The sequence below is a fragment of the Ictidomys tridecemlineatus genome, chromosome 7, assembly GCF_052094955.1.
Source record: "Ictidomys tridecemlineatus isolate mIctTri1 chromosome 7, mIctTri1.hap1, whole genome shotgun sequence".
NCBI lineage: Eukaryota > Metazoa > Chordata > Mammalia > Rodentia > Sciuridae > Ictidomys > Ictidomys tridecemlineatus.
In genome coordinates this window covers 22,870,470-23,014,648 of record NC_135483.1, presented here as the reverse complement: position 1 = coordinate 23,014,648, position 144,179 = coordinate 22,870,470, and the positions used below count along the sequence as shown (strand labels likewise).

The 144,179-nt window shown below is 36.0% G+C and overlaps 2 long non-coding RNA genes across 9 annotated transcripts; one reads left to right on the top strand and one right to left on the bottom strand.

The window, feature by feature from the left end:
• Positions 1 to 34,450: 34,450 nt before the first annotated feature.
• On the bottom strand, positions 34,451 to 87,253 carry LOC144365430 (uncharacterized). Of its 5 annotated transcripts, none has more exons than XR_013423844.1 (5): positions 87,092 to 87,253; positions 85,946 to 86,061; positions 83,068 to 83,514; positions 79,301 to 79,369; positions 34,451 to 34,632 (listed from the first exon to the last, which is right to left on the bottom strand). It is a non-coding gene; the product is annotated as an uncharacterized LOC144365430 (long non-coding RNA). The 5 variants fall into 5 exon arrangements; XR_013423842.1 differs by lacking the exon at positions 34,451 to 34,632 and adding an exon at positions 59,180 to 60,293; XR_013423845.1 differs by lacking the exon at positions 34,451 to 34,632 and adding an exon at positions 67,376 to 68,167.
• Positions 81,768 to 135,004, top strand: LOC144365431 (uncharacterized). 4 transcript variants are annotated; one of them, XR_013423848.1, is made up of 8 exons: positions 81,768 to 81,927; positions 82,215 to 82,293; positions 84,690 to 84,867; positions 89,263 to 89,458; positions 90,076 to 90,135; positions 92,146 to 92,669; positions 93,724 to 93,828; positions 104,352 to 104,974. It is a non-coding gene; the product is annotated as an uncharacterized LOC144365431 (long non-coding RNA). The 4 variants fall into 4 exon arrangements; XR_013423847.1 differs by lacking the exons at positions 84,690 to 84,867; positions 104,352 to 104,974 and adding an exon at positions 134,490 to 135,004; XR_013423849.1 differs by lacking the exon at positions 84,690 to 84,867 and having other exon boundaries at positions 92,588 to 92,669.
• The last annotated feature ends 9,175 nt before the right edge of the window (positions 135,005 to 144,179 follow it).

The window sequence follows — 144,179 nt, the reverse complement described above, 5'->3', positions numbered from 1 at the left end:
AATTAGACTCATAAAACATTTGGATCATTCTGACTTCCTGGTATATGTATCTATTTTTCCATAGAATATTGCTTATAAACCATAAAACTGAAGAGAAAGGCAGAAAATAGCCTCAGTTTACTGTAGTCTAAATAAAATCATAGAACATTAGAAATGAAAGACCCCTTAAAGATTTCCTCACTCCACTGTGACTTCTTAAATTTAATAATTTTAAAACCAGTAACTAAATATTAGTAATCATAGTGAGTCAAATACAATGTTAAGTGTTATTTTAATTAATGTTGCCCCCTTTAATCTCAGAACAATCTTCTGTGGTAGCTATTATTATTATTCCCATTTTAGAGATGAAGCAAACGAGGCACACAGAGAAAAGTTACTTGCTCAAGGCTCATGGCTGATGAGTGGCTAGAATCGAAATTCAAGGAATCTGGCTCCAGAGATATTTCATACTGAATATTTTATTTAGTGATATAAGTGTGTCACCGAGTTAGAAATAATTATCTTTTCAGTCACTAAGCCAATTATAAGGGACACATTTACTAAAAAGTTCTTATTTTCTGAAAAATTTTTCTCAAATAAAGAACTATCATTATCTCAATTGCTTTTGAGCAAAATTTTATTATTCATTGTCTTTTGTGAGTTTTCCTTAATTTTTTCATTTTTCCCCAAAATATCAGAAGTCACAAAATTAACTTGCTCCAAATCATATGGCCCGTGACGCTGATTCATACAAGTTCTAAAATTCTGAACCTGGGGTATACTGGAATCTGTCAACAGGTGTTACAGGATAAATGTTGTGAAACATATTTCTAAACCCTGGTTAAACTTGAGCACGATCATGTCACGTCATCCAGGAGATTTCCATGTCATTCTGCTTTAAACCAAGGCCCTCACTGTAACTCACTCCCCCCGCCCCCATTCAGTCTCTGGGTCATTTCCACTAACCCTTACCTCTTTCTCGCCACTCAAGCCATTGCCATCCTGGACCTGAAACACACTTGGTCCTCACAGGCTTTCACCTGCTATTCCTTCAGCCTGGGGCACTCTTCCCAGGATCATCCCAGGGCACTCTCACCCTCACTTCATGCAAATAGTTACCTAGAAGTCCACCCTCAGTGAGGCCTTTCCTGACCACAACCTAAAATACTAAATCCCACTGCATACCTGATATCCTCCCTCTCTGTTTTATTTTTTTTTCCTCCTTGGTTCTTATCACTAGATGTTATATTATGAATTTTATTTATTCATCTGATGTTTTTGTCTCCCTAAGCAAATTATAAGGTTCATAAGTGCAGGTGTTTTGTCTATTTGGTTACGGTTGCATTGATAATGGTACCTAGAATATAACTAGATATTCAGTTAATATTTGTTAAATTAATCAGTTGATTCATTACACTTCTTTGAACTGGATTATTTTAAGCAAGAACAATTTAAACTGCAAATGAAATCAATTACAATGTCGTTAATACAAATGTACATCTTGGTCTACCTACTTTGAATATTTGATTTGACCATTCAAGTTTTTTTCCTTGGCAACTGTTATATATAATAGAGATTTTAATTTTATGTATAAAGCATCTTAGTCCAACTCACCTCACCATCTGCTGAGTTTTCCAGTACAAGTTAGTGCTCAACTGGCTACTATCTAAATCTAATCTATTAACTGAGTTTTACATTCAACAAAGATTTATTGAACACCCACTATGTGAAGGGTATTGGAATAAGAGCAAGAATTTCAAGACCAACAAGAATCCTTCCCTCCTAGAGTTCAGAACATAAAGGGAAAAGCCTCTGGATCCAGTCATTGAAGTCTGAGTGGCCATAGGGCTATTATAATACTGTGGTATGAGATTAGGGTGGTGCTGGAGGAGGTAGAGAGAACTAGAAATCTTGAGAGATAATTTGCTTGCAAAATTGGTAGGTATTCCTGATGGACTGGTTATGAGAAATAAGAGAGAAAGAGGACTCAGGATGCCTTCCAGGTTCTGATTGAGGAAATAGGGTAATGAGGATGCCATTTAGTTGGATTGAAAAGGTGAGGGAAGAAGCAGGTTTCCGTGGGGCAAATGTGGTATCAATTCAAGAAATATGTCAAGTTAGAAACACAAGTCTGGAACTCATAGTAAAAAGTCATTTGTATGTATACACACAAGTCATCAGTATACAAATTGCATTTCAAGCCATGGGAATGTATCACATTACTTTTGGAAAGATTACAGAAAAGAGCACCTAGGGAGTGAGACAAGAAGGTTCACTTAGAGGCAAAGATTCATTCTCAACTAGGGAGATCATGTAAAAAACAACTAACGTGAAGGAAGAAACCTAGAACTGGGAGCCATGAATCAATTCAAGAAGAAAATTACTTTTAGAGAGAGTGAAAGTTTACAGGTTGAGTTATTTTTGTTGGTTTTCATTTTATTAAGTTGGTAGAGAGTCACAATAGGTTCCAGTGGCTATTGAGGGTAGAAAGCATACTAGAGGTGAGAAAGTAGAAATGATGTGCACAGACCCCCTTCTAGACTGGAGTCTAGGAGCCAGAGGCTTAGAGTTGCCTGAAAGTGTAGGTGCGGCAAGAGATCTTTTTCAAAGACGGCAGAGGCATGGCCGCGTCTATATGCAGAAAGGAATGGGGGCGGGGGAAGGAAAGCTTGATGAAGCAGATGAGAGAAGACATAATGTGAGAAGCCTGTGGCAGATGGTATCTACAGCATGCCCTCCTCCTTGGCTAAAGGAGGGTGCACATCCTCCAAGGTATCTGAGAAAGATGCAGGTATGAATGTCCTTTGGGTGGCAGGAAGCTGAGGAGCATGAGTGTATCTGGCAGAATTTTTGGTTGCAAGCTGATCAGATGACTAAGATGAAAATAAGTGGATTAGATGTGTATATGGTAACTCAGTCAGTGTAAAGCTGAAAACTCAACTCAAAGCTTAGCTTCTAGAAACAATGTCCTGGACTATCTTCAAAAACAGACTGATAAAGAAATGACCACTGCCACCACTGAGTTCATGATGTCACCTTTACACATTTGGCACCTTTGGCCCCAGCAATGTGCCCTTACAGCCACCATCGTTATTCCTTCCTTGAAGAAAGACTGTTCTTCCTTACTTTGCCTTGCATTAGTCGTCCTCTGTGAGAGATGAGAACTGGAGTGTCTGATGGTGGAGGCTGTGCCTGAAGGCAAAGGACACTGAGAAAGCACACATCTCACACTTCTGCAAGGGGAAGCTTTTATTTATACCTTATAAGGATCCAGAAAATAAGGACTGGGTTCAAATTTTGGAGAGGGAAAAAAAGCACTTCAGAGATGTTCCAGGAAGGGTAAATTATAATAGCTTCAAAAATCTTAATAACAAAATTTGTTCAAGGCTAGGACAATATCATTGTAAGACATGAAAGTTATCTAATTTCAGGAATCGGTCATAAGGACATAAAAGATTGTTAAGCACAGTACCAGACACTGAATCCTGATAATAAAAATAGTTCTAAAACAACAACAAAAAAATCATTCTGAGTTTTTAACATGAAAAGAGGCTCACCACCGGAATAGCTGTTGTCCAGGTGGGCTGAGATCACTTCCAGCTCATCAGGACCCACGCTTCTTTAATCAGTGCATTATTTTTGAAATATTTAAACATATTGATTTTTTTAAAAAAATGACTCACTCTAGGAAAGTTCCAAATAAAAATAAATAAATAAAAATGAACTAAAAATATGAAATCCTACCAGTGCATTCACACTTATAGAGATAAATGATATGTATATAATTTTATATAAATGATAATATGTATTGACTTCCTTTTCATTCCATATACATCATTATTATTAATGCCTATTCAGGAAGCTCATCTTTTAAGCTTTAGAATGTTTCAAATTTTTCTCAATTGTAAGCTTGGCTGTCATGGACATTCTTGAATTAAAGCTTTTCCCACCTATGTGGTTATCTCCTTAGGACAAATTCATAGAAGGGGCATTGTTAGAATACAGATGTATACATTCTATGCTGTGATTCGTATTGCCCAAATCATCTCCTGAAATAAAATACTGATTATATCTTTACCAGCAGGGCATGAAAGTGCCCATGGGAACCAGGACTATTTTGAAGAGACTTGGAGGAAATGGGAAGGGATATATAATTTTATACCTTCTGAAGTAGCTAACCTTGATCCTCCAGTGCTGCTAGGGATCTATAATCATGTTGACATTTACTATTCCTCTCAGATTTTTTTCCCTTATATGTGACAGCCAGTGTGAGAATGTAGAAACATAACAAAGTCATCTAGTAGCTCCAGATTTGTGTGTGTGTGTGTGTGTGTGTGTGTGTGTGGAGTTAAGGTTCAGAACCAAAGTTCATGACTTTCTTTTGGGCCTACTCAGTCACCCCCATCTCAAGTGATAAAACTTTGCAGAATTTAGTGTTGCAAGAACATCTAGCTTACTCTCTTTGTTTTATGGCCAAGGAGATGGAAACCCAGAGATATTTAGTAACATTGTCAAGTTCACAGTTAGTTTAAAAAAAATAGTAACATTGAAATTCTAGCTTCTATGCCATAGTATTTTCCTCATTCATTTGTAGGTTAGATTATGTCATATCAACTCAATCCATTTTCAAGATGTTCAGTATTTGGAGAAATAGGGTGTCTCTTTCAGGATTTGACTTTTAGTTCATATGTCATACATCATATCTTTACCTCCAACATTTGACAGCTATCTTTAAGAAGTTAGCAAATTAAAAGCAGAATATGAATTGACATGTGTGGTTTCCTGACAATTCCTCCTGAAACAAATCCTCACAAATCAATTTAATTTAAATATACCATGGGAATGTATGACTAAGCCTTTAAAAATATTTCTATAGGAAAAAAAATTACATGGCTTACTAATTTGTCTGTATCCTGGATGTTCTTATTTAAGACAAAGCTTGAATCTAAAGGACACAACCAATAACAATTTTTGAGGAGGTAGGGTTATTTTCACTGTTCTTGGTGAATATCCGTGGCCAATATTTCATTGATACAATGATGTGGCATTCCCTAATGCCATAGTTTGGTATCTAACTTAGCTTAAATACCACTCAAAGTGTCACATCCTAGTGAAAAACCTTACTGATCTGCAAGCCTATATTTTAAAGCACTCTGTGATCCTATAATGAAAGACTTCATTTTCACATAGTCCATCAGATCATTTCTGGACAAAGATCAAATGAATAGTTTCCTTTTGGGAGGGGAAAACACTAATTTATAAAATTTCACAGAGCTTCCATTTCTGTATTATTTATTATCAAAGATATAGGCAGTTGTCTCTGTCTTCTAGGGATTTATATCCTCAACCTTTTATAATGAATTTTGGTCAAGATAATATGATGCATTTTCTCTCTATTTTTGCAAAGTCACTTAAAATCATGTATCCAAAAAAAATCATCAGCCAAATACCATCAACAATTTCAATGAATCATTTAACATTAACTTGGATATGGTTTCTTTTCTTCAAGTGGGCCAATCAAGGCTTCCTCTCTCCCACACCATTTTGGGCTATTACTCATTCTAGATAGACGATTCATCTGGCTCCTTGACCCAGCTTCCACAGATCCAGATTCTGTGAGGCTGACAAGACTCTGTATTTGGTGACAAAACACATTTCTCAAGATAAACCTTCTCAGTCCCCCAAGCTCAAAACCACGCATTCATCTTTGACCCATCCTCGCATGTGTCCCAAATGTGCTGTGAGTCATTGGGTCTTCTTGATTTTTTTTTTTTTGTCATGTCATTTAGTTCCACCATTTTCCTCCCCTCGTACCACTTCTCCTTATTAAAATATCTTATCTTATACCTAATAGGTTTGCCTTACTGTCTTCTTTCCATGATGTCATTTATGTACATAAGAAAATTTTCAAATACTTTAGTCATTTGCTGTCCTGTATCAAAATCCTCAGTGACTCCACAGTGCTTAACTCAGAGATAGAATAACTAGTGTGAGTTCTGCACATTCTTAGCACTCTCTACCTATATCTTAGAAGTTTTTCCCAGAGCCAATTCATATTTTTTGTTAATATATATCTCAGGACATCCACTATAGATGAATCCGCTTGTCAATCAATAAATCAATAGCGATACATGGAATCTGTTCTCTTAGCATTAAGGATGCAGTTTCATCATAGTACCTGGACACTACACAAGTGCCCCCAAATCTTCCCCAGCAATCTTTCGATCCAGACTCTCAGAACCTCCTCATGGACTTTTTATTTCAACCAGAGGAATCAAAAAAAAAAAAAAAAACTTCTTCTTTTCCACCCCTTCCTCACAGCATTCTCCTAATCTTTAACATCATACCTGATTCTTCCTGATTCTTTCTTTCCATGTGACTTTGAAAAAGTCCCATTTTGTTATTACCACCTTTATAGTCCAGGCCAACACAATGTAACAGACTCCATGCTTAACTCTACAGTCCTCTTGGGCCATGTGACTCATTTGGTAATTAACTACAAAATACCCTTGACATTTCTTGCTCTGTAATCTTATGTAAGTGTCTAACTTTTTATTTCTTTGTGTCTAAAATCATTAGGTGGGTTGTAGGTTTCCAGCTTACATTTTTCCTCCATCTTTTACAGTAGCAACATGGTAGCACGTAAATACAAGATGATGTTCTAAGTAATTTTTCATGATTCTTAAGGGAGGAAAAAATGGCAAAGGTAAATCAATAACAGAGATGATTCTACAGTACAGGGATATACAAAGAAAATAAGAAAGTGATTAATATAACTAAAACTAACCTAGTAATAATAGGAATGCATGCTTACAGGTTATGACCAAAGAGTGAGGTCACCATGCTAAAGATAATCTGACCTTTAGAAGCAGAAATTCTATCTGGAGTTTATAACCAAGAGCATGATATATACTATAACAGAGAGATAAATTACACTAACTCTTCTTTCCCTTGGAGATATATTATCTAACTAACTGACTGTGCTCTGTTTAGTTTTATAAAGCCAAATGAGATCATCCATATTCAGGCTTGTTCAACTCTACTCTCTCAAGTAGCAATCAAACAGCTGTCTTCAGTTGCAACTTTGTGACTCATAATACATTCATCCCAAAATGCCCTTGTACATCTTGTAGACCATATCATCATCATCATAATAATAGTAACACTTAAGCATTGTGTATAGTCTTTTTCATCTTCAAAGCCTGTTTAAATTCTATAATGCACTGAAAACGTGACAAGTTGAAAAGGTATGGAGAGAGTTTTTTATTGTTCTAGGAAAAGGATGTTGAATGGTGCAATGCTGATTACAGTGTGCAAACCTGAGAGGGTCTGTAAGTTAGCAGTATGTACACAAAACGAAACTTCAAAGTTGGAAGTTATCAGGGTAAAATTAATCTCTCTTTAATGTAAATAGAATAGAAATCTTAGTTACTAAAACTGCCAACTGGTAATGTGATTTAATTCCTGAAGTATGGTAGTACCAGGTTACTATCTAAGCTAAGTAGCTCATTAAACTACATCTTATGAAAAAATTAGTATTTGGTCATTTACAAAATCTCTATGCAATCTTGCATATTCATTTTAGGAATAGTTCTCTATGCTCAAGCTAATTATTTAACTTTACTCTAAGTAAAGAGTTTCCCTTTGCAGAGTGATTTTTGCGATCTCTTCTAACTTGAAGGACACATTTTTCTCCTTCAGTGTATCCTTGAATCTTCTTTACTATTTTAATTGTTCTTTGACTCTCAGTTTGAAGAGTCAAAATTGCTCCAGATTGCCTCAGTTAAATCCTGGGCAGGAGGATGGTAGAAGACACTACTTCCTTTTTGGACTTCAGCATTTTTGTTTTTGAAGCAACTATTTTCTACTGCCCTGCTCACTGTCCTATCATGAAGGCTATAAATTGGTCATTTTTACATCTTCACTAGCCAGACCAAAAGAGTTACCCCTCTGTGCTTTATTGAAATTAGTATATAATAAGAATGATTGCATAAGACATTTTTGTCAGCCACTGACTACCCTAAATCTCCTGTAAGCAGGAATATTGCAGATGCTGGCAAGCCCTAGAGAGCAAATAATTTATGCAACATTGAGGTCAGCCGGGATGCTGTGACCCAAGAAAAGACTCCTCAGCACCCTGATTTTTGTCCTTACTCTTTCCTTTTCTCTGGGGCTTTGGAATAGAGGACCAAAAGATGCCTTCCGCTGTACCTTTCTGTGTTTATTCAGGAGGCAGGGAACATATTTCCCCCTGAGGATCTTTCCTGTCCTTTCTACAGACCCTCAGCAATCTTAATCTGGGTCGTGACACAAGAAAGGGAACCAATGATCTATGACAGTTCCTAAGTAGCTTTCAGGTTCATCACAGAATAATATATTTTCAGTTATTTTCCATTGATACTCTTGTTTGATTTACTTCATTATTTCTGCAACTGTTTCCAGTTCTTTCAGCGTGTTCACATTTTAGCATGTTTCTTCGTATTGACAATTTAATATAATGTTGGCATCCATCTGCAAACTGCATTAAAATAGATGCCCTTCTCCAATTCTTAAGAAGCTCAAGGAAAATAAACTTGTAATCTCCTTTAAATATATTTATAAAACAAAATATACTGTAACTTAGCTGCTTTTTTAAAAATTTTTGGCCTCTTTTTCTCCCATATGATTTTCCTTGCTGGTTAACTAATTCAGCAAGTGTTATTTGGGAAGGAAAATTAATGCTTTACTGAAATATGAATGCATTACCTTATGTTTTCTCTCATTTAGAATTCTTTTGAGCAATGCTATGTTTTTCCTAAAACTAATTTGCTCTTATGCTATTATGCCATTTTCTGAGTCTTTAGATCTTAAGTATATTTTTCCTGTTCGTATCATTTGAATACTTTAATCAAAGAATTATATTTGCAGTAACTCTTCTCATTTTTGAAATACCATAAAATCCTTTACAGTGTTGAATATGGGATTCAATAGTTATAGCTACAAGTGGCTACAGAGGTATGTATTTTTTTTCCTTCTATATATATTTCTCATGAGTCTGGGATTAGAATGAGTAGATGGACCATGATTTACTTTTACAAGTCTGATTCTCTATTGTAGTGAGATGTATTATAAGTAAGCTTTTCTGTAGTATGTTATTACTATTTTTTAATCAACTGCTTATAATAACATTTGTCTAGAATGCAATCCTCCATTAAGGTGATTAAATTACCTAGACAACTTCAGCAAGCATTGAAATTAATATAATGAATACATAAAAGTCATGTTAGCTAAATCTCTTATATTTTGCATATGTTCAAAGATATTTCTTGATGTTATCAATCTGTAGTTGCATTTATTAAATACTTATGTACTTATGGTATAGTGAGCAAGATCTGAAACATGCAATACAACTGCTTTCTCTTTACTTTTGAAGGAAAGTCTTTACATCTTTTGAACCATTAAAATTGATTTTCTCTGTATTTTCATACTCACTATTCCCAGTGAAATATGCAAGATACTAGCACTTTGCAAGGGAGGACTCCATTTTAGAGGCTTCCTTTTGGGGGCACGTTCATTGATTTGAAAATGCATTGTAAAGGTTTCATCTTGGACTGATATATATTTCCTGAATTTCAGGTCCAAAACATCTATAGCTATGCTACTTGTGAGGCCACATCTTACCACAGGGTGAATTTCAGTAGCTCCTGCAAAATGAGAGTAACATGGTTGTATTTTTCATTTTATCAGGAGCCCTGGATATAATCAGAAGCTGTGGATGTAAGAGCCTTCTTTGGTTGTGAGCCTTTACTTTCTCAGTAATAAATTTTTAGCAAAGAGGCTCTGAGAATCAGCAACCAATTGCTCATTTCTGAGTCTTGCAATCTATATTTAACTAAATCAGTAAAAAGAAAACGATGCCGAGCCTGCGTGAGTATACTATTTAAACATGTTTCTTTTATAATAACAAATCAGATAAAATGGATATATATATATTTTCCTTATAAAGATTACATAAATGTGGCTATGCCAAAGAAGAAGGCTAAAATAAAGCTTTTGCTGAGATATATTTTATAGTGACATCTGAATGCATATCTTCATGGAAATGAAAACTACTATATTTGATATACTTTTTCTAAATATTTGAGACTGTTCAAGATGTTTTGTTCTTTTTTTCTTTTACTTTTTTTGGCATTCAAAGAATACCAAGTGGTTGTTAGAAATACTTAGAATCAAATAATCATAGAATTGAAAGGAACTTAAAAACTTGACCAATTGCCCAAGCAATGTAGAAATCCTTTGTTCTATTCAGTCTCTGCCTGAATACTCCCAGTGACAGGAAAATGATTGCTTCATAAGATAGGCAGATTCGTTTTTTGGTATTTCTAATCGAAAGAAATCTCTTCCCTGGTTTCCTTCAACATCCACCAATTGTTCCTGGCTATCGCCTCCGGACCTGCTCAAGCATTCTCCTTTCTTACTATGTACTTCTCCTTTATCACCGAAAACTGTTTACCTCTTGGTCTAACCTAAATCCCTCAGTATTTTGCCACATTGAGCACCCTTCATCAGCCTGGGTCATCTTTGGACAGGTTCCAGTTTGACAATATCTTTGTTAAATGGTGCCCCTGAAACTGGAAACAAATGACCAGATGAGTTCTGATCAGTGTAGGTGCCATGTTCATAATGTTTTCTTCCACTTGGAATGAACAGACCTTCAGCACACTGTTGTCATATAGACCTCCAACACATGGCCATCATTTTATCACACTTGTCACACAATGAGTTAACATCAGGCATATTGGCAATTAAAAATCACAAGCTATTTTCACGTGACTCTTGATATGTACACTTTCATTTATTCTCAACTAGTAAATAAATTTTTCACCTAAAATGCCATATTGCTTTATGTTCATGTTATGATTTCTGACAATCACTTTAATTAATAGTGATTAATAATGACAACCAGAAATGAGGTTAGTTTGGCAATATTTGCTTTTAGGTCTCCATTGACGATTTCCAGTAATTATTGGATCCCCCGCCCCCAAGGACATATAACCCTCTATTTGATAACATAGTCTTGGATTAGACTGAATGTTGACAGCTTTGCTAGCATGTAGTTGATGTAATTCGCTTTTTCCCCTTTTAGAGAATTGGGATATTTTCACATCTCCAGTCTCTTGGCACCTTTCTCCCTGTTGTCCACGATTTCTTAAAGATTACCGACAGTGGTTTCATCATCTCTTCTGCAAGTTCTTTCAGCACTATGGGATATTATTCATAAGGAGGTTTGAACTCATCTGAAGTGCTAGGTACTTTCTACTATCTCCTCATCTGTTCTGGAATTCAATTCCCTCTTAACGATGTTTGTTCTAACCTAAGATCATACTTCTTGATAGAAAAGTTGGAAAAAAAAGTTGAATAGTTATGCTTATTTTTTGTCTAACATTACAACATCTTTCCTAAGCAGTGAATATACCCTTGTTCATATTCTAAAACCAAAGAGCAGTATTCACAAGAATAACAAAAGTCTATTTTTAGCATTTTGGTTATTAATAATTAAAAGTCCTAATAATGTTAATTAGTGTATTAATTAGATTTTCTTTTACTGTGGCAACTGGAAATTTCCTAAAGTAGAAATCTTTGAAAGAAATAACATATGGGGCAGATCTGTGACAAAACCTGAATTCTACATTGTTCTGTCAGAGTGACATGAGGATCTCTAAAGATTATTTTATTTTAGAACTTTAAACTTAGACAAGCTACTATAAAATCAGGCGACAGGTTTGTTTTCAAATTGGAGAAGAAAACTTGATTCTAAATCAAGTTAAGTTTTTAGTAGTAAATACGCTCATTTTCATGATGTTAAACTTTGTATGCTTCAAAGTCTCCATTTCAAAAATATTCTGCAAGATAGTTATTTCCCAAACCTTTGCAATTTTTATAATGTATAGAAGTTCAATGAAGACAATATGGATACAGGATCCAATGATAGAAGGTGGCTGACCCTTCAGCTTTCTGATCTGGGAGTAAAAGAACAATGTTTCTAGGTCCTTAAAATACTTTTCAAACTGGTTACAGGATATTTTCTTTTTTTAGTATTTAGAAAACAATATGCATTGATTGCTTAGCATATGGTTAAATAGATTTATTTACACAGGCTTGCCTATTCTAAATACATATCAATATGTACACATTTATGTACAACTTTCTGTCTAAAGGAAACATTAATTAGCAGCTATGCATATAAATAGGCACTTTTATTAGCTTATTTCTTTAACCATATATATAAAAACATTTTGAGTTTCACTATAAAAATGTTAACATTTTAGAGAAATTTGACTTTATTTTTACATATAAGCATCTGCCAAAATCATGCATTTTCACGCAAAATAATTGAAAATTTTGAACTTATTAAAGATAAATTAAAAATGCATGCAACATGATGGTATATCAAAAATGTAATATTATTAATACTGGTTCTTGTGTTAAAGAATTTCTGTTAACATTTTAAAGGGAAAATCTATGCAGGTTAAATGACATTCACTTGATAATGATTACTCTAAAACTGGAAATACATGCAAACATGGGATCACATTTCAAAATCAGAAGTTTGAAAGAATATTTTAAAAATCATGATATTGTGACAAAATTAAATAAGTAGTAGCACAATCAGCAGGAATCGTTATTAGATGATGTTTATAAACATATAATAAAATATCTTCTACAAGATAAAGGGGGCTGATAAGTTATGGAGAAGCTTATACACACAGTAATGGATACCTTCCTGGGATGTATGTGAGGTGTTATCACCAGACACCAGGAAATATAACTAAACATTCACCAACAACCCCCAGGATTTAAACCCGTTGCTTGCAAAGACATTCTTCTGGATCAGGCTCAGTCCAAGTAGGCTGTCAACGTGACTTATGTCACCCCTGCTCTTTTCACTGCTCTTGTGATTCTACCTCTGTGTGGTTTTATTTACTTCTCTTTTTGCTCCTCTGCTTGCTTGCATACTTTCCCCTACTTGGTCAGGTTGCTGATGCTATAATGGCATACTTTAATCTATTTTGTTTATCTCTGACAGCTATAGTTGTCAGGAAAAAAATTATTCTACTATTAATTCACCTTTTGCAAACTGCTGTCTTTTGCTAGCAAATCAGTGGAATGGAACTAGCTCTAGTGTAGATTAGTTTGATTCATTCTGTACCATGGTTATAAACTGAAGGCTAATTCTTTGCCAACCATCTTATGTTTAATGCCACTGAGCAAACGAAAAGAGAAGGGAGGATGAAGTCTATGTCCATGAAAGCAAAGCCTTTGTCTCCTTCATTTATTACTGTGTCCTCCTCAATGCTGAGCACATAGTAGGTACATAACAATATATACTGAATACTCAGTAAGTTGATTGGTCAGGAAAGGTCTATCACTGCTTGAACTGTTATGGTGTCTCTGTTCTGCCAACTTGATAGAAATTACATCAACTATGGACAATATAATTGTTCCTATCCTGATCTATACAATTTACTACCTCTTTTGTTCTGTCCATTACTTTGAAACTGAATTTCAGAGTTGAAAAGGACCCTAGATGCCATTTTATAGATGAAAAAGTCGAAAACTACGATAATTCAGATCCACAACCAGAATGTGAAAGTTTTAAAGACCAAGACAAATATAAATATGTCAATGTTCTTCCTTTGTGTGAACAGCAATGAATTAAACCAACAAAATCCCTTTCCTCCTTGACTATGCATTCTGTCTTTCCTTCCAAAGAACTTGGTCTATAATGGATATACTGCACATATATTAGGTAAGTAGCTCGTGCTTACTTAATTAATTATGAAGCTGAAATTTCCCTTCAGGTCTCTTGAACTCCTAATATTTGTAATTTTTCTGAAGTACTATGTTGCTTCCCCGATAACAACCTAAACTATAATTTCTCAGATAATTTCAAGGTAAGGAACTGACTTTAATTATACTTAACTTTCTATAATAGTCATAATGTGAGTGTGCTCCCACAAGGGTGGAAAAGGACGAATTACTGAATCTGTCATATGGCAGAACCACTCTTTTTATATAGAGAGTTGAGTGAGATTACATACACATGTAATTATATAAACATATGTGTAAATATTTCCATGTAAAATGTATATGTACGTGTAAAATCTCACTTAATCCAGTAACTCCACAGCATGATTATTCCCATTTTACAGATGACCAAATGGAAATTGAGAAAAAAATTTGCATAACTAGTCAATACCATAGATGGGGTTTGACCTCAAAACTGCCTGCCTCCAAAGCCCTTACTCAGGATCACGATTCTTACAACAAATCCTGCATTGCCAGCTAATCTGCCAGGAAATTAACCTTTGGGATGTAACTTATTTCCCAAGGGATCCTAAGGCTACTGTGCTAAACAGCACCTGGATTCTTCAAGAGCTCATCTTAGGGAATTTCACTGCAACCTGATACAATATTCAATGCCAGAGAGAAAATGAAATGGTGGGTAAAACCACTGATGCAGACTGCATTCTTGACTGAGAGTCAGTAGTTTCTTCTCTTTCACTTGAAGAAGTAATGTGAGCTACTGAGAAGAAGGCTGTGAGTTTGAGTCTCCTTAATAAATTAATATTCCTGCTTTCAAACTAAGATGATTGCCAAATCCAGTAGACATAAATCTTCCTGGAACCCTGCTGCTTTGAAATTTGTTGAACACACCCTCCCAAATCACTCACTTCTCAGGCTCCCCATATATTGATGTCCAACTGCTTTTTCTTGGTTTCTTTCTCTCAATCACTGTGGTTCTCAGGAATTCTGCTCCCTCTTGCTTTTCTTAAGTCATTCTATCCTCCTCTATGATCAAGTCCCCTAACATGATTTTAACAACCAAAAGTACACTCATGGCCAAACTCAAGGACACTGCTCCTTCAGGTTCCCAGAGTGATCTCACATTTTGCTCATTTATTAAATTGAAAATTACCATCTCACCATTTTCTTCCTTATCATTTGTTCCTTATTCTGTATTTGCTTTGGGATGTGTTCAAGCTCAGGTTTCTCTAGTTGTTCAGTAAAATCAGGTCATGTACATTTAGGCCCATAGTTCATCAGTGTGTTAACCTGGATTCAGAGATCTGTAGGACCCCTGCAATGCCTCTCACCCTTCCAAGCCTAGGCTCCTCCTTCTCAGTGAGTCTCAAAATCGAATCCATCAACTGGTCTCAGTCAATCTAGATCAATGCTCTTTGAACTGTAATAGGCACATGAATAACCAGGGGATTTTGATAAATTAGATATTCTGATTCATTTGGTTTGGGGTAGGGACTGTGCTGCAGTCTGCAGACTTCATTTGGGAATCATCCTTCAATAATCTTATTGCCACAAGTTTGCTTTCAGAATGTCCTGGAACATTGCCCATGTATTACTCTGTTTATTCATTCATTTGGCTTTCTGGGTCCTTTAAAGACCTAACCCTTACCAACCTTTCCTGATACATTCTACAACATCTCCCTGATTTTAGTATACCAATACCACAAAACCCATTTTCTGTGCCCCTTCCTCCAGAAAGCCCTCTCGGATCTGCTGCGTCTTCACTCTCTGTGCTCCATGTTCTTGGATACATGTGTATGTCCTGTTTCTATAGAATAACCTCCTTAAAGTGCAGAAGCAGGTCTTGGGTCATCTTCATGGTCCACTGTACTTAGGATAGTATTTTGCATATACTTTACATTCAGTATTTGTTTGCTGAGTTAAACTGAACATATTCAAATTTTCTACTTTCCATTTTTAAAAGTGCGTCAGCCTCTTGAAGGCAAAATATGAATATGCCATCATATTTTTAGTGGAAAAATACAGAATAAGCTTGAAGCATTGGACCACTTTCAGAAACAGTGGCAGAAAACGATTCAAGAGATTAATTACAAACTTTCTCTCTTTGTAGCACATTTTGCTCATGGAACTTAGATAAAAATCCTGCTTTTTTTTAAAAAAATCATTTGATAGTACACAAAAGCATATCTTATCACCTCATAGTAATATTGTTTGATGAATGAATTTATAATTATAAATGCCAAATATTATGAAAAGAAAATACATAAGGAAATGAGGAAAATATACTAGTTAATCACATAAAAATAAGTCAGTAGGATGTAAAAAAAATATATAGCTTACAGCAATCTTTACCCCATATTATAGTATTACTTCTTATAAAAGTGGTATTAATTTTAAGTTCTGTCATCTCATTTTTAATATTCAGACATCTTATTTGAAATGCATAGTAAACTCAGACAAACACTCTGATGTCAGCTACAATTACAGAAGAAATAAAAAAAATAAATAAGTAAACCTTGGGTTTTGTACTGGCTGTATTTAGATGACTTGTTAAAACAGACAGGTACGGGGTTGGGTTTGTGGCTCAGTGGTAGAGCACTTGCCTAGCACACGTGAAATACTGGGTTCAATTCTCAACACTACATAAAAAAAAAATAAACAAATAAAATAAAGATATTGTGTCTGACTACAACTAAAAAAATATTGGGGAAAAAAAAACCCCACACAGGTATGGAAACCCTCCTACTGGTAGTTAGGTGGTCATGCATTTTGCCCTGTTCTAGCAGCATGTCAGGGAAAATTCGTGCCTGATAACCTGTAGAACGATTAAAAGGGGGAAAAGAGTCTGCTGTGCTTACTGCTCTGCAGGCAAACTGAATATTCTTTTTTTTAATAACTTTTATTCTCAAAGCTGTTTGCATGTAGGCACTATCGGTTTGTTTTTCAAAGATTTTTTTTCTCAGTGAGAAAATTTAAAGGTAAATAACCTGGTTTAAGTACAAATAATCTTTATTAAGTAACAGTGATGGCCAATGTTCCCCCTAAGTTAATGCATTTCTGGGCTCTTTAGTCTTATTTTTACAAATAAGTGATACTCTCAGCTGAATTATTTAATATGATACTAACAAAAACCAAAGCAGCTCCTACTGAATGGTAGTTTATATTGCTTTCTGAATTGCTTATGCTTTTATTTTTTTCTCAATTGAAAAAACAAAACAAAAAAACACATTATATAATTTGCTCTGACAATTTAAGGATTTGGTTTCTCTAATTTTCCAGGTGAAGCAGCCTTTAATTCTCTACACCTACATTCTTTTGAATGGGTGAGGGCTGCCCCCCGAAAATCTTCTCTATCTGAGAGCAAGCCTTGTTTGCCTTTTCCTTTTCTTCTGTAGATGGCATGTTTTCTTTGAAAGATTCTTACTGCTTTGTAGAATTCAAATAAGCTTGATTGACCCACTTTAAAGTTTCACAAAGGAAAAACATGGTAATGACAGACTCTTTAAAATCAGTCCTTCAGGTGGAATTCAGATTCTGATATATGATGGCATTATAATATTGTTGAGGGATGCTTAATAGAGTATTTACACATTCTCTGGGCTCTTTGGAAGCTGAAAACAATGCTGCTTTCTATGCAAAAGACATTAAAATCAAGTTACTATTGAAGGGGCATTGGCAACGCTGGACTTATTGGAAAGCATTCTTGGTGGAGCATTGAAATGACAAGTGGCAGGGAGAGGGTAAAGTGTCTGTCTGCATGCAGTCGGGGCACACACAACTTCCTCCCAGAAATGATCCCCTTCTGTGACATGTGAACTAATTAGTGTTCATCCACTTTGCTTTGGTGGAGAAGAGTTTAATTAAAGCATATTTGCATCTATATGGCATCTTTTATCCAAGCGTACTTACGAAGTATCATTATGAGACAGAGTAGTCAACAAAAATGAAACAAGGAAGGAGGAAAAAAGGGGTTCTTAGAAAATTATTGGTACTGAGATTTATATCAGGAAATTTTAGTAATAGAAAAACTGTCTTTATTATCTTTATTAACTGAAATATTATCTCTAAACTGCTCCGTTGAAATTACTTGCCTGAGAAATATTAAATCCACCTTTTTCAAAAGTCAGATTGGTAGTCTTATAATTTTCTGCTCTATTTTCCTTTTGTGGAAAGGTTAAAATTAAGCCCAATTCAACTTAAAATTATTTCATCTGTGGAAAAACATTTAAAAAAAACCCAAAGATTAATTCCTAAAACTATGGAATAATATCAGGTGGCATGAAAGATAAAATGAAGTTTGAATTTTTTCAGACAAGTTCTTAAAATTACAGATAAAAATTGAAATGCATACAGTTTAATGAAAATATTGCTGATATTGGAGCATTTCTCTTCTAAAGAATTAACTTTACTTGAGAGGGAACATGTATGGCAATTCCAGAAAAGGCCTCAGCATAAACAGCTTTATGTATGTTTAAATAATTGGGAGTAGTACTATAGTTGAATATTTATTTAAGATAGCATTCACAATAAATTTCATTCTTCTATAAGAAAGAAGAAAATTATAATAAAAATATTGTATTCAAAAGTAATCCTATTCCCTCCATCTCAAATATATAACACTCTTCAATTTTCTCCAAATGCAATTATTTCTAACTCTACCTCAATCACCCCAACCCACCCTGCCACAGTATTTTTTTTTCTGCTGGGCACAGGAAAGAACAAGGAAACAAAAATTATTAGGATGTTTCCCCCACTGTTTAAAATAGCAACATTAAATATGTTGGTCAATGTTGTTAGGTATAATTGCCCCACTAAGATCACCATCACATTAAGATGTTGCTGACCAGATATTGATCTTATACAAGATATATATATCTTGTATAATATATATATAACTAGGTCTTCCTTCCAGCAAAAAATACAAGATATATATATATATATATATATATATATATATATATATATTATACAAGATATATATCTTGTATAATATATATATATATATATAACTAGGTCCTAGTTAGATAAATAAAATGCACATAAAATGCTTAGCACAGGGCATTGCACATAACATGCATTTGGAAAATTTTAGTTATGATGCTGGAGGTAATAAATGATGATATGATGATAAGAATACAATGCAAAAATACATGGTGTATGTAGTAACTACTAAAATATATTCTAATTGTAGGCAATATTAATGCATAGAAAATATTTTAAATTTTATAATGCATAGAAGATATTATAAATTTACTCCTCAAGGTCTATTATCATGGACATATAAAAAGATGTAACAGATACATACAAGCAATGAATATTTTCAGGTAAGTTTTTAAGTTAATTTACAGAAAATTTTATTTATTTCTTGGATCAAGTCTTTAGCTTCTAATGTTTAAAAAAGAAATCCCATATGCAGCTTGGATCCACTAGTTCCAAATCAGAAATGCCTTGGCAATCTATTGGAGCAAAAACTTTAACATTATATAAAGTGGCGTATGGACAAGTATTATATTTACTTCACTAGGGGAACATGAGCATTTTGTTCACTAGAATGTTAGTCTCTGAAATGTGTTCGATATATTTAAATATTATACAAAATGCATTTAAAAACCCTCAAAAATTACCTATCAGAATAAAAAAAATCACCACAACCAACAACAAAAACAACACTTTTACAGCCCTCAGATTTCATAAAACATTGGAGACATTTGTGTACTGCAAGAATTATTGTTTTAGTGACATCTTCTTTAGAAGTTCTTTTTTGTTTTGAATCAAGTTGCAAAATCTTTCCTAAGAGCCTTGTTTATGTTCAAAATAATAACGACAATTGTCAATTTGCAAAAATAAATGCTTTGGAATTGCTCAGATATAAAACCTAGCCTAACAAATTTTCTCAATAAGTTTTTAAAACTTATGATCCGTGAGACCCAGAAGTGAACACAGATTTTTAAACATAGAAATGAGACACTATGATCCTGTGATCTGTCAATGTTTAATGTGTCCATTATATTGACCTAAAACTTAATAAGGGAATAATGCCATCTGCTAGCTCTATACAGAACACATATCATAGCAGTAACCTGGCTCATAGAATGTACTATGTATATCAGCCTATATTTCAATTACAGTAAAGTTTTTATCAAGCCAAAATAATTCTTCAGTCATGGATTTTCAGTTGTATTTTCCTCTTGTGGTTATTTTTAAAAAATTCAAAAGAACACTCTAAACAAAGACAAACAGTCCTACTCCACTCTTTAGGAGAGTAAGAAACAATTTACTAATCCCAATAATTAGTCAACACTGAAATTTCAGGTGAAAAAATATAGCAAAAATAAACAATCATTGTTTCAGTTTTTATCAGAAAAAAAAAACCCAGCTTTTTGCTTAGAGGTTATCTAGTGTTTGTTTGCTTTTCCAATACTTTAGACACTTCCAGAAACAAATGCTTTTTTTCCTCCTCTAATAAAATCCACATACCTGGTCTCAAATTACCAAATCAAACCGGTCAGTGTGTTTTGGACAAAGTTACTAAGCCAGACCAGGGAACTGGTGCTTTAGAAACACCAGAGGGATGTGATCTTTTGCTGGAAACTCAGGTGCTCTAACAAAACAGTGTTCAAACAAAATGTAGCAGTAGCATTAATCTTTGATTAACTTTAGATCCAGTTAGGATTCTTGCCGAAAGGTCTGTTTCACAAACTAATTCCCCTTACTCTTCCAAAAGGACCCATCTCTTTAAAAAGGTTGCCACTGCAATGTGGCTGCTTTTTAAATGTTGTCAGCTACTTAGAATGATGGGGCACTCTTTGTTTGTCAGTTCATTAATTTATTTAAGATGTGTGTATGGTCAGATTCATAAGGCAATAAATCTCTTTGTAGAGACAGATAATTACTTTAACATGGCAAGACACAATAACATAGAACTTAATACAAAGCAAGTTTAGCATATGCATGATAGGAAACAATAGAATCCAAGTATTAATAGCAAATAAAAAACAGTTCTCAATTACATAATCATTGAAGAGAACACATTTAGAAGTTGAACATTTGATATTTTCTCCCTCTAACAAGCTTGCCTTATTGCTAGATACTTTCCCACATTAAAATTCCACTAATGCCACCGTATTCAGATCTCTAGGGAGCCCTTTCCCCTCTTGAAAATATTTTGGGGTTTCACAAAAATCGTTTGCCTGTCTCACTGGATTGAACCTCAAAGACTCCTTTGACGCAAGTGTTATTTTGACCACGTGAACATGGTTTCCATTTTTTAACTAGATTAAAACATGCATGAACAAACTGCTCATTGAACTTTAATGTTGCTTTGTTGCTTTGATGGTTTGCAGATTTCTGCTTCATAGATGGTTTTCCCCCATACATTCTAAAAGTGAAATGATACATTGTAATTTGAATGATAATTTTGTTTTGATGATTTAATTGATAGCAGACTGAGGGATACAATCCCTGCTTTTCCATTTATGTTTTTTCCCCCTGCTGAACAGATGAGACAAGGAGGAGTTTCACGAACATCTGTAAATAATTAAGGGATGTTGCACTAAACTGCATTTCCTTTACCTTCACCAGGGCTTTTCTTGAGGAACTACATGGTAATCCTGGTTCAGAAAAAAAGCACCTTCATCTTGTCACTCAGAAATCCCAGCCCTTTCTGTTAGTTAGTTTAGGTGATGATTAAAGCCAGTCTGCCCACGTTAATTTCAATGACGCCAGGGAAAGTCTTCCCACATCCTTTATTGTTATCATTCCGACAGTCTTTGCATCCACTCACTTCACCTAAGCGGAGTATACTAATGGGCTCTCTCTCTCTCTCTCTCCCTGCTCATCTCTCTTTTATTCTCTCTTTTTATCCATCTCTCACATCAAATTTTCAAAACTGGGCTTTGTATAAAACTATTTTTTAAAAACATGCAAAATTCTGGGTGGAAAAATCAGAGCATGGCTTCTAATCTGATTGCTTGATTGTGTGGCAATACCATATTTTGGAGGATCTGTTTATCTTTGTAGGGACATGTGAGAAAAGGAGAGCACCAGCTGTTCAAAACTGCTCCACCTCTGCTGCATGCAAGAAGCTATTCATTTCCATCTATCAGCTATTAAAAAGATTAGATGACATCCCAAATGGACTCTGACTTTCAGTGTGGAGCATCCTCCCTGGAATGAAAAAAAAAAACAATGAATGCTGCTACCAACATGTCTGTGTTGGCTTCAATCCTAACAGGAGCTCATGGCTAGGAGGAAAAAAAAATTCTATCCAGCAAACTGAAAAACAATCAAAACACTTTCATTGAGTGTCATTTGGTTATCCTAACATATATAAGGTCAAAGATTGAAAAGCCACTATATATTTATTTTGACCTACTTCCTGAGTTTTTCAATGTTGTTTTCCATTTATGGAATGCTGTAGCCTTGGGAAGGGTTATGGCATTCCCTAGATAAATTGTTTTTCTATAAATCACCTTCTAAATGCCTCCTTCTTCTCCTGTTCCCCCACTTCAGGAAAGTTTGTATCACTGATAATTGGTCAGACTTTTCTACTGCAAAGTTCAGAATGAAGAGTTTTGTTTTGTTTTGAAACCACTAAGAGATTTATAGGAGGCAGAAACAGAGTCGGGGGTACAGCTTTAACTTAATAAATGTTTTAAAATCTTTTGAAAAAGTTGTTTTGAAGTTTTACACTTTGATTGAAGTGTAATTTACATATGATTAACATATTCTATACATATAAAATGCACATAAGTAGTCAGCTGGAAGAAGTTTCACAAACTGAACACACTCATGTGTCCAATACTCTGATCAAGAAACAGAACAATACCTACCAGCATCTGAGAGGTATCTCTCAGACTTCCAGTACCTTCTGGTCAATGGCAGCAACTACCCTGAATCACCCAAACTTTTTCTTACCGAACTTAGTGAATTTATTATAAAAGTGAGCACCCACTTTATTCCCAACCAGATCAAGAAATTGAACTCGACCAGCAGCCCCCAGACTTCTCCATTTGCTCCCTGTAATCCCAGCCCTTCATGTCTCTCAAGGGTACTACCATCCTGACATTCACAGTAATCATTTCCTTGCTTTGTCATGCAAGCGTGAATCCTTAGACATTATAGTTTAAACCATATTAATTTTGATATTTCTGATAGTTCTCTGAACATTTTTAAACAAACACACTAGTATATAGAATATCAGTTTGTGTTTACTTGCTATTGCCAGACTTCAACGTTGGGCCTACGTGCTGAAAACCTTGGTATGAAGAAGCTTGCAGTAGACAGAAGTTAAAATGCGTTAGACAGTAGTCTGGAAGAAGAAACCCATGAGTAACCAGTGATTTCCCTCCCCTTCTGAGGAGGCCAGGGAATGGAGGCAAGCAGGGAGGAAAAATTAAGTAACTGGGTTCTTCCCCCAGGCCAAATCTTTGATTACTGACAGATGGATTTGCATTTGCCTGTTTGTGCCTTACCTGGTGTATGAATGAACAGAGAACCCCAGTCTCTAGCCCTGACAGTCCCCTCTACCTTGTAAAGAACACTTATTCATCACCTCATTAAATCCAAGAAAATGAACAAACTGTAAACAATGTAGATGGGAGGACAGCAGGGGTGGTCTTCTATTAATGTTAGGCTGGGGGAAGACATTGCCCCAGGATCAGATATAGGATAAGTCTTCATGGTCTTTGCAAGTGATTCTCCTCTATTTTTTTATCATTAGTATTTCATTCACAAATGGGTCCAAGACACAGGGGGCAGGGTGTGTAATTGGAAATTGAGGAGAAACAAACAAAAATTTTCTCTCTCTCTCTCTCTCTTTCTCTCTCTCTCTCTCTCTCTCATACACACACACACACACACACACACACACACACACACACACCCCACACACACATATACACATGGAGATAAAAATACTACCCTCCCCAGTAAGTATGCTTGTTGCACACAGTATTTCTTTTGGCAAAGTTTAGACATGTCTTTCTAGTTAACAAATGTATTCTGCTGTCAGCTCCTTTTAAGAATTATACTCCAAGCTTCATGCCAAATAACCTCTTTAAATATTAATAAATAACTCAAGGTATCTTCCAGAGTCTGTGCTTGAGGAATTATGCTAATACTTTTTTGTGGAGCTGACAGAGGGAATCCCCCTTTAGAGACCTGCTCCTAGGAGCAGGCTTCCCTGGACGCAGGCTCCAACTGGTGCACTCCCACAAAGGGGCAGAGAGAAGGGAAGGCCGTTGATTTTATTCCTGTGGGCTACAGTGTACTGGGCCCCACTGCAGGCCCCTCCTGGGCTGCCTCGTTTCATTGACAGGGTTCTTCACTGCTAATCCAAACCGGGTCATCCTGTTCCTAGCTGCACAACCACATCATGACGTCTGCTCCTTAGATAAACACGAAGGAGTCATCCATAGAAGGTTAGGAGAACTCCCTGGATCTACTACTAGCGCCTGTGTCCACGTGGTGGGTCTTTGAAGGAATCCTTCGGTTACTCTCCCTGCTGTGGGTCATATCTTGGTTTTCATGTGTAGCCATTGTTAAACTAGATGTGTCTGTGTTTTCTTGGCTTCATCCCAGCCAGGTGATTTTATTTTCTAGCCTGCATCTCTTACAGGTTTGCTTTAACCAAGGTGAAAATGATTTTTCCCTGTGTTATCTTTAAAATATTCCAAATTATCTCTTCAGCAGATCACCCTTCCCACATTGACTTTGTCCAAGATACACAAACAACTTTGTAGATATTCATCAACTAAGCTTCGTGACATCAGCAAGCCTGGTTTGATTTGTAGAGGAGTGCAAGGATACTGGAGAATGATCTTCACCGTGACCCTGTGCCTCACCCAGCCTCCTTCAGGGGAAGTGATTAAGAGAATATTGACTCCAGCCCTGGTTTCCTCCAAACAGCATCAAATGAGAGCCTCACTACAAGCTTAGTTACACCTACCCCAGTCATGTAAAGCAGAATCAAAGTATAAATTAACTGCTATTTAGTTACATTAATCTTTCATTGGGAAATTAATATGTCTTTAAAACAAAGCAGAACTATATTTAAGCATTCCCAATTTTGTTTTGCTTTGAACTTGGAGTCTTAGAGCATATAGAATATTATAAAAGATTAGAAAATTACTGTCTTTTAATGCAAAAAAAATCAGTTAATAGTTGGGTTATGTGTATATACAACTATTACTTTTCCTAGTTATTGTTACTAAGATCTGTTTCTATCCACTGAAAATTTCTGATACCATGTGCAATTTTTTCCATATCAACTACCCATTCTTCAACTCTATGAACACCAACTGGATATCCACCAATTCAATTCGCTTCTGACACAACTAACTACCCAGTTAGTATCAGATGCCACAGGTTAAGGGCTCCGTGGCATCCACTTCACATACCAGTCACACACCCAGCCCAGGAACCTATACTTCTAATTGACCAGTTATAAGTTGGTGGTTCGCATGACTTCCTCTTTGAGTTTAATAATTTGCTGTAACAGCTCACACAACTTAGGCAAGCATGTTACTATTTGTGGCTCATTGTAGAGGATATTATGAAGGATGTAAATAGATGATAGTCAGACAAAGAGGTGCCAAGGCTGAGGTCTGAAGGAATCCTTAGAAGAGGAGCTGTGGTACTCTTGGTGACTGAATGCTTCACTCCCTGCCATGTGGAGGCATGCACCAACCCTAAAACATTTGGAACCCCTAGATATTAGTGTTTTATGAAGATGCTACCAGAGGTATCATTTATTAAATCATTGCTGTTTAATTCAACCCTTTGACCTCAGCCCCCAAAGGTCCAGTTGTGGGTCTGAGGTTCCAACCCTCTGAACACGTGGATGGTTCCTCTGGCAACCAGTGCCCATTCAGAAGTTATCTAGGGGCTCACCAGTAGTCCCTTCATAAGTATAAACTCAGGTTTGGATGAAAGGGGCTTATCATGGATAGCAAATGATTGTCCTCTCACCCCTATCACTTAGGAAATTCTGAGGCTTTAAGAAACTCTTATCCAGGACCCAGAGAAAAAGACCAAATATATATTTCTTACTGAATCATTGCTCCTGGGGGACATAGGGAGTTGAGTTCCTGTATGACTTTGGTCCTATCTTTACCCAGCTGATTAATACATAACTTTGCCTTGTGTATTTCTTTCTGTTTATGTGTTGTTTCTGTTTAGAAATGCTTTATGTGATATACTGTCGTTGACTTATTAACCTAGAACTCATGACCAACAGCAATGTAACTAGTGCCCAAACAAATCGTATCTAATACATGTGTTTTCTCCATAAGACACATCACAGCCTTATTGCACTTACTGCTTCAGCCATACAGCTAGGGGCCATTTTTAAACAGTGAAATCACCAACAGAAGGCACAAAAATGTGACAAATGTCACACCAAGTATACAATATAAATGACACTATTTGCTGTATGAAAACTGAAACAAGAAGACTTGGAGTATTGCCTTGTTTGACTTCAGCTGAGAATGTGTGCATCAGGTGGCTCAAATGTTTTGCTGCTATATATATATGTCTGCAAGTGACTGTGAAAGTGCGAAGGGTATGGATTTTGAAGTTTGTTGTGATTTGGATGTGGTTCTCCTCCTAAAGGTCCTGTCCTAACAGCTTAGTCCTCAACCTGGGGTGTTAAACAACAACAACAAAAAAGTCTAATAGGAGGTAATTAGGTCATGGAGCTGCCACCCTCATGAACAGTCTAGAGTTTTCTTGTGGTAGTGGGTCAAGTGTAGTTGGAGTGGATTCGTTCCCAGGAGAGCAGGATTGTTACAGTCTCTCCCTTCCCGTCTTGCCACGCACTCTCTTTCTCACTCTCACTTGTGTTTCTGGTATGCTGCCATCCTCCATATTGTTATGCAGCTAGAAGGTCCACACCAGTGGATGAACAGATAGGGCTGCCTTTTATCCTCTAAAACTGTGATTCCCCAATCTCAGGTATTTTGTTATAACAACACAAAATAGAGGAAGGCAAGATTACAAATAAATTTTATCAAGGAAGTCAAATTTCAAACACACAATACAAGAATTATGAGAATGGGGTCCCTTTTTTATAACTTAGTGATCATATATGAATAATATATATATATATATATACACATTTATATGTATATATATAATGTATAAGCACTCATAGTAATATAATAATGGCTATACTGAAAGAGCATCATTAGCTCAATTGTTCATTTATTATTGAACAATCAGGTTGTTTATGCAATTTAGTATTATAAATAAAGCTTTTTGTTTAAGTCTATATCTACATTTCAAATTATTTCCTTTAAGGGGATTTCCAAGAAGAGTCATATCTGAATCAAGGGAGATGAACATTTTTAAAGCATTTGTAACAAACTGTTTAAAGATCTGCCCAAATTTAAACTCCCACTGCTAATGTAGAGGTGTCATTATTCCAAATGCATGAACAGCTCTTCATGGTCCAATCTTTGATTGCTCTCCAGAACTCTCTATTTTTCTAAATGTTAAATTCTTTTTTTAAAAAAAAACAAAGACAAAGATTCAGTCTTATTCATCTTGTGTCTAACTAACCTATCACAGTACTTGGCATAAAAAAACATTTGCCGCAGAAATGAATGAGTTAATAATAGATGAATGAATGGCATAGTTCCACACCAAACCCCTACTATAAAAGTGAACAGGTGGAACAACACTGCATAGTCCCAGTGGAGGATCACAGGTGAAGGTTCAGTTCTGTGCTGGCTTCCTTTCCATTCTTCCTGGGACACAGCATAGGGCAGAGTATAGGATTACTGGCTTTGCAGTCAACACTAGGATTGAAATCCTCACCCTTCCAGTTATTGACTGTAATGGCTTTGAGTTAGTCATTTTCTTTTTTTTAAGCATCAGTTTCCTCATCTGATAATTAAAATGCGAATTCTAACACTTACTTCTAAGCACTGTTGTGAAGATTAAAGGAAACAACATTATGTAAAATGCTTTATATTCATATGAAGTCCTCCATATGCACTAGGGCATTTTAAATCATCTCAATTTATCCTGAGCTCTGTTGTCATATTAAACTTTCAAAAACCATTTCTGGATATTTCCACCCTGTGCCCAAAAGCCTCTTTGGATCTTTTACTGGTCGTTTTGTGCCCTTTTGAACAAGACCTCATTTACATCAGGATCTCCCAGGACAATCGAACACATCCTGTCTCCTGCAGCCCCCACCACACTCAACCGGAAGCCTTGCCTCCCTGTCATCTTGCTCCCTACAGACAGCTCAGGGGTGATTTCTTCACCATTAGATCACCAGCTCCTTGCATAATGCATGGCTAACCACATACTCAAGATGAATTTTAAATGAGTGAATTGTTTCTTTATTTTTCCTTATCAAAAAATTTCATATCAAGTACTACTATGATCACCCTACCTTGTAGTCAAACCAAACACACATCAATATCTGTTCTCTCTGCCCACCCCCATATAAAGCCTTTAGATTTGGACAAAATCAAATAGTATTCCTCCCTCCTTTGAATCGCACTTTTTTTTTTTTTTTAAATCTGTACCCCTCTCACATACTTGCTTTTTTTGGTCTTGTGTAATATTTATTTGTGGGCTTATATCATCTGCCTTTCAGAATGTATGTTTTTTCAGGGATTATATCTTATTTGTTTTAGTGGCTTCTGTGTCTGCCAAATATAATGTCATGAACTTAGTCGCTGATCAATTAATATTTGTTGGGTTGAGTCTGCTGAAATAATTACAAGATTAAGTTCTTCTTTATTACCATGGAGCACAGAATATCCTTTAGGTAGATATTAACTCCAATTTGCAAATTAAGACTCAGAGAAATAAATTAATTATGTAACATGGGACATTGGAGTTAACTAAAAACAAAGTCCAAAAATCTTATTTCTATAATTACCATGGCCAAGGGAAAATATACAGGATCCATTTAGAGTTCATCTCAATTTCTCCTATCTATATCCACATGCATTCATATTTATCTCCAACCTCCTGTATCTTTTTTTCTTATCCAGACAACTGTAACCTTCTACCTATGTTGCAAAAACTTTAGTTTCTGCAATTCTCATTGATTTATCTTCTGTGGTGTGAGATAAAGAATAGCACGTGATCTCAGTCTTTCTGAAACTACTAAAAATAACATTAGTAATCACAATAATACCTTTTCCTAGGACATGATTTTAGAGCATGTACATAGCTTATTATTTGAGACTTGGAATCACAAAATAGGCATATAAGGTAGCTGCTCTTATGCCTATTTTGCAGATGAAGAAGAAGCTGATCCATTTATTTGAAATAGTAGTTGATTTTCAAGGACTTCCAGCTGGTAAGTGGCAATGAGAGGACTGAAGGCCAAGCTGTCGAACCTGAATTTCTTTCCATTGATCCACGGGTTTTCCTGAGGCATAGTCGGCAGCAACATTGAAAAGAGGATGGGAACCAAGAAGGGGAAGTATTGCCAAAGTAATAAGAATGAACTGAGTTGACTTAAGAATATTCTAAGAAGTTCGCGTGGAAGAGAAATTTCAGTTCTATACCCATCAATTCACGTTGCAGAAATTTCAAAGTTGTAGAGAATAAAGTATACATTCTCAAATGTCAAATCTGAAAGCTAACAACTATAAAATCAATATGCATGAGTAATTTGAGCACCTCTTACTTTTAGACTCAAACATACAATAGTTTATATTAGGGTTTATATCCATCACTTTTAAAGGTTAAAAACTCAAGAACAAAATAGTAGATTTTTTACTTTGTAAAAAACCAGAGATATGAAAAATTGTGCTCTGTATGTGTAATATGAATTATAATGCATTCTGCTGTCATATATAACAAATTAGAATAAAAAATAAATAAATAGTAGATTTTTCTTTTTTTGCTCATAACTGGCTTTTGTAATTTTTTTTTTGTTCAGTTTTCCAAGTTTGGTATGGAATGAAACTTTTTTCTCTAAAATAAAGTAACTGAGTACACAATTTTTGCTTAGTATGAAAATAATGTTTTTTTTTTAACTAATTGTTTTTATAAAAATAATTCAAAGACAGTAGAAAATAGAAGACTGGAAAAAAAAAAACACCACCTCCAATATCACTACTTTAGGAATGTGTATGTTTTAAATCACAGTTTTTTAAACAAAAAACTGGGCCATTCCATACATGCTATTCTGCACAGTTCACCCCTTCCTGGCTCTCTCCACCATCCTTGGTGGATGAAGCTTAGTGTCTAGCACCTGCATTCCTTCAGCTCTTTATACATTGAGTAAAAAACTGTGGAGCCCAGAGGAAACCACATGTGCTGGGTCTCTGACATGTGAATTAAACCCAAAGTAGGTTGTTATGAAAATGGCTGTTTTCTGGTGACAAAATTGCTGGGGATTAAATTTAAAAGCACTAAGCAAGCTGATAAATATAAACTCTCATGACAGATACAATAAAATATATCCCAGAGAAACAAAAGGGATACTCTCAGAATATATGAGGAAGAAAATAAATTTTAATTCCTGGTTTGTTTATGTCAAAGGATCACTGGGTGCCACCTAACATGGGAACTCTCATCGAAATATACAGAGTTACAGCTTCTGGCTCACCACGTATATCTATAAATTTAAAGGCTTGTCCAATTTGTTTGAAATTCGTAGTTTATGTGAGGTAATACACTTGGGCCAAGGAAACTAGTATTTTTTTGATGTTTCTTTCAAAATGTTGACTATTTTCTGATTATAATAATAGTTCTTGAGCAGCAATACTTAGGGTAAGAGGGGAAGTATCCATAAGAGATAGTATCTCACCATCACAGACCCATCAAAGGGCCCTATACCTACTATCCCCTGTATTAGAAAAAAATGATCTGTGATCAAGGCAAGATCTCTCAAGATATCAAATTAATTTGGGAATTTTAATTATAGTCTATACAGCTTCAACACTTTTTCATTAAAACAAAGACAAATTCCAGCTCATCAGTAGATCCAATAATATGAATAGTTTTAAGGAGGTGCAATCATTGCTTTTCAGTATGTGCTCTTCCTACTTTTTCTGGTATGTTTGCAAATATTACAAACAAAATCACAAAATGATTTCATTCACCCTACATAGGTATTTCTAAAACAACAACATCAATAAAGTATATAAACAAATAAGGCATATTTTCTATCAGAAAGTTTGGCATTGGAAGTAAATGTTAAATTCATAGAAGAGTTTATTATTTAGAGGAAATTGGTTATATAATACTTTACTAAAATACTTTGCTTCATTTCTTTTGGAAGTTTAAATTATGACCTATAAGATGATATTGAAGTAAGGAATATACATAAAAATGTGTAAATATTTGGGAGCAATGTTTAAATAATTAGAGTTGAAGTAATAACCGAATCATGGTGTGTCCAAATTATCTCCAGTTTTGAATTACTAAATGTCTATGACATTTGTCCCAGCTCTTGCTGAGCATTTTAACAGATGGGCCATTTTGTCACCCTGAAGAGGAAAGAACAATATCTTCCTTTGCCTTAAGGTCCAATTTGCTTGAAGGCCAAATTCCTGTATCTGTGAAGTGGCCGGGATGGGACCAAGCCAACTCCCAAAGAACCAGATCCTGAAGTTCTTCCCTGAACAGGCTGGTGTGGAGCTGAGTTATTGGGCCAGCATCAAACACTCCCAAAGTTATAACCCTTTCCTCTTTGTCAGAAATAGTTTGCTCTGTGCCAGCCAAACAAACCATGCATAAAGGAAAATAGGATTTTTCTTAATGTCTCTGTGAAACAGAACACCTTGAAAATACATTCAAATAAGAATGATGTCTAAAATTCTTAACATCAGTTTTGCAAAATGATTTGGACAATAACATCAATTTTCTGCTTCTTCTCTGAGTGTCTATGTGTAACCTAATAAGCACACGTGCATTCTACTCTGAAAGTTTATTATATTTCCATCTCCACCCCCTGCCCCCTGAGATCAGTTCTTTGAGGCTAAGAAGTCCTCTGTTATTCTCAGAGTACTCAGTGCATTTTTTCTATAAGACACTTACCTGAATTGACCCCTCAGCTGGATTCAGCCTTTTGGATTAATTTTCTCCTCCAAATTCTCTTTTTTGTGGGTTCCTCTCCTGATTTCCCTTCTTTGACTCAGGCCACTCTTTTTCAGTCTCATTTTTTTCCTCTTCTTGCGTCTGACCCTTAGATTCTGGAGTTTCTCAGAAGCAGTTCCCGTGGCTTCTTTCCTGCTATCCACATTCTCCATAGGCAATCTCACACACTCACATGGCTTCAATTACCATCCATAAAAGCAAATCTGAAATTTATATCTCCATCTCAGGCCTCTTTCCTGAGCCCCAGACCATGTTTCCAAATGCTTACTTGTCATCAACAATTGAGTGTCTCACAGGCACCTTCAAAGGAACATGCTCCTAGTGAACTCATCTGAATTTCCCAGAATTTGCCTTCCTCCAGCTTCCTCAAAGAAACACCACCCACCCATTGGGCCAAGCTGGAAATCTAGGCATCCATAGCTTTCCCAGCACCTAAGCTAATAGCCAGGTCCTACAAAGTCGATGCTCCAATTATCTGGAATCTACCCATGTTTCTCAATCTTCCCAATTATTGCTTGGACAACTGTGACAACCCCATGACAACCTCTTGACTTCTAATCTTGCTTCCCTTCAACTTGTTCTCCATGCTCCATCCTGACAGTGATTTTCTCAGAAACTCCTTTGTGACATCTTTCTTTGGCTTCCCATTGCATTTGGCATAACACCCTCCGCCCACCACCCCACAATCTCTAGCCCACAGACTGCTCTATCAACCTCATGACTAGCGCTTTTATTGTTTTGACTTTGTTCTACCTACTCCTTGAATGCTTCAACCTCGCTCAGGATTCAAGACCTCCTGTCCATTATTATTTTCTTGTCTGAAATGCTATACATCTTCTTTCCTTTCCTCTTGGAATCTAACAATAAGTCTTATCCATTCATTAAAATATTTTTTGTTCTTTTTAGATATACATGAGAGTACAGTGTATTTTAACATGTTATACATACATGGAGTATTACTTATTCTAATTAGGATCCCATTCTTGTGGTTGTACATGATGTGGGGTTACACTGGTCATCTATTCCTATATGACCAATGTATCCATGAAGGTGCATGAGCCCATACATTGTGATGAGAAAATATTAAAACAAAATTAAAAAATAAAACGATGGCCTTTCTGATATTTTCAACTGTAATAAGCACAGTGCAGATGTCTTTCCTATTCCTATCCTCCCTTCCTTTCCTTCATTCCCTTTTGTCTAATCCAGTGAATTTCTACTCTATATAAAGTGTTAGCATCTGCATATCAGAGAGAACATTCAGCCTTTGGTTTTGGGGGATGGGCTTATATCACTGGCATGATAGTCTTCAGTTCTATCCACTTACTGGCAAATGCTTTATGGTAAGTTTTACTAATTCTTCTTAGTTCCCACCTCACTTCCTCATGGGAGTCTTTTGTCTTTGACCTTGGATCAGATAACTTTTCCTTCTTGTCATCACACCCCCTTATCTTCTGTAACCAGTTATCACATGTACCATTGTCTAATCGATGTGACTTTTCCTAGGCTAGACTGTGAGCGCCACATAGGCAGAGAGACCTACTAGGTCTGTTTCACCCATGCAGTCCATGCATCCAACAGAACTACTGACATGCAGTAGGTATTCAGAAAATATTTGCAGGATACATGAGGAGACAAATGTATGAACAGAAGCACAATGTCTATTGAATAAGTGGTTATATTTCCCACTATGTATTATGGAACTCAACTTTTAAGTGTATAACCAATATAGTATTGGAAGTATCAAGGAAACAATTAGTTATATTTTATTCTTGTTTCCACAACAATTTTATGTGACTATGTCAATAGTATTAATTGCAGATTTGATAACATAACTCACATGTTTAAGAGGAAGAGGAATATTTAAGATAGTATAACTTGCTCATTACTGGTGAACAAATAATAAAGAAGAGATTTATTATTGCACAAATGACTTCATTATCTTCAACTGCTCAGATGAAAGAAATCTGTTCACATAAAAAGGCATATTAGAAGCATGCATTTAGTTCTATTGTAAATATATTAAGAAGAATCGCTTTAAGCAACTCATGAAAAAAAATATGGTTTACTTCCTTGCTTTTGCTGAAACCTTATAATATTAAAGTTTCACAAACCAGAATATTTTCAATAGTATGTATGCCTATATGAATAAATACAATCTGTTACACTTAAAACCAAAAAAAATTAGTGCACAGAAAAAGTATAACACATGAATTTATCATTATATATTTTCTTCATCTTTATTTTAAATAATTAGAATTTGGTTATTTTTCTCTAACAATTGTCCCCAAATGACAGAAACCTTATTCAGAAGGAAGGGGCAGGCTGCCTCATTTATGACTTCATTGAGAAGAAAAAAGAGATGATGAGATAAACCTGCTTTATATAGTACATCACATTTCTCAAATATTACACAGAACTTTCACCTTTCTGGAAGCTTATATTTCAAAATTGTTTAATCTGACTCATTTAAAGTCTAAATATATACATAAGGTAAATAAAACTCAAACCAAATTTATCTCTCTGGTAGCCAAACATCTATATTTGGAAGTGTATTCTAAGATAGGTAAACATCAGAACAGGAAGGTTGGAGTTTAGAACTTTATTAAAAAACAATCACAGTTTTCAATTTTTGTGTGTTTGGTTCGCATTTTCTTCTCAGACATTTGGAGTAGGAAGAATTTGATTTTAAGCATGGCCTCTGATCTTATTTGGAGACATTTTTTTTCTTGTTTCTTTTATTTTTGGCCAAGATGAGTAGGGTATACCCTGGGGAGAGATTAAAAAAATAATAAGGGAGCTGGAGTCATAAATATTATCCACACATAAACTTTAAACAGAAAAAGAGTAAGCCCAACACACACGTGTTATAAATCCAATTCTGTTTGTGAAAAATGGATACTGGCACACTTTCAAGACATGTAAGGACAAAAGATCAATTTGAAAGCTGTGATACAGGAGACCGATGCTTTCTACTACACAGTGACTATCAGTAAGAACCAGGTAGCAGAATTCAGACTCATAGCTGTGCAAATTTCCACAGGGTCATAATATTTTTAAAATTTAACTTGAGTGAAATATCCAGACAATTGTACACTGGATGGTTTTCAGTTCTCTTTTTATACAACATATTCAGACAGATACTATTATGTCTTGAACTTTAGTTCCTCTCCCTTCCAACCCAAGGTAGTAAATCAAGAAGAACATTTCAGTTTACTTATTGGAAACTATTTCGCCTCCTACTTACCAACAGATTAGAGCTGGTTGAACAGGTATTTTATAGAAGTATTAAAATGATAAAGCCAAATATCAATCAGGTTAACTGCCAACACTATAATGCAGCTACACACAAGGATTGGACAGGGTGAGTTAGTCATGCTGGGAGATGGGGCAGCTCTGCAGCCATGACTCAGAAGGTGTTACCTGCCTACCTCACCATGTACCTACAAGTTGTATTTTAGCAGCAAATCTTTCCTTTGATGATCACCTATTTACATAGTGCATTTCCTTTCATAGGCTTTCAAGGAGAAGGCTGTGAAGCAGGACCCCATAATTTGCCTGTGGTGGAAGTATGCCTTTGCCTGTGTTGGGAGACCTGGCCTGTCTTCCCTACCTTGTTGCTGCACTACTGAAAGTCTCAGCTGAGTCACAGAGCAGAGGATTTCATGTGTGCGATCTGCCTCATAACCTGGTCCAAATCCCCGATTTGATGTTTCCTGATTTTACAGATGAATATGCAGAAGACCAGAAAAAACTAAGTGTTTGGATTCAGGCCATTGAATGTGTTAGCAGGAGCACAACTTGAATGCTGGGCTTCTGATTCCCCCAAACCAGGTCTCTGTCGCCTTTAACAATCGTCTCCAGACTTGTTTCCCTGAGTGGTAACATTTTTAAAGCTCAGAATCAATATACACTTGCCAATGTTTTATTTTGCCAGAGGGAGACATTAAAAACACATCCATCAACCACTTTATATTATTATTATTTAATAGAAGGAATGGCATTTTAGCATACAAAGGGGGAAGAACATACAATAAACACAACAGGCGTGTTCTAAATTAAGTAAATTTGATTTTATGGAAATCTCACTACCTTGTCTTTGTTTTGCTTATTTTGTTGCAGGCCAGTAAACACCTCATCATAGATCAGTATTCATCTTACTATTGCATCCTCGTTTACAGGCTCTCTGCTTCCATTTCACGCAGAAGAGAATTCCCTTGGAAGAATGAACTTAAACAGCAGGTTAAACTGATTATGAAATTGAGTTTTCTTCATCTCCTTCTCTTTATCCTTCTTCAACTCTGATAAGCATATATTAATTATAGTGGATTGTTATTTTTGAATGAGAACACCTTTTCCTGGTAGAAGCAGTTCTGTGAAATGTTAGGGTACCTGAGACTAACCACTCACCACATGTGGTTTTTATGTACTTCAAATGTGGTTAGCTCCAACAGAAATGTGCTGCAGGTATAGGAGACAACCAAGTTTTTTTTTTTGGTTGTTGTTGTTGTTATTGTTTTTGTTTTTGTTTTTTACAAAACAGAATGCAAAATGCACATGAGTGATTTTTATATTGATTACTTATTGAAATCATGATAATGCATAATGCGAACCTATTAGGTTAAAATGCTATCACAATTTTTCCTGTTTCATTAGTCTTACTTTTCAAAATGTGAATATAAGAAAACTTAACCTGACATATGTGGCTCCCATTTATGGCTCCTGTTTCTTTCTGCTGGACCTCACTGGTCTTTAAGCCATAAGCACTGTGGCTGAAATACTCAGGTCCCCAGAGGTTACACATGACTGAGTCCTTTCCAAAACAGCCCCGACCTAGTAGCAGTGCACACATTCCATGTCTGGTGAGATGATGGCTTTGCTGCTAGAACCAATTCTGTTCCTCAGTGATTTTTTTTTTTTTTTTTAGCCAAGTGTAAATTCTGCCACTCCTGTAAGAGCTGAAGGGATAAAGCAGAGGCAAGCACTAGCTTCTTTGAAATACCAGGAGCATCTAAATAAATTCAGGTGCTTATCCATATAGGCTTCCAAAGTAGATTCTGTCTGCCCTGTAGAATACAAATAGGGAGCTGTACCTTCATTGCAGAAGCCTTTATTACACTGTCCACATTAGTAAACAGAGCACACAGGCAGAAACATTCTGGAAAAGCAAATACAAAAAGAATGTGCATCCAGAAACCTTTGGGGTGCTTAACAACATGAAAATCTTTTTCTTCCATTTTCCTAAATTAAAGACATTGTTTGTGACAGAAAATTTAGGGATTTTCCCTGTAATTTGAAAGAATGACCACAAAGACTGCTGTTTTCTCTAAATCTTGATAAACCCAACCTTTTTCCAATTAGCAGATCCTACTGACGTTAATGTACAATGGTAGATTACTTTTTTCTTCAACATATAATTCCATTTGCTAGTTGGGTCATAGGCTGCAGTTTTATAGGTTGGATGGTTGGTCTACAGCATCACAGAATTATTCAGCATGGTTTTTGATGATGACCTTACCCTACCTTCCAGGTATTCTGCAGCTGAGGACAGAGTGAGACGGTCTGTGTGCATTGTTTAAAATGACTCCAGTGACTCACTGGTCCATGGCCTCTGTCCAGTTAAACTGCTAATCTCCAAGTTGGCAAGACCATGTTTTGGTATTATTTTTTGAAAGGCTTCATAGAAATGGTTGTTGCTATGCATTTCACATACGGGGGAAAAAATAAAAAGGAAAAGAAAAAAGTCCAGGCCGCCTCATTCTGCAGCTAGATTACTGTAATAGCCTGATAGTTGGCTTCTTTTCCATCCCTCACAAACTTAATCCATCCTGTATATGGCTGCCAGGGGAGTCTTCTTTAATTTACCTTTGTCATCATATCAAACCTATAGCATATCCCGGTGTACAGGGAGTAGCACATCTAGTCTAGTCTCATTCTGACCTGAGAAACTCATACAGAAATCTTTTACCTGTATTCAATTTTATTTCCTATGATTGGAACCTCTCCCTGTTTTATTTGTTCTTTTCTTTCTTTTTATCTTCTGTTTTCTTTTATTTTTGTTGTGCAATACTGGGGATCAAACCCAGGTTCCTGTTCATGTTAGGCAAGCATGGTACTGCTGAACTCCATCCCTTTGGTTATTCTTGACCATCCTGAACTTCCTGCTTCCCTTGTCCGCTCTTGCAATCCCCGCAGGATTTGCCATTGACTCTGCTTATTATAAGCGAAGCATTTTTCAAGGCCCTTCTTTCATGACTCTTCAGGCTTTCAAAAATCTCTTCATTGTCTAATGAACTTACCTCTAATTTTTAAAACCACTTGAATTCTTCCCTCCTTTCTTGCATATGTTACCATTCCCCCCACAGTTGGACTGTAAGTTTCTAGATATTGGACATCAAACCCAGCAGAGTTCTAGACTCATGGATTAGGTTGTTTAAAAGCAGGGATGCTTGTTTCCGTAGACCTGATTCTGAAATTCTAGCTCTATACCGTATTTAATTTCTGTAAGGCAATTTTGTTGGTCTGTTATGATTTAGATCTGAGGTGTCACCCAAAAGTGCATGTGTGGGACATGCAAAAAGGTTTAGAGGTGAAATGATTGGGTTATGACAGTTTTAAGATAGTTAGTGAGTTAATCTCCTGATAGGGATTAACTGGGTGGTAATAGTAGGCAGTTAGTGTGGCTGGGGTAGGTATGACTTTGAGGTACATATTTTGTCTGTTGTGAGGGGGTATCTTTCTCTCTTTCTTTCCCTTTCCCTCTCTCTCTCTGCTGCCTGGTGGCTGTGTCCTGAGCTGATTTTCTGCACCACACTCTTCGCCATGATGTTCTGCCCCACTTCCAGCCCATAGCAATGGAGCAAGCCATCTATGGTCTGAAATATCTGCAACTGTGAGCCCCCTATGAATTGTCCTCCTCTAAAATTGTTCTTGTCAGGTTTTTTTTTTTTTTGATCACAGCAGTGAAAACACTGACTACATCTCCAAAAGAACAAACATGGAGCCAAATTCATGGTTGGTAATAGATTCAATAAGATCTCCGTAATAGGTTTCCTATCTTTCTGCAAGCAAAATTTTGAAAGAGGGGGCAAATGGAAGTGCATGAGGATACTAAGCAGGAAGCATGGAATGAAATAAATATACTATGGTGAGGGCAGGGCTGAGTATAACAACAAAAGTGATTGGTGTGGATGATAAATGTGGATGACAAATTCATTTCACATAGGGTTACCTTTCAATATACCGCTAACATTTTATTTCTTTTAAGTAAGCCAGTGGTATTTAGTTATCATGGGTAGCTGAAAATTCTAACATTATCATTTCTCTGGTTAAAAGCCTTGGGAAGTCAGGTGTGGTAGCATAAACCTATAATCCCAGTGGCTCCAGGGTCTGAGGTAGGGGGATTGCAAGTTCAAAGCCAGCCTCTGCAAAAGCAAGGTGCTAAGCAATTCAGTGAGATCCTGTCTCTAAATAATATATATATATATATATATATATATATATATATATATATATATATATATATATATATATATATAAATGGGCTGGTTATATGGCTCAATGGTTGAGTGCCCTTGAGTTTCAATCCCTGATACCAAAAAAAAAAAAAAAAAAAAAAAAAGCCTTGGGAATTTCCCTATCACCTAGGATCAGCTCTACATGATCTGGCCCTGACATGCTCCACTAATTTTATGTCCATTTCACACCTGCTTTACACTGTGTGCATCAGCTGAGCACAATCACCCTTTCCCAAAAGTACTATACTTTTGAGCCTGACCTTCTCTTTCTTTCCTAAATACTTCTATTTCTTTTCTTTCCTTCATTTTGCATTTACGGACATTTAATCCTTCAAGCCTTGGCTTGGATTTATCTCCTCCATAGATAAAACTTTCCCCAGTTTTCTCAGGATTATCATATATGTCTGAATGTAAAGTGAGCATTTTCTTTAAAAAAAAATCATCCCTTGAAAAAGAAGGAGGTTCCCTTAATTCTTTTCAAAGTATCTTATAAAATGAAGAATTCTCTTGATCTCTATTTTGAGTAACTATTTATTGTTTGGGGGATGTCATATTAAGATAAATTCTTATTATTAGGGCTTATTTGTGTTCCAGATTAGGTTGTTTTTTAATTGTAGCAAATATGTTTATACAGATTTTTTTTGTGTGGGGGGGTATACTGGGAATTAAATTCAGGGGCACTCGACCACTGAGCCACATCCCCAGCCCTATTTTGTATTTTTTTTTTAGAGACAGAGTCTCACTAAATTGCTTAGTGTCTCACTTTTGCTGAGACTCTCTTTGAACTCAAGATCCTCCTGCCTCAGCCTCCCAAGCCAGTGGGATTACAGGCATGTGCCACCAAACCTGGTGTTTATACAGACTTAATTTTTTTCCCAGGGCAATATCATGCCTGAAAATAGGACATTAATGAGAATAAACTTCCAAACCAACAGGAGCTGAAGAGTGGTCCTGGCTGAGAGTTAGCAGGAAGGCAAGAATCAGTCTTACAACTTCCAGGAACTAAACTGTTTTCAACAGCATGAACAAGCTTAGAAGTACATTCTCCCACAGAGCTTATAGATGAGAACTCAGGCCAACTGACACCCTGATTTCAGCTTTGTGACACTTGACCAGAGAATCTGTCCATACCGATGCCATGCTTTTGACCCCCTCATGTATGGTAAGTTGTTACAGAGCAATAGAAAACAAATACAATTCACTGTGGGATGCTGCAGGACTTTGGTTGACTTCAGTGTGGCCAGTTAGAATGCAAGGTCCACTCAGGAGGAAGCTTGGCACATTCCTCAGCCCTCACAGAGTGTCTGGAACATCGAAGTCTTTAATAGATACTGTGGACTCACAGAGTTTTCCTTGACTTCATAATTCTTTTTTTTTCTTTGCTGTCGAGGAACATGTTGGAATTTTATGACACACAGAAAGAATATTTATGTATCCTTGAACTTGCTTAATGTGAACCTGACTCAAAGATTTGGATCCATATTAATTGTGCCCAGGAATATTGGTTTCTGATCAGACATTGTAGAGACAAAGTCCTGAAGAAATGAATTAACTATAGCAAAGGTCACTTTGTACAGGACATAGCCTAGTAAATTCACCCTTCTGGGTCAATGTGACAGCTGATTTTGTGTTGACTTTGCTAGTCTATGATGTGCAGGTATTTAGTCAAACATTATGGATATTTCCCTGCAGATATTTTTGGATGAGAGTTGTGTTTTAATAAAAGGACTTTGAGTAAAGCAGATTGTCTGCTATATTGTGGGTCTTATCTAATCAGTTGAGTTTCCTAAATGGAACATCATTCACTTATTTAAAGCCTTGAGTGGATGCATTAGATCACAAGATCATTCTGAGCTTCTTAGTTCTCTTTTATTTAAAACCTTAAAAAAGAAATTTGCTAAAAATATGCACAATTTTTTCTCAAATCTAAACTTTAGTTTCCCACACGTGGAATGCTGGAACATGCTACTTTATTCCCAAAAAACTTTACAACAAATGTGAAATATTTACGAGTGAATCGCGAGTAATTCCTGGGATAGGCTCATTGGAAAATGTAGTATTTGAAAAGATAGATACAAAGGAAAAGGAATCCAGAAAGAAGGGAAATATGATATTCTCCCAATATATTATAGAGGCAAATAAATAAAAATAAAATGAAATACACCTGGATATTAGAATTATTTGAATTATTACTTAATATTGGAGGTGGTGAGAAATCAAGACTGGTCAAGGGCAAACAGTGTAAGCTTTGAGGAACTATCACTGTGGGTAAAATGAGACTACTTAAAGTTATTCTTTAAGGAAAGATATGGGAAAATCCCAATATAGTAATATTTACTAAGGTAAATATAAGCAACAGATGTTGTTTTTATCTTGTTATCAAGGAAAAAATATTCAAAACAGGACCCAGCAGACAGGATGCATTAATTCTGATTCATTACATCTAATGTTTTGAATTTCTGAATAAGTTATTAAATAGATGATAATACTAATAATGGATACTATGCTCTGAGCGTTGTCCATGTACTTAAGATGTGATTACATGCTCATTTCTCATGATAATCCTACCAAACAGGTAGTGTTTTTATACCTATTTTTGAAAATACCCATTTTTACATTTTACCCATTTCTTTGTGGTATCAAAAATGTAAGTAACTTGTCAAATATTACTGTGTGTGGCTGGAGCCAGTGTTTACCATGTTATCTATGGTAAACACCATGTTTAGAGCTCAAACTCATAATTAATGCTACTTAGAAGTCTTTTAGGCATAAGTGTTTACTGCAAAGCAGAATAGATTCAACAGTATATGTTAAAACTATAATATTGTTGAAAAATAAAGAATGATAAATAGGACAACAAATATGCAGTGTCCAATTTATAAGTAAAAAAATGATCAAATATTGATAATCTCAAGTTACAAGTTCAAGTTGCATCAAACCCATTGCTATCAGCCCAGTAGTATGATTTGGATCTGGTTTGTTCCCTCCAGGACTCTTGTTGAAATCCGATTCCCAATGTAACTGTGTAGAGAGGTAGTTGAGAATTAAGAGTTGTTTGTGTCATAAGGGCTCCACCCTCATAAAAGTATCAATGCCATTTTGGGGGAGTAGGTTAATTCTTGTGGGAATGAGTCCTTGCTCACATAAAATTGAATTAGCTACTGCAAGGGAGAATTGTTATAATATAAAGCTGCCTCTTGTGTTTTTCCCTTTCGTATGGATCCACTTTCCCTTTCATTTTTCGGTTGTGTTGTGATGCTGCATAAGACTCTCATTAAATGTGACCAATCTTGGATTTCCAACCTCCAGAAATGTGAGCTAAATGACCTTTCTTCCTTTATAAATTTTTCAGTCTCAGGTGTTCTGATATAGTAACTATAAACAGACTGAGACACAGGATAACAGCAAAATTTCATTGATCACTTTAATGTGCTACTTTTTAAATTTAGTTTTAATTAATTTGAAGATTATAAAAAGGCATCACATGTTCTTATGATCTTGGCCCTATTAATCTTATTTTTGAAAAAATCCTGAACTTTCTCCAGCATAGATTTTTACACCTGGGTATTTTCAGAAAATTAACCACAATTTTAAGGAACGTTTAATAATATGTGTTATTATCTTGAAATTGCCAGTCATTAACATATTGTTTTAAACAAATATCTCATTTATCATGAAAATAATAAGTTTTTATAAAAAAAAATCATGCTAACTTAATAATTTGGTTTATTCCTAATTATATTATTATTATTATTATTATTATTATTATTATTATTATTAGTAGTAGTAGTAGTAGTAGTAGTAGTACTAGTAGTAGTACTGGGGATTGAACTCAGGGGCATTTGACTGAGCCACATCCCCAGCCATATTTTGTATTTTATTTAGAGACAGTGTGTCATTGAGTTGCTTAGCACCTTGCTTTTGCTGAGGCTGGCTTTGAACTTGAGATCCTCCTGCCTCAGTCTCACAAACTGCTGGGATTAAAGGCATGCACCACTGTACCCAGAAGGATACTCTTTTAATATTAAAAATTTTGTCATGTGTGGTGGTGCAGGCCTGTAATCCCCAAAATTCAGGAGGCTAAGGAAGGAGCATCACAAGTTAAAGACCAGTCTAGGCAACTTAGCAAGACTCTGTCTCAAGTAAAAAATAAAATGGGATGGGGATGTAGCTCAGTGGTAAGTGACCTTGGATTCAATCTCTAGTACCACATGTTAATATAGTAATGTTATAAAATATATAATATTAATATATACAAATATATAGTTTTTTTGCCTAAAAACATTAATTTTTATGCTCCCAAACTTAGAATGCTGTATCCTTGATTTTTTCTATTCTTTGAGTTATCTCTTCACCTTGAATTTTTTCCAAAAACCATGATATTTGAAGTTCTTTCTCATATGTCTCTATTTGCAAAACTTTTTCTGATAGCTACTTTTTAGAAGTGAACTCTGTCTTTTGAATTCCCATAATATTTTGTTTGCACGTCTGTTGTGACTCATTACTTATTAGTGTTCATGCTTTTTCACCATACCTGTAAATCTCAGTCCCATTTTTCTCTCAGTGGTCTTTTATTTAGATTAATTACAACAGATTAATTACATGGATTTGTCTATCTTCTATTACTCGAGATGTTTTCAGCAATGTTCCAAAACTCCCCATTCAAACTGGTTTAAATAATATATAGACTTCTGCAAATAGAATGAGCTCCATCAAGGCAGCAGAAGTTCAGTGCTATTATTGTGGATCTGGGTTCTCTTCATCTGTCAACTCTGCCAACTTACGCATCTCAGATTTGCTTCCATGCCTGTTTCATATTTGGAAGATGGTTGTCCCTGAGTGCATGTGCATATTCACATTAAAAAATTCCCAGAAAAACAGAACAATGATCTCTTCTTTTGTTAGTATTTTTAAATTTTTATTTTAAGTAAAGACACCACTGAACAGACCTGTGGTAGACTTTTCCTCATGTTATAGGGCTTGTATTAGATATGTCTTAATCCATTTTGTGCTACTATAATAGAATACCTGAGACTGGCTAGTTTATAATGAAAACAAATTCATTTCCTCAAATTCCTGAAGGCAGGGAAGTCCATGAACAAGGTGCCTGCATCCATAAAGCTTTTTTGTTTGTTTTTTTGCTGCATCACAACATGGTAGAGGGTAGAAGGGCAATATGGCAAAAGCGGACCAAACTTGATTTTTCATAATGACATTTGTCTATACATGAGGGCAAAGCTCCATGACCATTAAACCTTTCCTTCCAACACTGTTGCATTAGGGATTAAGTTTCCAACACATGAATGTCTGGGGACACATTTGAACCATAGCATTCTGCCTCTGGCCACCCAAATTTATATCCTTCTCACATACAGCTTATATTAGTTCCACCCCAAATAGCCTCAAAAGTCTTAACTCATTCTAACATCAACTCAAAAGTCAAAAACCCAGAGTCTCATCTAAATCAGATATGGGTGAGACTCAAAGCATGATTCATCCTAAGGCAAATTTCTCTCCAGCTGTGAGCCCTGCAAAATCAAACATATTATGTGCTTCCAAAATACAAGGGTGACACAGACATAGAACAGACATCCCCATTCTAAAAGGAAGCAAAAGAAAAGAAAAAAGAAGTAATAGGTTCCACGTAAGTTCAAAATCCAAAGGGCAATAGACATTTGATCTTAAGACTTGAGAATAACCTTTGGCTCCATGTCCTACAGTTCAGATACACTGGGGCAGGAGTTGAGCCCTCAGTACTCTTGGTGGCCCCATCCCCATGTCTCTGCAGGTCACAGTCCATGTCACTGTCATAGGCTGCAGTCTTGTGCCTGAAGCTTTCCCAGGCTGATGTTGCATATTGGTGACTCTACACTTCTCAGGTCTTGAGGTTGTCCCCACCCACAGCTCCACTGTGCATTGATTCACCAGGGGACTTTCCATGGTGGCTTCCACCCCACAGGACTGCTGGTCATTGCCTCAGTGGATGTTCTGCAGTGGCTCCACCCCTGCCTCAGGTCTCTTCAGCATCCTTTGAAATTTAATTGAAGGTAACCATGCCTCCAGAGTGTGTGCATTCCATGTCTGCAAAATTAGGACCAGGTGGGTGTTGTCAAAGTTAGTAGCTTGTTCCTTCTGGAGTAACAGCTGGGACCATCCCTCAGCCTACTTGCGCCATAGTTAGATCATCATTCCTAAGTTCTGCTTTCCATGAAGCCCGAGGCCATGGACACATAGCAGCCAAGTTCTTTGTTACTTTATAAACGTGGCCTTTCCTTCAGTTTCAATTCTTTGTTTCTCATTCCCATCTAAGACCTCATGAGAATGGCTTTTACTGTCCATTATTCTACCAGCTTTCTGGTCATGACCACCATGAAGAAGTTTGGGACTTTTACTACACCCTCCTATGAACGTGCACCAGAATCACTCTTAATGCTCCATTCTTGGTAACTTGGCTTTGTCTGGTCTGCTGCTCCAAATTCTCCTGGCTTCTATCCATTACCCAGTTCCAAAGCTGCTTCTCCTTTTTTGGATATTTGTAAGACTAACCTCCCACTTCTCGGTACCAATTGTTTGTCTCAGTCTATTTTGTGCTGCTATAACAGAAGAGTCAAGAGAGTTTAATTTATAATGAAAATAAATTTCTCATCATGTGGGAGGTTGGCAAGTTCAGAATGAAAGCACTAGCACCTGGCAAGGACCTCCTGGCTGTGTCATCACATGATAGAAGGTGGAAGGACAAGAGGCAAATGGGGGCCTACTTCATCCTTTTATAAAAGCACTAATATATTCATGAGAATGAGGAGCCCTCTTCCTCTCAATACCTCCCAACACTGTGCCCTGGGTATTCAGTTCCCAGTACATGAATTTCTGGGAGACACATTCAGATCATAGCAGGCACTGACACTTTTCCCAAACCAAATAATAACAAGAACAATGGGTTGAACATAGTGTGGCTCAGACTGAAAGTTGTTAACCCTGGTAGCATATTAGTATTACCTGTGGAACCTTAAAAATGCTTTAAGACCTGGACCCTGCCTTCACGGTTTAGATCTGGCATGTTCCCAGATGCTTGGTCCCAGTGAAGCAATGTTCAGAGGTGGGGCTTTGGGGATGTGATTGGATCATGAGGGCACTTACCTCATCCATGGACTAATGCACTGAGGAGTTTATAGCTGAATGGGCTATTAGGAGGAGGGGCTCAGGTGACTATAGATCACTGGGACGTCCTTGAGGTGCATCTCCTGCATTGTCTCTCTCTGCTTCCTGACTGCCACGGAGTGAGAAGCTTTCCTCTCCTGTGCTTTTCCATCATGCTCTTCTGCCTTGCCTCAGGCCCAGCCTCAGCCTGTTGACCACTGGACTGAAACTTCTGTAAATGTGAGCCAAAATAAATCCTTCTTCCTTTAAGTAAAAATTTCCAGGTATTTTGTCATAGCCACAGAAAGCTGACTAACATAAGGTTGGTCCTGAGTATTCAGAGTTTTGTTTTTTTTTTTTAAATCTCCACAGAATGCAGTAGGATTGACTGAGCAGTTAGCAGTTGCCATAGTTTGGATCTAAATATCACCCCAGAAGCCTGTATATTAAGAGGCTTCATCCCCAGTGAGGTGCTCTGAGTAGGTGGTGGAAACTTGAAGAGATAGTGTCTGGACAGAGATCTAGGCCATTGAGATCTACCCTCTGAAGGAATAATGGGGTCCAAGCCCATCTTCTACCTCTTTTTTTGTATTCAGAAGAGGTAAGCAGTTTTACTCTTCCACACACTCCTAGCTTGATATGATGTATCCCTCCAGACCCCGTTTTAAGCAGCAGAACTAATGTATCTTGAACTTGAACCTCTAAAACTATGAACCAAAATAAACCATTTCTCTTTATAAGTTGACTCTGTCAGGTATTCATTATAGTAAGGGAAAGCTGACTAACACAGAGGTCACAAGAATCAATAGGCCACCACAATCTTAAAAGGCCTTCTTCTTTAACATGGTTAAAATGAGTCTGTCCTCAGGGAGGAAGACCTGACCTTTCCAGCATTTCCAAAGTGTTTACAGTACAGCAGATTCTGAAAAAGTAAATTTTGTAGTTAATTTGAGGAGTTGTTGCTAGCTTTAACCTATTTCCATTTTTTTCCTCTTTTATAGGTCTTCAGAGGTCAAACATTTTACAGCTCCACGCATCTCTCTGTCTTTCTACTTGTTTCCGTTCTGGTACCTTCCCAGATTGTAAGAAAATGTTTCTTCACACTGTACCTTTCACAGGCCTGTGTTTCCCTTGGGGTGTATAGAGGTGTGATGGCCTTAAATCAAGGTGTTTTGCTCATGTACCTTAAAGGAAGGTGTTTTGCTTATATACAAGGTTCTGAAGCAGACTAGCTATGGGACCTTGGACAAGCTGTCTGGACTTACTCTTCTCCAGTTTTCTCCTCTGTAAAATAGCAATATTAATAGCATTCACCTCATAAGATTGTAAAGATAAATGTGCTAAAGCAGTTAAAGCATTTGGAACATTATCAGGCATTGAGTAAATTCTCTCTCTCCCCCATATCCATATATGGGGAGAGAGAGAATTTACTCAATGCCTGTGGTCTTTATATATATATATGACTCTGAATATGTGTGTATATGTGTGTGTGTGTGTGTGTGTGTGTGTGTATATATATATATATATATATATATATGACTCTGAATGTATAAATAAATTGCTGCTGATATATGGAGTAATACATAGAGGGGTTTGTATGAGTTCCTGTACTGAAACCAGAGTTTCTATGTGGAAGCATTCAGGCAAAGATGGAATAAGACTATTCTGTGAAGAGGAAAGAGCTGGTCTGAAGTTCAAGCGAAAAAGAACTTGGCTCATTTAATGAATCTATGAAGCGGAGCACAGGTAGAGAATACTGAAATAGAAAAAACCTGGAAATAGAGCAGGAGAATTGAGTAAAGAACACATCTTGTGTTATAGCCTTTTCATTTCCCTTTGTATTCATTTCATTCAAAATTGGTCATAAAGTGTTGGCGTAGGAGATGGAAGATCAGTGAGGAAGCTTCAGTCTAGGGAAGGGATGCTGTGTAGGGACAAGGAGACAGGTAGTGGAGACAGAGTTACGTATATCGATTACTGACCTTCTCCATACGTAGAAATGAAAAGGAATCAGTGACTATCTGCAGGAGTGTAGGGGAGGGAGGTTTCCAGGTAGAGGCCTATGGAATGTACGGGAGAGAGGAAAGACCACACAGAAAAAGTGAAAAGCAGTAGCCAGAGATGTAGGAAGGGAGCCTCCGAAGTGTAGCATGTCCAAAATGCCAAGATAGAGAAAGCTTCATAAAGGCATTTAAATTATCACAAATAGAAGCAAGAAAGAGAGAGAGAGAGAGAGAGAGAGAGAGAGAGAGAGAGAGAGAGAGAGGGAGGAAGGAGGAAAATAAGCAGAGGAGGGAGAGAGAAAGAGAGAGAGGAAATATCGACTCATTTAAAATAGGATCCATGGATACCACTTGAAACAAAACAAAAATCAAACCAAACAACAACAACAACAACAACAAAAAGACTGCTCACTTCATGGGAATGCGCATAACTGAAAGGACAGAGATCTCCACCCAATGTGTTGGGACTGTCTTCTCTTCTGCCCAACTTGGCATTACCTAAAGCTGTAAAATATTTAGAAACTGATCATTAAAAAGGCTTTGAAAGCTCTTTTGTGCCAGTCTGTCTGCTTGCCTTTTATCTGATCTCTGCACCCAGTTCTGCGTTAGAACATGCACTAGTCAAAATGTCCATTATTATCACAAATAATGACTTAGATGACTCACGAAGCCAGTGTCTTCAAAGTCAGACTTCCAGGAGAAAAATAAAAATTTCCATCATCCAAATGTCTGGCATGATGTGGACAATGCTCAACCTCAAGGAATGAGCCGCTCCTGATAGGATGTCAGGCAGCAGGCATGGGCTAGGGAGCATATTTTGAAGTGAGTTATGGATCCAGTTCATGTTAGAAAACTTCCTGTACTGCTTTTGATGAGAATAAATATATAGACGAATAACCCCGATATAATTTCCTTTTTCCCCATACTAGAGTATGTTCTTTTGGAATTTCAAAGATCACATCAACCATGCCCATGAGGATGGAACTGGAATTGTTTCACACGGACAAAGTTTGATAACTTTCATTTCTCAGTCTTTTAATGACTTTTAATGGTGAAGGTGCTTCCGTTGTCCACCTTTTCCACTTTTCCACTCCTCTCAGGGATAGGCCGAATTTTAGGAATTTTATTCCTCACCCACAAAGCCAAAGGGGAAGAGCTTTTATGGACCTTAGGGCTGGAATGTACTCAGTGTGGTTTCTGTTGAAAATGAGGAATCATGTACATTCTAGATGTTCAGGCTTTGAGATCACAGCCAACAAAGCTCAGATCACAGCCCCAATAACTACTAGCTGAACTGACTCGGGTAATTACTGAACCACTTTAGCCTCATTTTTTCCCCCTCAACTGTAAAATGGTGATAGTAATATTAGGTGAGTACTTGAATATCTAAATTACCTTGAATTTTAAATGTGTGAATGCATGAAAAGCAGTCAGCATTATTACTACCAATAACAGCATTTATTATTCCTGCAAATAGCATGAGTGGTAAGGAACCTGAAACTGCTGAGCTGTGAGATAACCCTGACCACAGTTTCTCTCTGACTGTGTTTGTTTTCTGAAGCTGGAGTGGTGGTGCAGGCTCAGTGTTTCTCTCTGTGGGAAGCTTCCAGTGAAGGATGTGGGTGCATCTTTCCATCCATACCCTTATTACCACTCAATTGCATTGATGGGTGTTGGTTTTGGGGAAAGAGTGCTGTTTATCCTGCCTTGGTTTTAGTCTGCAGAAGTCTATTTATGCAAAGCAAAAGGAGTGCCAATAATCCAACCTAGATCACTGAAATTCTGCATGGGACTTTGGTCAAAATCTTACCTAGGAGTGTTCCCTGACTTCCCCATACCTGGAGTTACTGAGAGGGGTAGTAGTTTTTAAAGGAAGGTGTTCAATATGGTCACTATGTTTTTTCTTCCCTCTTTATAACTAACATTTTTTCATTTTCTTTTCTTGCCATAATGGGGATTGAACCCTGGGGGTGCTCTAGCAATGAGTTACATCCCCAGCCCTTTAAGAAAGGTGTCTTGTTAATTTGCTCAGGCTGGCCTTGAATTCAAGATCCTCCTGCCTCAGCCTCTTATATCACTAGGATTACAGGTGTATGCCACCATGCCTGGCTCTACCACCATTTTTTCTAACAAAATTTCCACATTTTATGTCCCATTTATCTACCAGATATGCCACCTCATTCATTTGACAATTAACCTGAAGTCAAGGATAGAATGTACTTGAAACTTGTACATGTTTCAAGTGCAGTAATAATTCCATGTAGCCAGCCATAATATAATCAGTTAATGGAAAGTAAATTTTGAAAGCAAATTTGCTATATTTAATATCTCTGCCTAAAACCCGAACTATTTATATAGATCGTGTTATTCCCAACTGTTTAAAACCTTAATTGCCTTTCTGATTCCCTGAGTGACCTCAACATACCACATCACTGAGCCTTATAATGACCCTATAGAGTAATAGCTATTATCTTGATTTCTGTGAATGTTGAAAGGTTACACATTTTCCAAGTAAACACATAAAATCCTCACTTGAGGATGCTAATTCACAATGGGAGGAAGCATGGGATGAGTGGAGGAACTTTGGATTGGTCAAAGGGGAGGGAGAGGAGGAGAAGGGGCACAGGGATAGGAGAGATGGTGGAATGAGACATACATTGTTACCCTAGGTCCATGTATAATTGCACCAATGATGTGACCCTACTTTGTGTACAACCAGAGAAGTGAAAAATTGTGCTCCATTTGTGTACAATGAATCAAAGAGCATTCTGCTGACATGTATAACTGATTAGAACAAATAAATAAATACATTTTTAAAAAGACAAAGAGTAGAATGGATCAAAAAATTATTACTGAACACCAGAACTATGTGTCAATTGAGAATCAAATAAAACTTTTGAAAAAAAAATCTCCACTTGAACTGTTATGATTTTGCTCCAGAGTCAATGTGCTATTTTTATCATATTTTTATGTCTCTGTCCTTTAGGCATAAAAGTATGGGGCCCCATCTTAACTAGGAAAAAACACATAATTCTTCCTTCGTACATGTCTGCATCCCTACATTCCATCTAAATCTACTTGGTCCTGTCACAGTGTGCTATTGTGTGATCATTGTAAGTCCAGTGCTCATCCCTCCTAAAGGGTTCAACATATCATCACAGTTATCTATTGCTGGCTTACAAACTACCTTCAATGTTGATAGCATTAAATATCCATTTTATGATGCTGCTGGCCCTTTTAGATCACAGACTTGAATAGGACACTACGTGAACAGCTGTAAGCTCAACGATGTCTGGATGCTCAGCTAGGAGGACGCAGAGGCTGAAGGTGACTTTACTTTTGGCGACTGGTATCATCTGGAGGCACCTTTGTGCACATCTGTGGTTGATATTGGCTAAAACTCATATTGGCTAAAACTCATCTGCTCTTCTCTCCAGGTGGTCTGGAAGGATGGAAAGAATGGCATTGCTCAGATTGATGGAAGGTGCGTCAAAGTCACATTGCAGTGGAGAACAAGGGTTAGAATGGACGGTCTCAGTCAGCTTTGGAGAATACAGTCTTTCCCACACTTGCTGTTCTTTCTGTCTAAATCGATTTTTTCTTCTGTTCTTTATATTTCTGTCTCATTTATGCCATCCCAGTGTTTCTGCAAAGGTTTCCATCTCTGACGACTGTGTCTGTTTTAGCACCCTTCTCATTTCCTATCTCTCTGTCCCCCTCCTCCTGCTTAATATATTATCCATTGCACTTGATTTTCTTTTTGTCCTTCTCCACTTCCTTTCTTTCTTCTTCTCTTCTCCCTGCCTCCCTCTCTACCTCCTTTCCTTTCTTCTTTCCTCCCTCCCTCCCTTTCTGCCTTTCCTCTATATGTGTATCTACATATCTATGAATTTATGTATTCATCATCTAGCCATCTGTTGATCTTTGCATCTGTCTCCTATTGATTGACCTGTCTGTATCTACTTATTTTTCCATCTATCTGAACTACCCATCCACCTGTCTTATTGCTTTTGTGCTTCAATAAGAATAAGCTCTACACAGAGGATTTTTAGGATAATGAAACTACACTGTAGGACTCTACAATGGTGGATGCATGTCATTTAAGCATTTGTTCAAATCTATAAAATGTGCAATAGCAATAGTGAGTCTTAATGCAAGTTACGGGCTCCAGGTGATAATTTTTTGTCAGGGTAGTTTCCTCAGTTGTAACAAACGTGTCAATGTGATAGGTTGTTGATAATCAGGAAGGCGATGCATGCATGGGGACTGGGGCATATTGCAAAATTTCTATACCTTCTGCTTAATTTTTCTGGGACTCTAAAGCAACTCTAATAAAAAGTAAGCTTCATGATGGCAGGGACTTTGCCCTGTTTTTCATCATCTTCTGGGACACAGGCTCACAGGCTAGCACAGATAGAACATATGCTCAATAAAAATGTGTTGAATGATGAATGCCTGAATGAATCTATTGATATAAACAAGGATGCCTTGTCATTTTGTTCTAGAACTAGAAGTAAATAGAGCAGTAATAAAATCACTGAGGAGAGGGGAATATTGAAAGATACGGTTCATGGGATCGTGGAAGGAGCTGTAAAAACCCAACTTTAATGGTTGCATGATTTTTTTCCTGGTCTCATTGTGGCTCTCAAAATTCTCAAATCAAGGTCCTCTGAGGAGGCTTATCAACCTTTCCAAGGTATGTGGAATATAGGAAGTATGCCATGGTACGTCACTGTATTGCTTCAACTTGTTAATTCAGTCTTTATGTAAATGAGCCTTCCTTCAACCTACAAATTTTATAACACCAATTACTCATTTTCAGAAATGTTCTTCCCTTCCTTTACTTTTTTCTACTTCATGACTATCGAGGTTAAAACTTAGTGTTTGAGAAGGTCTCCTCTGGTTTTGTCTGACATGATATCAGGAGTCAAGGTTACTTGTAGAATGATCTTCAAGCTGTTTGTCATAAATTACTAATGTTTGTGGCATCACTTTAGAGCTCAGTATTGGAAGAGACAACCTACTTCTCTCTCACCCAGCAAAATTATCTTCCTTCTTTAATAACAAGGTGCAGATTTTCCTCTAAGTTATAGATTTAAATCTAAATGATAACTCCTAAATTACCAATTTCCAACTCAGACTTTTCCCTTAAAGGCGAGATTTATATATCCAATTAGTAGCTAGACATTTTCATTTTGATGATTCAACAGAACTTGACATATCCAAAATTTATTCTATCATTGACCCTTAAAGTCTTCTCATTCTTTTCTCCCTGTTAGTGAATGGGCCCACTGTGAGAGGCAGAATTTTCTATGAAGCTAATGAAACTTAAACCTCTGCACTCATACTTGCGTGGGTTCCTTCTAATGTTCTGAGTTTGTATTATTTTGCATCACTGGGAGGTTGGTATTCTACAGCCAATTAAAGGTGAGCATTCTCTTAAGCACATGCTCAAGTTTTATTATCACAAACTAGGTTGACTTGTTAAAACAAAACAAAACAAAACAAAACAAAAAACCAGAAAACTGGTCTTACTGAATCACATTTGCCCTAAAGAAAGGCTAGGGGTCACAGTTTTAAAATAAAAGCCAACACTTTTATTAATGTTTCACAATGCTTAACTTTCTTGTTACTAATAAATCCATTGAATAAGTTACCTTATTCCGTTACCTCAATATCAAGAATATTCCTGAAACTTACATTATTCAACTCTAAATGATCCATGATGCTTTACTGATATATTTGGAAAGTCTAAGAGAGGAGCTAGATGCAACTTTTTTTTTTTTTTTCAAAATGAAATTCTGGTCCTGTCTTATGATGTAGAATTTAGAAGGCGATAGAACAAATGTGTATTTTCTCAGTAGCATTCATGGTTCTCCCTGACAATATTCCTTCTTTTGTTTCTGAAGAGTACAGTCCTAGGTAGGCTTTATGGTGTTTTCCAAAGGTGATCAGTCTAACCTATGATTTGACTTAGGACCCAAACCTGAACCAGATGAGCCAAACAACTGTCTTGTGGATACTTGCCAGGAAGTGAAATTCAAATTTCACACTGCCTAACATTTCTCAAAGGCTTTCTTGAGAGAGCATCATATTTCCAGGGGATTTGTGGAGATTACACTGTCCATCAAGATTTGCTAAAAATAGTTTAAAATTATTCCAACCTGTTGGAGAACTGACCACATATCATGTAATTCACTTAAAAATTATATATATATAATAAAAAATTATATATATATATGTATATATATATATACACACACACACATATTTGAACATATAACCTTTGTTTTATTTATTTATTTATTTACTTACTTACTTACTTGCTGCAGTCTGGCTAGGCTCTCAGCACTTATTTATTTATTTATATGTGGTGCTGGGGAGCTACCACTGAGCCACAACTCTCACTAAAAGTAATTCACTTTTAGTAAGTTGCTTCTTGGAATGATATTTTTGACCTGGACCCCTCTATAAAAATTCTGGCTTGGTTCGTTGCACGTTCGGTTGTGATGCTGCTGCTCTCCCTGTTAGTTTCTGGGTCCTCCACATTCCTCTCTTCCCTCTCAAAGGGGGATGGATTGCTCTAGGCTTCAGAACAATCAGGAAGTTTGAAAGTAATGTTCTCTTTCCCTGAATGACTGTGATTGAGACATTGATCTCTCTTAAAGACTAAATGTGGGGGGGATCCTGTAGATGTAGCCTATGCTGGTCTACTTTTGCAAAGCTTTCATCTCAGTCTTGGAGGGAGAATTCTCTAATTCTTGACTGGTCACCTATTCTTATTCATCTTTTCACACATTCATTGAAGAATTACTGATTCCTCCTCATACGCTTGTTGCTTCTGAAGCCATTGAAGATATAGAAGTGAAAAAAATTATTCATACACTCAGAGATATCAGTTTCTAATAAAGTGATAAAGAATAACCTTGGTACCAGCTTCCCTTAAATGAGACTCTTCAGTGATATTCTTTCAAATCTTTGTACCAGGATTATCTTCTGGTATGTCTATTTATCCTCTGGATATAATACATCATTGGCTCCTAGGAAGCCTAAAGCCAAATTTGTCTGCTCTTAGCTCTTTATTGTAAGTGAATAGAATCACTTTTGTGTTCTAGCTCCTTTAAGGTTCTTTTTCATGTCCTTGTCCTTATTTTTCCTTTCTTTTAACACCACTTATAATTCTCTGTGTCACTATACTATAAACATTTTGGTAAGGCTCCACAATCTTTTATTAAGAACAACATTGAGTATAAAACATAAAGGCAATTTGAATGATGTAAAACCTCTCATCTCTTCATCCCTTGTCCCCTTTCTTCCCCTCATTAATCCTCTGTATTAGAAGCCACTTTCTAAACACCCACTTCCATCACATCAGAAACTATCCCATAGCAATGGAGAATGCCTGCATAGACCTTGCATAATCCGCCCTTGCTGAGCTACCTCATATGGGCTACTTCCCTTCTCTCAGTGTATGCTCCACTTTCCTGAAAGGTTGGTAGATTCCCATTGGTATTTTACTCTCCCTCACCCCTGCACCTTTGCATCTGCTCTTTCCTTTGTTAAAAAGCCAATGGCGTCCACACCCTCTCAGCTGGCTTGCTCCCAGTCACCAGTGTCATCTTCTCTGGGAAGCCTCCCTGCTGCCTCAGGCTTAGTTGGGTGCCCCTCCTTTGCGTTGCCATGGTACCCTCTGCTTACGTCTACCCTGTACTTATCACTGTATTATTAGTGTTAATTTGTCTGTTCTTGTCTGTCCCTAGACTGTGACCTTCTTTAGGGAGGGGATTCTCTTTCATCTATATGTCCCCAGGGCCTTGCACAGTATCCCATAGAAAGTGTTTAGTGCAGATTTGCTGGATGACTCAGTGGAGGAGAGAGAGATTTCCAGAGGTTGCCTACATGCCTGGATCACTTCTTTAAGTGATTCTACTTCCCTGCAGGTTTAAAAATGGCTATGTCTTACTTGTACCTTTTCCGTAAATGACTGTGGTTTACCATAGACGCTCACCTTTTGGAGACTGGTTCAAAAGACGACCTCCCCAATCTTCAGTCCCTGTCTTTTAAAGTTTGCTGTTTTCTCAGACTGTGAGCACATTAACTAGCATAAATCTAGCATGCAACATACTCAATAAATACCAATTAAATAAGTATTGGTTAAATGAATAACTCACTGGTTGACTGACTGAATGTAGAATTTTCATCTACACGGTACAACTGGTTTTATAGTAAGTAGAACTGATTGCTTTCTGGTGCTGGGAAACCTCTTTTCTACCACCAACACCATTGTTAATGATTGACACTTTGGGGTTAAGGATTAAGAATAAAGATTGCAGGACCGGAAAATACTGAGTGGCCTCTGTTGATAAAATTATCTGGTTATTTTGTGTGTGAGTTCAGGACACAAAAAATTAGAGAGCCCCTGGGGTTATAGAGCAGGTTTGAGAAATGGAGAGGGTGAATCTGAAATAGGACAAACAGGGGTAATACAGGTCAACCATGAAGCTAAACTTCACCACCTTTGCCTAAAACATACTTTGATAACTCAGCACATCTTTATTTTCTTCTCACTCTGCCTGTGCTCTTTCTTCCACAAATATTCACTAAGGGTTAAGTATGTGCCAGGTCCCTTGGAGATGCAAGAGGTAGAATAGAGAACAACAAATATACTATGTTTTTAAATACTTATAAGTATATGAAAGTATAAAAGACTAATAATACAGTAAGGAATAATACGATTTGCAATGAATGTTATCAAAGGAAAATTTCCAGTAGTATAGGAGCAGATTAGAAATATCCAACAGTTTCCCAAAACTACTTTGGCTTCATGACTGCCTATTCAGTGTTCTATATCCACATATTAATGGTTTGAATAGGGGGTTCTTGAAATGTTCTTGTTTTTTTTTTAGAAGATTGGAGCTAGATAAACAAGTCTTCTAAAGATTGAAAAGGGGTTGGCTCTCCTACAATTTCCTCAAGTTCTGTCTAGACTCAACCATTATTCATTGACCTAGAGTGTCAACATTTCTCATGTTATTGATATGCCTGGCTTGAGCACATCAAAACATTTGTTCTCAGGAGATACCCCCAATACACTATTTTGCTTTTTTTAGAGGCAAGAAAAAGAACAGATTCATGTGCAAATATGGATTAAATTTTTAAATTTTCTGTTCTATTGAAAGACAACATGAACAAAAATGAATATAGTGTTCTGAGCATTGACCAAACTAACCCAGCACATCAAAATGGAATGGTCACTTCTGGAAGCCTCAACACAATGACACACTTCTGGGAATCTCAAAGGTTGGTAAAAAGGCTATTGGTTTAACATTTTTTCATGAATCAGCTCGGGTGTGTAAAAACTGGTTTATCAAGATCTGAAACTTGTTTTCTTTTTCTTTGTTGAAAACATATTTAGTTTGGGACAAAATGATATACTCTCTAAATAGAATAAGCATAAATTTTTGCTTTGGCTACCAAATTATTATCTTATCAACAACTATTATATATCCTGACATCAACTATGAGATTAAATATACTATCAGCTAAGTGGGCACATCTATGTTGTCAAATTCTTGTTAGGACTATGTCTGCAAGAGCGGAAGAAATGAACTGACTTGGTAAGTTAAGTCAACTGCTAATATTAAAAAATGACTGAAATAAGTAACTTAAAACATGAAGATAACATTATTTACATAGCATGGCTTTACAAGAAACAGCTATTGGACTAAAATTTTACTTATCAAAAGATGGGCTCTTGGAGTGAGGATGTAATCCAAGGACCGGGATTTTGGCATAAGCCACCATGGAAAGGAGAATTCATTCCTTACTTACAGTTTATGAACTGTTTCACATGAAGATTTTGTAATTAATAACTATTTATAAAGTTGAAATACTGTTATGTCAGTGGTAGGAAGAGATCACAGAATAGTTTTGTTGTCTTGGAAGGTAAGACACATTAAAAAAAAAAAGAACAAAAAACACACGAGGGCTGGTGGATTGCTCAGTGGTACAGCACTTGCCCAGCATGTGTGAGTATCTGGGTTGGATCTCCAGCGCGCGCGAGCGCACACACACACACACATACACACACACACACACACACACACACACACATCTTTTAATCAATAAAATGATAAATTCTAATTTGTACAGTATGGACAATTAGTATTGATTGAGTTAAAGGAGGAAAATGAGACAAGTGATTTTGGCCTGGCTGCTAAGAATTTGAAGAATTAGGTGAGGCAAGTATTTTAAGCATGAGAACAGAAGGAAAAGATGCTTATGTACTTGAGAGATTGAGAGTAATTAATCTGGAGCAGAGGTTATGAGTTTGGGGTTTTTGTTTGTTTATTTGTTTTGAGTAATAGGAAGAAGAAGTGCCAGAGGGAATTGAAGGTTGATTTCAGGCTACAGAGATTAATATTCCTTCCCAAATAATAAAAGGCAATGATTTATTTAGAGGCCAGCCACTGGGTAAAATATTGATCAAGCAACCTCAAATCCTGTTTGGAAATAGGATTTGCAAACTAAGTAACGACTAATATATACTTATTTACACATGAAAATATAATAGTCCTGATTCTTTCATAAAAGCATGTAAATTTTATGTGAAAGTAATGTTGATATTTATCAAAAGAGTTTTATTTCTTGGGATCTATATTATATGCTTCACATGATTTATTTGAATTATTCCTCATAACAATTCGATGAAAACACGTGGTCTTACTTAACTATTAAAACAAGCCTGTGAGATAGAAGATCTCATCATCCTTATTCAACAGATGAAGGAACTGAACATCAGAGAAGTTTTGCAACTGCTCAGAATCATAGATCAAGGGCTTGGGGCTGGGCCAAACTTGATTCCAAAGCCCTCAATGGAAATACAATGCTAGTTTCAAAATAAATAGCTCTAATTAACTGTGTAGAACATACATTGCCCCAAAGCTGGACCATAGCTGGGAAGTTTGTTGATGCTTCAAAATGATCAGTTGGTTTGAACCAATGATTCTAAGGTAGCATTTTTTTTTATGATATAAAATCAGGTAATCAAATCTTAGAGGACAAAACAGATACTGATACCCAAAAGACACTAAATGAAAATGGAAATGTTCTTCTTTTTCAGTTTTAATGATTTAGGTGATGGTCTACCATTTGAGAGGTCTGGACAATTGTCATAGGAAATGAGAAATGATTCCTCACTCTTGCCCACTCTGCTGAGGCTCCCACACCCACTTCAGGGATGAGGAAGACAAGCCTGGGAACCATGGTTCCTCTTATCTTTGATCTTCTCCCTGCGTGAGAGTACACTTCACTTCTCCAAGTCTCAGTTTTTCTGGTAGGAGGGGATAATAAAATCTCCTTCTCAGCATCAGTGTAAGAAGGACATCTAAAGATGGATGGAAAGTACTTCGCCTAGTGCCTGGCACAGAATTAATGCTCAATAAAAGGTAATGATTATTAGTCATTTTGGGCAAACTAGCATTGTTCCTGAAAGGAAAGAACTGTTCAAAGAGAACAATAGAATCAGAGTGAATTTCCTGTTCTCTGCCTTTGAAACTTTTCATCAAAGGCCACACAATGCAGCAAAGTCTCTGAGAACAAGCCCAAGATTGAAACCTCCTTCTCTGATTAATGCAGTGCTTTGAGCATGAGCAAATAATGTGAAGAAGGTTGAATTCATGCATGGCTTAACTTGAACCAAAGTGGTCAAAGATTGTCACGGGCTCCGTGAAGCTGAAGAATTCCAGGGTGTTGGTTAACCTCAGAACGTGGCCTGAAACAAAGTCAGAGACAAACCATCTTCAAAAGATTTGTTAAGTTTTGACATTGTGACAACACCAGTATTAGATAAACTTAATAACTATTTAGGGCCTATACCTTTATGTATTTAGCAATGTCCTTTCCATTTGTGGGAAACCATCAGCCTAGCAATAGAACAAGTTATCTCACCCTACTTAATCATACAGATGATTACAAGAGACCAGGGACAAGGTAGTGACAGGAGTAGCTCTGCTGGATACAGTCATGTGATAATATCAGACATCGCCATATCACCTCAGAGATCAATAAGTGCATTCACCTGTACCATCTACTTTCTCACATTGCAGACAAGGAAAATAAGACCCAGAAAGGTTGCATAGTTGTTCTAGTGTTTATAACAGACCAAGTGTCACTGCCCTCCTTGGAAACCTGATCTTGAACTTATATTCAGCTACAATGACTGAGCAGGGACATTCATTAACTTCCATGTAGTGCTTCACACTTTATAAGTTCTTCCACATACACCATCCAATTTGATTCTCACATTATTTTATAACCAGAGCAAGTCTTGTCTTTACTTAAAGGAGCAAGAAAGAACCTCAAATAGCAAGGCAAAGAAGGCAGACTTTATGGTTTTGAATGCCACTCATTCATTGATTCACTCATTAATTCAACACATACTGTTGAACATCTCTTCTGCAGCTTCTTTAGACAATGGGGATGCTATGTAGAATAAGACAAAAGCCTTGCCTTTATGGAGCTCAAATGTTATTATTAGATGAGATAAACAACAAGCAAATGATTTGATAGAAAGTTCATTTCAGATAAAAAGAAGTAGCATCAAGAAAAATAAAAATGTGAGTGACAGATACAGGAAAGAGGTCATTTTTTGGTCAAGTGGAACAGTAAGGCCTTTGAATGAGGTGAGCTGAAAGCCAGAACAGCAAGACAAACTTTCTAGGGAAGGAAATATCAAGGTCAAAGTTGCTCCACTGATGTGCTGAAGAAATCACAAGATTACCAAACAAGAGGAGGATGGGCTGATTATATGGAGAGATAGGCAAAGCACTGTAACAGGTAGGGCTTTGTCATAGTGTCCTGACTTTTTCAAAAATCTCAATGAGTTGGAGAAAACAACTCAAGCATGAGAGTCAGGAGCCTTTGAAAATTTCCTTCCATTACTAATTCATTTCTTTTCCTGTCCTTGGTACAATTCTTCTAAACCACTACTGTTTTCACCAGCTTCTCTCACATCATTCTGGGCCAGCAGTTCCCATATCATGGCTACTTAAATGTTTGTGGGCAGCCATTTCACAATCAAGAGGTGGTGTGTATTACATTGTGACTTTGTGGTTTCTAGTCATGTGAATAGTTTTAAAGAGAAGAATATGGAGATCCAAATTCAGAAACCCTGAAGAGATTGAAGCTAAGTTGATAACTTGAAAAAAAAAAGAAAAAGGAGAAATTATGAAAATAGTCATTTATCAATGCCTGAGGGAAAGTATTACAGTTGCTATATTCATTGGAAATCAGGTTTTCATGAGAAATTGTTGGTGACATCAACTTGATTATTTTGCCAATGTATAGAAACCAGACAGGAATCTGAGAATCAGAGTTGTGAAATAGAAACATCTACTTACCTAGTAAATTTTTAATTAACCTGTTAAGTATTTCATCTAAATCTTGTTTTTCTCTGCAGCATTTGTATCACAAATGTTAAAGTAGCAAAAGTCCTTTCCATCAGCTAGCTCTAACAGAAACACTAGCCAGAAGGATTCTATTGAGGAATGTCAAAGAAATGTCTAAGTGTCTTTGCAATATAATCAGAAGTTTCCAACCTCAACGTTTTTAAGATGTCAATGAACAGTCTGGATGTGGGACTAAGGAGCAGCTGGTAGACAATGCTCTTTGATAGGAAGCAGAACAATTAAAAAATATAACCCAGGAAAAAATTTATTTTTCTAACAAATTATCATCTATTAAATGACTTGAAAACTGTATTTCAACATCAAATTCCTAAATCCAAAGATATCTCTATTACTTATTACTCTATAAAAAGCAATAAACAGGAACTGATCTTTCAAAGTCATGCTTTCAGGGTTTGTAAGTGTTTCTGAAAGTGGGCCAGCAGCCATCCCATATCTTAGGCAACCAGGGCCCCTACCCCTGGGCTAAATCAATCTATTGGATATGGCCCTTCCAGTAGATTGCTTTAGCCCATCGCTGCCTCTTTCTAAGTTTGTAACCAGGAGCTACCTGGATCTCAGATCCCATGGGACCTGGCTTCTCCATCCCCATGCAAAGATATCAGCATTTGTAATTCTTTGTGTAATGCAAGAGGGACATAGGGAGTTGGTCCTCTTTCTCTGATTTTCTCTGTTTCTACTACACTGTTTTCAAAAGCACCTGGTAGCTCTGTGATTTAGGTGCTCCACGCTGGCAATGGCTGAATGCATTTTTAAAAATAGCTAATCTGTTTTACTGAGAGAAATGTGGATTCAATTTTGTATTTAAACAAAATTAGAAGCATGCTTATCTTAGTGACCTCTCTGGTCAGTTGCAAATATCTAAATACTTAAAAGTCAAAGAGCTATTAGATTTGAGTATTTAGGGCCCTTTCACATGTAAAACTTCATGTGATTTCCCCTGCCAGGCAGGTACAAAAGGGTTAGGTCTTGCTGTTTTAAAACAGAGAGAACTAAGTCTCAGAGATGACTCCACTCCAACCAAAAAGCGAGTATTGTTCTTTTTTTGGTTATTCTTTTTAAAATTTATTTATTCTAATTATATATGACAGCAGAATGCAATCAGATAGAGCATAAGGAATAGGATACATAAGGAACTAAAAAAGCTTAACAACAACAACAACAACAAAAACCCCAAATAATCCAGTGAATACATGGACCAAGGAACTGAACAGATACTTCTCAAAAAATGATATAAAATCAATCAACAAACACATGAAAAATGTTCATCATCTCTAGCAATTAGAGAAATGCAAATCAAAACTGCTCTAAGATTTCATCTCACTCTAGTCAGAATGGCAGCTATTAAGGATACAAACAACAATAAGTGTTGGCGAGGATGAGGGGGAAAAGGCACACTCGTACATTGCTGGTGGGACTGCAAATTGGTGCAACCAAGTCAGCAAGTACTTTTATACTGATTTAAACCTGTTTTCCTCCTGCTGTATTAAGTTGAATTTAGTCACTGGGAGACTGTTTATAAAAGAGGCAAGTAATAAAATTTAAAAAAAAAGAAGTGCCACCAGTCATCCCATGCCTTAGCAGCGAGGGCTTCTGTCCCACTGCTTTAGCACTTCCAATGATTGACTCAGCACAGCTGGCGCTGCCTCTTCTTAAGTTTATAACCAGGAGCTACATAGATCTCAGTTCTCCTGGGAATTGCTCTGCTCCATCTCCATACAAGGATATCAGTTTTGTGATTGAATCTGCAAGAGGGACAAAGGGGGTTTTAAATTAATAGCAAGGGCCAAGGTTTCTTGAGCACTTACTACATATTGTGCAGTTTCTATGTGCTTCACTGGGGACCTTATATTTGGTGTGTGACTACCACGATCCTTGAATGACATGAGAGGTTATGATGACTTTTTAACAATTATATTAAATATAAAACATTTTATGTGGATATGCTCCTGAATTTGAATATATTTGTAATAATTAAAAAATGAAGTTCAAAAATTTTTGATAATTTCTATATTTTTCTGTGAATGTAACTGGCAGTTGCTTTATTGATGATCCAATTCACCAGCCATCAAGACTTACTATATTATTTTTGGACGCGCACTAAACTTTTTCTCACATGAATTTTGTGGGTATAAATGATACAATTCAACCCAGATGCTTGTTACTTTAATGCCATTTGTAGATGGCACACAAAAGATTCAGGAAAGCCAAAGAGCTACCTCAAGGTTGGCTTTCCCTTATTTCCTGTGTTGAATTTCTTCTCAGGTTTTAGCCATTCAAAATAAATCCAAAACCCAAGCAGCTAGGTTAGGACACAAAGGATAAAAATGGAAAAGATGTGAAAGAAAAGAATGATGGACAGGGATAATCACTTAAGCTATGAAAGAAGTCCAGGAACAGAATAACATTCTGGGCAAATACTTGTTGCTGGAGATGCAGAATATGCTTTCCTCTTCTTCCTGGGCACAGAGGAGTACCACATTGCCCACATTTCCTTGCAGTCAGATGTGGCCATGCACCTGGGATCATCCCAGTGGAGTATGGGCAGAAGTGACATGTGCCACCAGGCTCTTTCTCCATAGGGTAATGGAGAAGACATGGTAATCGTGGAAGCAAGCCATGCATGGAAAATGGTAGTGTCTGCTTTAGCCTGGTTCACTGAATGATTCTGCATGGAGCAGAGACAGTGTTGGCTTAAAGTCTCTGCCTGTGCCTATCTCAGAAGAACAGAATGAACTTCTCTTTTATCATATTGCTGAATATTGAGAATTTCCTTGTATCTCTAGCTCTACCTGCCCTGTTATATATATTTAGTTTATATTGCTTGTTTAAGGAAAATTAAAAGGCATGGGATAGAGATGTTGGAAATTAGAATGTGGAAGTGTTTCATAATAAAACAGAAAATATCAAATGTGCTTAAATGTTCTAGTCATATTTGAAGAAAGTTCAATGATGATACATGTTCTAGATATACTATTCTCATTCAAGTATCTCATAGACATAGTCAAGTGATTAAACTAATATCTTGAAATTTTCCAGTGATTGCCACAAAAGTAATAACAACATTTTGTAAGGGAAACTCAGGAACAACCTATTTTTCTAGCTTTAAGAACTGGTTAATCTTGGTCGAATGCTTTCTCTTATATGTAGAAACTAGATCAAAGTAAAGGGAGAAAAGCAGGGATCAGATCTCATAAGGACAAAGGGAAGATTAGCAGAGTAGAACAAGGAGATTGGGAGAGGGCAGAAAAGGGAAGGGAAAGCAGAAGGAACTTGACAAAATTATACAATGTACACGTGTACATATACCACGGTGAATTCCACCTTTATGCATATCTGTAAAGCACCAATGAAAATAAGCAGATATATAAATGGAAGACCAGTAGGTAGAAAAAAGTGAATTTGGGAAGGTAGAAGGGAAAGAGGAGGCATTAGGGATTATAATAGAGAAAATTAAATTCCATGCTTATAGGATTATGTCAAAATCAACCCAATTATACAGATAACTATAATGCACTAATAGAAGCATTTAAAAAAAGAATTGATTGATTTTCAGTTTGACAATTCTTTAATTATAGTCCATTAAGAGGGATTCTACCTTGTTAAATTCTGCCCCTCCACCCCAGGGTAACAGAATACCTTTCCTTTCCAGTGACAATGTTCTTCTGAAAGTCTTCATATTCCTTTAAAAAATATCTTGTTCAGGGTTTGATACTACACGCTGGTATTGTTTACAAACATGCACTCAAGCCTCATTTTATATACTCTTTCAGATAATTCTCTCAATTTTATATTATTTTTAGATATAGGTATATTTAGTTATCACTGATTCTTTAGTTTTACAAGCATGGCTTCTCTACTTAATGCAAATAAATAACGTCCACTGAATTGGCACCTAGAAAATTCAATCTTATCCATGCATACAAACATATCACCCATTTTTAAGAATAAAGTTAGTCTAATATTAGCCAGATTTCTGGAGCATATTTCATATCACATCAATCAATGTGTGCTCAAAGCTGATGACGTATGGAAGAAGTGTGGCTTCTTCAATTATGTATCAACAAGTTACGAGTTAAAATAAAAAGCCCCCAATACGAACTTTCTTCTGGGATATTACAATATCAGTCAAAGAAAACATGTTTGGACATTTCTAAACATAGAATGAAAAACACCCCTAATTCACTGGAGGAAAGAGAAATCCCAACATAGTAAAACAGGTACCAAAACACAAGCATCAACTACTTGGTGACTGAAGCCATGGAAGCAGTTGATAGGAAATATACACACTGGACTCTAGGTCCTGCCACTCAGACACAGTAAATCACCTGCCTTTGTGGCAGAACATATTCCCTCTGGAGGTGTCCTCCCTAATCATCTCTGCCTCTGTGAACACACACAAGACAAAGGATTAGAAAAACACACACATACATGTGGAGAAAAATAATAAATTTTTATAACATTCACACACACATCTACATCAGCTTCAGAAGAAGTTACCATCTTGTTCCCCAATCATTTCAAGGGACCACAGAGTTAGATAAAGAGTGGAAGTGTTGACTTTTCTCAGGAAATAAATCAAAATGGGATGGTAGAATAAAAATAAAAATCAGATGGTGAAAGACAGAAAGCCATAGTGAAGAATTTAAAAATAATGACACAAGTAAAACAAGAGTACCTGAAGGAAACAGCAGCATGATCCTTCAGTGAGTACAGGCATAACGCTGACTCAGGGGCAAGGCTCAACACGATTGACCTTTTCTTCTCCCTGTTTCAGTAACTAATCTTGATTCAGCATCATCAGATTCCAAAAATGTGATACAGGAGGAACTGTATTCACTAGCTATTTTAGCTCCAGCTGTATTCAAACCATTGACACATTGATAACAGAGATTAAAAGGATCTTAGATACAAATCTAACCTGTTAGTGATTAAGGATACATAATATGAAGCCCAAACAAGGAAACCATCTTGCCCAATATCATCATAACCAGTTCTGGCAGAACTGAACAGAAAATTCACCCTTAGTCCAGTGGTCTTTCCTCCATATCTCGTCTGTATCTCTTGAGACCATCTCTGATAGTAGATTAAAGCTTTTGTGAATATTCATAGTTTTTATTTCTCTGACACCATCATTTCAATGGAAGTAATAAAGGGATAATGTCAACTATGAGTTTTTGAGATATATCATATAATCTGACAGTCATGTAACAACTCTAACTTGTTGTCTAATCTTACAATAAATTCATTTTGCATATGGGAAAACCATAGCTCAGGAAATTAAATAATTTATGCAATGCCAGAGGTTAGAGCTGAGATTTATATGTAAGTTTTTCCAAATTCAATAATTCATCTTTTTTGCACATACAACACTGCCTCTTTTAATATTGTTTTTTGGAGACATCTAGAGTAACTCAAAGTAGACCTTCTAATTGAAAGCTTGGCTTATCCTCCAAGAGCTTGCTGGGTAGACATCCAAAACATTACCAAAAATTGATTTTTCTGATTAAGATGGTTAGAGATTCCATCTGACTTCTAAAACGGCCATCCCAATAAAAGACATTATCAGCTTCATATATACAGAAGAGATTAATTAATTTTATTTTTAAATGATGATAAAACAGTAGTCACTGAGAGAGAGGTTAGTAAAAATTTTATGATCTGATAAAAATCTCCTCAGGCTGGTGATTGTACTATCTTAGCTGACATGGATACAGATGGTGTTTAAAAAAAATAATCCCGTGTCTACAGGAGATCAAAACACCAAGGCTGAATTTAACCCAGATGCTTGGCACTGCGTAGACACAACCTATGTCATATCTTCCATCTTTCTGTTGGGAGGCAGTAGAGGAAGGGTGTGACTCGCCACAGTTATGAAAGGACTAATATTTCCAGGCGAGCTTGTATGAATGCTGTAGGTTTTTCCCCTCCCTCCTCTGTTTAAATTCCTAAAATGCATCAGACCTCATGAGTTTCAGGCAGACGTACTCGGTTAGACGTTGAAGGAAGATTTGCACATTTCCTCTCTGACATGTGGACAAGCAGACGCTCCATCACGGGGCTTTCGACTCCTCCCTGGCTCTCTTTGTCTTCATTCACACATGAGTCCTTGCCAAATCCCCACTGAAAATGCCACCGCAGAGTCTGAGAAGTTTTTGGAATGACTCTCATGGCTTTCAATCTCCTCGACAGAAAGAGAAAACTTAGACAGTCTAACTTAAAAAAAAATAAATAAAAGAGTGAAGGCAGGGATCGCCGTCAGTCTAGGCATCACGAAAGCACTTAGAGATCATGGGTTAAGTGTAACTGAATCAGAAACATACCGATTTGGCAGTCATCTCATTCACAAAATGTTGGAGTGGTTGTGGGTGATGCCAAGTTAAACAGGATGGTGGACTCGACACAATGCATGTTTGCAACACTCATGGGTCGTTGGTTCAAGGCCACCCACCTCCAGGTGGCGGGAAGCGGGGGCAGCTGCCCCATCTCTGGGGAGTTAGAGGGACTTCCTGCTCACATGGCCAGATGTCCTAGGCCATGAAAGAGAGAAAGAGGGTGTACTTGCCTTTGGTCTTCCATAATCCATGAGGGAAGCAGCATTTACCCTTGTACTGGAGTGTTGAGATGTCTCTCCCACGGCCTCTGATTCATTTGTGATTGGGGGTAAGTGGAGGAAGAAGTGGGCAGTAAGTGTTCATAATTCCCTTAATGGGGTATCAAATAATGATGGCCATAAATGGGAGGATATAAGGAGGAATTAGAGGCACCTAGACATTTCAAAGACATTTGACATGTATGGTGTCTTCACTCAGAACCCAGATACTTTACGTGTTTCCAAGCACCTTTCTGTCTACCACTTTATATAGGAGACTGCCTGATGCCAGGAGCAGACATCACCAGCTGTGACCTGAGGACCTTCCAATTCATGGTGTTTTTATGCTTCTGGTTCCTGTGCTACAGAATGCAAGGCAGACCCAGGGGTGCAGGCAGAAATAACCGTCTCACAGAGAAAGCCTTACTGAAATGTCTCCCTGTATTAAAAAGATTGCATTTGTGAAATGTGATCTTTTAAAATGTGACTTTAATTTTGAATTAAAATTATGATTGTGATGTAAAAAGAACAGCATATATACTAGTAGTTAATACTAGTTAGTTAATTTTAATTGAATAAGTAACACTAATTACTAAATACTCTGTTCTGGGCATTCTTCTAGGTATTCCACATGTATTAGCTTATTTAATCTTCACAAAAACTCATATCATTTTAGAGGTGAGGAAACTGAAACACAGAGAGTTAGTGAGTTGTTTGAGATCATTCTTCTAGAAAGTAGCAAAGGCAGACTTCAAACCCAAGCAATCTGGATTTAGAGCTTGTAGCATTTTCCATTCCTAACGTACTATTCAGTACTGAGGTAGATATAGATAAAAAAGAATGTATATGAAATAATAAGCACAATATTTTTATTTTGCATAATGAGTAGGTATTATAGTTAAAGGTTGAACAATCTTCTTTAAGTTAATCATCTTTGGAAGAAATACACTTAGACAAATGAAGAACCACTCATTAAACCATGTCTCACTATCACCAGTGTTGCAGGGGTATAGCTGGTGTATAAATCACATAAAAAATGAGCACCTATATTTTAGACTTTCACTTTATTAATCACTAGAAACATATTGCCCTTCTAAGCACTAAATAATTCATAAATCCAGGCTATTTCCAAATCCCAAATCCATGCTCAAAATCCAAAGATTTTTGCATCAATTATATGAATATTCTAGAGGATCTACTGGACCATAGGTTCCTAATACAGGTATCCAGACACTGTTGCTTGATGTGGCTTCTTTGCAATGTAGGTGCACTGCAGCATGGAGGCTATTTGGAAGGTGATAGTCCTCACTTAGAAGATGAAGTCTAGGTTTGTTCACGAGATCAATCCTTTCTGTAGCTTTTTAGTCAAATATCCTCTGTAGGTATTCCCCAGGACTTTACACTCTCAACAAACAGGAAATCTTTAGACATGAAGAAAACAACCAGGGGACAGTACGTGGAGGATGAAATTCAAGGGACAATACACATGGTACAGGCAAGAGGTGCAGTGGGAACTCAAGATGGTGAGAGAATATAGGAAACAAGCAATAAGTCAGAGAGGCTTCAGGGAAGAGGTGGCTCTTGACCTGAGCCTTAAATGAAGACAAGAACTTGGACACTATTTTAATCATTGTGCTAAGAACTATTAACATGGTGGATGGATGATAAATATTTGATGAGCAACTCTTAATTCCTGGCACTCCCATGTTTGCAGAAACATTAAGAGACAATGATGCTTGTTAACTTCTGTCCCTAATCAGCCTGAAACCTATGCTACATGTCTCTCACTGTAGTAAGAAAAGCAGAATAAAAAGCCAAGTAAGCAGGAGAAGGAAGAAAAGCAACATTCTTAGGAAGTGATTATGGAAACTATTTTGTACCTGCTATTTAGAATGTGCGACATGAAAAGTAGAGACAGGACTTACAAGCATTCTTGAAAGTGCTGGAAAATGTTTGCTAGAGTTACTACTTTTAAAGGTGTTATGGATACCAAAGACAATTCTTAAATGCCAAAATACTAGGAAGAGCTAAATATGCAGGGATGAGAACAATTGCTTCTCTCCAGAGACGGACCTCAATTCACCAGCTCCCACAAGATCCAAGTTAAATCCTAGTAACATCAATGTAATTCTGTTAACTATTAATCTCCCACTTGTTACCAATCTCAAAATTCAGTGAAATCTTTTACAGCGATCGAGTCAGACACCAACAGCTCCAATGCCAACAACCAAAGTGCTCTATCATACAAACATCCTTACAATTCAGTTGGTTGGACAGTCTGAAAATTAATTGGCTCAGTGTTGAGGATCTATAAATTCCTCTTTATTTCTTCAGGTATGCCTTTACATGTGTAATTTGATGTGGCTATAAAATATGAGTAAGTTGTTTTAATTATAAAATGTCTCTCATTCTTTCTTCCCATTCTTTTCTTCTTTCTTTTCTCTTTCTCTCCATTCTTTTTCCTCTTTCTCTCCTTTCCTATCAGGAAGCCAAGCCATGATACAAGAAGATTAATTAGGACGTAGGCTATAACTAATCCAGTAGAACTAAAACAAGATTCATCTTAATACATTATTCCTGGATGAGCTGTGTTACGGTTTGGATGTGAGGTGTCCCTCCCAAAGGTTTAGAGGAGAAATGATTGGGTTATGAGAGCCTTAAATCAATCAGTGAATTAATCCCCTTATGAGAATTAACTGAGTGGTACCTGAAGGCGGGTTGTGTGTGACTGGAGGAGGTGGGCGTTGGGGGCATGGCTTTGGGGTATACATTTTGTATCTGGAGAGCAGAGCCTCTCTGCTTCCTGATCATCATGTGAGCCACTTCCCTTCACCACACTCTTGTACCATGTCATTCAGCCTTGCCTCAAGCCCCAAGGAATGGAGGCGGCTGCCTGTGGACTGAGATCTCTGAAACCATGAGCCCCCAAATAAACTTTTCCTCTTTAAATTTGTTCTTGTCAGGTCTTTTAGAAGTGAAAAAGCTGACTAAAATAGGCTGTGTTGAAAATGACCTCAGGATTCATAAATAGCTGTTTAACATAATAAATTGACATGAGGTGACCACAGGAAGAGTGGAAGAGAGGACTGTTTAAAGAGGCACTGTGGGGCTGGGAATGTGGGTCAAGCAGTAGCGTGTTCGCCTGGCATGCATGCGACCCGGGTTCGATCCTCAGCACCACATACCAACAAAGATGTTGTGTCCGTTGAAAAACTAAAAAATAAATATTAAAATTTCTCTCTCCTCTCTCTCTCTCTCTTAAAAAAATAAAAAAAAATAAAGAGGCACTGTAAGTCATCTTTTGTACTACTGCCATATGAGAGCTGTGCACAGTGGTCAGGTATAGGTCACTCCAAGAAAGGGAGAATTTTAAGAAATCAGACTGGCTATCCCTGTAAGTCAAACTATTCATTAAGTTCCTACTCCATAAAGCTTTAGTAAGAGGGCTACAAAAACTACAGAGATGTCCTTCAAGTTGTGTGTAATACAACTTGGATGAACAAGGTGTAGAATTATCCTTAGCATGAGGCTAGTTCATAAACAGTGGTTCAGATGTTAACTGGACTGCTCATAGGACTAAGATGGGCTTGAGGACATTTGCAATGGGAGATAGATCGAACCATGAGTGAAAAAGATTTTTGTTAGCTTTTTTCCAGGAATGCATTAATTATTATTTTTTTCTTTCTAATTCCATGGGTGGTGCCAACAGCCTTTCTCTAACTTCCACAGAAGGTAGCCTAGTATGTGAGTTTTTGTATTTGGAGGGAGTCACATGCAGATGCACATCATCTGCAGACCCTGAAGTGGAGCCATTATTATGGAAAAATATCAGTGATGTCAGTTAAAGACTGTCTTGCCTTGATTGAGAGATCTAGGAAAGGGTCACCCATTCAAGGTTATCCTTGCATGGGCACAATAAAGTTTTAGGAGAAGAAGAAGCAATTTGTGTCAACAAATGTCTATTGAGCACTGATTTTGCTTTAAGGGGGCAAGCCAATAACATTTTCAAAGCATATTCCCCTGGTTAGACTTCAAGAGAGATAAGAAAACTTCCTGCAGGGTTGAAGACAAATGCTTTGGTGCTCCTTTTCTATCCCCCCTTAGTTTATTCATTTTAAAAGCACCAAAGTTTGATCATTGTCCCTCATTGGTTTACTCTGGTTTTACAGTCTTCTAGCACAGAAGTCAAAGATGTGGAAATGTGATCAACTTGACTGCTTAACACCAGAGTGGCTACCCCATGCTGTCCCCTCTTCGGTTTACCTGAAACCATTTCAAACCATTTTTGATTTTCTGTCAACTTTTGATGTAATCAGAAACCTGGGCTAAAAATCATTCAGTATTAGGGCATTTTCTGGAAGACATGGAACCTGAATCTGAGTTTGGGTCGGTACACTTGCTGGTGGTTAATTCAGATCCTTTTTCATAGGAAAGGAACTCTCAGGATAACTTTGGAGATTGGTAGGCTAGGAGCAGGGCTGCCTCAACATACTAATCTGACATGATATAGCCACCACCGACTGACAGGGAATTCCGGTGAGGACAAAATGCCAAGAGCCACATATAAAACTGGTCATTTCCCTGCTTCCTAATCTCATAGCACTTGTTTAAGAACATTGAAGTAGTTAGCCCAAAGAAAATACTCCAATATTAAAATTTGAGAATAAGATTGAGAATATCAGGTTGGACCATCCAGTGACTTCTGACTAAAGACTACACAAGTACCCAAGTTAAACCAGAATCACACAGCACCTACATGCTATGCATGTGGGATAGTCAACAAATGCTTGTTTAGTATGTTGGATAGTCAACAAATGCTTGTTTAGTAAAATAAATCAGCCAGAAACACACATTGTGGATTTGGAGGAAACACAAATGCTAAGGATATTAGAGAAAAGCAGATAATTTTAATTTGGAATCATACGACTTCCTTGAGGTATTGATGACATTGGCCTGGGCCTTCTAGAATAGGCATCATTTGGACATGAAAGGATCAACAACAACAACAACAACAAGCATTATTCCAGAGTCAATACACCAGGCATGGGTGCAGAGTCTGAGGTGTGAGTAGGCAAGGACAGGGAACTAATTACTGAATGGGAAATAACACAGAATGAGAAGGAAGAGTTTTCAACTTAAAGGGATGCTAAAGTGCTTAAATTTTAGTGTCTAGCAATAAAGAGCCAATGACATTTTCTAAGCAGATAAGGAACAAAATCAAGGTCATAAGTAAGAAAAATGTAGATGGAAGCAAAATACCAGGTTGATCAGAGAAGGAAAATAAATGATAATTTTTTCTGGTCACTGATAATTAGTATGATTTTCATACATACATAGTATTAAAACATCACATTGCCTCTACTACCTTTTCATATACATTGCTAAAATTTAACATAAATGATCACTGCATATGGGCTTGCACATATGTGATCAAAATGAATAATTATTATTTGTCTGAATGCTGCTGTCACACACAAATGCAGACATACACTCACACTTGCTGGCCACAATTAAATGAAAACAAATGCTATTTAATGCAGGAGTGTCTACTTTGTACCAAGTACTGTTCTAGAAGCAGAACACAGAAGATTAAGCTCATAGTATATCAGGAGAAAGACCAGCAAATGCAATACCCCGTAAAGAAAACAATTGCTGTGGCGTGACAAAAAGTACAAGGAAAACTCTTCAAAGATGAACAAGTATTTCATTGGAGGCAATAAAACAGGGACTCTGTAGTAATCAGGTGTCCAAAAAGTTTAATTTCTAATCTGAAACTGACAAAAGGATTTGCTCCAGAGAGTCCTATGGGTGAATGTGCTCCACAGAAGGGGAATTAACTGAAAGAAATTAGCAAGACTGAGAAGATGTGTGTTTTCTCTTAATTTTATTCAATTTTTGGCTAATATTGAATGTGTTTACATTATACTGGTGATCCACTACATATTGATGCCTGGGTGTTTTCCTAACACTAACAGTGGGGAGCACATAAAATATGCAGCAGGTGACTGAAAGAGCCAGTGGAGGTTCTGGGAACTAAACACAGCAATGCTGTGGGAGGCATCGCTGAAATGAATGTGTGGGATTTTAAAGCTATTGACAGAAATAAAGATACAAAGTAGCTGAAATTGCAAAATTTCAATAAATTCTACTTTCTACTCTAAGCAGTGGATAAAATAATATCTAAAGCTCATTTTCTGGTTTCTTTCAATTTTGTTCCTTTCATGGAACATCAAGCTTACAGCAAGACAATTCCAAGTAGAAAAGTTAGGAGTCATGGAAAACAAAGATGAGGACAAGATATAAGAGTATCTGCTAGAATCTAGGTACTTGGAGATTATAGAAAACCAGTCCCCACAAGAAGGCTCTTCCAGGAATTTGCATGGAGACCAGCTGGGTTTAGAGTCTCCAAAACAACACAGCAGGTACACTCTGTCCTAGAAGCAAGAAAGTTTGGGGTAGTTGAAGGTTCTTTTGAAATTAAGGAAGGAAATTAGAAATTCCATTTTTCTACCAGTTACTAAGTGAGCAGAAGACTCCTCAATTCACGGCCAGGTGTGAGAGCCTTAAAAGTAGACAAAATATTGACACATACCTATAATCCCAGGGGTTCAGGAGACTGAGCCAGGAGGATTGCAGGTTTAAGGCCAGCCTCGGGAACTTAGTGAGGCACTAAATAATTTAGCTAGATCCTGTCTCAAAAAATAAAAAGAATTGGGTATGGCTCAGTAGTAGAGTGGCTCAGTGGTAGAGTGCCCCTGGGTTTAATCCCTGGTACTACAAAAAAAGGGGGGGGGACTCCCCTAATTTTGAGTTAGCATAAACACTATATTTACTTTTTTAGCTTTTTAATATTGCTGGCTCATGGAGTTCTCCTCAGCAGAACAGTTTTGTAATACTTGCTTTTATTACAGAGCTCCCCAGGTCATACCTACAACGGACAAACAAGATTTGTGGATTGGTGTATTTTAGCACTCTTTATATTTTCAAAGCACAAAAATCTGCAAATCAAGGAAGAAAGTCCCTTTTTGAATTAGTTTCATGGAACAGTCCTTCCTGTATGATTCAGGAAATATCTTGCCAGTATATACTCAGGCTTGGCTAATATTTTTAAAGAACATATGAGAAATCATCTTTTAACAATATTGTCAAAATTGACATTGTCATCACTGAGATTTTATTTGTAAACTTCAATTCCTTTCCTTGAAGTCATTAGATTTTCTCAAATAGCTTTTTGGGGGTTATGGTTTTTTTAATATAATATGAAATGTATAAAGAATCTATATTGATATAAAATTTCACACAAGAATTAAATTATTACCCTTTTAATCTCAAAATTCATTTTGAAAATCTAGGTACGAGACAACTTTAGCCAATGAGCATTAACCTTCTAAGTTAGCTCTCTTACCATATGCCCCTTGCTTTTAAAGACAGAACCCACACATGCTATATTTCAAAGGTAAAGTACTCATATATATTATTAATTTGAATAGTGCTATTATCTTGAATACACTTTTTTTCTGGAACATAAAAAATGCTATAGGAATCCTTATAGGCACTAGTGTGAGACTGCTAACCCCTCCACCCCCTGCTTTTAAGTATTAATACTCATTTTGGTTTCTCAAGCAAGGAAAAACATAAAAACAAAACCCCTTTGGTGAGAAGACAGCACAGAGAGAAGAAAAAACCCAAATCTTTGTAGAGTTCATTTCACCTTAAATTTTATATTCAGTTTGCATTGCAGACATTTCAAGGTATAAAACTCTAATGGGAATTGCTGTTTTTTTTTTTTTTTTTTAAACAGGAGAGATATTGGGCAGCAATTTATTTTTACTGTTGTATTTTTAAAAGAGGCTATCGTGGAAAATAATAGCCCCTGGAATGCAATGATTTCATCAGAGCTGTTGAACTCAGTGAAAGAAGAAAAGAAAGTAAAGAGGAAAAAAAGAGAGGATAGGAGACAAGACAGGGAAAGAAGGGGAGTGGGTTGGAAAGGACAGAAAAATGGAAAGGAAAGGGAAGGAGAAGAGGGAAGGGGAGGGGAAAATAGGGAAGAGAAGGGGGAAGAGAAGAGAAGGATAAGAAAGTATTGTTTTGGGAATGAAGGAAGGGAAGGGAAAGGGGGAAAGGAAGGCCAAGGAGCCTAGGGGCTAAAGAAGCCTCCTGGTCCAGCTCCACGGAGTGAAGCCACCATTCCTGCAGCCAGAAGTTTGAGATCCTTCCAGTTCCCCCTCCCCAACACCCCCGGCCCCCACCGTTTCCCCTCACCCAAAGGTGCTGCTGGGTATGTGATCTGAGAACACACAACTGGCTTAAGAACTATGTTTCTACTTTTCCTAAGAAAAGTAGAAACATAGTCAACAGAGTAGATGAAAAGTGTTGGCTGATTCAGGTCTCCAGAGAAATCCAACTGGACAAGTCTCTCTCTGGACAAGCTCAGCTCAGCAAATTCTATGAAGTAAGGAACTTGACGTCACAGGAGAAGGCCTAGTAGATCATTTAACAGTGTTGCTTCAGGTGGCTAACCAGAAACCCGCTCTAGGAAGAGTAGTGTGTGTCTGGTCAGAATCTTCTGGAATGACATTGGAAAAGCAACTTAATGCATGTCCCCTGCTATTCCTCCCTCATTTATATCTGCCAACCTGCTTTTTCTAAACTCATGAGAAATTGGCTCTGACCAGGCCAGCCCAGGTTGAGTTCATTCTAATTGGAACTGTCCTAATTGTCTGCTGTGATCGGACCAGGACAAGTGACCACAAAGACTTGGCTTGAAGCCCCTAGTGACAGAATTCTTCCAAGGAATGCTCTGGAATCTGGAACCTAGAACCTGTGGAAAGTTAATAGATGACTTGTAAATAGGGGCTGTGTGTTCAAGTTATTTTGGAAGCGTGTGTTGGGTTAATCAATGGCAAACAAGGTTCTTTATGATGGCACCCTCAGAACCTTCATGTGTGGTACCATTTTACTTAAGGGGTACAGTACTTTTTAAGCTGAATTTTAAAAATTCTCATAAGGTGTCAAGATTTTTGAGCAATATTAGCTGAAGAGCCATTTTCCCATTGACTTTTCTCCTTCTACACCTAGCCATGAAAATATTTGAGAAATTCCACAAGTCTTGTGAATATCACAAGGTAGAACGTTTTGCCATGGTGTGAGGATTTGGAGTTTCTAATACAGTTACCATAGACACCTGGAGCTATCAAACTCATGGATCTGGTTGGTGTGGCTGAGGAACTGGATTTTAAATTTTATTTATTTTTCAATAAATTAAACCCAGACACGTGTGGCTCATGGCTCCTGAGTTGGGCAGTGTGGTCTAGAATCTGATATATCTTGTTCAAAGGATGTTAGTAGCACATGGACTCTTCCAGATATCCCTGAGCTTCACAGTGATATGTGGAGCTGGGAAGTGGGCTTTTGAGTTGTCAGGAGTATGAAAATTTAAACTTTCAAGCGTGCATTTATTTTTCCATCTAATATTGGCCCAAGTCATCTTTTGCTTTCTTTCTTTTCAAATAGCAGATCCCAACACAGGGCATTAGTTCTCATAAACTTCTTCTTCACTTTTCCAGATAGTCTGATCCACCATAGGGAAATAGAGGGACATTCAAGCCTTGCCACACAAATCCTGAGCCAGGGAAAACCTGTGTCTACCTTGCCTTCTACTACAAAGAACTCTACCAAGACAAATGTTCCTCTGTGGCTGGGCTCAGCTACATTCTCTACATACCTTGCCCATTCATCAAATATGGCTGTTTAGACATTTATTGCCGCACTCTTCTGTCCCCAAGGCTTAGTGCCACTTGGCACCCCCACCTTTTCCTGCTAGAGCTTTGGATCACACTGCTTTTGCCGGTTGGCACTAGATGAAACTGTTACATGCAATCAAATGAAGGGAAAACTTGAACACTTTGGAGAACTTTTCCCAGTAAAGAAGACAGCACTTCTGTTCCATTTATAAGGGGAAAAGAGTGAGCAGGGGCAGTGTGGCACTTTGGTTCCAAGATCTGTAAATGCGGAAGGTGTGAGGAAGAAGACTTGCAAGGAGAATATTCTCCCCCCTCATCTCAGGCTGTGGTCAAACAGCTTAGAAGCTTCACAACCGTTCTTTCTCTTGTTGGCTGATCTGGTTCCAGGACATTGCAAAAGATTTATTTACAATCGCCCAAAGAGCCAGAATAGCCTCACCTTCATCTAGGAAATAATAGCTGTTTTGTGCTATTTCGTTCAACAACAGTGATTCATTATGTAGCACTAGGCCTTCCCTGATACTTGTAACTGTCAGGAAGATTTCCTATGGCTTGTTCTCACACAATAGACCTATTTTGTCAAATTAAACCTAGAGATGTATAATTATCTGCATGTGCAGATAGGAGTGTACTGACTTAGACATACGTATGGACTCAAATGTATTTATTAGTACATGCTTCCACCATGATATCATTCTAAAATGTTTCTTGTAGCTATTGTAGGAGTCTGCATGGAAAGATTCATCCCCTTGGTCACCTACACGTGATTGATAGTCAGGGCTTGAAGGGAGCATGGCTTCTGTTGAAATGTACATAATTACTACTCTCCAGGGCATAGAGGTGAGGTCTGCTGCTCTAGTGCCAGGATAGAAAAAGAGATATCTGGCGTTTCCAATCTCTGATCAACTAAGAAAAATTATTTGCATACCATCTTCATTGTGAATGTGTTAGTAAAATAGAGGATTATCATATTCACCTATGAGAATTTAACTCATGCTCTCTCTTGTCTGTCTCTTTTTTCATCCTTTGGACACAAATGTGCATCCTGTGAAACAGAAAAAAAGACATATCAGCCTTCTATCACATATTCAGGGCTCCACAGATTTCCCTTAGCTAAATACATGGGTGAGCCTTAGATTTGGAATTTGACTCATTTTATTACAAAATAAATTCTTTTAACCTACAAATCATAAAGTACACCACATTTTGATTTCTCAGTCTTCGTTTTGAGCTAAAATAGGACAAATTATATGTTATAAGATAAGCTACTGATTTCCTATCATATATCAAGAAATTTGTTTCACAGTTCAAGATGAGAAAATAATTTTGTAGCAAAACAAGCTATCTGTTTTTAAGTAAAAACCTATCAGAAAATTTCAAATCGCTAATAAATCACTTGCTTTTTTCTGATTTTATCCAAAGTTTATCTGGCACTCAAGACTAGCAACCAAATTTCTAATGACTTATGGATTCTCAGTGGTGCTTAAAAACTCTTAAGCTTATTAAGTAAATGTGGAATTTAGCTTGTAAGGATGTTTTCTGTTCTAAATAATATTGCTTTAAATATGAAATTTAGTTTGTAGAGATATTTTCTGACCTAAATAATATTGCTTTGCTACATAGTGGTTTGTCTAAAAGAATTATCTAAATGGATCCAGTCTAAATTAAAAGTCACAACCACTTTGGATGCAGCAAAAAAAGGGTAAATCAGGTAATTTTTTGGTGAAATTGAAATGCAATACTAATGTAGACCTATGTTTTCCAGAAAATAAACATTAATTATAAAAATAGTCTTTCTCTATTTTATGTGTGCTTGAATTTTTTCTAACAGCTAGGCAGCTATCAGTAAGAAAGGCATATGGAATTTTCAAGATCTTTGTATTTTGGCATGTATTCATTCATTTGTTTATTTTTTCAAGTTGATGGACTAGGGCAACTGTAGTTACTCTGAAGCACATACGTTTAAAAAAAATTCTCAATATTTAAAAAAGGTCTCAAAATTCAGCTTGATTGCAAACTTAATGAGTCAACAGTACAATGAACAGCCAGAAGAATTAATGCAATCACCGGTTACATCAATGACAATGTTTCCATGAAAATTGCATCAAATTCCCAAATTTGGCCTAGAATAATGAACTCATTTCTGGGCAGCATGTTTTCAGAAGGATGCTGACAAATGACAGTGTTTTCAGAGAAAGACTGAAATATTGAGAGTCACAAAAACCATAACATACAGAAACTTTATAACACAGGTTGGGCATATGTGTTTGTCTGAATGGGTAAATGTCTTCAAATATTTGAAAATTTGTATATGGAAAATGTTGTACTTACAAAGGGTAGAACTGACATCAAAGGTGATAAACTCCAGGAAGTTAAACTTCCTTTGATCATAAGAACTTTCTAACAGCATATAGAACAGCAATGAATTGGAATATTTCCATAGGAATTTTGGGGAAAACTATACATGAATTTCCTCTGAATTGCGACTACAATATTTTGTAAAAGAAAATGAAGACTGAAATTGGACAAGCAATTGGTTTGGCTGTCTTGTGAGTCTCTTCTTGTCTTATACTCTTTGAAATATCTGTTGAGCATCTACTGTACTCTTTCTGCTCCCCACCCCCGGAACTTAATATAGTAGACTAGTTCAGGAAGAGTGAGAAAATATATTTGTAAATTGCTCCTTTGAGTGACATTGTGAACCCATAACATGCTGGAACCTCTGAAAGTTCAATGACAAAAATCAAAGATGTGTGATCACTGCTTAAGCAAACAGAGAGAAATTATGCAGAGGGAAATGCATATTATTTATTCCAAAATTCATTGTGCAGAGAAAGAAATTAATTGGAGGGAGAAGGAGAGACCCTGGGAAACCCTGTATCAGTCATTTTCAATTTATATGAGTGGAAGGGTATTATCAATGTTCCGGGGATTTACAGTAGTTGGAAAAAAAAAAAACAAAAAAAAAAAAAACGTGCGTCGATTTGCAAGGAACATGTTTGAATCTGCTGACTGTGGTTCCACAATAGCTTTAAATGTGCTGGGTCAGAAATAGCCTGGTGAAGGGAGTTGCCAGATTTCAGCAGACTTTGAGGCCCTGGGCTCTGTATTGTTCTACGCTTTAGTTGTCATTCATGCCTGCTGCAGCAGGAATATCATAAATGGTTTCCTGTGAGTCAGATTTTAGCTAGGTTCAGGGTTGCTGTTTACAGCAGCCATGAGTCTGCACCTGTTTTCTTGAATGAGTACCTTGCTTTCATTTTTGTGTGTGTGTGTGTGTGTGAACTTCACTTTTGACTTTGGGACCATTTTTCATCTCTGATTAGGTCCCTGGTTTTCCATCCTCCACCCTCTTGCACTTGGGATTTTGTGTCTTCTCTAGGTTGTGATAGTTTAACTTTTAACTTTGACTTGCTCAACTTCTTCCTATCCATGATCAGACTTAGACTTTGATACATGCCAGTTTCACTAATCCACTGCTGTGCTATGCCTGGTTGTAACTCTTCCTAGAAATGATTAGATATTGTAGATATTAATTTAGAGGTTTTAAATCAAAGGTATCTCAACTAACATGCACTGTCACCTCCTAGGAACCTGGAATAGGTAAGGCTCAGCTTTGAGAATAATATACCATGAAGATGAACATTAGGATTTTGGGAAAATATGCACCTTGTTACTCAAGAAGCATTTCCTGACAATGTGCTAAGATTTATGGTAACCAGTGAGAAAAGTATTTGGATAGGGAAAACTTCCTGGTCTTAGGGAACATCTTACATTAGGCTCATTAAAACACGGGCTTCATTTCTCAGTCCAATTTACTAGAATTTTTATAATTGCTTTACCTCTATTTGCACTGTACTACCCTCATTTCCCTTTTTCTTTTCATACAGAACTGAAAATTCTGCCACTCTTCATGTGCTGAAGCTTGCCTCCTCTTTGACCTTTGAGTCCTCTAAAAATCCATTTGAGGTAAGAAAAGCATCTTCAACTGGAGTTTAAATATGGGGGTGTGCAGGTGGTAAATCACACACAAAAAGCATTTGACAAAGCAATTTATCACTTAATTTTTTAAAGACATATATATTTCAAGTGAATTTAATTTGCATATTTTCTGACTCATTTCCATGCCATTATCCTAAGCTCTTTTTAAAGAGTTGCTACATTTTTACATTTTCAGAAGAGGCATTTGTGTCATCTGTGACTTCCTAACCTTTGCTTCTGGAATTTGACTATCAGAAAATTCTTTCTTTGTCTAATCTCAATGCTTCAGTCATCTTCTAGAGCCATGAGGAAGGAGAGAAAGCAAAGTCCAACTGGGTTTTTCTTCTCTCTGAAAAGTCACACTATTGCCTGTGACCTTTGATTCTAGGGTTTTCATTAAAATTCCTTCATCATTTAGGGCCCATCTCTGAGTACTCTGATGCCAGGGACTGAGTTTTTTGAGTTCTTACACACTTCAGACAAAGTTGTTATTTTAGTCCTAGCACTTTATACACACACACACACACACACACACACTCACACACTCACACACACACGTGTGTGTATGTGTGCACATATATATATATAAAACATATAAGAATAATATATATCATATATAAGAATAATCACATATATTATATATAATAATAATGCATGTTCATAGAGAAATTAGACTTTTAGAAAAAACTCTGGTTAGAAGTCAGTAGCTCTTTAATTTCATTTCTTGTCTTTTTAACAACAAAATGTTCTTAAATAAAGTACCTTAATGCTTCATGGACTTGATCTTCATCAGCAAACTAAAGATTGAATTAGAAAGGAAAAAGCTTCCATGATTCATTGGTTCCATAAAAGAGCGCACTGCTGAAGGCATTTGAAGTCAGGCAGGCCTCTGGGTTGGGTGCTGAGCCATGACTGGGGACAGAGCACAGAGCTGGTATCTGTTCTCCCTGTTGGTCTCAATGCTGGGTATGGCTTGTCAGCTGCTGCTTATTTTCCCTGCTCAATCTTTTCTTATCAGAGGCAGAAGGCATAAAGGATGCCATCTGGGATTGCTTGTTTAGATACAGCGTGGTGTTAACAAGTTTTCCTCTCTCTTACTCTTTCTTGTTTATTGCTGGTTGCAAGGATCAGCCATACACATGGCCAAATGCCGTCATTTCTTCTTCATGAACTTCGGGGGCAAAGGGAAGGGGAAGGCACCAGTGCAGGCTGTGAAAAAGCAAGAGGGGAGGTGAGAAGCACTAGGCCATGCGTGGGCTTCATATTCTGCAGCACCTAGAGGAGTTTCAAGGTCAAGTTATTTAAAACTGAAAGAAAATGTATGAAATCTCATTGACATCTTCTCTAGGAGTAACAGGTGTGTGTGTGTTCCTTAGGGTCTGGAGGCTGATAAGAACACGACACTTCTTAACCTTGTTAAGAGAGTTTGAGTTTACAGAATGATACAGCATCAACAGCATGAGTTTCAGAGTCACACAGGATTCAAAGCCAATTTTTGCCACTTGTGAGCTGGTACAGGTTGCTGTGCCTGCCCTGCCAAGATTTCATTTACCTGGATGTTGTACCTGTCCCTAGCTGCTGGGAATGTTGGCTGCTAATATGATCACAATTGTCTCATGCTTCAGACAATTTTCCTTGGCAATAATGGAAAATTCTCTCTTGGAATCCCAAGGCTATCAGCCTGGTACAAAAGACCTGTCTCCATGTCCTCAGGTAGGACCAAATCATGGAGTTCTTTGTGATTCGGAGCTCCTTTAGGATGAGATGGACTTCAGCAGAGACCCTAGACTTCCCCTAAATGACTGCTTTGGCTCTGCTTTTAGAGAACTGACCAGATATACTAGGTAGCTTTGGGATATAATTTAGCTTCTCTCTATTAAAACACAATTTATGATATTGCTGATCTTATGATCTTGTTTTAGATATAATTGTTCTCACAGTGCTTAGTGCAATACTTGGCACGAGGTATAGCTATTGTATCAGTTACATTATTGCCTATATTATTGGCAATATGAGTTGGATATTCCTATAAAGTGATACTTTCTAAAACATAGGGAACATTATATAAAATGCTTGTTACTTCCATCCATTGCAATGAGAATATTCGTTATGGCATGAACACCCTGACTCCTAATTAGACTTTTTATTTTAGGGGAACAATTTCAACTGAGTCACAGGAATAATCTTGATTCCCAGCACCCAGCCCTCATGTTACAATGTGATGTGTCTGTGACTGTGTTGCTGTGTGCTACTAGCTGCTGGCAGTTGTTGCTACTTGTGCAATGGAAAGCATTGCTCTTCTCAGACAGAAAGCATATATAGATATACATTCATACTGCTAGTGTCTAAATTAAGAAATGTAAAAGCCAATTCATGTAAGCCAGCAGGCGAAACCAACAACAGAACCGGCTGGGAAAAGAGCACACCTCCCCAATGTGGACCCCTCTGTGGTGCCTCTCCATTGTGCTCCTGAGTCCTCTCCAAATTGATCACTGGGAACTGCATGGCACCTGGGAGTAGATGTTCATGCAGAACACAATTAATGGAATGAAGGTCAAAGAGGTAAGGAGACACTGACCTGTTACTTGAATCCCTGGGTAGATGCAGATTTCAAAATGTGGCCAAGTTTGCCAATCAAGAGACCCATATAGAGGGATTTTGATGCTCATTGCAAAAGCTCTTTTGCAATTTGTGGTATTAGTAAAACCCACTTACAATCTACCAGCTGTTATGGATATCTTACTAGAGGCCCTTAACTTGTGGGCAAGAGAAGTTACAGTCATTCATTCATTCATTCATTCATTCATTCATTCATTCAATTAATACAGTCCTTCTGCTCAATGTACTCCAACTATTCTGCTACTTGCTTAGCAGGAAAATGAACTTCTTTTAGGCCATCAGCATTGCAGTACAGCACTACTAATGCCCAGTGTGCTACTATCCCCTGAAGTTGAATTTTCATGCCCCAGGGAATTCTGCTGACTTGAATGAACTGTATACAGCTGGACTAGAAACTTCTAAGACAGGGGAGTTTTTTATTAACTGACTTGCTCTCATGGTGCATGTCCCACAATAAGTGTTCGGTTGACACAGACCTGAGCTGGTTTCCCAATCCATTTATGATTTCTGGAGGAATTCACATAGGCATGTACTAGAGTTCAACGAAAATAAATCCATGGTGCGCGCTGGCTTATCTTCAGCAACGTCCGTACTGCGATGCTGAGTTGGAGCAGGGTCTGTCTTACTTTACTAAGGTTTTCATAACAAATTACCACAAACTGGGTGGCTTGAATAAACAGAAACTTGTGCTTTCAAATGCTAGTGGCTGTAAATTGAAAGTCAAGGTGTTGGCAGAGTTTCTTCCAGAAGCTCTGAGGGAGAATCTGTCCCCTGCCTCTTTCCTACTTTCTGGTGGCTGCTGGAATTCTTAGCATTCCTTGGCCTCTAGTTGCTTAACTCTGGCCCCTGCCTGTCTTCCTCTGCTCTCCCCTCTGTGTTTCTTTCCTCCTTTTCTTCTCTCATAAGGACCTTTGTGATTGGATTCAGGGTCCACCCCAAACCCAGTAGTACTTAAGTTTCTTAACAATTACAGTTGTGAAGAGAATTTCCCAGTAAAGTCATGTGCATAGGTTGGACTTACCTTTTGAAGGGTCCCCATTCAATCCATATAGTTTCCTAAAGTTTCCAAGTGAATCACTGCGAGCGGTGGTTGTCTAGCCAATCACAGATCCAATCTCCAGAATCAGCCACGGACTACTGTGGGGACAAATAGAACTTGGAAGGAATGAGTCACATAAACCATGTGAACAGGTATTGACATCCAGCCAATTGATTGTCTCCTTGTAACCTAAGACTATAACTGATCTGGTTTTTAGCTATATCATCCCATCTTTTATTCTCATTTTTGTTTCTTGGTTTTCTTGTTCCAGTGGCACAATGATGAGTATTTGGAAGGATTGTTCTGGAAAATTTCTCTAATTCTCCAAAAGCAGAGGAATTTTTAATTTTACTCCTTATTCTTCTCCTTTCCCTAATATTCTGATCAGTGTCTTTTCTATTCATGTCTTTTTGCTGTTGAAGCTATTTGTGAACTCTTAATGTTAAGCAAAACATTACCTCCGTATTTCCAATCTCTCTATTAAACTATGTTTTAGGCACTCACCTAAATTCCTATTAAGGAGATACTGAATCCTTCTTACATGAAAACAGAATTTCAAAGCAGAGTAAAAAGGAAACTTTCTTCCTATTCTTTGCATATGCTTCTTATCAAGAATATATACTTCATAATAAAAGAAACAAACCAAAAAAATCACATTGCCAAGAAAGCCCATTGTGTTTCTTTTCAAAACCTGGTTTGAGTAAACTTATGTGTGAATTGGATCTGAAAGGAAAGTAACTCTTTTTTAATGAAATGGGTCTGCTGATGTGTCCAGCAGCTACCAACACCAGAACAAAAATTAGATGATAACCAAAGCCTTATACCTGCTAGGAACCTCTGAGCCTGAGCTACTTCTGATCAATTTGACCTGTTACATGATAGCTGAACCCAGAAGAAATTGATGGGGAAATTTTGGAGACGGGGTTTTCTCCCAGAGGGTATCTGTCACCACTTGCTCAGGTTTTATCACCTTGGAAACTCTGCCAGGATGGGGCACACCCAGGTCTGAGCTGATGGGCTGTGCTCTGTCCTCTTGTTTGTCAGGAGCAAACTTGATCATTTTAGTGATCTTAAACCTAACCCTCTTTCTACTCACTCCTTCAAATCTAGTGAATAAAAGATACAAACCTTGATTTTCTCTTTAAGCAGACAGATGATTGTGTCTTGCTCTTTGCTTTAAAATGTGGATTAAATCAATACTGCTTGTTACTCTCTTTCTGTACTCTCCTCTCCGGCACTCTTCCTGAGCCCATTTTAAAAATTTTCTTAGCCAAGGTACATTTTACAGTTTATGTTCCATCTGCCTTTAAATTTCTACCTTTGAACAGAGCAAAGTACCCTAGCAAATATTTCACAAAGTAAGACAGGGTTGGTTAAGATCTACTTTTAGCTGAGCATCCTCCTCCCCCCCCCCCCTTAAAACTCCTTCCAGAGCCAAGGAGAGGTATATTTCATAAGTAAATTCCTCATATTGTGTTATTTTCACAATTTGGATTCAGAGTTGCCTCTGAGATTATCCATGCCACATGAATTCCGACTCCTATAAGCCCTCATTCTTGGGGGATGCATGTTTATTCACTAAGTAATTCTGCTCCTTTACATCAGTGTGTTTGATCCCAAATGATATCTGAAAGACCAATTTGTACACATTTCCTCAGGCCACCTGGGAGTAAGTAGGAAGAGAGAGAATTTATTTTCTTGGTTTCCCCTAGTCCTGCTGCTTGTTTTCATTAGATATGTAGGCCATTAAACATTATGAAGCCCAAGCATGTTTCAGAGTCACAGAGATATGCCTCCTTTGGCCCATCAAGAAAGTTCTTTCAGAAATGTGTTCTGAGCCCTTTGACAAACTTTGGGCATCATAAACTCCTGCTGCTTTTCCTCTCTTCCCTCCCCCTCAGCACTCGCTCCCCTTGACACCCTCTCTCTTACAGCGAGTTCCCTGTTTTTAGCTGAGTCACAGCAGCTGGCTGGCACCTCCAGGGTCATACTGTACGTAACACAGAATCCTCTCTGTTGGCTACCATGGTGCTTCAAAAGAGGGCTGTGGCAGCCACAGAAAAGCATCCTGGGTACTCCAGCCAGCCCTCCTTTGAAGCCCTGAAGCAAGCGGCTGGCAGAAGGAGCCTGGGACGGCTCAGGGATCCAAAGTTCCTGGATAACATGGCTTCACTGAGTCCCAGGGCCCTGCTGCTGCTGAGATGCTGCTCAGAAGCAAGCCCTTAAGAAATTCAGAACAGAATCCAGACGGACAGAAGCAGAGTCATATGGCCTCTCAAAGCCAATGGCTGCCAGGAAACAGTCTTAAAACTGCCAGAGCCTTGGCAAAAGGCCCCGAGCTGTGCCAGGGGGTGAATAGTGGGGTAGGAGTGGTGGCCACACTCTCCTTTTCCAGTCAACGGGGATTGTGCCTGGGCAGGGACGAGCATATGCGGAAGGCCAAAGAAACAATACATCACTTCTCTCCTGAAAATAAATGCTGGCCTGTTGAAGTGAAATGTATGTCCTAACCAGGTGGAATGGTACAGATTTTCATGGTTAAAAACAGGATCTTCTGGCTTTCAGATACTTAAAACTGGACTGCTCCCAGCTTCCCCAAACTGTCTGAAGGCTGAATATCTTGCAAACCGTAGCTCCTCTGGCCCTCATGTTGATTTATTTGATCTTTCTATCGTTCCTGCATTATTGATCCCTATCTGATTCTTTTTCTATGAAACAATATTCTTTTATAAATATTTTATAAACAAATACGATCATGATGATATCTAAGCCATGCAATGCTCTTACTGCATATCACTAGAAGAATATGTGCAGATGAATTTAATAGTATCTTAAGGGTGTGTGCATGTGTGCTCGCACACTCTCCTTGGCCTCAAAGTAGACACAACTGGAGAAGAAATTGATCCTAAATGGAAAATTTCAAATCACTAAGAAGCCCTGTGTCACATTCAAAATGTGGTTTGTAAAGAAAGTTAAATGATTTAGTCTTTGCAGCTGTACCTTCTACACAAACACTAAGCGGTGGAGAATTTTAAAAGATAAAATGAGGGCAGGCCGCAGCTGTTTCTTGTAGTTTCATGGAGACATTAATATAAACTTATAAAGCCAGATTATTTACTATCAGATCCACAGTATATTCACAAAGTAAAGCAAAATTCAAAAAAAATATGGAAGAAAAGCACATCCTCTTAATGCATTTACCTTTTTATTTTTCAATTAAAGAGGCTCAGTGAAATATAGGAGATGGGATATTTCACCTTGAAAGCCAAACTTTTAATTAGGCTTTTTTTTTTTTTCAGCTGTCAATGCCAAAGAAAGCCAAAGTTCAGTGAAAGTATCCCTTAGACGACAGTGACTAGCAAAGGAAAAAAGTGACATTTGAAATGAACCCCTGAGGAGTTATTAGTAATTGCTCTTCTGAGAAGGTAACACCTACACTATGTGACAGAACAAGTTCATCTTGGATTCAGCATGTTAAAATATTCTTATTCCTGGGTAAGCCGTTTTTAATAAACAAAATAAATTATAATTGATTTGCTAGAAGCCAGATAATTTATCAGTGTAACAGATGCACATGTTTTAGAGAATGTGGCCAGCCTATACTTATTTTAAAATTCTAAACCTAACCCTGTTTCTACTCACTTTTTTGTTTTTGTTTCTGTTTTAATTCCTCATAGCAAAAATTCTTTGTTTTCCTTTCAAACATAAAGAACCTGCTGGTTTAGATGCAGGAGATGAAATGACAAAACAGAAGGCAGCAAGAGCACATTTCTTATACGGAGGTGGCTTTCTGTTAAGAAGTGGAAAGCTACATATAGAACAATACATAACATGTATGTTAGACCAATAATAATGGTGACAAAGGCCACATTGAAAGACGATGACTTTGTGAAACAATAGTTGCTGATCAAAAGAGACAAAGAAAGATAAATTGACTATAATGCCATGAATTGCTTCACTTGCCCTGATGAGATAGGTGTGAAATCCAAGTTATTAGTCCAAAAATGTCAGAATACTATAGATCAACCAAGAACTTGTAGTAGAGTGTTAGACACATAGTCTTCACCTAAATCCATATGGTTTACAGATAAGCCCTCTCCTGATATTTGCAGAGCCTAGAGGAGGAGTACAAATGATGGCCCACTTCCCATGGACTTCAATGTTTAAAAACTGTAAGTGAAGAAATGGTTAAAAGATGTTCTAAATACACCTCCTGACAAATTTGTTTCAGAGCATATAAAAGGGCATGTTCAAATGCAGAATTCTTAGAAGCCCTAGAGACTTGTTGTCCAACTTCATGAGCTGGTCCTGGATCATCCCTTGGTCTTACTTATTCCTTGACTTCCTCCCACACCATCAGGGGCTTATACCTCAACCTGTAAGTCTGATATCTGAACATCCAGTGGCCAACCCTTTGGCAAAAAGCAAAAAAAAAAAAAAAAAAAAAAGTCAGCCAATGGCCAATTCACTGATTTTGAGGTATCCATACCAGGGTGGAGCCCATCTCTAGGAAGATAGGCCCAGAGAAAAGAAGCATTGACTAGACATGGAACTTTGGGGAGGAGAAATGACATCACCTAGTAATGGAGTCTCCATCTTCCAATACACTTTGATTTATTCCTAGAGTATTCACTGAGGTTGCTTTCATTTTTGGAGCACTGGTTGGGTGTAGACTTTTTTTGGGTTTTTGGTTTTTGTTTTTTGTTTTGTTTTTGGGGTACCCGGGATTGAACCCAGGAGCACTTGACCACTGAGCCACATCTCCAGCCTTAATTTTGTATTTTATTTAGAGACAAGGTTTCACTGAGTTGCTTAGTGCCTCGTTTTTTGCTGAGGCTGGCTTAGAACTTGCAATCCTCCTATCTCAGCCTCCCAAATTGCTGAGATTACAGGTGTGCACCACTGCATCCAGCTGGTTGCAGATTTTAAGATGAAGAAGGCTCAGTCCTAGTTCCATTTTAAAAGGTCCTTCTGGTCACTCTGAGGCAGTAGAAAGGAAAGAGAGTCTGCATGTACTCGAATGGCATGGTCTACTTCTTGTACATGCTGTCTCTCCTTCTGTATTTCTCTCTTGTTATTTAGTCTCCTGTGCTTTCTTCTAAACATCTTGATACAAACTCTTCATTCTTTTTTCCCCATCCTTACCATATCTGTATTGCCACTGACTCCTGCCCCTCTTGTCTAACTCCACTACAGGAATATTGTTAAAATATCTTGGGATTCTTCTTTCTGGCTTTCTTCAACAGGCCCTGCATTATCACTTTGAAGCAAATCTTGGATTAACATTGGATTTAAAAAACTGCTCCTGATGTATCCTTGTTGCTCAGAACCATAGGATGGTTCCATTTACCCATGTAGTCAAAAGCCTGGTCTACCTGATTCTCCATAACCTGCTTGAAACCAACCAGAGGCCCTAACCTTCCACTATTTGATGGCATTAAATTCTTGAATTCCTGCTTTAAAGCTTTGTGTTTACAACACAGCTGAATATGCTATACCATTGTTTACATTTTTCCAGTGACTTAAAACTTGAGATGATACCCTTTGTTACCTCGATCAAGTTCACATGTGTAACAAAGCCAGTAGTCTCCCTCTTGTCCCTGCCCATAAATTCAACAGCAACATTCTTTATTAATCACACCCATCCTTTCCTCTAACCTGATTAAAATCCTCCCAAACAGGCCTTCCTTCTTCAGCACATCCATGTTGAATAGAGCTACATTCCAAACTACTCTGGAATGTCGTTTTCCATCTTGTCTGCCTGGTGACCACCTACTTCAAGAAAAAAAAAATTGAGGCACGCTCAAAATTTCCTCTCTGGAAAAGCCTTCAAGTTGCATATAGCCTGAGTGAGGACTTTGTATGTCTATGATGGCATTGGCACACAGGGCCTAACAATATTTTACCATGGCATATGGTTCTTATAGCTAATGTGTCTTCCCCATCAGATATTGAAATTCCTGAAGTAAGAAACGAGTGTAATCTTCTTCATTTGTGTATTCTGAGAACATAGCACAGTACCCAGTACTTCAGTAATTAGATATTCGATGAATGTTTACTGAATGAATCTAGTAGTACTAGTTAAAGTTGTCGGGCATTGTTCTAAGCTCTTTATGTGTATTTTCTCACTTAATCCTCTGGCAAATCAGAAAAGAGGCACTATTATTATTCTCATTTTGCAGATGAGGAAACTGAGATCACTGAGAAGATAAAGCCCTTGTTCTGGCTCAAACAGTGACAGGTGGAGCTAGACCATCTGTGAGCACAGACAGGCTGGCCGGCAAAAGATGCAACTGGAGGAGAGTGAAGACAGGGTCATTTCTTCTTTTACTTGTGAATGACATTGTGCTTACCTTTGTGCATGTGTGACTGTGTGTGATAACTCACTTTTATCTTTGTTTTATGTTTCCTTATTCCTACAAAGTCCATGTATTCCTTACAAACCCAGGATTGCCAGAGACTGAGAGCCCAGATTATCAAATTGCCTTCACAACATAGATTTATCAATCATAGTCCTGATCCCACTTTTCTCAAACCTGCTGTAACATGAACAACAGAAGGTGGCAGGTATTTTTGCTTAGTGTATCATGATGGCTGTGGATTTTCTAATTATGTTTTTTTTAGACCTTCTCTAACAGATTACAGTGTCCTTGAATAACTGAAGTGGAACTGATATATGTACAGTATTTTTAAAGTGTATAGTTTGGTAAGTTTTGACATTCATATATATCTGTGAAACAATTACCACAATCAAGGTAGAACATGACCATAATTATAAGGATTTCCTAGGGCTCCTTTGTCGCCTACCATTTCTTATTACCACATCCTCAAGCAACCACTGTTGCTTTTCTGTCTCTAGAGGTGGATTTGCATATTTATGTAATTCAACCCATATAGTCTGCATTGTGTTTTAACATCCTTCTTTTGCTCAGCATAATTACATGGGGATGCATCTATGTTGTTGCATACCCATTCCTTTTTGTTTCTAAGTAACATTCCATTTTATGGCTTTATAACAAGTAGTATATATATATATATATATAAACTACTATATATATATCCATGAGTGGACATTACATTGTTTTCAGTTGGACTATTATAGATAAAGTTGCTATAATCATTTGTATACTAAAATTTATTTATCAGTCTTTTTATGGACATATATTTTAATTTCTATTGGGTAAACATCTAGGAGTGGAATGCCTTTTTAATTTTTTAAGAAGCTAATCATTTTGAAGTAGTTGTTCCACTTTTCTCACCTACCAGAAGTGTATATAATTCTATTTGTTTTTCATTTTTCAATACTTTATGTTTTTTAAATAAAGCCATTGTAGGATTGTATAGACATGTTATACTGTCATTTTAAGTTTCCTTTTCTTGATGACTAACAAAGTTATTACCATTTCATGTGTTTACTATCAATTTATCTTCTTTGGTGAAATGTGGAGTAAAATATCTTCTCCCTTTTATTTGTATGTTACTTGTCTTATATCATTGAATTGTATGTGTTCTTTATGAATTTTAGATAACCTCTGTCCAACAGAAATATTATGTGAGCACATAGTGTATTATTAAATGTCCTGGTAGTCACAGAAAATAACATTTAAAATCAAGTGAAGATAAATTTATTAATACATTTTACTTAGCCAAATACATAAATATATGATCATTTCAACATGTAATAAATACAAACCATAACAATGAACTATTTAAATGTTTTGTTAAGACTTTAAAGTTTAGTGTGTATTTCATACTTGCAGCATTTTTTAATTCAGAGAAGATACCTGTCAGGAGCTCAATAATTACATGTGACTGGTGGCTGCCATATTGGATGATGAGCTCTAGATAAAAGTCTTCTGTCAGATGTAAGTTCCCAGATTGTGCTTTGCATGCATATTTTCAGAACAGTGTCATTTGAAGAGTAAAACTTCAATTTATTGATATTTTACGTTTTTAGTGTCCTATTTATAAAATCTTTACTCAACTTAGTCACTAAGATTTTCTCCCAGTTTTCCCCAGGAGTTTTACTGCTTTTGCTCTAATTCTAGGTCTGTGATAATTTTAGAGTTAGAACTGGTTCCAGTTGTGAGTTAAAGGTTTAAGTTTAGTTTTATTTTCTTTTTTCCTGATTATCCAATAGTTCTGCCACCAATTGACATTTTTATAACTTTGTTAAAAAATTAATCAGCTCTACCTGCATGGGTTTATTTCTGAATTCTTTTATTTTCTTTTAATTTTTATAATTAGTTATACGTGACAGTAGAACACATTTTGACACATCATACATAAATGGAGTATAACTTCTCATTTTCTGGTTATACATTACATAGAATCACACTGGTCATGTAATCATATATGCACATAGTGAATTAATGTCTGATTCATTCTACTTTCCTTTCTATCCCCATAACCCCTCCCCTCCCTTCACACCCCTCTGTCTAATCCAAAGTACCACTATTCTTCCCTAGTCCTGCCTTCTTACTGTGAGTCAGCATCTGCATATTAGAGAAAACATTTAGCCCTTGTTTTTTTGGGATTGGCTTATTTTACTTGATATTCTGCAATGCCACCAGTTTACTGGAAAATTCCATAATTTTATTCTTCTTTAAGGATGAGTAAAATTCTATTGTGTATTATTTCTGAATTCTTTTCTGACACATTGTTCTCTATACTTTTTACACCAATAATATTCTGCCTTTATTAAATAGCTTTATTGTAAATTGTGAAGTTAGGTATCTTAAGTCAAAAAAACTTGTCTGTTTTTCAAAGTTAATTTGTTATTATAGGGCATTTTTATTTTCATATAAATTTGAGTATCAATTTGCCAAATTCTACAAAAACATCAGCTGGGATTTTGATTGGAATCGCTTTGAAACTTCAAATCAATTGAAGAAAAATGAACACTGTAATAAAACTGGGCTTTCTCACCCAAGATTAAAGGATATCTCTCAAATTTATTTAGGTTTTTAATGTCTCTCACCAATGTTTTCAAGTATTTGTTGTGCAGATATTACAAATTTTTATTCAAAGTTTATTGTAAGCATTTTGTATTTCAATATTATTTTAAATATTCTTTTCATTTTTCAATTCCTAATTTACATTACTACAATAAGAAATACAACTGATTTTATGTATAAACCTAATATCCTATAAACTTGTTAAACTTGCCTCCTAGTTCTAAATTTTTTTAGCATATTCTGTAAGATATTTTATATAGACAATTATGTCTTCTGAAAATAATGATAGTTTAGATTATTTTCTACTGGCTGACGACACAGGCTGGAACCTCTGATAAAATGTTCAACATTAGTGTTAAAATTGGATATCTTCTTGTTTTTCCTAAGTTTAGAGGGGAATCTAACCTTTCACTATTTTGTTTGATATTAGCTGTAGGATATATGACATAATTTGAATTTTTAAATGTTAAATTAATCTTGCATTTTGGGAGAAATACCATTTATATTATTAGAATGGATTTGGTAAAATATTAAGATTTTGGCATCTACATTCATGGGGGATATTGGTCTGTAATTTTTTTGCAACATTTGGTTTCAGGATGCCATAGTTTTAATATGTTGCCTCCATAATTCAGATGCCGCTAATGTGATGCTATTAACAGATGGGACCTAGAGGGTGGTTAAGACATGGGGGCTTCTCCCTTTTGAAATAGGATTAAGGCCCTTATCAGAGGTGCCTCACCAAGCACTTGATTTACCTTGTCCTTCTGCTTTCCACCATGTGAGGATATAGCACGCCTCTCTTCCAGAGGATGCAGCTCACTAGACAATTCAGACTGCCAGAGTCTGCCTTAATTGTGGGTTTCTTGGCCTCCAGAACAGTGAGGAATACATTTCTCTCTTTTATCATTAGCCTGTCTTCTTATGTTATACCAGCACAAATCAGTTAGGACACCATAATACTTACCTCCCATAATGCCTTGGGAAATATTCCCTATTCTCCCCTCTTCAGTGTTTGTAAAAATTAGGTAGACTTGATATTATTTGCCTTCATTTATAAATAGTCAATAGAATCCCTTTAGGAAGCCATCTTGGTCTGGGGTTTTCATTGTACGAAAGTTTTGAAAATTCATTTCATTTAGTAGATGTTGGTAATGTCTTTTGAGCAATTCATTCATTTCATTTGAGTTGTTGAATTTATTGGCACAAATTATTTGCTATACTCACTCTCATGATCCTTTTTATACCTGCAATAGCTATCATAATGTTCCCTCCTGTCACTCTGGATGTTGTTAAGTTGTATACTTCTACTGTTCAGTCTGGCTAAAACTTTCATCGATTTTTTAATCTTCTCAAACAACAGACTTTGTTTCATTTTTTTTTTCTGTTAGTTTTTGGGGTCCCCCCTTTCTGTTCTTAATTACTTCTCTTTTCTGCTCTCCTTTTTCTGTTTAACTTCCTCAATTTTTTTAGTTTCTTAAGTAGAATCTTTTTCTTTCCTACTAGAGATGTCCAGCATTGAACATTTCTAAGTTTGGCATCCCATAAATTTTAATGGATCACCTTTTCATTTTCATTTCTTTAATTCCAAAATATTTTAATTCCTCTTTTGTTTTTTTTTCTTTGACCTATGGGTGACATCTTCTTTTATTGATGGCGATTTTGGTGTTGTAGCTAAAAAAATTTCATTTTTTTCTTGTTTTATAATTAGGTTTATGAGGATATCCCTTTAGACGTATATGACCTTTCAACAATCATGGTGGTTCTTTCTCTGCCTCAAGTAGTTTCTTCTGGCTTGTGTGGAGTTTCAAATAATCTTTCTGCCTAGCTTTCCCCTTTCTCTGTAGCTCTCTTTCTTTCAGTACTCTTCCTCCCCAATTTCTTAACTGTGTCACTTCAACTCAGGCTCTGTTTTGGTGTGCCCTCCCTGTAGGTAGGCAACCTGGAAATTCTTTTCAGGTGCCACGCTGGGGCAGTCATAACCTTTACCTTGTCTATTTCCTTTATATGTGGCTCCTGTGCTGTATTGACTGTTGACAGAAAACAGCTGAAAAATCATTCTTTCATGTATTTCAGTCCCTTTCATCATTACATAAGGCAGGAGGCTTATTCTAGTCTCTGTTAGCCCTTTAGGCTGAAAATAGAGTTTTTCACTAGATTCTTTCACATTTATAATAATAATAATAATAATAATAATAATAATAATAATAATAATAATAATAATAATGGATTGTACACTATAAATTTTCCCTACTAAATTTCATTGTCTTTTGCATATACAGTGGTAACTCCCAAAGGGATCATGTAGATAGTCTTTGCTCAAAATGCCTTTTCTTCCAATCATCTACTTAATTCATCCTTAGATCACAACATGGTCTTCAGTTCTTCATTGGGACCATGACTTAAGTTTCTCTGACTTAAGTTGTCAAATTCTGTTATACTCTCATAATATATCTTCATGATATTTACCTCATTTCTAACTTTACACTCATTTGTATAAGTATTTGATGTGCATCTGCTCCTCCTCTAGACTCTAAGCATCTCTCTTTGCTTATGGTTTTCTACAAAGTTCCCAACACGTAGTAGGTGTCTATCAAATAGTTGCAGGACAGAAGGATGAACTGATGTTACTTCTGTATTTATCTTCTGTACCAAGTTTCATTATTTCCCATTCTTCCTTTCATATACAGTGCACACATAAGTGACTATGGCGTTTCTCCTCTAAAATTGAATTTTCTGCATCTCATCAAAGTAGGACTATCAAAAGGACAACAGTTTATCAAATTGCAACAACATTCACTATTCAGAGACAAATAACTTTAAATCTTATTATTAAATAAACTACTGATAGGAGAATTCTGCAATGAGTTAGTGTTCCTAAGCTGCCATTTGCTCACCACAGATGCAATAAAGCACAACTTGGCACAATCAGTCAGACAGAAACTGACTCATGAGGGAGATCAGATTTCCTTCCTTCCATTTTGTTTTCATCTTTCTAGTTTGTTTGAAAACTCATAAAAACCATATGATGAGTTTTCAAATAAAACTGTGGTAGTTCCATGTTGATTTCTTGCCCCCTATAGTTTGAGGGATTTTTTTTTTTCCAGGACTGCAATGCTGGTATCACAAACAAACATCCCAAGGAATATTTTGGCTTTACATTTTATAATAAGAAGAGGTTGAGGAATCAATGGCTTATGGCTTTTTAAATATGCTGGTCCTTATCACTGCCATTTCATGTCACATTAAAGGTACTGGCTGATGATAAGAAGTAATTTATTTGATGAGTAGTCATTAGTTTTTGTGAAACAGTTGCTAGGGTACCACTGGACATTTGCCTTAGTTGTGGAAAGAGCACACAATTTGGTTTACTTCTTTCCAATATTGGTTACAATCCAGAATACCCCTCTAAAGTTAGTCATGACAATTTTCCCACTTAAAATAGAGACACATTTTATTCTAATTATCCTCAAATACATTAAATGGTCCCAAAATTAAAATTTGAGATCTATTGAGAGGTACATATAAAAGATTTCTTCCTCTTTGCTTTTGTTTCACTATCTGAAAAATCTAAGAAATAATTGCTACTTACCTTCCCGGCAGAAAAATTATGAGGATTATTAAAATAATGTATGTAAATTACTTTGCTGTCAGAAGCCCTGGATACCTATTTAATATATTACACTGCTAAAAACTCATATGAGTAGACTTTAAATTTTATTTTAATGCTCAAATAAGTAATTCCCATATACAGCTGAATGTGTTGGCCCTGATCTTTCTTTTTAAGTAGACAGGTGCTGTGCTGTTTTAATTAATTTGAATGGACACAGATTTAAAATTTCCCCTGCAAGAAAGCATGGTTGTTTTAATGTTAATAATATCAGACAGAGTTAGCCTGCTCTGCATTTCCAAGGGGCATCTATCTGTTGTGATTGTGGTCCTCTTAGTTTTAATCATGCTACTCTGAAAGAAAGGCAACATTCTTGGTGATGTGATAATGTAAAGCACTTGGGTTTCAGAAAAAAAACATTTCAGGGTTTAAATTTCACCTTCGACACACATCAACCTTGTGACTTACAGCAAGTTCCTTTTTTTTTTCCCCCTCTGTGGGCCTATGTTCCCTTTGTGTCAAATGAGTGATAATTGCATAGAGTTTCCTGAGGATTAGTGACCTTTGCGAACAATATTGAGTACAAATAGGAAGCCATTGAGTGGCAGTTATCATTTTAAGTGGAAATTGTACTATGCATGCAATAGTATGGTTCAATATAGTATTGATTACACGGAAAAATGAACCATTACATAACAGGCTTTGCTGTGGTTGGTTTCTACAGGACATACAGGCATCATTCCATATAATTCTCAGGAAACATTAATGCTGTTATTTTATTTCCCACTTTATTAACATGGGAACTGAGGCTCAATTAATTTGCTTAAGGTGGAGCCAGGATTTGAATTTCAATCTTTTGCTTTCTTTAAAGTTTGAGTGATAAGCTTTAATTTTGAAATGGAATTGCTTCCCTTTTTTTAAAAAAATAATTCTTCTGCAATAAATGGCACAGATGACTTTTTTGTTGTGTGTAGAGTTCTTTTTTTTTTTCTTATTGGATCAGGTTAATTCTTTTTGAGGTTGGAAGCAGTCTCATGGATTTGTTTGAATAGGATTGTAGGATTGCTTTGAAATCTGCTTTATTATTTTTTTCTATCATTTTAAACAGTTTTTTATTACCATGTGTTTCTGCTGAAGTTCCAGTGAGGATAGTGGAGTTGTTACCTCGACTGCAGAAATATTTCCCTAGAAAATATGAGGTGATTTGCAGTCTGTGTAGGGAGAATCACGGAACTAGTCACTCTTCCATTTTCCTTCTCAATGTCTCCTGTCTAGTATTAGGACATACACATAGTTAGATCACCTGTGATATTTATGATCCGCATGTCATCTCTCCTTCTAAGATGTTCATTTATAATTGTCAAACGCTTGACAGATAAAAAGGCTCTTGAAGTCTTATAGCCTTGCTCCTGTTTTTATTATAAATGACTGAATTGATAAGGAGTACTGAATGTAGAAAGGGGAAAAACCACTTGAAATATTCTGTGGAGTTCATGAATTACACCCAGCATCTCTGCTCAACAATTTTTAAATTTACAAACTTACTGATGCTTTTAAGAAAAAAATATGAAAGAGGTCTAAGTAAGATACGATTTTTAATATTATTTTAATTTTAATCAAAGTAATACATATATGTACTTTAAAAATCAATTTGTTCTTGATGAATCATTACAAATAATGATCCTGCTCTCTCTGTATTTAGTAATATCCCTAAGATACAGTAAGTCATTTATCTATTAAAGTGCTTATTTCTGGAATTTATCTCCCTATTTCTAAACAATATATTTAAAATTTCTAACAAGTTTTTATATTATCTTTTGACTTTTTTGTGGATGAGGATTTAGATTACTTCTGCCATTGAATGCCTATTTCCATTACTCCTACTACACTTAGGGAAATATTTTAGGTAAATCAATAATCAGTGTTTACATGCTCATGACCACAAGAATATCATTTGCTTCAGGGTCGAGTTGTTATTGTGCTTATTTGCCATTTATAACAATCTTTGCTTCATCAATAGTTTTTAATCATGTTCATAATTTTCCAGGCCTATTTTTGATCATCACATAATCAATTTTCAATTGCACCAGTAAACAGTATACAATTTGTTCTCAAGCTCTCCTCCCTCTGTATAAACTTTTTGTTTCCTGAAGCTCTCTCTTCTAGACCCAGGAGGAGAGTGTCATGTTATGTAGGCAGCCACTTGATTCAAGCTTCTTGTGGATGTGGGCACCTCAAATACTGGGTCACCTTCTGATAAATCTACTAGAGTATTCAGCACGCAGTATACACCCAGTAAAAGTTTGTGGGATTAATGGGAAAATGGTGTGGGGGACTTAAGACTGCAGTAGTCCTCATGAGGCTAGAAATGTCCTCAGTACTGAACGATTAAGCAGAAATTGTTTTTTAAAAGTACTTTTATAGTTGTTTTCTACTCTCTGTTACTTTCACAGAGATACCAGCTCTCTGCATGAAATGCTTTTGTCCCACAGTCCTGGAATACCTTCATTTCTTATTACCGGGCCCCTGTGTAGTTAGATTGGAAGACTGGTTTATTTTCAACTCATACTCTTGAAACTCTTCATGGGCTCTCAGAGCTTCTCAGCCAATATACACTCTACTTTCCTTGCCTATCTGTTTCCTTTCTCTATTCGTGTCTCTTCTTAACAAATCCTGAGTTAAAAGGGCAGATCTTGCTGGTGCTAGATTCCTCATCAGAATCCATGGAGGCCAAGGACAGTGAGCGAACATCTTTAAACAGCTGAAAGAAAAAATCTGTCAAAGGTTTCTATATGAAGTGAAAGAAAATGAAGGTAATATAAAGGCATTCTTAGTTTAAGGGAAACTCAAAATGTGTCATGAGCAAATCTGTTCTAATGATATATCACAGAAGTTTTTCAGGTTAAGAGAAAATGACACCCGGGGAAAACTCAGAACTTTATTCCCAAAGAAAAAGCAACTGGGAAAAAAAAAAATCTGGTTATATATAAAGACTATCTTTCTTTGCTTAATTAAAAAAATTATGTATTACTATTGAAAAAGAATTTGGCATTGTCCTGTGGTTTTTTTCCTTGTTTATAGATGAAACATGTATTATAATTTCAGCAAAAAAGGGCAAATGTTAAATGACTCAAATTTTTGTAAGGTCTCTATATTTCACTTTAAGTGGTAAAGTGAATCTAAGTAAATCTAATAATAAATAAATCTAAGTAAATTTTTAATATTTTAGGTTTGTTAACTTTAATTATTAGATTAATCATTAAAAATAAAGGAAAGAAATATAGTTAAAAACCAATATATAAAATTAAACAGATTATTTGAATAATCTAAAAGTCAGGAAAAAGAAGTCAGGAAAAGAGAGACATATACAAAAATCAGAGGAGACAAACCAGAAAACAAATAATTAAAATTGTAGACCTAACAGCAACCATCTCAAATACAGTAAGTGGAAATATTCTAAACATGCCAATTTGAATCGACTGTCAGATTATATACAAAATTTCTAACAAAAATTTTAAAAAGACACAATACCAAGTTCAAAGTCTCTTTTGAAAAATAGAAAAGGAAAGAGCTTTTCCCAAGTAATTTTTGAGACCATAACTTCATATGACAAGAAAAATGAAGCTGGTTAATATTCATTATGAACCTCACTCTGGAATCCTCAAAATATTAGCAAAATGAGTCTAGTGATATTTTGAAATCAACCAATACTTAATCACATAAACAGATTAAAGAAGAAAACCATATTAGTAGATAGAGAAAAAACATTTGAAAGTTTATTTTCCTTTCTTCATAAAAATCCTTCTGTAAGATAGAAATATTTTTAAAAAATTCTTTAAACAGATACAGTACATCTACAAAAATTTGTACTGCTAAAAATGCTTTTATCATTAAGTGTTAACTGTACTTAATGATAAAAGAATTAATATTTTCCTAAGATCAGAACAAAGGAAGGCTATCACTCTTGTTCACAATCATACTGCAAGTTAGTCAAAACCGTCAGAGGCAGAAAAACCAACCATATAATTGAAAAGAAGAAAAAGAACTTTCTCTCTTTAGAGATGACATGACTGTATGGAGAAAAATCTAAAAGAAACTCCAAAAAAGTTTTGGAACTAATAAATGAGGGACATCTCATTATACAAGTTCAATATACAAAAATCAATATATTTCTGCATGCAAGCAATGAAAAATTGGAAATAAAAAATTAAAAACTTTGCCACTTTCATAGTGTAAAAAATAAAATATTAATATATAAACCTATCAAAATATGTATAGAATCTACATGCTAAAAATTAATAAACACTGAGAAAAGAAAAAAACTTATAATAATTTGTGATATAGTGCATTTATGGATTGGATGGTTTAATTTTTTTGGTTTAATGTTTTTAATATATCATTTTCCCCCAAATTTTCTATAGATTTAGTGCCATCACAATCAAAATACCAATGCACATTTTTGTAGGTATTGACATTTAAAAATGTATATGGAAAATAGAATAGATAAATAACTAAAAATAATAACTAACAACTGAATAAAGAGTAAGCAAAAGATATGAAGAGACCCTTCATCAAAGAACATATATGATTAGGAAATAAGCACATAAAATGGTGCTCAACATTTGTAGTTACTAGGGTTTTGCAAATTAAAACCACAATGAGATATTACTGTATACGAAAATGAAGCCAAACCAAAGCAACAACAATGATAACAAAACACTTTATGATACCAAAAGCTGATAAGAATGCACGCAAGTAGAACTCACAGACATTGCTGGTGAGAATTCAAAATTCCACAGCTCCTTGGAGAACAGTTGGCAGTTTCTTTAATGTAGGCAAACTATACCTGCCAGGAGACCTAGAAATCCATCTATGAGGTATTTAGTTAAGATAAATAAGTGTACACCGAGCCTGCATACAAATATTTGCAGCATCTTTTTCATAATGACTGAAACTTAGAGATGACCCCTAATGTTTTTCAACTGGTGACTAGATAAGCGAATTTTGCTACATCCTTACAATGGAATACTACCTATTAATTTTAAAAAAAGAGCAGATTAAAAGAAATCAGACTTGAAAGGCTTTATACTGTATGATTTCATTCATATGATGTCTGGAAAAGGCAGAACTCCAAGGAATGAATCGTTGGGGGCTAGAATGAAGTGGGAGAGAGAGAGGTTGTCTATAGACAGCTCAAGGGAATTTGGGAAAGTGATGTGGGAGGGTAATCACATACCATGAACTATACTGCAAAAAGTCAACTTGACTGTATACAAAATAGAATTAAATAACAAAAGACACATACTAAAACAAAACGATGCACACATGCAAGATCAATGTGACCATGTTTTGACTGGAAACCATCAATAGGAAATTTATGTAGTTAACTCTCTTTGGTTAAAATCTGGTCAGTAGCTATAGACTAACTCTGTCACCTTGTGCAAAATTATTTAAAATTCTGCAAGCATCAGTATTTTTTTCATCTGAAAAATGAGATGATACACTATTCATAAGGACTTTGAAAGGATTAAAGTGCTGAGTGCAGAGCTGGATCCTTCATAAGTCTTTCACGAATGTGAAATTAATATCCTTATTACTTTTTTTAAGTTGTGTGAACTTGACCAGCTAATCTGACTATTGCTGTCCAACAGAATGTAATGCAGAACACAAATACAAAGTATACATAGCATTTTAATTTCCCAGGAGCTCCATTAAAAAGTAGAGGAAATAAACGAAATTAATTATTAATAATATAGATAAAATATAATAATATTTTATCCAAAATACTATTTCAATGATCAATAAAATATCTCGCTTGCAGGCTGAAGGACCATGGGAAGTACAGGACAAACAAAGGGCGTGGCGCCAGCAGACCGCCTCTCTTTGACGTGTGTGCCACTTGCCACTTTGCTTCCTCGCCAGTGAGAACATGGGCTCTCCAAACTCTGCTATTTCCAAAGTCAATATTTCAAACCATCAGTTACTATAACTCTCTTAAGACCATGTAAACTCAACCTACTCATAAAACACAAATATAGATTTGTCTACATCCTATTGATAAAGCGCTTGCAGCATTATACAGAATTAAGGTGCCAAGAATAGATTTATAGCTTGCCCTTGGAGAGAGAGGAGAGGAGGAAGTTTGGCTGAACTCAAAATAAATTTACATGAAACACTGACACACAAGAGTTGACATGCCACTGCTGCTGCTTTGCCCACTCAGTTTGAATTGGTTTTTTAACACGTCGGGGGCTGCTCCTTTGCTTTATCTACATGTGACAGGACTCGGAAACAGGGATACAGCTTTTCCTGCTTTGAGCTTATGAATAAACCATGGGAATTCTGTTCTCCTAGCGAAGGAGGCATTTTCTCTGTATCTCAAGTTTCAAATTCTCCTATAAGACGTTGTAATTAAACAGCTTGTGTGCTGCGTCACAAAACATATGGGAGGAGGCACTTGTTTTATTTAGGACAGGGTGCTGCTGCAGGGAGAATCTGTCAACTCTTTGTCTAAGGCTGTAGTTATGAACAGAATTCGTGGGCAAATGTCAGGTGACAGAAGAGAAGGTTAGTCATAAAATCCAAGGCAACACAAGTTTCAGGACATTTAACGTGGTAAATATTGTCCCCTGCAGATGAATATTCCAAGCAACAAAGAGTATGTCAGGATAGAGAACGAAAGTGGCCTTGTTGTACAACAAAGTTCTAGGAAGGTGGCAAATGAGAGCCTTTGCTGACACTGAAATTCTGCAGAGAGCCTGGGAATTGAAGGATGCTTCCTAGGACTGCTCTTTGCAGCCCCTGATTTCCCTTTAGTCCATCTGCTTGTCTAGTCAAGGCTCCAGAGGAGCATGGGTGTAAACAGAAAATGAAGCTGAATCCAATTGGGAGCACAATTGGGAGCTCTAAGTTGCTGTCAAAAGCAACTCTTCCAATCCCCATGTTGAATATTACACTGTATTTTAGCATTTATGCTTAGTAATAAATGCCTTAGCAATAACAACAAGAGGACCAGTCTATTTTGACTATGAAAATGTACATGAACCTCGGGAACCTAAGCTGCCGTTGTTTAATCCTATCAGAGTTCCTGCTGCAATCTTGCCCATCAACAATTCCATTGACAGTTTGGTTTTCCCAAGTCAAAATAGGTACCCTGTGCCCATCCTGTTGTCCTTTAATATCTACTTGATCTTGTAGCAGATGGTCTTTCAGTAGTTCCCAAAGAAACTTAAGATCTAAAAATATAGACATATATCCAATATTTAAATTAGTCTTTCTAAGAATCTTCATAGTTCACTTTTATTCTAGGTGAAAGGCAGAGATATTATGAAAGAGAGTTCTGTGTTACAAGTTAACCAAATTTCAACTGCATTATGTAAGTCTTTTTTTTAAAATTCTAATATAGAAGAATATATTCTTGTTGTTGTCTGTGGCAGGGTTTTCTAAAGATGGGGGGTAGTGCCCGCCCACCCTTCAAGGCTTACTCTGTTTCAAGTTTAATGATAGTTTCCCATCCCTTAAGAAATTTATCTCTTAAAGTCTCTGAACTTGCTCTTCTCTCCACATAGTATGCTTTTTTTCTTCAATTTCTTATGAGATTCATTACCACCTTTCAAGTAGGTAAATGGACCTTCACTTCAAACTTTCCTTCTTTTAAGATTTTTCCACCATCAATCTCCCATCCCACCTAACTTCCTTTCCCCTTACAGTGTTTAAATTCTCTTTACTTAAAATTAGACTAAGTAAATAATAATAATTATAGTTGCACTGATTGTCCTCTTGATCCATTACAGTCTCTCTCTCACAAAAATACCAGTGCTTTAATGACAAGGATTTTTGCCTTATTCATTGCTGTCTTCCAATGGTTATCATACTCCTGGATTTGTAACAGGTACTTAATAAATGTTTGATAAAAGATTTTTAAAAAATAATACATTAAATTTTTGAGCCAACCAGAAAAGCCCAAATGCCTTATAAGACATTTAATCCTCAACTCTAAGCTTCAATTAAACCATTTAGTCAATTAAACCAACTTCCAAAATGTCCATATCCATGTCCATGTTTCAGCTATTCTATTTCAGAACTTCGTACCTTTGTATTTATGAGACTTACTCTTTTATGTAGAGAGGCAGCATTCAATTTCAAATATTGTTTACTTTGTGAAAATATTCTCAAGTCCAAAATTCTTTTCTGTGTTCTTATAGCAAACACATTATATACACTTAATTTAGTAGTTACCAGACTGGAATGTAATGATTTGCTGTATGTAATGATTGCTGAATGAGTAAATCTTATTAACCCACCAATAGTCTGATTTCTACCAATGAATAGTTAATTTTAAAACACATTTCTTCTTTTCACTTTCCTTTTTCATTTTTTTCACTATTATACTATAACAATGTTTTGGTCTTTTCTGGATTGCCTAAGTAAGTACAGATAATAAAATGAGTCAAAAGAATGTTGGTCCTATAACCTGAAGAAGGCTAGTGGTTGACATTTAACAATAGTCAGATACTTGAAAGGAATGAAGCTAAGTAAGTCGATTGTTTCTACTGAAAACAGCCCAAAGAGAGTCAACTGCCATTTTTAAAGAAAGTCTCAGTGCTTTCTTTAGTAAGCTCCTAATAAAACTTGCTGATTAGAGCTTATAAATTGTATTTCTAAGAAAGGGTGTGGAGTCTCCTTCTCTGCCAATTGTTAAGTATATATTAGACAGGTATCTTTGTGAGAGCAGACATGAACTAAAGGATGTTTTGCCAGGCTGTGATTCTATGAAATTGACTTTCTTAATACCTATAAACAAGAGAAATCACTGCGGTTAAGAACATACACACCCATAACAATCAGAAAAACTTTATTCTACTTTTTTTTGGTATGTGTGTTAGTTTATGATGTGCTTTAATATGTATGGTTTAAAGTTAGGGATATTTGAAGAAAAAAGTGCAGTGTTGAAATTATTTTCCTCTGAAGGAGGCAGAACCAAAGTGAAAGTAATGTTTCCATGATAGATTTTAGAGTTGAATACTTCATGTACAATTAAGATCAAAACCATTAGTTGTTTTCTTTTTTTACTAATATCCTTTTTTAAATCATTTTTCATATATTTTCAGGTTGCAACAGAGTTACACTAAATGCTAATATGATCTGATTCTTTGGATAGTAAAGACAGTGTTTTCTTTCTTCTTTAAAAAATGTACTTTTAGATGTTGATGAACTTATATTTTATTCATTTATTTATCTGTGGTGCTGAGAATCAAACCCCCAGGGCCTCACACATGCTAAGATAGTGCTCCACCACTGAGCCACATCACCAGCTCAAGACAGTGTTTCCTTAAAAGTGACTTACATACTCAAGTCTCTTACAAACCAGAGTAAAGAGGACAGCTGAAAAATCACCTTGACACTTACTGTGTTTGACAGTGTCATTACAGTATTACCTAATACCTTTAAAACTTAAAGATCATTGAATTCAATTTGCCCCATGAGCATGGGAGAGCAAACCACAATTCCAAATTCTACACGTGGAAAGTTTAAGGATAAGGTTTCTTCCGAATCCCACCTTCTGCTAGAACACCAGGTAGGCCTGCATGGTGCCACATGACTGGCACCTGTACAGGCTCAAGGAACTTTAGCCACACTTATTGGTGACTGTGATTCAAAATGACTAAGAAGAAAAACTCAAAATCTGTGTCTTCATCAGTCTTTTCTGTCCTGTGCATTGTTGAAATTTGGCTGGAATTCTTCCCCTTTATTTATCTCCAGTGCATGGAAAAATGTTCCCTCAACCTGAGAGGAAATGGCATGGAGAACATTCCCAGGAGCTTAGCCTGTAGAACTTCAGAGCCAAGGTAAAGGGAAACAATTCTCTGTTGCATAACTCCAGAGGATCCACACTTACCTCCAGCCAGGGTTCCAAGAGTAGAAGAAAAGACTGGAGAGAGAAGTTCACTTTGGAATGGGGACCAAGCAGGAAATAAAGCCACTGATTCTCTCATCAACAAGATACAAATGTTTTCCTAATTCAGAACCATGATTGGAGTTTATTTCTATTCCAATAGCGATGATGCTTTGGTATTTGGAGGAAAGTGACACCAGAGGTCTGTTTTAAGGGAGAACGGCATGAAGACATAGTAAGGAAATGACATGATTGTTGGATCCATGTTTAATACAACTTAATAACAATTCAATACTTTCAACTATTGTCAGCATCAAAGATTACAACTTAGTTCATGTAGTGTTTAAAAAGTCAAATCCTGCTGAGTTTTCATATTTCCTTACATGTACTTGTTCTTTTGAAAACTAGCTACTACATTGCTTTCTATAACATTACTAAGTTCACTTCTTAATGTGTAGTTACAGTTGCAAATTGGATTGCAATTGACTATGAACAGTGCTTTGATATTTTCAAGGAAAAATCATTTAACAAACATAAAGTAGGATGTGAGACAATTTGGGCAGAATTTGCCTCCCTCAATTTGAATCCACAGTTGGAAATTTTACTTCATGATTTAAGTACATTGCACATCAAATATTTTAAACAATTTATACTAGTTTAGGAAATTATGCTTTTCTTTCTTCAATAGGGAGAAATTGAAAAAGGTAAAGAAAGAAAAGGAGAGTCAGAGGAAGGAAGGAAGGAAGGAAGGAAGGAAGGAAGGAAGGAAGGAAGGAAGGACGAACAGAAGAAATGATAGGAAGAGGGAGGGATGGAAAGAAAAAATAAAAGACTAAAAAGGGAAAACAAAAGAATTGCAGCAGGGATGTTCTTCCCTGAACAACATAGTTCTTTTCTTAACTAATCTGCTTTTAAAAAATGATTTAGAAAACTGAAAGTCAGAGAAAGGTTAACAGCTTCAATAATTAATTTTGTATGCATCATATGTTAAGTTTAAGTTGAATAGTGAAAGAATACCCAAAGTAATTAGGCTGACATTCTAAAAAATAATTGTTATTCCTTTGTTTACTGAAAGAATGGGCTTTTGCTATATAAAATATCTTTAGATGTTGATTTTTAAAAATATTTGTCATAGAAAAATTATGATAGTCACTATGTCTATGGAACCAAAACATTTGGAAGGAAACTGGAAACTTCAGAAAGTACATTGAATTTCTTATTTTTTTTGTATTAAAAATTTACATAAATGAATTTGCAGGAGACTGTTATTAGGTAACTCTTCCCTACCACAACACTACACATAAGGAAACAGAAACTAGCCACATATTCCTTCTTCCTTCTTAATGTTTTGCATTATATTTTTTTCAGACTATTTCTTCTTCTTTTGCTATTTAATCCTATTTTGCCTATTTGTCTTTATTTTGATTTTAACTTCTTTGATTAGCAATGCAGCTCTCATCTCTTTCTGATAATTTAATACCTTTGCACAACAGTGTATTAGTGAGATAAGGTCTCTAATGAGTCTATGCCTGTGTCAAAGGTGTGTGGCAATTGTTTTCAACAACAGAGATTTTGACGAGTCATTTAAGCTCTTTGGTTCTGCCCTCTTTCCAAAAAAAAAAAAAAAAATAGGCATGGGCAATGATGATAATAATAGTTTATACATCTTCAGTCACAGTGCTTACAGAGCCACTGTCTTTTATATCTGGATGTTATTTCTTATAGGAAGAGGAAAGCCCCCACCTCCTACCCAACTGACTTGTTCACATAAAAGATTCTATTCCTGCCTCCTTGTTATCTTCCCTCATCTCTCTTTGTCCTAAATTACAGAGGATGATTAACAAGCCCATCCATGAAAACTGGACCAACAGCTCTTTAGCCCATATTTTGAAATGGTAATAGAGATGGAGGTTGCATGTACACTATTGAAAAACTTGGATTCTTTGGAGAAGGAAGGAGGCAGAAAGTACAGAAACTTGTGTTTCCTATTTTTTAAAAATGTATTTGACTCTAAAATCTATGATGAAACAAAAATTCTCTTGCTTGAACAAAAACAATGCAAGATAAAGGATTTGAAGTTCTCTTGACTGATCAAAGTCGAGGGCATGAAGTTCACTGTGGACTCATGACATTATCAAGTTGGTACAAAATGTGAGGAGGCAAAGATGAATGGATGCCAAAGCATAATTTAGAAACTTTAGACTTTTACCTATTAAAATGGATGCAAACCAGATTTACCAAGGTACATTTGAAGGTATTATTAGATATCCTAGTAGCCATCTCCACACACATTTAAAGAAAAAAAAAGTAAGATAACGATGACTTTCTAAATCACCTATCTACGTAACTCACAAAGATAGAATAGTAAGTGAAATTGAAATTCCCCATATCCCTCCTTTTTCGCTTGGGTAAGTGATAATTTGTAATAATTATGCTATTCTTTACATGTCCTCTCTGAAACAAACTCTATCTGAAGAATTCAGTATGCTACTTTGGCTCCATGAAAACATTCTAAAATAGAAAACAATAGACATATTGTCATCACTAGATGCTATTTTAAAAATATATGAAAGTGTTGGAGGGAGTTCATAGAAAATAAGAACGAAAGGATTGCCTTACTGTGTGAAAAAAGATTGAAAGAGTATGTACGGCCTGGCTGAGCGATGACTAAGTGGGAAAATAAAAACTGCCTGTAAATGTCTCGAGGGTGTGAACACACAGAAGGGAGGAGAGTTTGGTGGCCTCAAAGAGAAGACATCAACCCCTGAGTCCAGTCGGTCTCTGTCTTTCCTTTTCCTCCTGTTGCTGTAGAGAATCTTAAATAGACCATAATATTTCCTAACAAACATAAGAATTTCCTCACAAAGAAGATTACAGGTTTTCTTTGTTGTGGGGGGGAGGGGGAAGAGCACATAATTTGGGGACATATTAAATCTAGATGAAAACTCATATACATAGTTGTCAGTTGCATCTGTATCTAATTAGAGCAATAATTGTGTCATATTAATGGCACAATAAATATAACTTACACAAATTGTAAGGACTCAGAGAGAGAACCATTGCTGGATTAGCACATATGGAAAATGGCATTTCAGTTATAATTGTTTTAAAACTTTATCCATAGAGTCAGACAAAATAATTGGAATGCAGAGGAATAAAACTTTAGTAACAAGGAGTTGTTACTAAATCTTCATTGGCTTAAACCAAAGCTCTTCAGAGGATTATGACGTCCTCATCAAGAAATTTAGTGCCATCAAAATAATGCTAAATTAAAATAAGAGGGTTTCGATGTTTTATTATGCATATTTTCACACTCACCTAATTTCACATACTTTAATTGCCAACTAATTTAATTGCTACTAAAGGATGTTTTAACTGAAAATCGGATCAACTTCAGAAAACATCACTTGGCTAAGTTAAGTAATTTTATACAAAAGATTTAGTTCAATACATGACTACAATACAATAACAGATACGTTTTTCCTTAGTATATAATGAAGAATATAGAAGAAAAGGCAAACATAACAGAGGAAAATGCACATTCATTAACCACTCTGTGGCCCATCTATTTTCAATGTAAAAAAGGTAAATTTTCTTACCTAGGAAACGCCAAAGCTCCACCATATTTTCTCTTACTCTCATTCAATATATATTTTTACTTTCACTTTGTGTTTGAAAGTTGAATAAATCATTTAGCTTGTACTTCTTGTACCTCTGTTCTTGAAATAGTTTATATGTGTGTAGATTCAAATCCTTCTTTGAAAAGACAATTTTAACTGGCAAAGAAAAACTAACTTACATTGAGCATAATTACTTTTAGCCTTAAGATCTTGGCATGCCATCTACTAGGAAACCCATGCCAGGGAATGCCAGCCACACCTATCCATGAGATGGCCTTAAGAAACACACTCACTTATGTTCCCCGATCACTGATAAGTCAAAATCTGTGATGGCTGTGTGATCTCCTGCTGATGTCAGTATAGAATGGTAAGGGTGTCTCCTTTGTCAATGGAATTTTGAAAAATGCAGCCAACATTTTAATAACCTAAAAAACACTGTGGAAAAAGTTTCTTATCATTAAAATAGTTTCAGATATAAATTCAGACTGAATTAATTTCAGAAGAAATATATAGTATATATGTATTCAATTATTGTTGCTAACAAAGACATGGACTACAAAGAAATATGCAAAAGTAACATTTACTTGGTGGATTATGGTTAAAGCCTGATATATTCCTAAAATTCATATTACTTGGTGGATTATGGCTGATGTCTGATATATTCCTAAAATCCATATTTTTATCATCTTTTATTTATAAATAAATGTATTTACATCTTTTATTTGTAAATAAATGGATTTATATTTTTATTTCGTAATAGATGTATTATGAATTTTCTTGCAGTAAATACTTACAAATTAGGAGAATCAACTTTTCTGAACAAAAGATAACTCTCTTGCCTAGAAATCCATTTTACGGATGCCATATTAATCTTTACCCCACTTACGTTTTAAAGTTTCCCAAGCTTCATCTGCATACTTCATTCTGTGTGGTTTTTTAAAATTTTTGCCCCACATTTCAGAAGAAGAAGAGTTTTTAAAACTAAAAACATGCATAAAGCTGCCAAACACTGGAATTTTCTCCTTCAATATATTTTTGTTCTCACTAGAATTCTACATGTGCAAATCACTAGGTGCTTTGTAGTTCACTGTCGACTGTTTTACATAGGTAAATGTTCAACAATAGGAATCTAAATGAGTTTAGAGGGACCATCAAGCCTCCAAACTTTGATAAGTATCGATGTGCTATCTTTAATCAATATTAAGACAGCTTCTTTTAGGCACAAAGTGATTCAGACCAAACTGATTTGAGTGGAGAACAGTGTGGCTTCTTTGGGTCTTGCAGAGTCTATTCACCCACAAACTGTTGGGACATTCTTCCTTTACTACTACTATAGCAAGTAGAGAGTTAGAATTGAGCTGCCTGGCTACTTCAAAAGATGTGTGACAAGAAGAACTGCAGCCTGGCTTTGAAATAACATCTCCACCTCATGCTTGCTTTCCTCTCCCAGCACCCTCTATCCAGGAGGGTTTGAGTTGCCTCCACTGTGAGCAAGCAGCGGCAGGCAACGGCATGCCTTTGGCATCCCGTACAGAAGGAACAAAATACATTAAAATGCTTTAAAATGTTTTTGAACTTCTGTAAAGATTTTAAAGCGTTTGCTTGAGAGACATAATTTTTAAAGTCCTTTGTTCACCAATATTTTTCCCCCCACAGGAGATTGAAGTGCAGGAATGATTCAAGAGAGAAAAATATCATTCATTTGACAAACAACTCACTGTCGACGGTGAGCCCCAGGCATTGGAGGCATTAGAGATTCTAAGGATACAATGACTAAAATATCTTTTTTTTTTTTTTTTTTTGAGCACATGATCTGGAAAGACACTTCTCAGAGGAAATAATACAGCAGAGATAAAAGCAAATGGCCCCAAAGAGAACAGTATGGAAGTATCACACATACACTTATGCCCCCCCAAAAAACCCCTAAAACTGGATCAACTGTATTATCCAGCTATCCCACCTCTGGATAGAGATAAGCATATTAGTATACCAAAAAAACAAACAAACAAACAAACAAACAACAACAACAAAAAAAACACTTGCACTTTTATGTTTACTATGGCATTATTCACTGTAGCTAAGATATGGAATCAAACTAGATTCCCATAAGTCGATGAATGAATAAAGAAAATGTGGTATGCATACACAATAGAATATTGTTAAGCCCTAAAGAAGAATGAGATCATGTTATTTGTAGCAAGAGAGATGGCACTGGAGGACATTATGTTAAATGATGTAGGTCAAATACAGAAGGAAAAATGTACATGGTAGTTTTGTGTATGAAAGGAAAACAAATTGACTTGAATGCAAAATAATGATAAGTAAGCAGGATGATATAGACGATGGATACGAGTTTGGATAATGAATATTTGTGGAAACTCAGTAAAAAGGAACGAGCACAGTGGGAGGATTGTTGTTTACAATAACACATTATGTATTTTCTGAAAATCTGCAAAGGAGGAGCTTGATGGCTCCTAATATTTAAAAAATGAAGAAGAGGGGGAAATATTAATTAGTGTGATTTCATCATCACACACCTTATATGTGCTGAAGTATCACACTGAGCCCACTAATATGTATAATTAATATATGTCAATCAAAAATAAAATAAGATCGGGGAGTGCAGCTCAGTGGTACAGAACTGACCTAGCATGTGCGAAGCCTTTGCTTACATTACACTACTTCAAAAATTTAAAATAAAATAAAATTAAAAAGATTTTTAATCTACTAATATGTGTGGCTGTGCCTGTTAGGTGGGGTAGCCTGGACTTGACACTAAAGCATGGTCCCTGGACCAACAGCATTGGCATGACTTGAGATCTCAGGGGAACTGCAGGTGATTTGCATGCACCTTCAAGTCTGAGAAGCACTGTCTTGCAGAATGACCTCTGAGTATTCCATCTATCCTCAGCATCATGTTATGGGGTGCTGAGGGCCATTACCAAGTAGGAATGACGCATCGAAATTTCCTTGCCAAGCGTACCCCATGCTGCTTAGAGGACATTTGATGGAACATTGCATGCATGCTTTAATAAGGTGACCTTGCTCAAGGACCAAGGCGGATTCGGGTTTAGAGCTGATCAGGTTTGAGGAAGTAACCGGCTCCTTGAGTTTAAGGCGTTGCCAGTTTAAGATAATGGGTTTTAAGGAAGTTGGAAGTTGAAGATTATTGCTGGGATTAGGGTGTTCCTGCTGCTTGTTCCCATTGAGTTCTCGGCTTGGCACCAGAATCACGAGGCACTCACAGCTTTGTAGGTTCAAACATCAATTCTTTATTCCCGCTCTCACACCGCCTCCACACAGGTCCAGGGGCAAACACGTTCTTCTGTCTCCCGCACAAACCACCTACTCCACGAGGCTCTCTCCAAATCCCATTTTAATCTCACGAGAACTCAAGGTCACCTGAGAAATATCATTGAGGTTGATGAATCTGGAGCAGCATCAAACTATATGCATATCAAGGAGAGTAAAGCAAAATTTAAACATCGTTTTTAATAATACATATACCCAAATAGAAGTACACACACACACACACAGACACACAGACACACACACACATATTTATATTGCAGCTAAAGTCCACTGAAACTTTTAACTCAATTAGGATATAAATCATTATATGAGATATGGGCAACACAGGTGGTGTCTTTCTAATCCATTTTATTGTCTAGTACCTAAACAACAAAAATAAACACAATGGTAAGAATTTGCCCAAATCTGATGCAAGATGCAAGAAAGGAAAAATTAATAACAACAACAACAACAACAAACCCTAAAACTTGTGAGTGTATTTCAAGTCAAATACATTTATTCTTTTATTTTTTATTGGTTCTTTTTATTTCTACATGACAGAAATTTTTTGACATATACAAGCATGGAATATATATTCTTCTAATTCAGATCCTTCTCCTTCCCGTTCCCTCTCTCCAAACCCTGCTCCCTGCCTTCTATTAATCTTTCTGTCATTTACTCTTATATTCTATGAGTTGGATGGAGGTTGAATGGGATTGAGGAACTCTTTGTCTATCCTAAGCTGGGCAATAGGGAACAGGAACTAGAAGGAGATCCAGAAACTCCAGTATAAATTGGGTTGGAAGAGGAAATACAAACATGGAGATCAATTCACATGTACACCCCAAAATAATTTGTGAGATTTTTGTCTAATCTCTCTATCTTGATTTCCTCTGTAAAAAAAAGAGATTATCTCGACATGTCGAATTCATACAAAAAACATAATTGAGTGCTTACTAATGGTTGGTACTGGAATTCAATATTTTCACATACCCTATTTATTTCATCTTGACTTTATATTAATCTGGTTAAAATTGTTGTAATCCTATTTAGTATGAATAAAGTAAGAACTCAACTGAATTTTTGAGATTTATTCAAAGTTTAAATGAAACCTATTCTCTTCTGGATATTGACCACTATCCTTAAACTGATAATGTTAAGTGAGGCAGAGTATCAATAATTAATATGTGTAGTACCCAAGTGAAAACAGTTCTTTTCATGCTTTCTCTTTGATCTCGTTCAATGGGAACCAAAAGAATATTTCAGATTGTTCATTCCCCACTATTTCTTTTCTATTCTCAATCTTTTCTTTCTACCACCACACACAGTTGGGGCTTTGTAGGCCAGACAGTCTCCACCACACTCCTCCTCTGCACTGTTGTATCATGAAACCATCCAAAGACACATTAACAAATGTGAATGATTATATTCTAGTAAGACGTTATTTATAAAGACAGAAAGTGGGCAGTATTTGGCTTGTGAGCCATTTTTATTTGCTAAACGCTGATATAAGTGAATCTTACATAAAAGTATCTGGCAATAATCCCAAAGTTCATGTAAGATATAAAGATCAAAATACTTTAAAAACACTCCAAGGACATGAATCTTAAACCCTGTGTGGGTATACAGTTATCCAATAAATTTATAATGTGATCTCTTACAATAAATAAAAGCACTATAATATGTTGGCTAATGTAACCTTTATATTTGTGTATAAGATGGAAGCTTTTCACATTCGTTTATCTTACAAAACATGTTAGGTCTGTTGGAAAAGGTATAAAGAAATTTTTTTTAATATAAGCACCATGGAGCTGGATATCATAAAATTTTTTAAATTAAATTAAATCTAATATCTGTAGATGCAATAAACTACTAAAGCAGAAAATAAAATTACTTTATTATTTGGCTTAGTCATTGTCAGACAATTGGCAATATCCATTAAATGTCTCTTCCATCTTATTTATTAACTACGATGGTTGGTTTCTCCTCCCAGAGTCACATGAAAGTAAAACTGATCACCTATCCAAACACAAAGATCCTTGAAGTTTTTTCTTTCTGTTAGTATACATGTAAGTAGAAGATACCAGTAAATCAATAAGTGTATTTGAGCAATTATCTTTCTGTTTTGCAATGTGAATGTGATAGTTTAGCAATGACAAAAGAAGGAGTTTGACACATACTAGTTGCAACAATATAATTTCTCCACTTTATGTCATCATGATTGCTATTCCTCCTGTCCTCTGTAATAAATGACTGTTAAAATGCTAGAGGGTCAGTAGAGTTACAGGAATGGTATTTAACTTCTCATCTTAAAAAAAAAAAAAAAAACACCTAAAAATGTGAACAAAACATATGAAACAACTATTTCTAGAATTTGAAATATGGATAGTGCAGTACTTTGATCCCTGAGAAAAAGGAAACAAATGAGAGAAAACCTGCCATCATCCTTTACTTCTGCCTGGGGGCAATTTTAGGCTGTGGAGCAGGGAGGGGGAATCCTAGGCCAAGACAAAGTGAGTGGAGAAATCTGAACATTAAGAAGTCAAAACCTCTGAGCCAGGAGAAAGTTTTAGGCCCAGTTCTTGGTATGAGGGAATGATTTCTTAAAAATTTCCTTAAAGCTCCTGATTATAAACATGCATTTGTAAAGGATAGAAATATATAAAATCATACAACATGATATATACTGTGAATGGAATTGTTTTCAAAGTTCACACAAGATTGAAAATTATTCTCATTCTCATTAGTCAAAATGGAGATTTCTTGATGATCACTTAGACACCTTTAGTAAAAACTACCATAGGACTGTGTCTCAGTAAGATTAAAATATAGCCCTCCTCTTGAGACTTACACAAACAGAACTTAAAAATAAGCCTCAAAAGATCAAATCAAACTGTGAGAACTTACATGTTCAACAGAACAAAGTCAAAAACCATGAAACAAACAAACAAACAAGTAAACCAAAAACAAACAAAAAACAAGACAACAAAATCCAGAAAGAAAAATCCACGTTAATCAGCATCCAATGAGACACTAACAGCTATTCAAAGAAGCAGAAAATATGTGATGCATAACTACATGAAGAAAAAAAAAGGAGAAAAGAAAAGAATTAGTAGAGAAAACATTGGAAATTCATTATAATCACATTGCAGTATTTAATGGAAAACACTGAATAGAGAGATGGAAGATATAAAAACAAACAAATAAAACTTCTAAGAATTGAAGTGACAGTAGCTCCACTGAAAAATTTACTAGATAATTAGAAGACCAGACAAGGCAGAAGAAATTATTTAAGCACTTAAAGACATAAGAAAGAAAACTAACAAACTGCAGATAGAAACAAAATGACTTAAAAAACAACAATAACAACCGAGTAACAGCCAGGAAACAATATAAAAGATGCTATTACATGAATAATTAGATTCTCATGAAAAAGAAAGACAAAAAAAACATTTGAAAAGTTAATGATTGAATATTTTCAAGATTTGGTGAAAATTTAAACCCACAAATTTATAAATTCAGTAATTTCAACCAGAATAAGAAAAAAGAGAACTATACCAATAAAACATAAACAAAATTTGAAAACAAGTGATACAGAAAAAAATGTATGAGAGGTCAGAGGAAAAAAATAGACATGCTGTTGGAGGGGAGTAAATATCAGAAACACCCGCCAAATCAGAATACCGCCCAAATAATTAAGAAAAAAATTTTTTACTTAAGCACATTATATTCAAGGTGATAAAAGAAAGAGCTGGTGTAGGAAAAATTCAATATATTTGAAGTGTTCGCCTGAGGGAATGTTACAGTTTTCATGTATGAGGTGTGTCCAAATATCTGTTAGAAAATTCTTTGCACTACTGACCTGAGAAACCAGAAGGCATTTCTGGTCACAGTGTCAGAAATGTGGAGGTGTAATTCTGGAAGGGAGAAATCCCTGGAAAGGTAGCCCAGATAATGTGAGTTGACTCTGCCTGTATCCTGAATCATACATAAGTAAGATAGACTTTAGAAACTCTAAGTTAAGACAAAAGAAATAACTGAGATATGTTTCCTCATTGAAGATAACAGAGTTTGTGGTTGAAATGTAAACAAGCAAATTTTCAACTAAAACAAAATATCATCTCTCTTCTGAATAATATAACAGAATACAAATTTTATTCTCCATAACATAACATTCATGGTGGCTGGGAAACAATCCAAAATTATTTTTCACACAAAGATCCAAGAAAATATGAAGTGAACTAAAAGGAAAAGAGAACCAACATAAGCCAAATGTAGTATGAATCAGGTGTTGGAATGATCAGACCAAGACTTTGAGGAAATATGTTGGTAATGAATGAAAAATTAAAACACTCTTTGAAGATAAATAGGAAATACAAAGAAAAAGCCAAATGGAAATTTTGGAAATAAAATGTACTCTATATTAAATAAAAACTTGTAGAATGGCCTGAATGACGGGAGAAATAGTGAAAAAATATCAATAGAAGATATGCAAGAAAGACATACTACATAAAATTAAGAGTTTTGACTTTCAGTGGAATAATACCAAATATTATAATATGTGTAATTCATTCCTAGAACGAGAACAGAAGGTAAAGAAAAAATAAAATAGTATGTAATGAATTCCAAACTTCCCATATTTGGTGACAGCCATGAATTAGCAATGTTAAGAAAATCAGAATACCCCCCAAAATATTAAGAAAAAAAGCCCACTTAAGCACATTATACTCAAGTAATAAAAGTAAAGGATAAAAGAAAAAAATCAGGGAAACACACACATAAATACAGGGAAACAAATATTCAAATGGTTGAAGACTTTTCCTTTGAAACTATGGAAGCTGGGAGACAGTGTACCAGTGTAAAACATTGAATGAAAACAAAATCAAACAATAAACTATCAACTCAGACATATATAACCTCTATAAATATTCATCTGTAAGTAAGGCAAAATAAACACACTTTCAGTTAATAAAAAGCAAAATAAGTTTTCAATATTAGATCACTAAGCATTATTAAAACATGATAAAGAAATATCTTTAGCCTGAAAAAATCAAGAACAAAAAATAGGATTTTGATTTTAACCATACATATTTGTTGGTGGCAAATATTTAGGTAAATATTAAAGAACTTTTCACTATAAATTGATTTAAATTTGAGAATTATTTGAAATAAAATTCATAATGTTTTTGAAGGATCACAATATATTAAATTTATTACATATGACAATTGTGAAATAATAGGTTTCAGGTAGAGAGAGTAACAAACTCCATATATATTATGTAGGGTGATAATATTTAATCAGATTATGAAAAGTTGAGGAAATATATTGTAATTACCAGAGCAATCACCCACACACCAAATAAACAAACAAACAAACTGCAAAGAGATATAGCTGAAAGGAAAATAGGTAAATTAGAATGAAACTTTTAAAATTAATTTGAATCATCTTAAATAAGGCATGAGGGAGAAATTAGGTGAGAAAACAGAGACACAAACAGAAAACTATTAAGAAAATAGTTGACTCAAATCTAACCAAATCAATAATTATGTGAAAGATTAATGAAGTATAATAATTGCATTTGAAGGCAGAGATAATCAGAGTGTATATAAAAGGAGAATAAGTAAGAGGTTTATTAGGAATGTAATTAAGGGCTGGGGAGTAGCTCACTGGTAAAGTGCTTGCCTCACATGAACGAAGCCCTGGGTTTGATCCCCAGATCTCAAAGAGAAAAGACAAACAAAGAAGCAATCAGAAAACCAATAAAAAGAAGGGCAATTAAAATCTGAAAATCCAGATAAGTGAAAGTATGTAGGTAGAAAAGGTATACAACATTAATCAGTAAGCAGTAGAAAGCTGGTGTAGTGGAGTAACTCTTTTTTTTTTTTAAGAGGGAGAGAGAGAGAGAGAGAGAGAGAGAGAGAGAGAGAGAGAGAGAGAGAGAGAGAGAATTTTTTAAATATTTATATTTTAGTTTTTGGCAGACACAACATCTTTGTTTGTATGTGGTGCTGAGGATTGAACCCCTGCCACATGCATGCCAGGCAAGCACGCTACTGCTTGAGCCACATCTCCAGCCCAAAGTAACTCTTTTTAATATACAGAAAGATTTCAAGCAAATTTTTTTTCCAGAGATAAACAAGATTTCATAAAGAAGAGGAGAGATTCATTGGGATGATGTTGCTGTTGTACATGGGAATATGTTTAAATACAAGAGGCAAAATGGATAAAACTCAAAGGATAAATAGTTCTAAAATCAGAGTAAAAGATTTTCACACCCAATTTTTATTAAATCGAAGAACACTTAGATGATCTGTTCAGTGTAAACATGGACTATATGAAAAATGTCATCAGTTACATAAACTTATTAATGAAAGTCCAACATAACATGTAACAACTGTAGAAAACAAATTATATCAGCTATACAGCATATAGTAACCAAGATAAATCACATGGGCAACAGATAATTCTCAGTAAGTTGAATGGGAATGATATCATAGAAAAGATGTTCTCTAATCACAAGAGAATTAAATTAGAAAGAGAAGGCAATAAAATATCTAGGAAAAATACCTAAAGAAAATAATTTTATTTAGGAATTAAATAACATACTTCTAAAAGGCCCATGGGTCAAAGAAGACTTCAATTTATAAAATGCTTCCTATTAAGTGATAATAAAAATACAATATATCAAAAGTGAAAGGGAAATAAAGATTTTACAGATTTAGAAACTCATATAGTTCAATGGTGACTGATCTGAACTATAAAAAGTATTAAAGGAAAACCCTGCTCACAGAAGGAAAATAATGCCACATGAAAACTTGGAAGCATGAAAAGGAATAGAAAGCGGAAATCATAAAGAGGGCAGAAACATGCATATTTTCTTCATTTTAATTTCTAAATTGAGTGAAAGATAACAGAACTGAAATTGATTTCCATGGGTGTATTTTTTTTCAGTTTGTCAGGATGAACCCAACTACTATGTATAACTATAAAGCTCTAATTAAAAAACAAAAATAAAAAGTAGATTATGTAAAGCAAGGCCATATGAATCCATTTGGGGCTCATAACTTGGAATTAAAATTTATAACAATAGCCCAAAGCATGGGATGAAGAGAATGTAAATATTTTGTAGTACAGTTTTTACATGACATGAAATAGTATAACTTTACTTTAAAATAGCTTATAATAAGATATTTTACACTAATGGAACCTTTGATACTTTAATATTTTAATTCCTTAATGATTTTGAAATTGCATTTTCAAATCATTTTCTTAGTACTTTTGAGGCCTTACCACATATATCTTATCAAAATCTGTTTCAAATTTATACTAAATTAAATCCAGAGACATATAGAAATAATATTCCTGTTTTCTCTTCACCTATTTTTGCTATTGTTATTGCACATATTACAAGTCTAAGACATGGTTATAATTATTACTTTATATGGTTTTATATTTTTTTAAAAATTGAGAGAAGAAAAAGGACAAACATATTTATAGAGCTTTTTCATAGCACACTGTTATTTATGGTCTGGATCTCTTCATGTCTTTCCATGGATTCTATTATCAATGACATTCTCCAATATAGTCCGCACTCGCTTCCTTTTGAGTTTATTAATATAAATACATTAAATTTTTATATGCCATAAAGCCATAATTCAATTATAAAATATATTATGCTACAAAAGTGACTTTTAAATCAATTAATTAAAGGAGAAATATGTATTCAGTCTGTCTTTTATAAGTACACAATTATCTTTATACTAGTATTCTCTCTCTCTCTCTCTCATATATATATATTTGAATTACTGTTAGTGTTCACTTGCTTTCAGCTGATCAATTTCCTTTCGCATTTCTTGTAAGATTGCTTGGCTATCATCAAAATTCTTAGTGGGGGTTCATTTGGGAATGTCTATTTTTTTCACTATTTGGAAGACAGATTTTCTAGATACAAGATTCTTGTTTATAGGTATTTTTTTTTCTTTTTAGCACTTTGAATATAACATCCCACTGCCTTCTGGCCTACAGTGTTTCTGATGAAAAGTCTGCTGTTAATATTTTTGGATATGATTAGACATCTTTACCTGAATTCTGCAAGATATTTCTTTTATTATCTTTGCTGTGATGACTTTTTGTGTAGATCCCTTTAAGTTTAGACTACTTGGAACTTGCTGAACTGCATAAAAGTATAGATTAATGTTTTAAAGCTAATTTGAAAAAGTTTGTAAACATTACATTTTAATTCCTTTCTCTGTTTTTTCTCTTCCCTTTCCTTCTGGTGTTCCAGAATGATATCCCTCATTTCTCAGAGATTCCTTCCTTCCTTCCTTCCATTGCCTAATCTCTTTATCTTCAAAATCACTCATTTTTTCTTCTGCTAGTTCAAATCTACTCTACTGAATCTTCATTCAAGTTATAAATTTCACCACTGGTATTTTCATTTGGTTCTATTTTATACAATCTATGCCTTAATTCATATTTTCAATCTGAGGATCATCAAACCTTCCCTTCTCATTTAAAGAACAGTTTCCCTTAGTTCTTCAAATATATTTATAATGGCTGCTTAGAAGCGTTTGTTTTTAAATCCAACAGTTGAGCTTTCTCATGGGAACTTTAGGTTATTGACTTCATTTTGCTGTTTATGGTGACATTTTCCTGGTTTTGTTTGTGTTTTATTTTGCATGCCTCATAATTTTTTCTTGAAAATTTGATTTTTAAAATCATATCTTGAAGGAAATCTGGATACTGATCTTTCCATTTTTAGATATTATTTTTGTTTGCTTGCTTATTTGTTAAGTGACTGATCAGACTGTTTAAGTCTGTCTCTCCCCCAGTGTATGAATACTATAGTGTCTTTTCTCAGAGAAAATAGTTCTGTCAGGAGCACAATCACATAGTTGACAGGCATTTTAACAGGGCTATTTTAACTATCTGATTTGATCTCTCTGTCAGGTTGTATCACTCTCTTAGAATTATAAGCAGCTGTTTGCTTCCACTAATTGCTGGCTATTTGACTTACTGTATTCAACCTTCCCTGAGGCAAAATATTGTTTCATCATCATCTCATTCTATTACATATGAGTCCCTTTGCAGGGGTAATTTTTGAGGCTGGTCTTGGAGTGTTGTTCTAATACAAAGAGGGTTCTTATTAGCTCTCTCTCTCTCTCTCTCTAGTTCTTTCTGATAAAATAGTTGACGTGGTGTAACATGTTACTCTTATAAAGCTGGGACTTGAGTAATGCTGGTAGCCTGGAAGGAGATACCAATGCCTTCAACTAAGACTTTTATCTTTGTTACACTTGTTTAGAGTTGAGTTTCTATCACATGGAGTGGGGAGAAGGAAGGAAGGGAGTAGGTCATGGTTTGGTTGCCAAAAACTTGCTTTATATTACTGAATTTTGATATATTATTTTTTCTTGAGTGAATGTTGTTTTTCTTTTTCATTTGCTGTGTTCCCTTAAAGCAATTTCCAGAGTTTCTAAATTGTTACTTTGCATAATTTCTATGTTATAACTTTCAATGAGGAACAGGTCATCAGAGCTCCTTATGCCACCACCAAGAAGTGAAACTCTGTTTTGAGATTAAAAACATCACTTTTATAATGTTGTTTCTTCTTATATATTAATATAATGTAAGTCTATTTATTTTGGGTTTTTTAAAGCTTTTTTCCAACATTATTTTCTAGTTTTTACAAGGCTTACTATATTTTGTTTAATTTGTCTTTTATAATGCATGTTCCTAATAGTATTATATTATTGTAAATGCTATCTGTTAAAATTTTGACTTTAAATCATTTGTTGTTAATTTGTAGAAATCAATTCTTTTTTAAAATTGAGGTTAAATTCATGCAATATAATATACACTATTTTAAGGTGTATTCTTCACTGGAATTTAATGCTTTTAAAATGTTCTGTGATTTTTTTTACCTATATCTAGTTCCCTGTTTTTTGTTTTGTTTTTGTTTTATAACAATAAAAGGAAGTCCTACAATCATCAAGTAGTCTCTTTCCATTTCCACCTGCTGCCATTCCCTGTCAATGACTAGCCTGCTTTTAGTCACTATGGATATACTTCTTGAAAATTCTTTATATGTAAAATCACTGAAGACATGACCTATTGTGTCTGGATCTTTCAGTTAACCTAATATTTTTGAGGTTCATTCATATTGTATCATGTGAAAGAATTTCATTGCTTCTTATGGCTGAATAACATTCCCTTGTATACACATACCATATTTTCTTCATCCATTTGTCATTTGATGGATATTTTGATTATTTTCATTTTTTGACCATTATGAACAGAGCTGCTCCATCTTTTGGTTATTGAGAATATCACTGTTATAAATATTCCAAGTATTTGAATACCTGCTTTCAAATACTTTGGATATAACTATTGTGGGTCAGATATTTTTGACTGCATATTAGTGCACCCTACAAAATTTATGTGTTGAAACTCTAAATCTGAGCATGATGGAGAAGGGAATCTTTGGGAAACAATTAAATTACGAGAACAAAGCCCTATTGATGGGGTTAGTACCCTTATAAGAAGAGCTTGCTTCCCACCTTCTTCTTCCTCTACCCCAACCATAAGAAAACACAATTGTAAAATGACCATCTGCAAAGTAGGAAGAACACCCTCAGCAAGATTTTAGTCATCCTAGTACTGGTACTCTTTGTTTGGGGCTTCCTTGGAAACAATCATTGCTGAAGCTACTAAGTCTATGGTTTTGTTTCAGCAGCCCAAACTGGCTAAAATGTATAGCAATTCTATAACTTTTTAGGAATGGTCAAACTTTTTTTCCACAGCTGGAAAAATTTTATATTAATTTTATATAAAATTATATAAATTTTATATTAATATTAGCAATGTACAAGGATTTCAGTTTCTCTGCATCTTTGATAAAATTTATTATTTTCATTTTCCTTTATTACAATCATCCTAGTAGCTGTGAAGTTTTCTATCATTGTGAGCTAAATCTGCATTTTTCATACACTGAGTATTTTTTTTCACAGAAAAAGTATCTATAAAACTCCTTTGCTCATTCTTTAATAGAGTTATATGGTTTTAACAGATTTTATATTTTATAGATTTGTTCAATTGTAAGTTCCTTGTATATTTTGGATAGTATGTCCTTAGTCATGTTCAATTTTCAGGTTTTTTTTTTTCATTTTCTGTGTCATCATATCTCTTTCTTGATTATGTCCTTTGTTGTTTGAAGTTTATAATTTTCATGAAATTTAATTACTTTTTTCTTTTGATTCTCATACTTGTACTTTTGGTTTCTTATCTAAGAATCACTGTCAAAATCAGGATATGAAGATTTACTCTTATTTTTTTCTATGTGATTTTTAACTTTAGCTTTACATTTAGATATTTGATCCTCTTTAAGTTATTTTTTTAAAAATATATTGTGAGGTGGGGATCTTGTACATATAAATTTTCCTTTGTTGTTTTCCCTTTATATTTCTGTTTGTGTTGGTGCTATATAAATATGTGCTAAAAAAAACATGTCTGAAAATATCTGTATTTGACCTTTGTTTTTTAGAAATATTTCCTCAGGGTTCAGACTTGATGGTTGATCTTTTCCCTGTTTCTTTCATATTTTATGAATGTCCATTGTCCAATGCTTTACATTATTTCTAATGAGATGTCTGCTGTAGTTCTTACTATTTTCTTTCTTTTCTTTGGCTACTATAAAATTTTTCTCTTTATCTCTGGTTTTCAGCAAGCTGATTATAATATGTAACTGAAGCACATCCATGGACTTTTGCTGAGAGCCACAGCTGAGTCGGAATGGCCCCTGGCATGACTTTGAAAGATATGATTTTCTACAGTCTATTCTGAGTGCTTTTTAATTCATCAATTAAAATAGCAGTGATCTTCAGCAACGATGCTAATTACCTATGCCATACTATTCAGTCTGACTTTTCAATCTCTGAATAAGAAAATATGTTTTCCTATCTTTACCCTCCACCTTTTAATTTCTGTCAAGTATTTAACCTTGCTCAAGTTTCATTGTTGATAAACACTACTGACAAGCAGAACGCGTATTTTCTGTCATTATTATTAATGTGCTTTTTGACAGGATCTTACTAAGGTATCCAGGCTGGCCTCAAACTTGCAATCTTCCTGCCTCACTGTCCTGAGTAGTTGAGATTATAGGCATGTGCACCATGTCTGATATTAGTGTACTTCTTAACAAGATATTCTCTCATAACTTTTTTAACAATTTCAAAATTATATTTTTAAATGTTTTTTTATGTTACATTCATTATTGATATCCATGAAGAACTTAAAAATTAATCTTTATTGGCCCAAACTACATTATAGTCATTTATACTAAAAAAGGCTTTGTATAAAAACTTAATTAATTAATAACAAACTATTCCTGTAAAATAGCAGAAAAATTCCCTAGCTTATTTCTTGAAGCATATAATGTGGAAGATCTATACAAATCATGAAAAAAAAAGAGTGTCCTGGGGCCAAAAATGTTTGGTAAATAATAATTTTTTACATCATAAGTTTCCTAAATGGCCATACAATTTGTAGTATTTGCCAAACTTTTTGATTACAGGAACATTTTATCTGGATAATTTCATTGAATTTAGTAAACGTGAGAAAATATTTAAGATTGTGAACCTCGTATCCATGCTGTTATTTAACATTGGTAGCTTATAGCATGGGAATCCTTTTGCAAGTATGAAAAATTCAAAATCATTGCCTTAACATAATTTGAAATATCTTTGAGTGTGATGAAGTAGGACCAAAGTGGTGGTGTTTAAATGGGCAATTACTACATAAAATGACATTTCAATATTTAGTTATTTAAAATAACAAATCATTATTATCTTTCACAGTAATTTGGATTAGTTTAGTACAAGTGGTTGGTTATGACATTTGATCTCTCATATAGTTATAGTCAAATGTTGACTCAGGCTATAGATGTCTGGTGATACCATTTGTCTGGGGGTCTAAAATGACTGATGTGCATGGTCAGCATAAGTTCTGTTGGCTGTGAGCTTGACTGGGAATGTCAACCAGAATGTCTACAAGTAGCTCACAAAGAGGCTATACATCTCAAAGTGTGGCAGCTGATTTCTGAGGGGGAGCTTTACAAGAGCAGACATTCTAAAATGTCCAAAGGGAAAACTGTATGGCTTCTTATGACTTAGTTTTTGAAGTTTGGTAGCATCATTTCCACTGTGTTCTCTTGGTCAAATCAAGACAGAGGGCCTGCTCATTCAAAGGGAAAGAAATTAGATTTCACATCACACTAGGAAAAGTTGCAAAGAATTTGCTGTCACAACTTTCATTTGGCTACAAATTATGTATAATCACCCTTTGAAAAGTCTCTAAACTTCTTATCCATTATTAATAAAAGGTTGTGGTTCCAGGTCCAGGATTTTTTATTATTATTATTATAGATGGACATGATACCTTTATTTTTTAATTTATTTTCTATGTGATGCTAAGGATTAAACCCAGTGCCTCATGTGTGCTAGGCAAGCACTCTACCACTGAACAAGAACCCTAGCCCCCCAGGATTTTTAATATAAATTAGATTCGAGTATGTGTAAGATTTCTGGCATGCAGTGTTTTCAGTGTGATTTCTCTTGATCTGAGTATCTGTGACCTAAAGAGGCAAATCATTTCTCTCTGAACATTGATTAATGGCCATCAATATATTCATTTAATTGGGGGCTTAAGATATGATGTCACTTAGGAGTTACTATATAAGGCAATTTGAATGTTCTCTTTTGCACACAACCATTACTTTAATCAATGCTCAGTTTTGCGTCCTGAGTTGTTTTCTGTGTCATGTGGATTCACCTCTGGGCTTTTTACTGTGCCCTCTAGACAGCTGGCTCTGTTCTCTGAGTCATCTTTTCTTTCTGATAAAAAAAAAAAAGAAAAGAAAAAAAGAACTATATTTTCTGCTGAACACCATTCAGTCTGCCTCCTGGTGAATTGTCTTTCTCTTTTAAAACTCCAAATTGAATTTTTTAAAAAATATTTTTTAGTTGTAGATGGACACAATACCTTTATTTATCTTTATGTGGTGCTGAGGATTGAACCCAGTGCCCCACACGTGCTAGGTGAGCGCTCTACCACTGCACTGTAACCCCAGCCCTCCAAACTGATTTTGATGTTGCCAATAGATTTTTTTGTGTGTGAGACTTCATGGGTTTCTTATGAATTTTATTTAAGTTCATTTCATCAGACAAAAAGTACATCTAGAGATTTCTCCATGAAAGGCTCCTTTTAAAATTGTTTGTGAGGATGCCATCCAATGATATGATTATTAGAAGATTTTTGTCTACTTGAGAGAGTTAACTAGTACACCCTTAAATCTTTCTGAATTTTAGCTAAAGGTTTTACCTCTTCACCTTTGAGATTATCTTTACCTTGAGGCCCTTTTATACTTTGAGAGCCTTTGCCATCTGTAAAGGCTAGTAATTAGAAACAGTTTTATTTCCGAGCACAGGAAGTTCTGTATCCTTTATGTTTCTTCCAAATTCAGCTTGAAAACTAAGTTCCTTTGTAACTGGAGGCACCCCTCATCCCTTATCATATATGGCTAAAAGAAATCTGTTGGTACAGTCAATATTTTGCCTGAAATCTCCATAGTGAGTCTCTTACTTCATGACATTCATTTTTGGGAGGCTGGACACATGTTCATTAAACTTTCTACGATAACATAGCAAAGTTTATCTTTCCTACAGATCCCAATAATGGTTTATTTTCTATCCTTCTAAAACCCGAGCCCATCAAATAATATCAACTGGATGAATATCATCTGTTGTCATGTGTTGCCTGATTCCCAAGCCAGTTCCATGTGTTTTATCTTATTTTTATGATGGTTCCTCATTTCTGATAACAAATTCCATGCTGGCTATCTGAATTGTATAATAAAGCACCCAAAACGTATTAGCTTAAAACAATAATTTAATATTACTTGCCACAGTAATATTACTAGTAGGAACAACTGGGGGCAGGAGGTTGATTCTTTTGGAGTTTCCTGTCTTTCTATCAGGTGTTATTGGCTAGAGCTCCAGTCATCTGAAGAAGGGTAGATTGGGCTGATGACCATGATGGCTTACTCATGTGGCTAGAGGTGAATATAGGTGTGACTGACAAGGGCTCTACTAGGGCCTCAAAATATCTCCATCTTCTCATGGCCTCCTATCTGTCTTCAAGGAGGAGGGCCCCAAGAGAAACCACTCCAATAGACCCACTCGGAAAACTGAAAGCCTACTTTGATTCCAGCCTTGGAAATCATGTAGCTTCACTGTCACGGAATTATGTTGGCCAATGAGAGTAAATACTGTTCTTATTTCAAAGGAAGAATAACAAAATTCATATTTCATAGTTACTACATCAGAATCTTGACTCTTAGGTCCATTTTTAGTTTTCCTACCTATTAATTCTGTGACCTGTACAACTTTCCTTACCTGTTTATGTTGGTTAACACATAAATTGTGAAACTGCCTCACAAATTGTAATAGGAAAGGAAAAACTACCTTATTCCTGGAATCCTATTATCCCCCTTTTTTGAAAACCAGGTTAACTAACATTTCCCATAACTCAAAGTTATTTATTTTTATTCTTTTATGTTTTTTAAAAATTTTTATTCTTTTGTTTTTATTTTTCTGAGATTTTGAAATTATTGAAAATCATTGAACTCACGATTATTGAATATGATTTAAGAACTGAGTACTGCCATAGGCCCTAAAAATACAAAATTGAGTGAGATACAATCTCTGCCATTGATGAAACAAGATGAAATCAAACATTGACATGAAAAAATCCAACCACAGGAGAATCTCACTTCATTCTGTCTCCAGGCATTGGTTGAATTTTTGTCATCCGTTTGGCAACGTGCATTTGCTGAGAACCCATGATGGTTAAGACAAAGCCTTTAAAGAGACTGATTAACAATGCTGGCATGGTGGTGTACACCTATAATCCTGGTCACTCCAGAGACTGAGGCAAGAGGGTTGCAAGTTCTAGGCCAGTCTTGGCTACTTAGCAAGACCCTCTCTCAAAAAATAAAAAATAAAAACACCTGGGGATGCAGCTCAGTGGTAAAGCATCATTGGACTCAATTTCCAGTACCACGGAAAGACAAGAAGAGGGAGAGAAGAAAGAGAGGTTCAACCAATGGTGGAAGATATATGTCCAGCCATGCACAGAGACCTTTGATGTAATTCAAGACAGATGGACTGAGGAAGAAATTTTTGTGAACGTCTCTTCAGCACATTCAATTTCTCCACTGATTGCCTCATTCAGGAAAAATATTGTCTTTAGGGGAAGTCTGAAATGTCAAAGAGAACTTGCCTGATGAACAGGTACAATGGGTAGAATCTTACATGGAAAATTCAAGGGGTAACTGAAGCACATGATCTGTTCCCAGATGTCTGCTCCACTGAGTGTTGTAACAACAAACTTTGCATTTCACCCAAAGTTTGCAACATTAGTCACTTTTTCCAGTCAGGCATCAATGGTAGAGACATTGTTTGCAAAACGTATCCATAAATAAAATGTACATTCAACAAAACTTTCTATCTCTAACGCATTTGAACATATTTGTTTATCAGATTATTTGTCACACCTTGGAAGGTATGAGAGAGCTTTGTGATAATGAAATTGTATCTAGAACAGTGAATTTTCAATGAAAGACATAAGCATAACACATAAATATATTTATGTATTCACATTAGATAAATATTTAAGATGTGTCTCTGCCAAAAAATATTTTATTTCACTGGATGCAGGGATCCATGCCTATAATCCCCATTACTCTGGAGGCCAAGGTAGGAGACTCAATCATCAGTTTGAGGCCAGCCTCCGCAACTTTGCAAGATCCTGTCTCAAAATGAAAAATAAAAAGGGTTGGGCATGTAGTTTAGTGATAGAACACTCCTGGGTTCAATCCCCAGTATTAAAAAAAATTTCACTTAGGTTTGAGTCTTAGGAGATATGTATTTTTGTTTTCTAGATAACTCTGATGCACATCAAGGTTGAAAACCCTCAGCTAGTCATATGGTTTCCTATGGTATAACCTGCAGTGGGAAGTATAATTTAGAGATAACACATGTAAGCGGATTAGAAATCACTTCCATTTCTGCATGTTGTCAATGGTCCCATCTGAGTTTTTTTACAGTAGCTGTATAGCAGAAATGTATCAAAGGTTTTATTTTCTTCTCATCTCCTGCCGTTCACCAATGGATATCTGGAATTGCTGGAGCCTGCTTGCATGCCTTATGTTCTTTCTCCTCTCCCCAGTGACAAGTTTTCTTGCTTCTCAAAATTCCTTTCCTTTTCTTTGTATTACTGACCTTCATTTGTCCTTCAAAAATTTCACTCAAAATTTCACTTCTCTCGGGAAGCATTCTCTTATTTGGATCATCTTTTGCTCCTTTCTGTCCCCCTCCCCGCCCCCATGTTAGTTTTCAAAATATCACAAATCTAAGAAAAATAGATAGGCCCACCATCTCTGAAAGTTTTAAGCAAAGAGTACCTTCTCTCACACCAGTAAAGATAATCTCTCTCACACACATGATCTGTAGCTACTTGGGCCAGAGAGAGCTTTTCGAAGAAAACAATTTTAAAAAGCCAGGGCTGTTCCCCAGGAAAGACAAGTGCTGCATTATACACAGAATAAGCAGAGCTAGGGCTGCCGATCACAGGCACTTACAACAGAGAGATGGAGCCAATGTGCCCACGACGGTGAAACTTTGTGTTACACAGCCAGCCTGACCACAATGTCTTCTCTCCTAGCAGATCTTTTTTTCTTGTTTGAAAAATTTGTCTTTTCTGTAGAATATAAAGCAGAGCTGCTTAGATGGCCTGAGCAGTTTCTTTGTAATGTAGCCAAGTGAAGGTGGAGGCCTGTCCATGCCCTTGTTGGATGGCTCTTTTAAATCATTATGCTATACACTTTCAAGATCAGGGCTGACTAAATAGCCTCCAGGACTGAAGGCACTTTGTACGTCCTGTGTCAGATGTCTGGGAGACATAGATGACTGTTTACTTTCGAGTTGCTTTCCCTCTGAGGAAAGTGTTAGTTAACATTATAGCATTCCACGGGAAGGGGTGCCAGACATCCTTTAGGGTAACCTTCCACCCGGGGAACACCATCTTTTTATATGGCTAGTAAATCTGAGACTAGAATCTGGAAGGGTCATGGCATCGGGGCTTTAACAAATCAAGGAAGTGGATTATTCTGGAACAAGTGAAACTGTATACAAAGTTATCACCAGCTCAGTTTGCTGTCATGTGTGCTGTCAAGGCAGTACACACTATTGAAAAAAATAAATAAATATCCCAGATAATGTGTGTAATAGAGATGAAGGCAGAAGAATACACAAAACATGTCCCATCGCATCAGGACCTGTGATGAACTATAATGATCTGGTTATGCGTTTTAAGATGATTAAAAGTTTTCCTAGTGTTTACATAACATGAAAGTTCTCAATCTCACTGAAGTTTCTGTTACTAGTTAACAATGGAGAGACTTTTTACTCCTCTCAGGGTGATTTTGAAATAGATAGTCTATACTTAATTGTATTTAATTTACTAGAGTTTTAGATCACTAAATCCAGCAATATGAAAATCATCTCATTTATTCGTTGTATGTGTATAAACCAGATTCTTAATTTACATGCATAATTTAAGTGATTGGCTTTGTGCTTACTAAAATCTCATTATTGACAATTTCCCTATCATAATCAAACATGAAATCAATTTAAACGTATCTATTCCAAAATCACATCAGTTTCACCATACAGATAATATTCTCTGCTTATGAAATTCCAGAAGTCATTTGAAGCATTTATAAAATAGTATAAATAGCTATAGGTAAGAAAATAAATATTCTAAGTATGATTTCTTATCTTGATTTTTTTCCTCATTATACTATGAACTTTATTCCTGCCCAAGTTCATTGTTTAATGACTGTTTTAATATTTCTATACGGTCCCTTTAAGAGACAATACCAGACACTGCTTACTGCATCTAATAAGGCATTGAGGGCCATGATATCTGCATATAATACCATGTGAGCATTGAAGGGACTAGAAAAAATGAGAATAGCAAAAGGGAAGTTTTCTATTAGGTTCACCTGTTAAATTCACTCGTTCTCTTTCTTTCCAGGTTTTATTTCATTTGGCCTCAGATGGAAGTGAAAAGCCCAATAAATGACTGGACACCATTGTCACTTAGCAGGCAATGATATACACTGTAGCCTTCTCAACTCAAAACAGTGTCCACAGAAGAGGGCTAGGGCCAGCCGATCTGGAGCACCATCTACACCCTGCTCTCTCTGCCATCAGAGGCTTCCATTATTGTATTGTCTACATTGTTTTTGTTAGCTCATTCTGACATCTTATTTTTCCTCCTGGTACATAACCTGTTGCTGCAAGAACTGTGCTATATTTATGTTTTTATACCAGTGCCCAATTGATTGTATTAGCAATGTCTGCTAAAAAAAAATACTATGCATTGAATGGCTTTTTAAGCTCTTGAAGAATATGATAAAAGAATAAAAGAAAACTTCAAAAGCTTATGTGGAGTAAAGATTTGGGGTATGTAATCAACGGAAACATTTTATAGATAACTGGCATTTTGGGGGGTGTATGTATTAAATAAACTGGGACAAGACATTGCAACTATGTCTAAAATGGTTTTTGTAAAAACAGACTCACTGCTATTTTAAAAACAACTGATGAAATGTTAAATTCCCCTGAGACTTATGTAGACTCAGTGAGGTGAAGAGAACTGAGTCAGAGAGGTTAGGAAACACTCAGTGGGAGAAAGGGCATTGCTTCTTGGGCAACAAACAGCAGCACAGAGGAGACACATAGGTATCAGAAGATGTGGGAGAACCAAGATGAGGATGCTTGAACTCTGCCAGCCCCAGGAGTACCAGACCCCTTATTAGTAGACCCAGGAAGTAGTTATGCATCACCTAAATGATGTTTATTATCATTTAAATTTTTCTTATTATATTAGTTCTAGTCAAAGCCTCTGAAATTTTACTTTTGAAGGAAACCATTATTTGAAGTATTATCTTAAATAATCACCTCTTCAATATTTTGAAATTTCGCATAAGCTCCTGGATCCCCACCCCATACCACTGTATAAAACTTGAGCATATTGATGATGGCAGCACCATGCTCCTGATGGCTCTTCTAGAACCCTTCACTGACTTTTCTTGACTCATGTTACCTAAGACATTCCTAATTATCTAAGTATTCCCAAATAGTCACATCATGTTCCCTTCTCACACATTTTCTGCTCTCGACCACTCTTCATCCTTGGCTTGAAGGAGCTTCCTGTGCACAGTAAAATATAAACTCTCTCTGGGGCTTTAATGGGTCCTCAATAGCCCTTCCTGACACCTGCTCACATTGAGAGCCTCAAATCCTTTGCTGTGACAAACATATCCCTATAAAATATAACCGCATAAGACATTTTTATTCCCCATATGTCCATTCTTTTCTTTCTAGACGTTTGCTATCTATATAGTGACAAGACACCTTAATTATGGGTATACATACATGGATAGTTGTCAAGAGTTCTGAATCCTGCTTTTGAATATAGGACATGTGTAATTTAAAAAAGAAGCAGAAATCTCAATTTAAACCATTGTTTCATTTGTTTAAGGGTACTAATACCCTAATGAAGAGAACATAGTGAAAAACAAATGATTGTATTTGAGGATAGTCCCGTAAACAGACCCTAATTACCTATTTATTCTTAAAAATAGTGACATTATAACCATCATACATAATTTAGAATAGAGATGTTCTTTTAGAAAGTTAATATATGTGAAATCTTCCATTCTTGGAAATTAAATGTTATACCTTGGTACTGAGTTTGTATGCCCGATTGAGAAAGATTCTTGCCGTTGTAATTAATGGTCATTAAAAAGCAATAATATAAATGTGTCATTCATGAAAACCAGATACAAATCTCTTAGCTAAATTCACTCATGAGTATTTGCATTACAAAAGGATACAGTTTTGTACAAAAAAAAAAAAAAAAAGATCAACTGCTGAGTTCCTTTAAATACTTCACTTCCCAGAGTTTTAAAAATAGGTTTGGGTTTATTTTAAAACCGATTAACTTTTCAGGAACTCATCTTTCTGTAAAGTGAGGCAAATCTGTATATTCCCACACTTTACAATTTACCAAGCTGCTCACATTTGCTCTCTTAGCCTGCGTAGGTTTAGGAAGAGTAAAGTGATAAATGCTATTGCAGATTTTTTTCAGGATTTTGAAAGAATGTGGTTTTGGAAGGCAGAGTTTAGTAAATGCAAAATCCACCAGATCTTAAAAGACAACTTCAAAACCGTGTCAGGACTTCATGAAATTCCATCAAATCAAACATGAAAGTACATTACCTAGAAAAAAATATTATTTCTTGGTTGGTTGTGTATGACAGAGCAAGGGATCAGTGAGCAGTGAAAGATATTTTTCCTCTTTCCGACAGATAGGGAGACAGTAAAGAAAAATGAAAGAGTGCTGCCCGAAGCAGCACCCAAAGCAGTAACTTTTATGTCTCCCTTCATGTCATGCAGGCAGCTGGATTAACTTATCACTTTAAACACAGTGCTGAAAAAGAGACCCATTACAGCAATTAAGGAATGATATTGGCTGACTATTAGGAGAATGAGAGCAAATTTCATTGGTTATTATTTTCTTTATTGCATTCCTTCAAAGAAGAAGGCTAGGGTGGGGATGAAGCAGGGGAACGGTAATGGGAGAGAAAATAGAATGATCCATGATACTCAAGTGATACGTCCAAGGCCTCGTAAAGACGGAACTGGGAAAAAATTTCAGAGTATCAAGGAAGCATATTGAATTAACATTAACAATTGTACTGTGTAGTCAAATAATTGGTGCAATGTTAGAGCTAGAGATTTATGGTCTATAAATCTTTCTATAAAATATTTCAAAACCATATACTTTTCTCCATCTGCACTGCTACCACTTGGTTCAGGCCTTTGTCTTCTGTCACATTGATTATTTAGAATCTCCTTGTTGGGTCTCCCTGTAGCCCCACTTGTCTCTCCCCACTCACTTCAGTCTCAAAAACGTCATTGCCTAATTTCCAACTTTTCAACAAATTCCCCTGCACCAACCGTAGAATCCCAAATACTTAATGTGGCCTGTGAAGACTTCTGGGCTGGCTTCAGTCTGCCTCCCTATGTTTCTTGTTTGTCATTCAGTGTTGTGGGTCTATGCTAAGACATATTGAATTTTCCCACATGTCTTTCCAACCATTATGAATACCTCAGTTACAAGTGACAGAAAACCCCCTTCAAGTGACTTTAAATATAATCACCACGGTGACGATGACAAAAAGAACTTTATTAATCAACAAAATGTATAAATGCAGTCTTTGGGAGGGTCATTGGATTCAGATTCAAATGACATCACTCTATCCTTAGTTCATGTTGAACTGGCTATCAGGTGGCAAAATGACACCAATGATTTCAAGCTAACACCTCATACCTCCAAGACAAGAGAAAGGTCTCTTCCCAGGAGAACTTATACATTTTTAATAGGAGCTAATTATTACAGCAACAGAAAAAAAAATCCTCTCTTCTCAGGCAATATAGTTGGCTCAGAGTGCTGGTTGGCAAGAGCAGGGTCACATGATCTCCCAGGGAATCAGGAAGGAGATCTACTCAAAGTCATCTACTGAGAACAGTCTGGGTGGGATCAAAGGAGATGGAAGAATATTTAAAAATAAAAATAAAATGCTCTGCTGGTCAAAAAAAAAAATCCATTATACAAAGAAAAAATTCTGCTATAGGAAGTGGAAAAGCCAATCCGTACATAATAGATATGGAGTTTCAGGATTTCTAGCTAAAGAAGGATTCCTATGAAATGATAAAAAGACCAAAGAGAACCCAAAAGGAAATGGAAGAAAGATCCTAGAGTTGAAATATATCGTACTTGTTGCAAACCCTATCAAAATAGTCTATATTTTTCTCCAAAAATTAGTTGTTTGCTTCTAAGATTTTTTAAAAAATTTGGTAGATATATGGATTTTTAAGAGGCACCATATTTTCCATTTTGTAATAAATTTAATGGAAAAAAAGAGGTTTACTTTAAAATCAGTTTTTTTTTTAGAAGTGCATTCATTTTATACATGGAGAAGTTCCTCTACAAAAACTAATTTGTAGAAATGTTGGTTCTAAAATGTGCCAGATGCTGAGCCTTTCACTATGAAATGTCTGTTTTCATTTTTATTATTGCTTTTCACTGCAATGAATACTTAGATAAGTAAATATATTTAGCTAAGTAAGACACATAGAAATTCTTCAAAGGGAGAGGATAATAGTACATGATTCGTAGGGCAGGAGGCATGATCACAGTTCACAGATGACTCATCATTCCCAGTGTTAGCTAATTCAGAAAAGATAGTTTCATTAACATCAGTGCAAGCACCTCCTTCAGAATGGCAGTACCCATGCTCCTGGTCAAGGCTTTTGACCCTTTGCTCATTTAGTGTCTGACAGTGGCTGGGAAGCTTGGCAAGTCCCCGACACAGGTTAGAGACTTGCCGAAAGACAGTACTTCCCATCTGTTCGTTTATTTATTTATTATCCTTACTCGTCTTTGCTAAAACACTTGATTAAAACACCCATAATCAGGATTATCCCTGATGCTTATAGTCTTCAGGAACAATTTTGTTCAGCATAAGATTAAATATACCTTTTCATAGAGTGTATTTGTATTGCATACTGGAATACTATGCAGCCTGTTTAAGAACAAGGTCTGGAGATGCTTGCCTGGTGCTAGAGAAAGTTATCTAGGATCTTATTAAATAAAAGAAATAAAAGAAGTGAGGGACATTATGGATTTGTTGTTCTGAATTTACTATTTCTGGAACAATACATAAGAAATTGTTAACAATTACTACTTCAAGGGAGTATATCTGAGGGTGAGTTGGAATGAAAGGGGTATTTACATTTCAACTTAACCACCTACCAGGCTCTTTAAATTCTTAAACCATAACCATAAAATTTTTGTAATAAAAATGATAATTTTAAACATATTACTAAGTGCTATTTACAGTGCATTCATTCAATGTGAATCTGAAAATGCCAAACTTAAATTCTAAAGAAAATGCAAGAAAAATGTCTCATGCCATATGTCTCTGTATGGCTGCTAATTGGAACCCCTCTGTCCCCTTCCTGGAGCTCCTCATTTGGCCCTCTGGAACTCACAGTCCCTCATCAGCAAGTCACTTTAATCTTCTGTTTAGTTCACGAACAGTCCCTTCACTCCTTTTGCACTAACACATGATTGAACACTAAAGATGTTATTTGTCCTATCTACCTCTTAAATGGAGTTTGAGTTTTCTTCCATTTCTTATATCCTTGAAGGCCTCATGTTCATGGGAGCCCTCCATCAGCCACCTTGCTGCTCCCAGAATTCTCTTCCTCCTACCCTTTACCCCTGCCTTGTCATTCTCATGCATTGATCTATTTCACCAGTACCTCGCTGGTTTATTCTCTTAGCACCACTACCACTAGTACCACTACTGGTACTCCAACAGTCACACTTTCTTACCACCCATCTCTCTGACCACTTTGATTGGTGACGTTTTAGCTCCAGTCATCTCAGCCACCTGCTCCAGTCGTGGCTTTCCTGAAAATTGAGCCAATCAAAATTCCTTAAGTCCATCCAGCACCCTCTCTTTTGGGCTACACTACTGCTCTTTCCATCGCATTTTCTCTAGTTCCCCTCCAGCAAGTCTTTGACCTCATCAATACTTACAATCCAAGAATTTTACTACTTTTTTCACCCTGCATGATATTTCAAGAGTCCTCAAAATTTCCTTTCAGTCTTAATTCTGCCATTCAGCATCAAACAACCTTAATTCTCTTCTAACACTCTCATCTGCCTGGAAAAAAAAAATCCAATTCTAATTGTGTCTTAAATCATACTATCCAATATTCTCATTCCTTTGCCAGAAATGCTAGGTACTGAGGGGAAAAAATGATTCTCTGTACTGAATGGGCTAGCTTCACTATTTGTGCATTATCCACAGATCTTACTGCATTTGACTTCCTTTATCCAGCCTCGTTTTTCCAATCTGGGGCAACTATACTTATTTCTTTCTCCTTTCCTGTCAAAGTCTCCAATTCCCCATTCCTGATTCACTCTTAGGTCGTGACTTTATTTTGTATTTCACAGAAGAAAATAGATAAAATCAGACAGAAACTACCTTCCTTTCCCTACCAGTTTTAGTTTTCTTTTTCTTTTTTGCATGTGAATCCATATACTACTTTCTTATTAAAACAAAGACATTTCTTCTTTCCTGTTAAACATTTTGTTTTTCTCTCACCTTACCAAGGAACTACTTCTTGCAATGATACATTTTTTTCTCCAGTATTGTTTCTCTTTGACCTGGTTCATCCTAATTGGCATGAAAATATACCTTAATTTAATATATCTTTTAAAAAAAAGCCTAAAACCTTCCCCTGACTTAAGGTCTCTTTAGTTACTATGTAATTTTTTTTTTGTATTTGTTACTTCTCTTTCCTTTTCCTTTTTCTCTTTAATTAACACTAAGTTGCTGGGGTTTTTTTTCCCCCTCAACACTTTGCCAACATTATCATGGTCATCAATGACATATATTTTGATAAAATCAGTGACTGTTCTTTTTCTTACATGTTGTCTGGCAGCATGTAATATAATTGACTCTCCCAGCTCAAGCCCTTTCCTTTAGTCTGTCTTTACTCTGCATCCATCTGGATTTATACCTGCCGTACTGGGAAACCTTTCTCTAATTTTTGTGCTCAGTTCCTATTATGGTTTGTGCTCAGTTCCTATTATGTCCCCCCAGATCTGCCTTGTTAATGCAGAAATGTTCAGAGGTGAAATGATTAGATTATGAGGGCTATCACCTTACCAATGGATTAATCCATTTGAGGGGTTGAAAATTTGAAAAGACTAACTGGGTCATAACTGTAGGCAGGTGGGACCTGGTTGGAGGAGATGGGTCACTGGGGATGTGCCTGGACGGGTTCACCTCTCCTGTGGCCCTTCCCTTTTTTGTCTCTGCTTCCCAACCTCCATGGGGCGAGGGGCGGGGGTTCTTCTGCCACACCTTTCACCATGATGCTCTGCCTCACCTTAGACCCAAAGCGATGGAGTCAGCTGACCGTGGACTAAACCTCTGAAACCATGAGCCCCCAATACACTTTTCCTCCTATAAGTTGTTCTTCTCAGGTATTTTGGTCACAGTGATGAAAAGCTTACAGACAGTATTCCTATCCTCTTTCATCCCTCTAGATTTTACCTGGGATTCTGAACTTAGCTCTCATTCTTGCTCTATCTCCTTTTTTGTGAAATTCTTTTACTTATATAATTGTTCACGATCTTATTGTTTGATCTCACTGGAGTGAAATTTCTTGGAGGGCAGGACTTTTTACTGCTCTGTGTTTAATACCTAAAACTCCATAGTTTTACATATTGCAAGTCATCAATAAATATTTTCTGAGTACCCAAAAAGAATACAACTCATCAAAAGACTATATTTTAAAGCAGATATTTATTATTCCTTCAACAATTAGTCCTTGTGTGGCTTCTGAGCAACAGGTTCTGTATTAGACAGTGGGCCTACAAAGTGGCACAGAATGCTATCTCTGTCCTTCAAGACTTTATGGTCAAGTTAGTGGTTACCATGGAGAGATGCCCTGGATAGTATGGAAAAATCTCATAATTAGGTGGGGAGGTGCGTAAAGAGGTGAGAACCTTTTCAGTAAAATCTGACCAAGATGGCCCATGAGATTAATATTGAAAGCAATCCAGTCTTAGTCTTTTGCACCAATAAAAATTGTAATTTTTGAGAGAAAAATCCTCAGCTGGAAACATAGACATATATGGACTCCTCTGATGCTAAGTTCAATGACTACAGTCTCATATGACCCCTTTTTGGCAGCCATTAGCTAGAATACTCCAAATGATCTAACTGGGTGGGAGAAAAACTATTTCTAAAAACACACAAGTCACATAACACTTCATTACTCAAAGATAATATCTTCAGTCATACTTTGCGTAGTAAATTAGCAAATTATAGCAACATGATTGCAATATATTCAGGAACTATAGTACAATCTGTCTTGACTAAATTTCCATTGTAGACTTCTGCATTTAATATATGGCATATGTATATATGCCATATATTATAAAACAGTTTGGATTTTTGGTCCTAATAAGTCATTTTGTAGGCAATGTGAAGAGAATACAAACTATGTAATGCAATAAATTCTGGAAGGAGTTTTACTAGGTCTTTCCACCCTTCAACTCTAGGTCTTTTCTCAGTGCAGGCCAGTTGTCCTTTGCATGCTAAGGACCTCTTCTTATTTCTAGAGTCTCCTGAGGGTCAACCAACTTCTCTCCATCTTTTAAAACAAGACCCATTGTAGTCCAAGTTGTGGGGAATCTCTTAATCACAATAGCAATAAGAACTATGAAACAACAGAGATTAAGCCTAAGAAGAAACATGAAACCCAACATGAAAAAGTGAAACTTTAGTAAGGAGCATCAACAAAGAGCATGTTGATAAGTGATAGGACTCAATTGTATAAATAAGTCAATTTTTAAAAGTGTTTTATTCATTTTAATTAGTTACACATTGACAGTACAATGACCTTGACATATCATACATTTGAATCAGATGGGATATAATTTCTCATTTTTCTGAGTGTACAGGTTGCAGAATCACATTGGTCATGCAGCCACATGTATACACACAGCATAAGTCAATTCTTCAAAAAGTAATTTAGACATTATTGGAAATTATTTGTGAACATTTAAATTCACTTAGAGGTTTATGCAAAAAAAAAAAGAACAAAGACAATTTTAGAAGATTTTAAAAAAAGATAAACTTTGTGGAACTAGTTTGAAGTAGATGAACAGATCTAGGGCATAGACAGGAAAATGCAAAATATGACCTACACATATCGCAATCAGCTTATGAGTTTGTAATTTAGTATCAATTTGTAGCAATGAAGACTGATTAATGAAGATTTTCTTAGTAGCTCATAGAAGGAAGGATACTATAGACACAAAAGCCCTAAAAAGGAAGAAATCAGAGAGACTCTGGGCTTTCAGTACTTAAAAACAGACAAAAAGAAAACACCTTATAAATTCTCTCTAGGTACCGTGGATAAGAAAGAATCACGGCTTTTCAGCTCTTAGGAGTCAAAAGTAGTCTTACCCTATTACACTGCCTGGCCTGGGTGATTAGATGATTCTTTTCCTGCAAGCGGATTGAGTAATGTCATTGAAATGACATGGGAATGCATGGAAGAAAGGATTAAAGAAGATGGAGCTGGTGTTAGTGAAGATAGCTGCATATGATGTTGGCCAGATAAAAGAGCAGCTTTCCAACACAAACAGAAAGATGGTATTTTAAAATTAGTACAAGGGGAGGGAGTGCTGGGGAGTGACATTGGCCAAATTATATAGTTATATTGTGTGGATGTGAGACGAGGTAACAACAAATCTCATCATGATACAACTGTAATGCACCAATTAAAAGGAGAACAAAAATAAAATTAATGGCAGGAATGGACTATTTAATAGCTTATTGGGACAACCAAATGATTTTTTAAATTTAAATGCTATGTGGATTTTAACTTACCATGTAAAGTCCATAAAAATAACATTAATTCATTATGTCTCATTGTATTATATACAGGACACTGATAAGCACTTAAATGGAGCAACGAATATACTATAGTATACTAATATTATGTCTTTTGAATTCTATTCTTTTGAGAGAAACAATAGTTGTATGATTAAAGTGTTTGA